This window comes from Lepidochelys kempii, chromosome 8, assembly GCF_965140265.1.
Source record: "Lepidochelys kempii isolate rLepKem1 chromosome 8, rLepKem1.hap2, whole genome shotgun sequence".
Taxonomy (NCBI): domain Eukaryota; kingdom Metazoa; phylum Chordata; order Testudines; family Cheloniidae; genus Lepidochelys; species Lepidochelys kempii.
The window spans coordinates 94,332,436-94,476,614 of NC_133263.1; the positions used below are offsets into that span (position 1 = coordinate 94,332,436).

The 144,179-nt window shown below is 42.6% G+C and overlaps 1 protein-coding gene across 2 annotated transcripts; it reads left to right on the forward strand.

Annotated features, from left to right (window-relative positions):
- Positions 1-11,155: 11,155 nt before the first annotated feature.
- On the forward strand, positions 11,156-75,418 carry PLPP3 (phospholipid phosphatase 3). 2 transcript variants are annotated; one of them, XM_073357588.1, is made up of 6 exons: positions 11,163-11,850; positions 44,967-45,124; positions 53,980-54,260; positions 55,182-55,239; positions 66,095-66,271; positions 73,676-75,417. In XM_073357588.1, exons 1-6 carry the CDS (start codon positions 11,712-11,714, stop codon positions 73,799-73,801), a joined length of 939 nt encoding a protein of 312 aa, XP_073213689.1. In that variant the 5' UTR covers positions 11,163-11,711; the 3' UTR covers positions 73,802-75,417. The 2 variants fall into 2 exon arrangements, with proteins under 2 accessions (XP_073213690.1, XP_073213689.1); XM_073357589.1 differs by lacking the exon at positions 66,095-66,271 and having other exon boundaries at positions 11,156-11,850; positions 73,676-75,418.
- The last annotated feature ends 68,761 nt before the right edge of the window (positions 75,419-144,179 follow it).

Here is a 144,179-nt window from a genome sequence, read left to right on the forward strand (position 1 = left end):
TGTGACCCAGGTGCACTCTGAAGGCTCAAAGCCCAAAGGGCAAATAAAAACAACTCAACATGGATTATTTTTTTTAAAACTATGGTGATTTGGGGTGGGGGAGAAGGAAGATGAGGGACTGATTCATGATTTTTAACATTTGGAGTTGGCAATACTGGATAAGCCAGTCCAGAGAATGAGGGATGTGGTGTTATACAAGCAATTTGGGGACTGTTGTGCAGTGGCTGTTGATGAGTCTGTGCTTCCATATGTTTCAAATGTGTTTACTGGCATTGCCCTATCAGCTATTTCAATTGTTCCAGAGTCAGAGAGCATTCAAAGATTTAAGGCCAGAAGGGATCCTCTATTCTGACCCACAGGCGGTATAGAATTTCATCCAGATACCCCTGTATTGAGCCCAATAACATGTGTTTGGCTAAAACATATCTTCCTGCAAAGCATCTAGTCTGGATACAAAGACTTCAGGAGCTGGCGAATCAGTGCTTAATTTGTGCCAGGGTTTGCCAGGGCTGAGCCCCGTAGGGTGACCAGATGAAATGAAGAAAATATTGGGACACATGGGGGAAGCAAAAAAAAAAGAAAGAAAGAAAAGCGGCCAGAGTTGCTGAAGCAAATATAAAATTGGTTGGGACGTGGGACAAAGACCTAAAAATCGGGACAGTCCTGATTTTATCGGGATGTCTGGTCACCCTAGAGCCCCGGCACCTCTAAATTTGGCAGTTCATAGGCCTGACACCGCTGGGCTTGCCATATTACTTATGAAAGTAAAAAAATTGCTTGAGCCCCAGCACCTAGTTGCTCGAGCCCTGGCAGCTTTTTCATTACAAATTAAGCACTGTGGAGAATCTACCCCGTCCTCTGGTATTTTGTTGCAGTGGATAATCAGCTGTTAAAAATGTGTGCCTTATTTCTAATTGGAATTTGTCTGGCTTTTCCAACTACTAGAAGTTCGAGTATGAGAAGGCATACCTATTAAGATAAAGTATGCCTACGGCCCTTGTTGAAGTAGAAGATATCAAAAAGTTTTGATGATTTGCAGAGAAAGCAACATCAGGAGCATCCATCGAGTGGTTCTGTATTTCACACTAGTGGCAACATAAATTTTATCATGAAGTCAGCCCAGTTGTCTAAGGTCAATATGAGTTCTTTAGCATCATTTGTCTCAAAGGTTGTTTTCATGGCATTTCTGTAGCCTTTTAAAATTGGGTGTTCTCCTGTGATGTTGAATTGACTCTCGGAAACGCAGTTTAAAACAAGTTTTGGACACAGGCGCATGGAACAAAACCAGCATTGGTGGAGAATTCATTCTGGCTGCAAAAAGAAGATGGTGAGAGAAGTCTTCCTCATGAGGCATCATATGGAAGGAGGCTTGAACCAAAAAGCCAGGCCCGCACCCTTTTGGGGTATTTGAAATCCATACCCAGATCTGAATGTGAATTTTGTAAGTGTCTTCTAACTTTATAGTGGATTGAGCCAAAAACCTGGATCCAAATACTCCTAAATTTGGTGGCTTGGACTCATCTCTGACCATAGTTATCTAAATACCTTAGACGAAAGTATTCAAGTGGAGAATGAAAATCCTTTTCCCAGATTTACACCAAACCATCTTTTCCTTTTGTAGGAAGCTTGGCAGCTTTTGGTAAGGCCTTGAAAAAAGAATGTGTCAAGATCCCAAACAGGAATGAAACATTAATAACAGTAGGGGTGTTTTAAGTAAATCTGTACTTCAGTGAAGCACTTGATAAGTTAAATAAGAGCTGAAGAACAGGCTTTGAAGATTCTGGGTGAGATTCTGTGCTGAGCCTGTAAAAGACACAGCACAGAACTTATAGCCCAGAGGAATGGCAGCCCGGGGCGGGAAGGGCGGGGGGGCAGAGAGAGGGGGCAGGAGGGCTAAGGTGCCTTTAAGCCAGCTTTGTACTCTGCTGATCCTGGAGAGGCCCCTGGTATACTGCAGACAGCTGTTTAAGTTGTGGCAGCCTCCTTGGGCAGCCTTATCGGCTGCCGTGCTGCCCAGAATCTCTGCAGTGCTGTGGTCTTGTCCTTGATGAGCCCTTCCTTCATCCAGCCTGAGCTGCTTGACCCATCTGCCAGGGCTTGAGACTGTCTCAGAAGGCAGCCTTATTGCAGCTGTCATCCAGAGCAGGGTGCCTTCACCAAGCAGAAAGGGGGCTTTTATGGCCCTTTGACACCACTCTGGCTCTTCTGTGTGGCAAAAAGGGGCTGAAGCAGGCGGAGTGAGGTCAGGAGCTCACCCTATGTGCTTTGGCTAGTGTCAACCACAGACATTTTTTATCTTGGAACAAATATTTAAGTAGTAAGCACAGTCGGGAAAGTAACTGAAACACTTCCCTGATGGATTTTCTAACAGGTCAACCTATCCTAAATTCTCAATTACTAAGGGACAATCTTCACTCGTTGGTTTACAGAGAGTTGGTTGTGGAAAGCAAATATAACTTTTTATGAGTGATGTACCTGAATATTTGGATGCTAATATCTAAATTGTATCATTAAATTTATTAATCATATTTAGGTTATTGCTGATTGTGTACTATATGTATTGTATTACTTTTAAACCAGTGTTTGTACTTTTGGCTAATTTAAGCACCATACCCAGATGTACAGAGACTCTTTTCTTAACCTATGGATTATATAATTTTAAAATTAGCGTTAATAAATTGTTTAAATTCAGCTTTGTCTTGTCAAACGTGTTAGTGACCTGAAGATAACCCACAGTGAGTTAACTATGGTAAAAACTCTAGTGTAGACAAGCCCATGGCAAGAGCTGCATACACATCTATGACTCAGCTCTGCAGACATTTCATATGCAGACATCCCATTGGCATTGAAAGGACTGATCTTGAAGTCCTTTCATAGGCAAAGCTCCCATTAATTTCAGTCATCCCCAATAGGAAACACGTAGGTTGACTTCAAAATTGGACCAATACTGGAAACAGAGCAGACCTAGGGACTAGATGTGTTGTTTACCTTGTTCCTCCTTATCTCTTGATCAGTCTATCAACTATCCATACATATGCTTCTCTAAGATCCATTTTAAGAGTTTATGCTTGTTTTTCTAGTAATTCATCCAGCCCCCATCAGTGTCAACCTGCAAGAGGTTTTGTCTCCTGCTTAGAAGACGCAAGCCTACACACGCAATCTTCAAAACCCACTCTTCAGCTCTCATTTACCTTGTCAAGTGCTCCATTGAAGCTCAAATTTACAAAATACAGCTATATGAATCTTCTCATTCATTGTCATGAATGTGCCTATTCATCTTTTAAGGCTTTACCAAAAGCTATCTAGTGTCCTATAAAATGGGAAGATGGTTTGGTATAGATCTGAAAAAGTGATTTTTTTCATTTGCATGCTGACCTGTGTACATAATTAACAGATGCCACATTACTTGAATTTTTCAAACAAACTTCTGGAAGCCAGCCAGCAAAAAGCACAAACTCAGATTTTACCAGCCTTTACAAAGACTGTTAGATGATTTACCACTTCTTTCATTAACTATGGACTGTGAAAATACTTGTCCTGGATAAATTGCACATCAGTATACGTGGTGCAGGGTGCAGTATACGTACAACCCTTTAAGGTTTATCTAATAAATGCGTGAAAGTATTTGGGGAAAATATAGAAATATATAAACTGTTATACATAAACTCTTTTTTAAAAAAATCACTAAAGCAATAAAATGACTACGATTTTATGCTGGGATTTCTAACAATGTCCATGTTTCATAACTAAGAATCCAGCCTTTATTTTAAAGGCAAAAACTTATTCTAATTCCCCAGTAAATACTATATTTGACCAGAATAGCATTTTAGAAATCCAATGATGATAAGATCCTGGAAGCGTTTAATTATGACCCTTTGAAATCAGTTTCATTGAATTTTTATTATTTTATAAAATTATAAAAAAGGGCACTAGATGGTGCTATCATTCTCTTTTTGAGCAATCAGGCTGTTGCTCAAGCTTTAAATATACACAGACATGATTACTGCTGCAAGTACAGTATTGCTAGCCGCAAGTGATCAAAAATGTTAGCCCCCCTACAATCATGAGATTGCTTTAAAAATCATGAAGTTAGATTAAAAATAATGATTTTTAAAAAATCTAAAAAATGTGGCTTTTATTTTGTCCCCCACACCCCCCCCCCCCTTCTGGATTTTGAACCTTTAGGTTACACTCTTAGGTCACATTTTCCAGCTTTCCTCCATATCCAAGAAACTAGAAACCAACTGGCTTATTTCTTTAAATGAAAGCTGAGATTCCCATGTAATCAGCTCTTCCCTGGAGCAGAGGCTTTAAGACAAATATTAAATATCACAAAACTCACAATAAAAATCAGGAGTGCTGACAACACTGCAAATGTATGCTTCAAAATACACTTGACTTTACTAAAAAGTACAAAGCTGATTGTATGAGCAGGGTGTTAATCGGCTAAGTAGCCTTTTAAATGAGTCAGATATTTGTGGCCTGATTCTTCACTCAGGTACACCAGTTTTACCCTGCTGTCCTTATGGTGCAGCAGAGTGGAGAATTAACACCCCCTTCCAGTTTATGCATTTGTGCAAATGTATCTCTATAACAGAACTGATCTCGTGGCTAGGGACTCTTGGACTTTCCTCAGACCTGGCAAATAGTTCTTAGTAGGGTGCCAGGCTAATGGTAAGTGGCGGGTAGGTATCCGGAAAGGCAGATGATATCTAAAAGAGGGCATGGCCTGTCATGGACCATTCGGAGCCAAGTGACAGCAGTAATTAAACGCCATGCTAGCTCTGACGCAGAATAGGGTTAGTCCTTAGGAGTGCTCTCTTGGATGGTAACTTCTCAGATAGTATTCCCTCAGGATATGCAACAGCCTGTGGTGTGAGAAATGGACCCCAGCTGAAAAGTTTCAATCCGGATCGGAGCTTTCCACAACTGTGGTGCTGTTCTGGATTAGAGCTTTGATTCAGGCCTATTTGGTATGCACAGTATCTCCCAGCTCTGTTCCTCCATCTGAGTTTGAAACTTGTGTAGACAACAACCAATGAAACAAACCTTTCTTTCTCATTTTGGTTTTGTTATATTCTTGGTAGTTAGTGACTTAAAAATAAGACCCAGGGTCTGATTCTCTACTTCCTTGCATCTTATGTAGGGATTTGCACCCGCAGGAAGGATCTGAAAGCCCATGAAAACGTCAATGAGTCTTTCCACTGACTTCAATGGATCTTGTAGCTAGCAGGCCCAAAGTAAGAGTAACCTGGGTATAAAATACTAGCACTGGTTTGAGGAGAGAACTCTGATCTGGTAGTGTTTTACACAGGGGTAAATGAATATAAAAGGAGCATGCTTTAATAACAAAAAAGACAGGCAACAGAATTAATTTTTATGGTGTGGAGTGTTGGCAATAGAAAGATGAACCTCGTAGATGAACAAGAAAACTGACTGGAGAGGTCTAACTTGAATCATGGGGACCGATCAGTTCTGCATTGCCATTTAAAGCAGCTCTACTCTTCCATCCTGTCAGCCCCAAGAAGAAGGTGCTTTCAGGAAGGATGTTCTTCTGAGGAGTGTCTTCTCAGCCTTGCACCTGTTGCATCTCTAAGTAGAGCTAATTCTTCTCTCAGACTTGGGATGGTGGATATCATCTTCGATATTTGGCTCTGCTTACATGGGAGAAATTCCCAATAACATTAAAGATAGTCTAAGCAGACAGGAAAGTTAAAGTGGAGAGCCACTGTGCCCAATCTGAGAGCAGAAATTTAGCCTAACAGTGCACCATCTCAGATAAGGAGCAGTTCAGCTTGTTAAATGGAAGCATATTTAGAAGAGGCTGTTGCTGTGGAAAAGCCCACCTGCCATGGTAATAGTTATTTACAGAAAGTAGCTACCAGTAAAATAAAATAAATGATCCACCCATAGCACCGAAAGGAAGTTTGGGAATATAGGAATTGCCAGACTAAACCAAACCTGACATCAGTCTAGTCCAGTATCATGTCCCTGAAAGTAACCAAGACCAGATATTTCAGAGAATGGTGTAAGAACTCCGCAATAGGCAAATGTGGGATAATCAGACTCCCTCCCCCACTTTAGGTTTGGTTTAAGCCTTGAAGCATGAGGTTTAATATCCCTTCAAAAATTGTTATAATTAATTATGATAATTATGGATATTCTTCTTATCCATATAAATGTCCAATCCCTTTTTGAAACTTGCTAAATTCTTGTCCTGAGTGACTTGCAAGGGAAATGAGTTCCACAGGTCTGAGTCACCTTGATTTGCCTTTCTACTTTTCTCCATCTGAAACTTCAAACAATTTTTTAGAAATTGAGATTGGGAGATAAAGAGACACAAGGAGAAAGATGGGAGAAGTGAGATAGGAGAACGGAAGAGTAAAAGAAATGATAGATAGCTAATATCCTGCATTTATCTAGTGTCTTTCTTTCTGAAGGATCTCAACGGAATTTAGAAAGAAATTCATGTTAAAAAGTACAAATTGGAGTCAATTTGAGATTGAATGAAACCACCGGGCTGAAATGTAATGACTACTCATGCTTCTCTCAATTTTAAAGTGAATATAACTGAATGGGAAGTTTTTAGTGAGATTGCTTATTAAACTCAGTTATTCATTAAAATATCAAGATTAAATAAATGAAATGTAATTATCATTTTAATATATGTGTTTAAAATATTTCCATTAAACAATTAGATACAATTCTGATCAGTAACGACCTTTGCTATGAACATAGTTTATCATGATGAAGCCTGATCTGGCACTCCTTTTACACCCAGTGCCCAATCCTGCCTCTGCTGAAGCTGATGAGTTTTGTCATTGACTTCAGTGGGATTAGGACTAGGTCCCAAAACAGCCAGGGTCAAATTCTCTGCTGGTGTAAATCAAGTGACTTAGTGAAGTAAATCTGGCCCCCATTTGGAAAGTTGAGTATGGGAGAAATGAAAGATTGGGCCCTAAAATGATAGCTAATGCATAATTTATTAAATAATTGAATTTATGAATAAACAACATACCAAATTATTATGAATCTCTCTGGCATTTTATTAACTAAAGTCTTAAAGCTGCTTTTCAGTGCTAACAGTTTGATCAGCTCACGCTTTGCAATGGAGAATTGTAGTGTTCTTTTCCCTTAAGAAAAAAAATCCAAAATTTGGACTAAATTGTGTGCAATTGCATGAATCAATTAACAGTACAATCATTTTGTTATGAAAACGTAAACATTAATAGCCTGAAGGGTCTTGTAAATGGAAATGAAGAGCTTTAATTTAAACACCCCCTCACTTTCCCTTGAAGTACAAGAAAAGCCTCTTTTTTTTTCATTTGCCGTTACAATAACAGTTTTCCCCCCTCTCACTTTAAAAAGGTACTTGAATTTAATCTAGAGAATTCTACACTGGGATAATCTACAGTCAACATATTTTGAAACAACCTAATGCAGGCTGAAATGAAGCGTTCTTCAACGAATGAACTCATCTCATAGCCATGAGCTACCAAACAGAAAAGTCACATTTGACTACAGTCAGTAGTAGTCTCTTGCTGTTTCTTCTAAGCGTCTAACACTGATGCAAGAAACTCTCTGGATACTGTTGACTGTTATTGTGAACCAGTTGCAAATTTCTTAGGACTAGATGGGGCCTTTAAAAACAGCCCTGAGCAAGGAACCCTGAAGGAGCCCCTGAAGACACTGTACCCCACAATTTCCTTTTGCTCCAGAGCAACTAATTAGCTTGTGTTATAGGCCAGCAGCAAATTATGACCCCCCCCCCCCAACACACCAGCTCAGATGAGTGCATTGTAGGAGGCACAGTGGCAGAGACATGGCTTCTGCTCAAGTGGAGAATAAAGCGAAGACGCATGCAGATCTAAGGTCCATGTAAGCCAGTGGTTCTCAACAAGGGGTATGTGTACCCCTGAGGGTACACAGAGGTCTTCCAGGGGGTACGTCAACTCTAGATATTTGCCTAGTTTTACAACGGGCGACATAAAAAGCACTAGCGAAGTCAGTACAAACTGAAATTTCATACAGACAATGATTTGTTTATGCTGCTCTACTTACTATACATTGAAATGTAAGTATAATATTTATATTCCAATTGATTTATTTTATAATTCTATGGTAAAAATGAGAAAGTCAGCAGTTTTTCAGTAATAGTGTGCTGTGATACTTTTGTATTCTTATGTCTGATTTTGTAAACAAGTAGTTCTTAAGTGAGGTGAAACTTGGGGGTATGCAAGACAAATCAGACTCCTGAAAGGGGTACAGTCGTCTGGAGAGGTTGAGAGCCACTGAGGTAGGCTGTATTGGAGCATAAGAGGGGTTCCTGCCAAATCACAACTGATAATGAATTCATGTAAAAAATGAGAGTAAATTTAATACTCCTATCAGACACGAGAGAAAAAATCCTGTGAGAATGCATATGTGAGTAAGGCAAGTAGGATTTCGCTAGAGGTGTTTGGATGCAGGTTTACCATTATCTGCAATGCCACAGGAAATGGATACACGTGGAGTTTCAGGCTCATTTGGGCTTTGTCTAAACAGGTTCACAGGAAACTTTGGAGGTGCTATCCTGTAGTCGCTCACATACGATAATCCCCCTGACCTTCATGTGAGTGTTTCTTAGAATGTTACTGGAAATGCCACACTTGGATGCTTGACCTAGACATGTTTCCTCACTGGACACTTACTACCCTCCTACCCAGAATATACATAAGCTTGTTACTGTAGGGTTGCTCTTTTCAGAGTTGCTTCTTATTAACTAGAACAAGACCGGTCCCCCTCAGTGCACACTGGAAGCACTGTGATTGCACAGGCTGTCATTCAACACAGGGTTTGGTCCAGTGGGTGCTTTCCTTGGGCAATGACTGAAGGGACCACTCCAGGGTAAGGTGTAGGCAGGAGCAGGGGCGGGGAGTTATATCTCCACGTGGTGCCTTGGCACCAGCAATATTCAGAGCCCAGAGGCCCAGCTCCACTAATATTTGGGGCCGGGTGTACCCCCCCAGCCCCACTTGCTGCCCCGCACGCCTCCCCTGAGTCTGTCCCCGGGTGCCTCCCTGGGCCCTGGAGCAGAACGTCCCTGCCTCTTGTCTCTGCCATGCAGCTCCATGCTGCCTCCATGCAGCAACTGCTGCCGCAGGGTCCTAGTGCCCCACAGCTCCACTGCCAGGGCAGACTGACTGAGCCTGCCCTTCCACCTCAGACCCTTCCCTTTTCCAGAAGGACCCTCCACCAGCACAGGGGGCCCACCCTCCCGCAGTCACCGCTCCTGCCCCATGCTGGGCAAGGGGGCAGCCCCATCCCTCACCCCTAGTGAGGCTACAGTCAGGGGCAACAGCAGGGGAGGAGGTGCACGAAGCACCCCCGGCACCGACCACGGGGGAGGCGAGGGAGATTCCTGGACCCGAGAGGGGCCCTAGGAGCACATGCGGTGACAGTGGTGGGGGTGAGGGAAAGGGGGGCTCATCCCCCAGAGCTCGCTGCTACCAGCAGGGAAAGGGCTGTGGGGAGTCCTCCTCTCTGGCCCCTGTCCTGAAGCAGCCTGCCCGCACCCCAAACTCATCCCCAGCCCTGCCCCACCCCAGAGCCCATACCCCCAGCCAGAGCCCTCACCCTTCCTGCACCCCAACCCTCTACCCCAGCCCTGAGCCCCCTCCAACACCACGAACCCCTCATCTCCAGTCCCAGCCAGAGCTCTCATCCCCCCTCACCCTAACCCTCTGCCCAAGCCAGAGCACCTCCAACACCCCAAACCCTTCATCTCCAGCCCCAGACAGAGCCCTCACCCCTACACCCCTACTCTTGCCCTGAGCCCCTCCCATCCCCCAAACCCCTCATCTGCAGCCACACCCCACAGCCCTCACCCCTGCACCCCCTCCCATCCCCAAACTCCCTCCCAGAACCTGCACCCCCTCCCTCTGCACCCGCTCCCACCCCCAAACTCCCTCCCAGAGCCTGCACCCCAATCCCCTGCCCCAGCCTAGGGCCTGCACCCCAGACCTCCTCCCCCACCCAAACTCCCTCCCAGAGCCTTGGGCAGATGGGGGGCAGAGTTTGGGTGGGGGCAGGTTCTGGGCACCACCAAAATTTCTACAAACCCACCACCCCTGGGCAGGTGGCATCCTTAAGCATAAAAGCTCTGTGTAAGCTCAAAAGCTTGTGTCTCTCATCAACAGAAATTGGTCCAATCAAAGATATCACTTCACCCTTCTTGTCTCTCTAATATCCAGGGACTGACTGGCTACAACGACACTGCATACATGTCCTTAACAGTGTCCCTTTAATTCCATTTCCAGCATCTCCATACCTTGGTCTCCCTGCCTTCAACTCAGGGTTGTTAAAATTACAACCCCGCCAGTCAGGATTCCAAGGCAGAATTTCCATTACTTCCTAGGCAATTTTTAATCAGATCAAAGGGGAGATCAACAGAGGTAATAATCCTGGGTAAATAGTGTGTGTGCAGCCTTATAACTCTGGGACTGTTCAAGCCAAAAATCTAAATGCTTTAGTTATTCTAGCTTCATTAACACAACATTCCTTCTGCAGCCCGGCAAAGCAGCCAATTTTGTGGAGGGATTATGCCATTGGATTAAGCAGCCAGGAGGGATGTCTGTGGTCAACCTATTCCCTACATACTGTGCCCTGGTTGTGTCCAGGCCCCCAAGAGCAGCTGAGACCCAAACCTGCTTCTGTAGCCCTGTTTGTGGTCTGGCATAGTAGGGTGCTTGCAAAGAGGTTTCAAAATACTGGGTCACAAGGCACAACAGAGCGCAGCTGAGCTCCCTCCGAGGGGGTTGATCTCAGCACACCTCACCTGTCGAGCCGATCAGAAGAAAAACCCAGTGGAGAGATTTAAAGAGGCATTTGCCACCACGTCTCCCTCCCCCGAAATGTGGAAATCCTCTCCAGCCTGAAAACGTTTTCTTTTTTTTTTTTTTTCCTTTTTCTTTTTCCACTTGGATCGTGGACACTAGGGGCTCCCTTCTGCTTGGAGAGAAGCTTTTCCTGACTTCTTTTTTCGCTTTTCTTCCCTCTGCAAAAAAAATAAATAAATAAATAAAACAATGTGGAGTTAATTATCATATGTATGTGTCAGCTTCAGGAAGGGGGCTGTACTTGGATATCCCATCAGAGCCAGAGTGACTTCGGGTTTCTTTTCTGTGTGTGTGTTGTTAAAGGGGTGGAAAGGACCTTGTGCAATAAAAGTGCAGGCACCAGCCCCTGCCAGCGGCAGAAGCAGCAGTCCCCAAGCCGAACCAGAGCTTTGTGTTAAACCGCCTGGGGAAGTTGCTTTGCAAGATCCCAGCTTCCATTCATTGAGCCAGCCTCCAAAGGGGGCTGCGGTGCCGCTCCTACCATCCTCCCCGGACTTGGTGATTTCCAAACTTGGCAACCTTTTTCTCGATCGCATTTCCCCCCTTCCTCCCCCCCCCCCGCCGCCTTTATTTGTCTCTCCCCGCGAGGACACTGAACGATTTCGGACGAACACAAACGTCCTCTCGCCTCCCTCTGTCCCTCCCCTGCTTTCCCCCGCCGGGAAGAAGTTTACACTGCAGCCACACCAGCGCCTAAACAGAGTCTGTCCGCCCGCGGCCGCCTCCCGCGAGCCCAGCCCGGGCAGCGCGCCCCTGCCGCTCCAGCGCCTGGATCGCCGCTCGGGGACCGCGTCTGCCCCCCCCGCCCCGCCGCCGGCCGCCCCCCCCCAGATCATGCAGAACTATAAGTACGACAAAGCGATCGCCCCGGAGAGCAAGAACGGGGGCGGCCCTGCCCTGAACAACAACCCGGCCAAGAGCGGCGGCACGAAAGGGCTGCTCGTCTGCCTGGATCTCCTCTGCCTTCTCATGGGTGAGCGCCGCCGGCCCGCAACTTTCCTCTCTCTCTCTCTCTCCCCCCCCTGCGGTTCATGCACTTTCTTGGGCAGCCCCCGCGGCTCTTTCTCGGCTGTCCCCCCCCCGCCCCCCCTTGCCGCTCGCTCTCTGCTGAAACTGAAAAGGAAGAGCTTTGGGGTTGGTTTTTTTGCCTTTTGCCAATGCATCTGACTTGCTAACTTCTCCCCCCCCCCCTTGCATTTTCCAGAGTTTTGCAGCTGCTGGCGGTCTCTTTTGCAAGAGGTCTTTTTGTCCCCCCCCCCCACCACCTTCTCTCTTTTGCTCGCGTGCGGTCCAGCTGTATCGTCCCAGTCTGCTCGCCCTGTTTGAAAAATTATGCCAAAAAAAAAAAAAAGCCCTGCAAAGATTTGCTAGAGTGGCAGTTTACACTGGCTGTGTGCAAACCAAAGCCCCATCCCGGGAAGTTTGTTACAGAAGTAGGGACAAAGTTGTGAAGAGGTGGCTAAAGGCCACTGGGGCAATGAACGCGGCGTGGTTTGGCTTTCGAAAGCCCCCTCCTTTCCCCCCTGTGAAAGCCACAGCGATGTATTGAAAACGCAAAGTAGTCCTGGTGTCAATCCAAATAAAATGGATGTCCCAGCAGCGAGCAGAGCTTCTGTCTGTCCTCAGTATGTAAACACAGCATCTCCCACCCTTGCTAGCTTTAGGAGCAGAGAGGGGAACAGGTATGGTTTTCATTTTGCTTGAGTCTAAACAATAGTTTGAAAGGTGCCATCGCAGATTTCGTCTGTTGGGAGCATGTAGTCTGTCCCTCTGCAAAATACAACAACTGCAGGGGGGAGGGGAGGCAGTGGTTACAGATTGGAGATAATGTGTGGTTTGTCCTACCAGGTTGTTGATGGCTTCAGGGTTTTAGTTTTTTTTCAGACTACAGTGCAAGTATCTCTCTGCAACTAAGCAAAAAGAGGAGAAACATCTTGGTCTTATGGGTGGACTTGGTTCTACACAGGTCAGTGTAAGAGGTTGAAAAGAGTGAGAGACAGCAGTTGATATGCCACAGGGCTGACAACCACTCATCTCCCACAGTAGCGATGGACCTCATTAATCAAGAAACAGGCATGCTTCCAGTTCAGAAAACTCTCTGAAAGAGATCTGGCTAGGTCAGATTAAGTCAGGAGATTGATGAATTCACAGTTTTTACTTGTAATAAATTTAGCTACCAGGCCTTGTTTTGATATGATGATAGAGGTTTCATAGAGAGATTACAATGATAAAGAAGCCAGGCCCTGCTTCCTCTTGAATCAGGGGAAATCTTGTGCAATTAAAAGACCCCCAGGCTGGTGTAAACTGGCCCCATTCTACTGACTGCATTGGAGGTTCACCAGTTTACACCAGATGAGGATCTGACCATGTGCTGAGTAATCTGTGTTGATATTACCCAGTGCCATGACCTGCTGCATGTATATAACGTGTTAAAAGCACTCTCACAATCATAATACCTCCCCAGTGTAAATTAATGCAAGGACAAGACATAATAAGTCACGCTTGTGAAAACAAACTCGTCCCGTTCCCCTCAGGCACTGTATAGTTTGTAAATGCTGACTGAGATGCTGTGTCAAGCTGCTGGACTCGGAGACATTATTTCAGGAGGTGAAAGCCCTCTCTCATTACTCTATTATGTGTCATATGATGATTAACACTTAAACTCAGAGGATTCAGAACAATCCTCTTAATCTCAGAAAGACTTTGTCAAATGCTCATTTTCCCTTACGGACTGTGTGGACACAGATAAGAATGTGTTAACTATTTGCAGTAACCCATCCCTGACTCATAAGGCAAACTCAAGAAAAGCATGGCACGTGTGTTTCGGTGGCTGTGAGGGGCTGGCGAAGGTGGTTTTTTTTTCTTAACCAAATAGAGACCAGATCCTACAGTGCTCCCGGGGAGAGTTTTGCTTCAGTGGAGTAGGATCAGGCTCCCTGCTTGTCTGCATACTCTCTTAGACACAAGTTCGTAATGCTGGAAAGTAGCACCACTAACTTTTCTGACAGCTGTAATGGACAGGAAAAAGAACCAATGGGGTAGGCTTTTAGGCTGATTTTTGCAAGCAGCAATTCCCTTCTTCCCACATAGGGAAAAAATGTGCATAGAAATGTATAAAATCCATGTGCCAAACATAGCGTAGAGACTGGAGAAAGCACTTGGGGTTTATTGCAGCTTCCTCCCCCCCCCCCCCCCCCCCGCTGCCACCGCCCCTCAAAATGATGTATCACAACACACTGTGCTGGCAACAAAAGAAAAAGGATATGGCTCTAAACAGTGTCCAGGGGGCACTGCGGTCTAGTGTATCAACCATATGGCTAGAAATCCCAGACCTGGGTTCCAATCCTGTTTCCAGTGCAGACTTGCTGTGTATCCTTGGGGAATTCAACTTTCTGCGCTTCAGTTATGGCATCTGAATAACCATACTTACTCCCCTTTTGTAAGCTTCAAAGGCAGCTACAGATGGAGATGGCTGCTGTGTAACAAACAACTAAACACATAACAAATGACTAAGCACATTTCATGAAGTTTAGAAACAGCTGAGAAGGAAACGGTGGGCATTGTAGGTTACTTTTGGTTGTTGGGATACATCATTTGCTCTAGTCCAGCCTTCCCCTTCCCCCTCAAAGGTACAGACATCTCATTATATGTATTTACAGAATAAAAAATAACTATTTCCTTGAAGTATTGTGTGTGCACCAAAGAAAGTGATTTAAGACATCTTGTAGTAACATATCTAGAAATCTGTTGATTTGCTTTGCTAGAGAAACTCTGCTTTTGCATTTAAAGGAAAGTATAGTATTGTCAACAGTTTCTTTCCAAATACCTTGCATGCTGAAACATCTAGCATTTGAAAATAGTTATGTATAAGGTTGACTATCTAATTGACACATGCATGCAGGAAAAGTCGACTGGCTTCCAACAAATAAATTAATAACAGAAGCATGGGATTTTAATATTCTAGACACCACAGTCTTTAAAACAATTGTTTCTGCTTAGAGCACATTTTTCTGAAGACTGTCAGTTTGATTTAATTTTTGCGTAGTTTATTGATCATCTGGTCTCTATTACTAGGCACTAATATATTAAGAAGAGAGACATGGTTTTCTCTTTATATTCCCACAGGAATACAGACTAGTGCAGAAAGCTTAATCTTCTTGTATCTGGAAAAAATAAAACATTTGATTTGCTCTATATAAAACTGATAAAAGTAGAAACATATAAACTAGCTTGACTTACCTCATTCTTCTAAACAGAAGGTTAAATTCCTGGTGAAATGATTCCTACAGGTCAAATCCTCCAACCCTTTACTCACGTGAGTTCTGTTGACTCCTTGCATGAGCAAGTACTACTTGAATGAGTAAGGTTTTGCAGGCTGGATTCCTAAACCCTACAAGAATTATCTGACATATGTTACCAAAGCACCAATTTACAACTGATGTTAGAAATGGATAATGTATGCAGTGTAACTGCCCCTTTATGTTGTTTTATGCTGATTATTTCAGGTGAGAGCAGAAAGGGAATGGTGAATATTCTAGTATATCTGAGTAACATTTGAAAGTGAGAGCATAATTTGAACAGCTGAAGGAAGGAGTCTGAGTCTCGCTTAATCATGTGCAGATGCAGAGAGTTGGTAAAACATAGTAAGACAATTATATAACCTGTAACCATGATGCACTTGTGTGGAAGGTCTTTACAAATATACTCAAATTAATAATGATTTCAGGATTGTTGGGGGATTATTCTGTGACACAACTACCATGTGCAAATACAGTAACAAAGATCAGAAGTTATTAACTTCAAGGGAAGGAACTTTTCTGCTGACCAGCTGACAGAAGAAGAGTCATTACCATCTTAATATAATCTCATCTGTGGAAGAGAACCCAGTAAAATCTTGCAGTGTTCATGAGCTCTTGATTCCCATCTAATCTTCATTTATACCTTTGAGCTCTTTAGAAAAAGGCCTGGTTTAGTTCAGTTTGTCTCGTGTTCACTTGGTTTGTGATGCAAAGATGGTATTTCAGTGAAAGGAAATGTGATCTATTGGCAAAGATGGGAAAAATTTAAGAAGATGAGTGTTCAGTTGTTTAGTAAAATGAAGAGTAGTGACTCCTGTTCAGAACTATAATGAAAAAAGTGATCTATTTTATGGTGGTGGGAGGCAGTAGTAAAGACACTGAGCCAGATTCTCAGCTGGTGCAAACTGTCAAAGGCCTGTTGAATTCAATGGACCTGTGCTGATTTATACCAGCTGAGAACCTGGCCCATAACATACAGAATGACAAGGAGACAAGTCCTTAGGCTCTTCTGATTTGGAGGTAATTCATAAAAATAGTAAAAGTTTCCTTTTCATTTGCACTGTTCTATGATGCCATATTTACTTCTACCAGGGATATGAATAAATATTGGGGGAGGAGGGAAATATAAAATATTCTTAAAAATTTCCATTAAAAACATGCTTTCTCCACTATTAACTTTCCAGGAGTTAGTTCTGTATAGGCTCCCTTCTGAGAGCATGAGAAGGAGATTACCTAGACTTTTTTTTTCCCCCTAGATGTGAAACATTTATTCTGAGACAGCCAGATAGAAATAAGTACAGTAGCCTGTCTCAGGTGCTTCCTTTAACTTTAATCTAAATGTGAATAGTTATGGGAACCTAGCCCACCTTTCCACTCATCACTAAGTAAAATGTTTATCTTGATGTGCGGAGAGTGGTAAACACTTAAAAGACTTAAAACACTTATACCTGCCTCTGAAAATTTCCACTATGTGCATCTGAAGAAGTGGGTATTCACCTGCGAAAGCTTATGCTCCAAGATGTCTGTTAGTCTATAAGGTGCCACAGGACTCTTTGCCACTTAAAAGAAGGAGTCACATCTTTATTACAGAGGGATCACTGGGAATAAACTAACTGAAAAGCTAGCAGGAAAGGGTTCATTTTACTGGCTGTCAATTAATTACAGGTTGAATGGATTAGACCTGGATGAAGATCTTTTGAAACAGACCAGGTCATGTGTCTTGCTTGTTTACACATTTACCTTTCGTTCCTTGTTATCAGAGTTCTAAAACTTTCTAAGCATGGGACTCTGAGTGAAATATATTTGAGTTGATTAAAGCTTATACAGACAACACCTCCATCAGTATTCAGTAACTCAGCCAGAGGTTAGGGGTCTATTACAGGACTGGGTGAGTGAGGTTCTGTGGCCGGCCATGTGCAGGAACCCAGACTAGCTGATCATGATGGTCCCTTCTGACCTTAAAGTCTATGAATCTATGAATAACATGGATGATTTTAACCTTTATTTTTGGCTTTGAGCAATGTCCACAGATTTTATGTCAGCTTGATTCATTAACAGAAATAAGCACCTTACTTAGCTGGACTTTAAACTAGGTCATCTGAAAAACAACAACAACAACCCCTCTCTGTCTCCTTCCTCATCACTCTGTTTAGAGAATAAGAGGATACTTCTTGAAATTGCTAGGACAGCAAGCAAGCCAGTTAAGAGTCCCTAGTCATGCATCCGCTTGGTTGTTTGTTGTGTTTCACCAGAAAATGATATACCCACAGGTCTGCCAGGAAGGAGTTAAATCTCTACAGTGCTCTAGCTACACAGTGAAATAGGAGCAAGCACTGCTTCACATTCAAAGAGTAAAGTGTAGGACAAGCATGCAGCTCTCTACCTCACTGTAGGAAAGATTTATAGCCAGGGAGGGAGAAGCCCCTGCTCTTGATGGGAGTGTCTAGCTCCACCTGCGTATTAAGCTCTGCCCAACAATCATATATTCCTTTATCTTTGCTGACAGTCTTTGACACTTCTCCTCCATGCACAGAGCAGCATTTGGCAACAGTAATGCACGGCAAAAGGAAAGAGTGTCTGCTACCTGAAGCCCAGACACAGAAGCTAGCCAGAAATTCTGTGTAGGCAAACTGCCATTAGTTATGGCAGGAGGGATTACAGAATAACATAGTACCGTGGAGAGCTGAAGACTAGAGCATGTGCACTCAGGATAGGGTGAAAAAGCAACCAAGACGCACACAGCCGTCCCTGGAGAGCAAACACAGGATATTCTCCACCTCATGTTAATATGCACTGTGACTCTGAGGGCAAGTCTACACTACAAAATTAAGTCTACTGAAGTTACATTGACATACAGCCACCACAGTAATTAAATCAATTTTTCATGTCCACACTACCCTTCTTCTCTCAGAGGTGTGCATCCTCACCAGGAGTGCATCCACTGATTTAGCTGACCGCTCCGGGCTGACAGCACCCCACAATGCCCCACGCTGTCAGCTGCCATGGTCTGACAGCCAGAACAGTCAACACAGTGTCTGCACCGACACTGCTTTGACCTAACTGCATTGACCGAAGCACCATGCCTACCACAGTGGTGAAGTTATTACATTTGGCGGGAGCAACGTTGTAGTGTAGATGCTTTCGGAGTTACGTTGATGTAACTCTGTAGTGTAGACCAGGCCTCAGAGTGAAGGCCTCGCTGCAGCCGTGCCACTGACAGTAGCGTGACAGTACGACTGAGCAGCAGTGTTTTCCTGGAGAGTGGGACATATAGATCGAGGCAAGCTAGAGGAGGAGGATCCATGTCTGGCTATTATACAGACTGAACTGATCCTTCATGAGGGAATGTCCTTGGCCAGGCAAGCTTGTAGATAGCCTGTTTACTCCATCTACGGACTTGTGGACAAACTGGACCAGTTGCCTGGAGCATTGGTTGGGTGCAGGTGGTTGGGTAATGGGCCAGACAGATCTGCCTTCACACTTTGCCTCCTGCACAGCAAAGGCGCCTTCCCCTATATCCTATAGTTGGGCTGCATTGGAAGATGCCCAGACCATTGATGAATATAGGGTACTCTGCACAAAACAGCCTTTTTTGCTTGGCAGGGGACCTACGTCAGGAAAGCTCTAGCCAGCTGAACTTTGTCAGCCGGCACTCAGTCAAGCAGCATTTCTATGGAAGCAGGGAGGACTCTGCCAGCAAGGACGATAGGGCAGATTTGGATCTTCAGGAACTTTTCTATAGCTCACACAGGTGTAGTGACTTTCCAAAAGTCCTAATGGTGCCACATGACAGGCAGATTTCATTTTGCCTACGTGGTTGTTGGAATCCTGGAAGTCAAATGATAGACTCTCTTGAGTCTTGAGGCTTAGGTAGATTGTTTTTTACACTGGACAGCTGTAAGCTTCAGACTGTTTTCTCTTATACTCTCAACTCACTACACTTCTCATTCCTCTGTCTGAACATAGCTTTAATTTTCTCCTTTACTGTCATCAGTCCAGGGCAATCATTACAGCAGACAACCGCTGCAGCTGGGAAATCTGGAAGCAACTGAGAGGCAGCCCCACTGAGCATTTAAAAATCTCTTCACTTTTCTCAAAGGACTCCATGTCTCTCTTTTATATATACATATAGTTTTAGACCTGGTTTGATCCTAAATCTCACTTTAAAAAATAAACTTAAATATTGGCAAAAATTTCAAATGCATACATGAGCAAAGTATGTAATCTAGAAATTTGGGAACGAGTAATCTAGTAACTTTCTCTATGGGGAAAAATGTGTGTACAAAATTCTGTTGCCTTCCAGTAAAGCATCAAGATTAAACTGATTCATTTGGGACTTTTAAAATCTCGTTTTATCACACATGACTGTAGGCAATTCAGATTTGATTTGGGTTGCCTTGATGTATGCCATTTTCTTAGTGGATGCCAGCCTCACTATATCTGAGAAGCTGATCATTTCATTTGTTTGAATTGTTTATAATGAAAATGACCTAGGCATGTTTCAGTGTGAAGGTAGCTGAGAGGTATGGCAGAGGCTTGCTGTGAGGTTGTTGCAGTAAGATGTTATCCAAAACACTATGGGCATGCTGTTCATAACCTTGGTATTCCATTTAGTGTGTGCAAGATAGGTAGTTAGTTTAGACACCTACATGCCCCCATCTGTGCCTGAAATGAATTGTGGGTGATTATTTGTGGCTGCAAAAAGGAAAGTTGAGTTAAGGTTCCTTTAAAAAATTAGGGACTATGGTACTGCACTTGGCAAGCTCAATCCTCCATACTTCACTCACATGATACAGCTGTGGAGTCAAAAGCAACAGCCTTCCCACCCTTTGGGTAGACTATCTTTATGTAAGTACAGTATAATTCCAGTTACCTGAATTCCCTGTATCTGAAAATCCTACTTATCCAAATCCCCAGTGTGTCCCTCAGGTAGCCCTACATTAGTTAATAGCACTTCCGGTTATCTGAACGTCTGGTTATCTGAAAGTTTCGGATGTCCCCCAGGCATTTGGATAACGGGGAGTGTACTGTACATCCATAGCAGAGAACTGCAGACTGTTTTCAGTCTGACTGCAGCATGCTGTGCAACTACCATTAGGGTTAAGTAAATATTGTGTACATAAATACATAGCTGCATGGTCTAGTGATAAGAGAAAGGGGAAAGGCGGGGAACAGGGAATCTCCCATCCCCAAATAGAGCTTTCTGCCCACACGCAGAAGGATATTAGCGCAATGTTGCCAAATGTCATGATTTTATTTTGTGTCTGATGACTTTTCTTAAAGCTCCACTTCGCGCATTTATGTTACTGTGGGAGAATGTCGGCTTTTGTTTTCTAAAAAAAGTAGATTTCTAGCCCTTCTGATTGTGTGGTGAAGCTTGAAAACATGACGTGGGTGAAAGCTAAAGGCTCAGAAAATGGATGGTAAATTAAAAGAGTCCAACATCTACTAATGTATTATAAATCTCATGATTTCTAAGCCAATCTCATGATTTTTGGAGCCTGACTCATGAATTTTGAATGTGTGGGGTTGGCAAGACCATAATACCCAGAGTCAGTGCGGGGCTCATTGAGTCCTCTATGTCTCACCCATTTGGAGGCTGCAGTAAGCCACATCTTTCATCTCTTCCTTGTGTACCTGAAACCTGCCTGCTTGAAGATTTGGGGCCTGAACCTGTAAGTGCCCCAGGAATGGAATTGCCATTGAAGTCAGTGGGAATCCCATTTGTGGGACATCTTCACAGCTTGGACACAGGAAATACAAATAATAACAATAATAATGATAGCTTTTTCCTATAGGAGCTCTAACCTATCAGGAAACTCATGTCCATCACTTTTAAACATGCCTTATATTTCTTTAATTCCATTCTCTTTTTATCTCCTGTCTCTCCTGCACCTTCTAGCATGCTAGAGCACTTAAGTGTCATTTTCCACATTTCATTGTATGTGATGCCCTAATTACAGCTGTGTGGTTTAATCAATAGAAGGAGCTTCTGAACTCCTGTGAAACTTCCTTCATGCTGAATAGGTAGACAGCTGCTGAAAAGAAGAGTTGAAGCATCTTTAAATAGCTTTTGATGGAAGGATCAGACTTGCAATAAGAGTAAGAGTTCCCAAAAGAGTATATTTTAAAAGTATGGAAATTGCGTTCATCCCAAAGAAATTAGGTGTATCAGTGATTTCCACAAACTCCAACTCTGTCAAATTTTGTCCTTTATTTCACTGACAACGTCTTATTCTTTATTTTGTTGTGTATTTTGGATGTTAGTTCTAACCAGACTAGTGGGAGAGAGGGCAATTATTTGTCTCCCCAAATCAATATTAACTATTAAACAACACGGTTTTGGCACATTTAATGTATTGAACTCCAGGTCCTGTGATGAGTTTGGTTCTCAAGATGGTTATAATATTTATGCCTTTTGTATTTGTATCACTGTGTTAAAATTGATCTAAATAATGTGTGTGTGTGTGTGTGTGTGTGTGTGAGAAAGTGGTTAATAAACTAGGAAGGAAATATAGCTCAAATAACCGAGGATCCAATTTTGCAGGCCACACTCTGGCTAAGCTCTCATTGATTTCAGCCATGCAAAGTACATCTTGACTGCCGAGTAACGTGGGCTGTTACTCAGGTGTTGTCCCTAATCCCCCTCCTGCCCATGCACAAAACCCGCTCACCTGGGTTTAGTGGCGTGTTCAGCCTGAGATGGCCGGGCTGTCTGAGGCTGTCATAAAGCCCAAGTGAGGCTGTCAGGCAGGCTGTAACCCTAAACCACCCACTTTGCAGCAAAGATGCAGGCTAACTCCCTTGAGTGCTGATTGTCCTCTAATGCCGTCCCACAATTCACTGGGAAAGAATCATACAGTGGCTCAGCTTACTGTAGCTCAGAGAACCATGGGATCTGTCCGAGGAAGCCCTAGCAACACACATGGAGGTGAGTGCATCCAGCCCTGAGGGCACAATAACGCGAGTTGGGCGTTGCACTGTGGCTATTCACACCAGTGCTGGGCTAACCTGAGTGCTGATCGTCCAAGTTCACTCTGCAGTGAAGCCTTGCCCTTACTGAGGCCATGATCTGGCAAACACTAATTAATGCTTATGGGTAAACATGAGTAGGTCCACTGAAATTTAATGGAACTGTGCTTAGGGTTAAATGCATATGTAAGTGTTTGCAGGGTCAGGGCAGTAAAGACTGCAGGATCAGGAGTCACTTTTGTTTCATCAGTAACACCAACCGAAAAGAAGGCCTGTTCTTCCTTTCCCTAGATCAAATGGGAAGGCAGAGATTCGCTGGTTAGCAGCCTTGGGCGTTCCTCTCTTTCATGCAGTAAATGACAGGTTTTCTGACAGCTTGCTCCTTCGAAGGGTGGTAGTTGTGGATGCTTGCCACCACAAAAAGGAAGTGACAAAATGGTATCACACCTATATGTAACTAACCACAAAATGGTTTTATTGTAAACCTGTCAAAGTTACAGCTGTTTTGGAAAGTTTTTACAGCATTGCCCTAGGGTCTGATCATACCTGTGCTGAAGCTGGGACCACAGAATGCATATGAATTCCATCATCCATTGCATGATACACTTATTCAGAGTTTAGACATAATTGCATGACTTGCAATGTATTTGCCCAAACATTTAATTATAAAGAGAAAAACCAAACAGTGAATGTGATGGAAGCATTTTCTTCTTCTTCAGTCTTTCTGATATTTTCAAAGTAATTACAACTCGGCATTTTGGATGTTACGCCACTTTCCTTAAACCTTCTTGCTGAGGTCAGTTCATGCTGTACGGAACTCATACAGAAGACGGCTCCAGTTATCTTTCCCACTGATGTTTACAGGAAAGTTTTCACTATAGTCAGTGTACAAGTGCAGTGTCCATAGCAACTGTCCAAGAACCCCAAACACTTCTTAGCAGCAGCAATTTTTTAAAGCCCTAGCAAAAATATATTGCCCCACTCCTTGTTTTTAAACTGATATTTTCATAAGGGAAACCCTAGTTAAAATATTTTATTACGACATTGTCTTTACTGATCCCCTGTTGAGTTCCTTTTAGTGGATCTCCCTGTGCATTTGTTTTCTGCAGCTGGTCTAATAGTTTGGGGCAGATTCTCAGCTGCTGTAAATCAGTGTCACTCCGTGGAAGTCAATAGAAATAGGACAGTTGACACCAGCTGAGGGTCGTGCACTGTGTGTTAAACAACAAGTTGATCCTATGATTACTTAAACCGTCAGGGTTTTTTTTCTTCCTTGTGATGCATTATTTATTATTGTTTTTGGATCACAGAAGCACATAGAGTCTGCAATTGAAATCAGAGCCCCATTGTGCTAGGTGCTGTACAGAGGCATAATAAGAGACAGCCCCTGTCCCAAGGAGTTTACAGTTTAAATAGACAAGACAGACCAAGGATGGGGGGAAAAGGAAGGATTTTTATCCCCAGTTTTCAGGTGGGAAACTGAGGTACAGAGATTTTTTTTTAGGGAGGGTCACATTTTTAAAGGTATTTAGGTACCTAAAGATACAGAGAGGCACCTACTGGGATTTTCAAAAGTGTCTAGGCACCTAACTCACATGGGAACTAGGTGCCTAGGTGCTTTTGAAAATCCTACTGGGTCCCTAATACTTTGCCCAAAGTCACACAGGAAGTCTTGTGGCAGAAGACAGAATTAAACCCAGATCTCCCAAGTCCCAGTCCATTGCCTTAAACTTCGTCTCAAAGGAGGAATGCATATAACTCATGTTAATATTAATGGGAGTTCTGTGCATCTATCAGTAAGACACTAGACTGCTAGGACTTTGAAAATTAATGTTTGATTAACCTATTAAAGTTTAAGTGACCACAGTGTCATGTGTACTTCTCAAATAAGGGGAAATGAGTGTTGTGCCATTTGGCTACCTTTTGCATTTGGAACTGGCTCGTCCAAACCTGGAACAGAAGAGTTGTGGTGTCCCTTGATAAAAATATACATGAGACATCTGTTAAACAATGACACATAGTACAAATGGTTAATCCTAAAGTGAAATGATTTACCAAAGTGTTATCCTACTTGTAATTGTCAAACTAACAAAAATCTTCCCGATTTGACTAGCCACAAAAGGCTATGCTTTTATTTTAAGGCCTAATCCTTACTTATACGAGTGTTTGCAGGATCAGGCCCTATATTCCATTCAAATATGTTAAGTAGGATAATAAAGTGGGTTTTTCTTAGTCAAGAAATCTTTGTCGCTTTCATATGCCCACAGAAGGAGTGCAGCTTTAGCACACAGCTGTCATTCTGGTGCAGTTTCCACAAAGCAGTTAAAAACCAAGGTAACAGCAACATTTTGAGTGAAGGGGCATGAAATGTGGAATAGGTTCAGTGTATTTCTGTGCCATTGTTGGAGTCCTATTCACTCTGAAGCTGAATAGTAGAGTGATTAGCATATGGGCAAGTTTCTAAAGCGCTGGTCTGTACGTTTTTTCTTAAATGACAAGTTTTGTGGCATTTATTTTTCTGACTGAGTTGGCATGAATCTTTGACAAATACAAACCCATGAGAAAGTCAGATGGGGTTTTGGAGAAGGCCCATTTTGATAAAATCTGCACATTCAAGGTTACAAAGAAGCTTTCTAAAGACTGGGCTTTAAGGGCTGTTACAGAATGTATTCTGGGCACAAAGTTTTTTTTTAATTAGTAGATGGCTACAAATAGGATATGCTACTGTTGACCATAGGTCCCAGTGGAGTCCCCTGCATGGATATAATTATGCCTTTAGAGACCCTGATAATGCTTGCGTTGAAGTCACTTGCAAAACTGCTGATTCTCTATCATTGGCAGTACAAAAAATCTGAGAATCAAATGCCATTGAGAGCAAACTGTCTGCTGACAGAGAGGTTGATTAAAGTTGTAGGGCCTGAGTCTGATTTCAGACAGGCATAAGTTCTTTGGTTTATGCATCCGATGAAGTGAGCTGTAGCTCACGAAAGCTTATGCTCAAATAAATTTGTTACTCTCTAAGGTGCCACAAGTCCTCCTTTTCTTTTTGCGAATACAGACTAAAACGGCTGCTACTCTGAAATCTCTCATTTGACAGTTATGTGAAATCTTCAAATCAAGACAGGATGCCTTACTGGACCATATGCTTTAGTCAAATACAAGCTATCAGCTCAATATAGGGGTATCTGGATGAAATTCTGTGGCTTGTGTGTTATACGGGGGTCAGACTTGAGGATGTAAGTCTATGAATGAAATCAGAGTCAAACCACGCATATCAGTGGAGCTGTGCCAGTCCCCCATAAGGGCCAGTTCTCAGTCAAGTGGTTTGAAAGTGTTCCCATTATAGCCCATTGTTTTAAGGGAATTATAATATGCCTTTGAAACTCTGCTGGGCTGAAGGGTAGATGACATATAATCAGGGGCATTTTTCCCCTGCAGTGTATATTGTAAAATAGTCTAGTGGGTTGAATTTACAGTCGAGTACAATAAATGAAAAGTAAAAACCTGTTTTGAATATTTTTGAATATTGACTCTGTTACTGTCATTTAAAAGCATTTCCTACCCCATTATTCCGTACTATGACACTGTGGCCTTCTATTGCCATCAAAAGGTACGTTTAGACTAACCTATGATTTTTGATTAAGGGCATGAGCTAAATCCATAAAGGCCAGGGATATTCTAAGTAAGGGTTTGGAACCCAGTCCTGTTCCCATTGCAGTCAATGGCAAGAATCCCACTGACTTGGGTACTCTGGTTCTACTCTGCTTTTTAGAGTCATTTAATCTGTGCAACTGGGTGCAATCTGCCGGCAGACCAGAATGGTAACATTTCTGCCCTCATTCTGCTCAGAGATAAATGCTTTCACAAGGGCGAGGCAGGGGAAATCAGGCTTTCAGATCCTTATCTCACTTTGGTCTGCTCAGGTAAGGCTTTATCCAAAGCCTACTGAAGTCAAGAGAAAGAACCCTCCCGCATTGGCTTGAATGGGCTTTGGACCAGACCTGTATCAAGGGTCGGGGGGGGGGGTCCTCGAACAACTGGCTGGGTTCTGTTGTAGGGGTGTTGTAAAATCTAGGCGCTATGTAGAGAGTCACAACCTTCATTCATGCTGCGATGTTCAGGTTAGACACTTAAAGGCATTTGTGTGATGTAACAGTAAGTGGGAGTCTAAACTGCATCACTGGTACTAGTAGAAAGAGGCTGGATTCAGAAGTCAGCACAGGACAGAAACCAAGATATATTGGGGTTGTTTTTTAGGTAGATCAGATTTAAACATTTGGGTCTGAAACATTGAGCTCAGCATCGTATTAACTCCAAGCCTCACAAGTACATTACGCTGCAGTGTTATTATTGATTTGTATTCTACTAGTGCGAGTACCCCTCGTGCGCCGTGCAATACAAACAGATAGCAAGAGACAGTCCCTGCCCCAAAGACACAAGTGAGAAAGGCAGGCTTGTTATCCTCATTTTTTCAGATGGGGCATAGAGGGTTTTAGTGATTTCCCTCAGGTGGTACAGGAAGTCTGTGGCAGGTCTGGGAATTGAATCTAAAACCTCCCTAGTCCCAGTCCCATAAGTCCATGCTTCCTCTCATGAAATGTGGAGCCTGTGATTGTGCTTTCAGATGAGGAAAATACACTTTTTTTTTCTTTTCCCTTTAAAATATCCAGGCTTTGGAGGACACACTGCATTTCAAGCTTTCTGGTGTGTCTTACCCTATATCATTTAATGTTGATTAAAGCTATCATTTAGACTGGGGGAGAGGTGAGGGAAGGAATTTAGCTCTTCTGGTAGCAATTAATGATTAAAGAGTTGTTGGAAGTAATTTTGTAATACTTTCTTTTTTCTCTCTTTTAACTTGAAACCAGTTCCTTAGCAATGTACGTGCCCCAGCAGTGAGGTTTTGAAAGCTATTACGGGACCACAAACCTGCTGGAGGCTCTTTCTGCTGCCAGGGCATCCGAGCATTAAAAAAAAGCATTGGGGGTTCAATCTGAGGATATGCTGATTTGGAAAGAGAATACAAACAAAGAGGCTGTTCAGTGGAGAGGCTGAGGGTTGGCTTCTAAATTAGAGCAGTTTAGGATTGGTGAAGCATCCGCAGGACTAGAAAGGTATGAGGTGGATGCAGGAAACTATAAGACTTCCCAACACAGCATGGTTTTGTTTTCCAGGGGAGGGAATAAGCTGTAGGTGCTTGTCTCTTTTCCCTACCAGCGGGGGAATCGCCAAAGGGGTGTGAATATAGTTTTGCATTTTTGTAATGGAGCGGGGAAAGATTCCCTTCCCACAAAGATAGGTGGATTTCTCTCCCTAGCATTTCTGGCTCCAGGAGTTCTGCTTGTATCTCTGTCTGACTGCCCCTCAATGCCGCCACAATCCCAGCACTCCACAATGAGCTGGTCAGGAAGGGCTATTTACTTCTGAAATCACAATCCCGTCGCTGGTTGGCTAAGGAGACAGACACGGGGGAGAGCTGAGGAGGTAACTACCAGAGATATTGTGGTATAAGGCATGATATAAATCAGTAGCCAGATCAGATAAAGGAGCAGAGTGGTCGGAGAAAAAAAATAGAGATGGAAGAGAAAGCACTGTACTCTGCCTCCAGTAATGAACTCTTATTTGGGCTGCAGGAGAGAGTAAAGAGCGGAGGACGAGAGATGGAGGGGCAAGGGTCTGCGTCCACGTTTGTCCATGTTCATAGGGCAACAGCTGAAGGTGGAGAGTTGTGAGCTCTTTGGAGCAGGGACTGTCTTTTCATTGTATGTGTACTGCACCTTGTACAAAATAGCCCCAGCCCCCAACAGGAGCCTTTGAGTGCCACCACAATACAAACAAATAATACTCATATAAAAGGAGAGAGCTGCCTATAATGTCCCCGTCCAGCCAACTGGATATTTGGTTGTAATAGAGGAGAGCTGAAGGGTTTATGACCTTTCTCACATATTGTTTGTTGTTTTTGTATTTGTGGCCAGGATAAAACCATGCCCCATAACCTGCCAGTGAATAACAGAACTCACTATTTTGATGCGCTCTCTCTCTCTCTCCTATGATGGTATTAAGTTTTTCCCCAACTTGATTTTCCCATAAATTATCCAGGTACAGATAACTGGCATAAAGACGCAAAGCTTTAAAACAATCCCAGTTAAGCAGATTAGCATAAGTACAAATGAAGAAAACTTAAGTATCTACATGTCAAGCACAAGGAAGCAATAAAATGTCAGGTCCATATTTTCACTTCCTTAGTAGATCAAACTTTGGGTTGTAAAGTGATAACTGCATTTGGTTCGCAATATGAACATGCATGGTACAAAAAACACAATAGATATAAACCTGCATGTCCTAATAACAGCTATCTGGAACAAAAGGATTAAAAGGGACAGTGCCAACTATCCCATTTATGTCAGGTGGGTTTTTTCCCCCCTTACTATTTAGGTGTTACAAATAACACCTAAAATGAGTGCAACTGAAAAAGATTAGCGTAGAAAAATATTTTTCTTTTCTTCCCCACCCCCACCCTCCCAGTTTGTTTACACTGTGTATCCAACTGCACAGGGAGTCTTGTCACTGACTTCAGTGGATCCAGGATTTCTGCATGTAGTCAGTTTCACTATTTTCCCTGTGCAGTCCTGCGATCTTGCTTCATATGAGTAGACCCCCTGTGTGCCACTCCTGCAATGCATTACTGGATTGGGAGCATTAGTCAATTTCTCCTCTTGTTTATGAGACACTTTCACACTACAATAGGGAAGAAAAATATTTTTATTAACATAGAACAAAATGTGATTGTAAACCCACAAAAATTAGCAGGGGGTCTCAGTGGGAAACCTGAAATTACTTTTAAATCATTTCCCTGTATTGTTTTTGAAGTGAACTAGATTAAAGCTTCCCCTATCCCTTCAAAATCAAATGAATTGGAGCAGTGCAGCATGCCATTATATTACCTTCCTGCCGTAGTGCATTATTATGGAACGTTTGACAGACTATTTAACATGTATGTTTAATATTAGGCTTAATAGAATAACAAATGTACCTCTGCAGAGCTCTGATTGATCTGCTGAATGGCATCTGAAACATTAAGCTCACTGGGTGTCCGAAGGAATATCCATAGCAACACTAATCAGTTGTTAGATATGTGTTATCATTTTCCCATTCTTTTGTTTCCTATCTTCCAATGGATTCCCACTATAGGCTTCCAGTACAGGCTGCCTCTTAGCTATGAGATTGGAACCAAATCCAAGATAGGCGTGAAAGTCCTTATGCTTTTTCATGGCTTATGGTTCGCGCGGAACAGCCTGGAAGGATAATAATGGCACAATCTATCAGCACATTGTTCTCAGGACTAAGAGCTTGCAAACAAGATGAGTCATTAGTTTTATGGTGCCTGTGCAAGTTGTTGGCTAATGCAGGATGCAGATGGAGACTGGCTATCAGAAGAATGCATTCAATCAAGGGACTGGAGACAAATCGTTAGAGAGTGTCAAGTAGAATAATTTTTACCTGGCAAACCAATCATTGTGATAAATTGGGGTATTTGAAAATCTCTGTTATTATTTTTAGCCCGTTCCGATGACTGTGGGTTGAGAGAGTGAACAATCCTTAAATATAGCTTTTTTGCACAGAATTGCAGTTCTAAGTTTCCTAAAAAATGTATAATGTAGAGGAATTTTTATATTTATGCACGTCACTTCCCCCCCCCCCAAATTGCCACTTAGCCTGTGAGTGAAGAATACCCTTTTAATAAGATCTCTTGAATCGCTGCACTTTTGCTCATTAATTTTTTCCGGGCTATGATTGGAAGGGTCAAATTCTGCATATATTCACATCATATACAATCACATGAAAGTCAAAGATGTCAGTGCAGCCCACTGTTGTATACACAGTCCTTTAGGCTTGATCCACAAATAATATTAATCTGTTATAGCTGCCAGCTGGAAGAATTAGTCTTTTATCTCTGGCTACAGAAGCTCATGCTTTAGTTGTGTAGGTCCTGGGTTCAACTGCCAGTGACATTCAAGATGATAGCCTTTACAAAAGCAAAAATGATGACCCATGGAGTATTGGTAACATGGGTTGTTACGTTACTAGTATCTTCTACTTGACTTCAGCAATCCATCCCTGTCTTGCAATGATGTTTCCTTTTGTGGATTGAACAAAGCTGAGAACCAAATGAGGGAGAACTGAAAATTAGTTTAGAATTCGATTAGATCTGAGTTTCAAAACTTGGAGTTTGGGGGGCTCAGAGCTCACCACAAAGGGAACAGCAGTGACACTAACCAACCAGCTTTGAAGGCTGTTAATGCTCAGGAAGAAGGAGGATCCTTTGGTTAAAGATTGTAGTGTTTATAAAATAGATTCACTCCCTGAACACTCTCAGTCATGACTCAGTTTGTATGCGCCTGTCTGGTGGTGTGGGGAAGCAAAGAGACAGCCTAGTGGGTGGATAATGAGCAGTTTAATTCCAATCATCAAGATTAAAGATTAATATTAATTTTGCTCAGTTAAATTGGATTGTAGCATTATGCCTTCCAGTGATGGAAACTCATAATTATTTCATAATCATTAATTAATTCTTACATAGTTGCGAAACAACTGCCTCCATGCATCATGCTTCACTGAATGTTAGGTGGAGAATGCTTCTTTGTTAGTAATAGGAGTAACGTGCATTCTTGGTAGGGGAGGTGGCACTTCAGCATTGGAAAGTGCAGGAAGAAAGCAATTTGGTGCATATGATTGCGGGGGGGAGGGGGAGATTTTTCCAAACTAGTGTGATAGTGAGTGAAAAATGACACCATTTCCCATAGTGTTGAGGGCAACTGGTTGATCCTGTGCTAGGATTTTAGGTTGCTTTTAGGAAGGTGTTGACAGGGGAAATAATAAGTCGGTTTGATATATACAGTAGCCTATTTGCCTCTGAAGATCTACACTGAAATTCTAATCAAGTCATAAAGGAAATGAGTTGCATTGTCACAACCTAGTTCCCAAGGGAGTGTTTGCCTACAGAAATTAAAACCTCTTCAAAGTATGGCACAACTGTGCTCATGAAAGAGAGCAATGAAAGCAATGAGAGTGAAATGACCTGGCTTGTATCAGATTTAGGGCCCTATCCTTCAGTTCTCATTCAGGCAAAACACCCAGCGACTGGGAAAAACATGAATTCCATGGGAGGCTTAGCCTGGGAAAAAATTGCGAGATCAGGCTTATTGGTTTGTGTCCTATTAGCAGAAAGCATGAGGAAGCTTGTTCAGTACTCTCCTACCATCTGTCATGGTAATAATATCTCCTTTCCCGAGCACCACGAAAGTTCACTACTTTAAAAAAAGTCAGCTAAAATCAGCATATGAAGTTTGGTGTGTGGGGTGCGTAAGTCTTGACACTAACTACCTGTGAATCATCCAGCAGCATGTTAATTGGTACCCCTTAATAGATTAAGATCTGGCATCAAGTCTGCATGTAATTACAAGCCACACACAGAAAAGACATAGGCAGCTAATGAACTCTTGCCAAACCCGAGCTCAGTTTGTGAAGCTTTTGAAGTTTGCTGGTCTTTCAGCAGTTTATATAGTAAGCATATTGAAAAGCGTCAAATCTTTCCTTTTGACAGGATTTAATAAAGGTTAGTTTGTTGAATAACTAAGACCCTCCAAGTCCCAGTCTGAGGACTAAAGCATCTATTTGCTTATTTTTAAATGCGGCAGTGATTGGAAATAGAAGGCATTCCTAAGAATTCTCAGAGATCCTGTCTCTTAACAGCAGCCAGAAATATTCCTTTTTAAGAAAATAAACTATTTTTATTAGAAATCATTAAATAGTTTTAATGGTGTGGAAAAAAATGCTTTCATGTAATTAGAATGCTTAAAATACTTGGCTGTGAAAAGATATTTAAAATGCATTCTCTGTATCTATACTAGGCTCAGTGTTATAAGGTAGGTGGTAAAGGAGTTTGAGAATGTTACCGTCTGGGAAGGGAGTATACATTTTAATGAACTCCGGGAGCCGTATTGTGCAGTGCTGAATTCAGATGTTATTTGTGCTTTTCTCGTAGTTGCTGTGGCATTTGCTCAGTGCTTTGTTCCTGTGATTAGATTTCAGCCTGAGCGCTTCTCCTCCTCTTTTCATGTCTAATTTTACAAAGGGAGTTGTTGTGGAGGAAAAACAATTTCCATGAAAACCTACGATTTTCAGGCAAACATACCAGGCTGATTTCATGGCAGTACCATGGTGAAGAGGAATAATGTTACTTGGCACTAAGCCCTTCAGAAAAAATGGAGAGAACAGTGAAGGCTTTGTCGAAATTTACCTCAATAAAGAAAAAGGGACTGCCATTCCCTTGGGCTTCTTTAACCTTTTTTCCCCAATTTATTCACACATTGCTTGACAGCAGGGCACTGCATTGTTACAAGAGATCTGAAAAGGGAAGTTGGGAATTATCCATTTTTGTGTTTAAAAGAACACTACACACATTGTGTCCCTGGAGTACAAGTGAATAGCAGGCTAGCTGCTGCCTGCACCATTAGAATAAGGAACAAACTTGGGCCTGATTTAAACTGTAATCGACGAAAACATGTGCATAAACCAGCACATTACCTGCCTGCTTGCAAAAAGCAACTGGGCAAAGTATCAGCCCTTCAAATGCATTGCTATTGCCATTACAGTGTTGACTTCAGCTGCATTATGGTAGGAGCTAATTTGATAATGGTGGGAAATTGTGCCAAAGTGTAAGCTAAGATGACATAGTAACGGTCTAATGCTGCTCCTTGCTTACATGGAAGACAGGGCCTGCATTTTTGAAAGTGGCTAGGATATTTTTAAGTGCCCAACTTGATACGCCTACTAGGGGCCTGATTTTCAGAATGTAGGTGCTCAGCAATTTCTAAAAAACCAAACCCATCTAAGGTCCCTGCAGTTTGGGCACCCAAAAATGGAAGCACTCAAAATCCCTGGTCGCTTTTGAAAATCTCAACCCAAAGAATGTTGGGAATATAAATAATGTGCCAGGCAAATTAGTTGCCTCAGAACCTTTCCACAGAGGGGGAGGAATGTCAGGGTGGCGATTCATCCTCCTCTGGTAATGGCTTTTGAGGGATTTTTCAACCCTGTAGACAGTAGCTTTCCCTTTCACTGTAGGTTTTCCAGCTACTTCACACCAGTGTAATTGAAACCATGAAAGGTCTATCAGTTCACTGTGCTGTGATTGTGTATGAACCTGTGTGCCACATGACAAATCCAGGAGACTTAGCACTTCTGTATTCCCAGTGAAACCAGGAGATTGAGGAGACCGAAACAGGATTTTCAAAGGTTTAAATTTCATTCCTAGTTAAAATGGCTCTAAGGGGACGTCTGATTTAGTTCTACTCTCCCTGTTATCCATTTCACAGTAGTCCATATCCTCAAGGCACTATGGTTGCTATGGGGATCTGGTTTACAGCATCCAGGCAAGATCCTCACCTGAAGGAGAACATGGGTTGGTATGAGAAGAGAATGGGCAAGGATTGGGGGTGGGGTATTCAGAACAGGGCCCATAATCTCTGTGGGCAACTTGATTCATCAGTCCTTACTCAGGAAAGCTCCCATGGACCTCAAAAAGGACTGAGTAAGGACCTCACTGCTGGCCTTTGGATAAGAAAGTGTTTATTTAGGCCTGGTCTACACACACAATAGCTATTTCAGTTACAGGTGTGATTTTTTTTAACTGATCAATGCGACCTCTAGTGTAGATACTGTTATTGTGGTATAAAGTTGTCTTATGACAATTTAGCTTATTCCCTTCCTGAATGGTAATAAGCTGTACTGATATAATCACCTTTATGCAAGTGTAAATGCATCCACACTGTGTGTGTTTGTGTGTACTGCTGTAACAGCAACGTTAAACTGGTACATCTTCAGTGCGTAGGGTCTGATCAAAAGTTCATTAAGGTCAAACTCCTGTTGATGTCAATGGGCTTTTGACTGGTCCCTTAAACACCTGCCCTTTTCTCTTTGTTGTGTGCTGCATATTGCTTCTTGGACAGGTCTGTGGAAAATGTACCAACCCTTGATTATCTGGGGGGGAAGAGCTTCACTTCCACTTAATCCTGGGAGTTGCATAATACTGTACTATTTATTCCTGGGGAACTTCCAAAAAAAAGTGTATTATTTATGCCAAATATAGCAAGAGGAAATAAATTATAAATAAAAAGTGATTAGCAAACTTTTAAATAGAAGGTCAAAAGGATTTTTTTGGACTACAAACTTTTTAAGCTTTCAGTACTTGTATTCAGTTACAGAGTTATATCCCTCCGTTATTTATGCAGGTGGCCGCTGCTTCAAATCTGAAGAAAGTTTCTGCCTTTACAATAGGGTACATTGACAGACCTGCATCAGAAAGCTCCTCGTTGCAATCTTCAGTGCTACAAGCATGGGGCTTGTCTTATCCTGAACAGGCTGGAAAGGGAAAGTTGCTCCAAAAACATGCTTAATTACAGCTGAAATGGTTGGAGAGGAATCTCAGGGGGGGAGCAAACAAAGCTTGGGAGTAAAACAGATGAAACTGAAAATTTAATTTTAAAATGGCCACATATGGACAAGGTGAACTGGCTTCACTTTCATTTAAAAAAACTTCTGCATTCATCCTTTCATTTTTTCCCCCCAATGTATATGAAGTTTTGTGAACGTCAAAATGTGGACCTATGAAATTGCAGGGATGTTATAATGAATGTTGTATGAAAAGTAGCCAGGGGTTATAGCTTATGCTGTTTGAGGACAGTGTGCTGAGAAATTGAGGCCACTGTGTGTTGTTTGCATATATATTAAGGGCAAGCTCCATCAGTCCCTATTCACAGGAACAATCCCATTAAATTTCAGCATATGTCACAACTGATGGAATAGAGCTAATCCTGCCCCCTCTCCTTGCACCCAACTCACATTGACCTCAATAGCAGGATCTGGTCCATAATTACAATAAAAAGTCTCTGAATACTTGGGTTTGTTCATGATTCCTATTTGTGTCAATGGGAGTAGTGTGTCTCAAGGAGAGAACGGATCCATTTACTCTTAAACCAGTTTAAAGAAGAGCTCCCAGGTTTCCTTGAAAGAATATAATTTGGGCTTTGTGGAATTCCTTCTTTCCCACCCTTACCGCCTTTGCCCCCCCCATTATGAACTTAATCATGGGATTCAAATCCAGAGGTCTTATGTGGTCTCAGACCCTTCCATTGGCATGACAAGTCATAGTAGAGCAATTTATACACAAACATGAAGTCATGATGAAGCAAAACTCATTCCAAAATTCCATTGACCAATATAGTAAGCTACATTCACTGCATTTATAACTGAAAACATAATCTCCTCAGTATATTTTTCACATGGTGTATTTGCCATGAGTATTGGAGACGTTGCAAACCCATTTTAAAACCATTTCCCATTCTAGCTGGGACATCCAAGGTCAGCTGTGTCATATCTGCCTATTTCTTCCAAATGTTCAGATTTATAGAGGCATCTTGTAAGATCTTGACACTTTGGATTTTTACTGCATATCACATTTTATTTCTTGCTTTAGACCATCTGAAATGATGTCTTTGTTCCCGTTCATGTTGGGCTGCAGCTGGCCCTGGTTTAGTATTTATAATAGCTTTTGTATTCACCCTGTCTGACACTGGCTGTCCTGCCAGTCTGGCCTTTGTTCTACCACATAAACACAGAATTTTATATACACCTGGGAAGTGTGTCTTGGACAAGGACTTTTAATTCTTATTAGTGCATTTTTAGCCATTTAAAAAAAAGTGCACTTTAATATAAGCCTTTTTAAATATATCACTGCAGGTAGAACTCCCAAGAGGAACACCTGAGTTTACTGCTTGATATTTTCTTCTTGTGTCATTTTCTTTCTTTCTTTGTATGTGTTGTTTACCTCAGTAAATAGGTAACAGACACTTTTAGAAGCCTAGTCTTGCTCCCACCAAAATCAAAGGAAAACTCCCATTCATGTAATTTGGAACCGGACCTGGCACCCTAAGATCCCAATAGTAGACTGCTTAGACTTTGAATCAGAAAGAGTTTGATGGTGATCTATCAAACCCTTCCGTGTGTGAGGATGATTTGCCATTTGTTTTAAATGTGTTTGCTGCCAAGATCTTTTCTATATAACCAGCCCGGAAAGCCCACACAGATAATCACTGTCAGGATCTGACCTTTTAGCAGCGTTATGCTTACAGATGTACCTCAAAATCCTGAAATTGTTCATTGCTGCTTTCCTGATAAATGCATTTGACCAGTAGGTGGAGACATAGTTTACCTTGGGCCAGCAGTTCCCAAATTATTGGTTCATGTGTCACCTTCTTAAAAAAAATTGTTGTGAAGTGAATGGATGGAACATCAAGCTCAAGCACCACTAGTAAATTCCTGCCTTAGGCCTCGGCATTCCAGTGGGATTCTCTACACCCGTGGTTTTCAACCTTTATTCATGTGTGGGCCCCTAAAATATTTCGAATGGAGGTGCAGATCCCTTTGGAAATCTTAGACCGCCAGGGGTCCGTGGTTCATAGGCTGAAAATCACTGCTCTACTCCAAATCAGTCTCATTCACTTCAGAAGGAATACACATGTGCAGAAGGGTCATTAGTAGCACATCTCAATGGGGCCATAAATATTACAGGGATGTACATGCAGGAATTAAATATTCTTTCCTTCCAGGTTATTTGAAGCACACTGCAAGTATAATGTGGGGAAACAGAGAGATTAACGTTGCTCAGAAACCATGAATAACGAGCTCGTCGCAAATCATTAGACAGCAAGATTCACATCTTGATCACAGTGTGCTCTGCTTTCTCATTGCCACACCTCCAGGCTCTGTAGCAGACGATGGACTTGGCAGTCTGTCCATGCTTAAGTTAAGTTATGTCTCTGCCTATTGGCTTAAATGCGATTAGTTATCGTAGAAAAAAAAGGTGAAATGAAATGCCACCCCTTTTGTAAGCAGGAGGGGCCCCAGACCAGACTAACACAGACAGAAACAAAGGTTAGTGAGTTCTGTAGCAAAACCTGTTGTGAGTAGAAAATAAACTAAAGCCTGTATATTTTGGTTAAAATCAACAAGCACATCACCGGCCACCGACAGTACCAGGAGGAGTGAGCCGGTACGACATTGTGCACACACTGTGGGAAAGAGACTGAGAGACCTTCCCCATCGGACCGTATGAACTGGAACCGTAAACCCACTGAACATTAAACCCCACCAAATGGGGGTAGACCCATCCCCACCCCCGTATTCACTCACTATACCCAGCATACTGAACATAGCCGTTGTGTGGATAACTTACCCCATATCTCGATGTCTGTACTCTGACCGGTTAAACTTTTCCCCCAGTCGGGGAGATTGCAGATTATTATGTGATCCTTGCAATCACATAATCAGATCAATTTCCATGTAGACAAGGACAGAGAGAGGTGTATGGGACTGCTGAAACCAAAGGAATAACAATTAAAAGAAGCAGTCCATTACAATAGGGAGCTAAAGTGATTTCATTTACTTTCAGTAAGACACAAATTTTAGTAATTTAGGCTGAGGTTTCCATAGGAGTCTAAAGGAGGTAGGCACTCAAATTCATTGGGCATTGGGCCTATAACTGCCTCAGACTGCTTCCAAAATCCCAGCCTTAGGGCCCAATCCAACACCCACTGAAGTCAACAGGATCCTTTCCATTGACTTCAGAAGGCATTGGCTCAGGCTCCCTCTTTTTTTTTTTTTTAACTGTTGATAAAAATCCCACTGGTTTCATTGCTGTTGAAGCCCCTTGGGAAGGCTGGCATGGTAGGGTTCCCTGTGCTTGACATGGGGGAGGCACCTCAAGTCTTCTTATAAATATTTGTTTTTTAAATGAGCCATACTCAGAATATTTCACATTAGCAGCAGCAGCCAGGGCTAGTGCTTTCCTTGTCTGAAATGGCAATTCTTCTTTAAGAGCTGGGGAAAGTCTCAATAGGGGCCCATCTTAGTCTAATCTGGATTTTATCCAGCCTTCAAAATCTGAAGAAAAATTGTAAACCAAATAAGTTTTATACATTCCCAAGCCCAGCCATTAATTACTCTAAAAGGAACCCCTGTCACTTACATGTAACCCAAATATTTATACTCTATGTCCTGAGTGAGGAATCAGATACACCACACAGCCCCACCGTATTATTCAAAGATCTTTTTCAACTATTAGGCTAGAACCCTAATGCAGTGAAACTTTAAAAACCTCCATGGGGTCTGAGCATCATAGACTCTAAAGCAAATACAGTGCAGAATACTTGTAGCAAAGGCTCAAGTAGCGATTCCTGACATTTAGCTGAGATGCCTATGATGGGAAATATAATTCTTGATGACCTGTGATGTCTAGGGAGAGCAAAGAGTAAAGATTCTTCCAAGGATTTAAAAAAAAAAAAAACCTTCAAAAAAGAGACTGTGTTTCATTTAGTGCAAAGGTGAAGCTTTGGCAGGGAAGATCAGAGCTTCATGGCTGGGTCACCCCAGTAACACCTCCCACATGAGTTTATCAATGGGTGGCCAATGAAAGCTTATCCTGTTTTTTTTAAAAAAAAATCTGCACAAGTGCTAGCTTTTCAAAGACTCCACGTTTCAAAGCATCTCAACACAGAATCCTTTCTTCAGCCTTTGATTTTATGCATGTTGGAAGCTGGTCAGTGAGCGCATGTTTTTTTTTTTTTTTTTCTGTACGTTGTTAGCATTCCCAGGAGGTATTGAAAATGAATTGAGTGTTGGGGAAAGGCATTAATAAACAGGGGAAGAGATATCTCTCCTCGATACTAGATTTCAAAACCTGAGTGGCCTCCAGGATAATTTATTAAATATAAAGGCAAATACATTTAAATCCTTTACTGAAATATCTTAGTGTAGGACACCAGCCGCGAGGGGTTAGAAAGTCGCTTTGACTTCCTCCCAACAAAAGCAACATAATTTTTCACTGCACAGCACCACGGAGTCCTGCAGTGCCTAACTGAATTCATTAATATCCACACCTGCTTCACGCTGCATTTAGCAGAGGCTCGATCCAGCTTCAGATGAAGTCAACGGCTAAACTCCCATTGGTTTTAATGGTCCGGGATCAGACCTCAAGAGATTTCTATTATGTTCATGGTTTGGAGCAGAGCCCTGTTGGGGAGCAGAGCATATCTAGTTCAGGGTGTGCGGTTGGAATTTCATTGTTATGTTATTACACCAGAAACTCTTTATATGACCACAGGGTAGAAAGATCGTCCTGCAGTTAAGAGACTGGACTAGGAATCCAAAAAAAAAAAAAAAAGGGCATTTATTTCCCAGCTCTGCCAAAACTCCCTGTGTAACCTTGGGCAAATTCCTTAATTGCTCTATGCCTCTGTTTCCCTATAGGTAAAATGGGGATAATAGCACTTCCCTACCTCACAGGGGTCTGGTGAGGGTAAATCTGTATGTGAATGCCTCAGGGACGGTCTACCCTATAGTGCTACGTCTACACAGCGTCGCTGTAGCGCGTCTAGTGAAGATGCTCTATGCCGAGGGGAGGCTGCTCTCCCGTCGGTATAATTACTCCATCTCGGCGAGAAGCATAAGCTGTGTCAGTGGGAGAGACTCTCCTGCCGACATAGTGCCAGTGTGGACATTGCGAAACTTGCATCGCTGGGGGCGTGGTGGGTGGCTTTTTCATACCCTTGAGCGACATAAGTCAGATCGACTTAACCAGTAGTGTAGAACTGCCCTCAAGTAGTAGAGAAATGGTATGTTCTTGAAGCATTACAGTAAAGTCTGCCTGCCATTATCTAGGTGTCCAGAAGGGAACTGTCAGTACTAAAGAGGATGTGATCCCTTTGCGCTGTAGGGGTACTAGAGGACAGGTCTGTTCATGTCAACCTTTCCCATAGAATCATAGAATATCAGGGTTGGAAGGGACCCCAGAAGGTCATCTAGTCCAACCCCCTGCTCGAAGCAGGACCAATTCCCAGTTAAATCATCCCAACCAGGGCTTTGTCAAGCCTGACCTTAAAAACCTCTAAGGAAGGAGATTCTACCACCTCCCTAGGTAACGCATTCCAGTGTTTCACCACCCTCTTAGTGAAAAAGTTTTTCCTAATATCCAATCTAAACCTCCCCCACTGCAACTTGAGACCATTACTCCTCGTTCTGTCATCTGCTACCATTGAGAACAGTCTAGAGCCATCCTCTTTGGAACCCATCCCCTTTCAGGTAGTTGAAAGCAGCTATCAAATCCCCCCTCATTCTTCTGAAACTGAAAGCACAGGTCTCACCCCCTCCTTATTCCTCTCTGTCCCCCACCCTCATGGCCAGGGGTAAGGGGGCCGAGGCTGGGGCCGCAGCTCGGGGTGGGTCTGGGGCCAGGAGCAGTGCCGCAGCCAGCGGCCGAGGCTGGAGGTGGGGACAGGAGCTGGGCTGTGGTTGGGGCTGGCAGCCGGGCCAGTGGCCAGGTGCAGCTCCGCTCCCGGCTTTGCCCCCAGCCTTGGCCCGGGAACATACCGTGGCCAGCGTGAGAGGCTGGGGGCTGGTGTGGTGCCAGGAGCTGAGCTGAGCCATGCCAAAGCTGGGGCCAGGGCCAGGCGCAGGGCCAGGAGTCAGTTACTTGGCTGGGAGTGGGACTGGAGTGGAGAGGGGCTGGATGGCGTTCCCTCCCTGCCATTTTGGGGGCTGGCCTGGCCCTGCCATGCCCTGGCCATGCCATGCCCCCCCCGTCTGTTCCTCCACACACCCCTGGGGTGAGGGGACGCCCCTCACTTTGGGGATCTCTGGCATAGATGAACATGAGCCATGGACAGAAGCACCAGGATAAATTGCTACCAGAGATCATTTTAGGATGGAGTGACCATTCCATTGGTACAATCTATTGCCTACTACATGGATCAACCGATCACCTTGGTATGGACTTACCACCTGTCCCTGCTTTCTTGGGGATGCCTCTTTGACTGCCATTACTTTTTAAACATTCTGAGGGCTCCTGCCATTGTTTTCTAGTGATGTTAAGGGATCATGGGGGATGGTAGCTTTTAAAAGTTGGGTGCCTTAAAATGTTGTCCAAATCTTGAATTTGGACACACAAATCAGTTCGTAAGGGCACAGTATGTACGTTTATGGGAAAGTGTCAATATGAGCATCCAAAAGGCAAAATGTCTTATTAAGATGCCACAGATGAAAATTGGACTTGCCCTTTTATTCTCCTTATGGCACTAGTACAGGAAAAGTGATGGGGCCAAACTTTTCTCTCCTGCTGTAACTTCATTGATTTAACTCCATTGTTTGTCACCGTCCATGACTCTTACCTTGTCTTTCTGATAGACAATTGCAGCCTCTCTAATCTGGAAGTCTTTAACTCTCTGGTGAATATTCCAGTGTAAATGAAAGCGGAATCAGGAACATCTCTGTAAGGAACCCTGAAGGGACCTTTCCTTTTGTTCCTTTACTGAGTTCTTTTTCATTCATAGCATCTTCTGCAAAATCCTTTCTCCAAATAGCTTCTGGTACTAGTACAGGCTTCCCCATGTTGCAGTCTCAGTGCTAATCATTGCCAGAAAGCGTGAGAGTGCCTGAAAGTGTGAGTGGTGACAGTCACTTAGACAATCTGTGCTCAGAGAGATAATCTTTTTAAAGAAGGGCCATCTTTAGCCGGGTATCTGGCAGCACATTCTTTATTACAAGAGTGATGCCTTCTGTCACTTGGATAATAACCTTTGAAAGAACAGCCTCTAGCCCACAGTCTAGGGTATATTATGTCTTCTAAGCAATATCCGTTCAGCTATTGAGGGTATGTTTATGCTTCTCTTGTAAAAAAAAGAGAAAAAAAAGAAAAAAGAAAAGAAGGGAATCTGAGGTTACTGTTTGCTGGAAAAATGTCAAGACTCTATTGGCAATATCCCACTAAACCACAAGTTTGTAGGAGAGAAAACAAAACCATTGGATTTTTCTAAACTATGTCTATGCGCATTTTAAGAAAATATACACAATGTATGCCACTTATGCTCTTATTATAGCTGTGGCAGTCAAACATATGATTGAACACACAGAAATACTACAACCTCATGCTGTTCAATGAATGAAGGGAAAACAAATCTTTATTATTCCTGGGTTCATATAGTACACAGAAACACTATTGTTCTTTCTTTCTTTCTTTCTTTCTTAGCTTTCAGATGTGTTTCATTGTCTGTGGGAACATGTGTTTTACAGACCTGTCATGTGAAAGCTATTAAAAAGAAGAACTGGAGAAATAACAATAAGCCATGTAACTGTGGTATGTCTACTCCCCAAGTTCAACTGTTATGCTGCTGTTTCAAGTGGTGGTGAAACTGGATCACACCAAACAGCGTTAGCTTTTTGGGTGCAGTTTTTCATCAGGATACTCTGGATCTTTAAAGAAGGTTATTAATATCATATTGCCGGCTTAAGAGATACCTTTCAGAGCCAAACTGGCTAGGTTTCAAAACTCTTGGAGAGTGGAATGAAGATGAGCTGGATCCACATGAGATGTCCAATTTTATTTGCAAAGCCTGAGATGAGTTGACAAGAGGAATAGTTCTGAGACATTTATTCACTATTTCATTAGTGTCTTCGAAAACAGACAGCCTAGTGCAGGCAGTCTGTGTGTTTAATATTACCAGCTCCTTATATTCTTATAGAAAATCACACACACAATAACCCAGAACATTGTGCCAAATTGTGGTCTCAGCTATATTTGAGAAACTGAGAACAGAATTCAGCTCTGTGTGTGTGTGTGTGTGTGTGTGTGTGTGTGTGTGAGAGAGAGATCTTTTTCAGAGTACAGTTATACATTTCACATTGTGAATCATTTATTTAAGGCAATCAGCAAAAAGTAATAATTTGTGGATTAGAAAAAGCTGTTAAAACAGAATGAAGGAACTCCAAAACGGATTACAAAAATGTAAGCAGCTTAACTTGTTTACACACAAATTGAAAACATTTTTAAAATGAGCCTTTGATTTTACCTTTCTGGACAAAATCCTTCACTAATTACAGGAGAGCTGTCTATGACAGCAGTAAAACTGCTCTAGGCAAATCATGTGAAAACCAAGAAGCAACATTTCTTAATTTAAGAGAAAAAATCTGATAATTTTAAAGTTGTAGGAGTGTAAATAAGAACTCAGACATTTAACCCAGTTAGCGGTCAATAAATATTCCATGACACTTTTTGCAACAGTAGGGCGCGCAGTCTTGGTGTTTTAGCCAAATGCCAACTTGGATAACTACATTACCTAAATGCTATCCTCCGTAGTTTCAGTCAAACATTGTTTTTTGTTGCTCTTTGCATCATGTCCCAAACTGTTGAGTAGTGTTGCTGCATTCTTAAATTGTTTTTTGCTTCACCTCAGTGGGGTATCATTTCAGAGACGGAAGAAGATTTTCCTATATGTGTAGTTGTAAATCACTTTGAAAGGGTTACAAAGAGCTTTTGGATCAAATGTACTGATCCTCCTGTTATTGAAGTCAACAGCAAAACACTTGGTGAAACCAAGGCACATAGACGACTTAAGTGGCCTGCCCATACTCATCCAGGATCAGCAACAGAACTGGGAAAGATTCCCAATCCTCTACTCTAACTTCTAGACAAAGCTACGTTCCTCTGAAATAGCATTATTATTGCTTATTATTGAATTATACTAGTGCAACAAATCTACGTTTTATTATCTTGTACCATAACCAGTTTATATTGGTCTGTGACCATATATTGTACATCTGGTTTGAAGTTCCAGCTACAGTGTGGAAATTAAGGTCTTTAAAACTGTTTCTAAAACGTATTTCTCATGGTCGCACCCAATAGGATCTGATGTGGTTTCACCAGCTATTGTGGATGGTTGGATAGATGCTGTGTTTGACCAGCATTCAAAAAGTGTTCAAAGAAAGGTTGCTCTCACGATGTTTATATCCTTTGTCCACATTGGTGAGGCAAACTGTGGTGGAACCCCTTTAAGACACAGAGGTATATTAACCATGGAAATGCAGTTTTGTTTTGTTTTTAAACACTGTATCGAAGCCTGTGTAGATGGGGCTTGGCCTGGTTCAATATGGCAGGAAAAGCATGACCTGATATTTGATAGTTTGCTGTTGGTTTATTCAGTAACTCCTCCTACAGTCCTGCTGAACTCAGCTTCCATCACGTCATTTCAGAGAGACATTTTGGTGCTCTGGTCACAGTACATAATAACATAAGAACGGCCATACTGGGTCAGACCAAAGGTCCATCAAGCCCGGTATCCTGTCCTCTGACAGTGGCCAATGGCAGGTGCCCCAAAGGGAATGAACAGACAGGTTATCATCAAGTGATCCATGCCCTGTCACCCAATCCCAGCTTCTGGCAAACAGAGGCTAGGGACACCATTCCTGCCCATCCTGCCTAATAGCCATTGATGGACCTATCTTCCATGAATCTATCTAGCTCCCTTTTGAACTCCGTTATAGTACTGGCCTTTACAACACCCTCTGGCAAGGAGTTCCAGGCACTCTGTGGGGAATACTGTCATATTTTTTTCCATGATTTCTTGCAGCGGGGATGCTGTTGGCATTCATTCCTGTAAGTTAATATTTGCAGTGTGCAAGGCTTCACTAGGAGCGTGCAGCATTTACATCTGATAACCACAGCAGAATAGGTACTTTCCCCCAGGAGAAACTTAATAAAACAGTTCCCAACACTGTGCACTTTGGAAACTTATTAGGAAAAAAAGAAAAGCCTCATCAAAGGGGTGGTGAATTGGGGAGGGCTCTTTGTTGCTTTTTGTTCGTATTTGTCCAAGTTACTGATGTTTTTCTTTTGTGTTGTTCTCTATTGTTTGTCTTTTCTCTCTCCCAGCCGGTCTGCCCTTTCTGATCATTGAAACTAGCACAATCCAGCCGTACCAAAGGGGTTTTTACTGCAACGACGAGAGTATCAAGTACCCTTTGAAAACGGGCGAGACGATTAACGACGCTGTGCTGTGTGCTGCAGGGATTCTCATTGCCATCCTTGCTGTAAGTAAAATCGGTCACGCTCTTCTGCCCCTCTCTGACAGGACTGTATGTTTGTGTTGTCCCCTAAGCAGGTAATGCTGACAGGGCCCTATTGACACTCCCAGACAGCGTGTCAATCAACGCAAAAAGACTATTAGAAAATCTCTGCTCAGCAATTAATTTATAGGGATTGGGAGTTAGGACTGTGCCTGGAACAAGTTAAAAAATCTACTGCAACAGCAACAAAGACAAGATGGTGTTGGTAATAGGATATGAAGCCTTTCACGTCTGGGGTCAGTTGTTCAAAATCAGTCCAGGTTAGTGACTGAAACTCATTACCATCCAAAGACAGTCTGGTGTCCGTGGTGAAATTAGCCAGTTAATAATTTGGTGGGTAGCTGGGGGTTGATTTGCTTAGTTTGTGGCAGAAGAGCTCCCCATTTCAAATACAGCTATAGTAATGAGCACAGACCTGTATGCAGACAGTTGAAGTAGATAAACGAAAAGGCCTATGGTCTGCTCCAGCACCTATTGAAACCAGGGAGCTTTTCTGTTGACTTTTAAACGGAAATGGATGGGGACTGATGAGACTGGCCTACTGTCCCAATGGAAGAAGCCCTTTCCACATCAGATTATCAGCATAGGGAAGCATCATCCTACTGGTGTGCCTTTACTGTGAATATGAGGCATAAATTTCAATCATCTTCCACAACACGCACAACAATCTGCAGCGATGTGCAAATGAAAATTTACAGCAGGAAGAGTAAGATTATTTCTGAAGCAAGTAAACAAGTCAAACTATTTGGGCACGTCCTGCAAACTTTGCAATATAAGATAGAGTTCACGTTTCAGGGAGCATGTTCCTTACAAGCTAAAGGATTTGGTGCCAATAAGGATTTGGCATGTTGTGTCCACATTTGAGTGATTGCTGTGGTATTTACATATTCCGCATTTCATGCAGTTTTTAAAAAGAGGTGGTGCCTTTTCAGCCAACTGCTGCATGGAAAAGTTTTGGAGGCAGTATTAGGCTTTAATAAATAATAAAGTAGACATATATTAAAGGGCAGCTGTGATCTTACTTGTGTCGCCTTTCTAATTACTTTTGATATTTTTTTTTCCTATCAAATTTCCCACTACTGTGTGGAGGGATTATGTTGTGTGTGAACATATTTGCTTTAAGTTTCAGCAAATCCAGCCCTGGAAGAGTCGGCTGAGTTGAGGTGCCTTACAGCAGTACATTTGTCAGCTATTTACTAAAAACACTTTGGGCTAACCATGTAACAGGAGGCCTCATTACACTCAAGTCCCAATGCTCTACTAAAAGTTGACAGGTATCTGTAGTGCCATCATGAAAAGCTGAAATGAAGTGCAGTTTGTTATTTAAAAACAAAATAACACCTTTGGAGGTGGCAGATCCTTGCCCCTGTTCCAGTCCCTTGGCTCCACTCCTGCGGTGCAAAAGAATATCTGGGGATTCCTTTGATGCGGGGGCATCCATTGGTGACACCCCCCCCGGCTCTGCACCACCTGCTCCACCCCATCCCAGCCTGATGGAGAGGGGCTTACGGCCCTGGGCTTCAGCCTCATGCGGTTGGGCTATGGCTTTCTATCCTGGGCCCCAGCAAGTCTAATGCCGGCCTGCTTGGCGGCCCCCCGAAACCTGCTTGCGGCCCCCCGAGGAGACCTCGGACCCCTGGTTGAGAACCATTGGGTTAAGGGACAGAAAGAAATGACTTTAAGCTCCTATTTCCCCCTAGCTTTCATTCTTTGTCCTACAAGCACTGTAATGCCCCATATCTTTAGCACATCTAAGCTTTATACTGTTCGTTCATACTTACACTGGTGGTTCAAATAGTAAATTGTGCACATGAGTTTTCCTTTCCTTTTACTTCATCAGAAGCTATAGCGGTAAATTAATCAGAATCGTGATATTGTCTGTTTAATTAGAAGGTTCATGCATTCTGGGTAGCATTCACTTCACATGAATAAAGCCAGAGGTGTTTGTTATTGCATGGATGAAGTGCACGTGGTGTGTGTAGGGGGCGTTGTTGGGGGCTGTGGGGAAGAATTGGCAGGGAGAGAGTTGTATATGTGAAATCCACTTCCCAATGGGAGCAGCATGAGGAACTGATGCGCAGGCTTTCTCAAGCAGGCTTATGCTCAAATAAATTGGTTAGTCTCTAAGGTGCCACTGGTTCTCCTTTTCTTTTTGCGAATACAGACTAACACGGCTGCTACTCTGAAAGGCTCTCTGTAGCTGCTATGCAAGCCTGTGGGATACAATAGCAGTCACAGCCTCTTTATACCACTTTCAGATGAATGTGGATCCCTCCCTCTGATTTGGCCCAATCACTGCCTTACCCCCACTAGTCTTTGCAGGGCCATAGGGAGAGAGCTTAGCTTGCACAGAGTACCAACTCAAGGCTTAAGCTGTACAGAGGGGTCCTGTGCAGAATCTGTGCACTGGGGTGAATTTCATCCTATAAATTTTTCCCTCGGGGAAATATTTCAAACGTATTTCAGTATTACTGTCTGATCCTTTCAGCAGTGATTAAAGCTACATTATAGTCAGTGCAAAGATAGGAAGCGATCCCCAATGGAACTCTCTCTCCTGTCAATGGGAGTCATGTATGTATAGGGTTGAGGATAGCATATGACTCATTGTGTTGTGTCTACCAAACAGATGGCTGATTTCTTTTCAAAGTCATCCTTTGGCTTGGGTTATTCCATTTTCAAGATAATTATCTGTTAGTTTCTCCTCTCCCCCAAGCAGAATTGAAATGAAGCCAGGTTTCAGGTTTCATTGATCGCAACATCGTTTGCCAGTCAGTTTATTCATAGAGCCATGGGCAAACAGTCCCAATAATTCTCTGTCTCTCATTCTAAAAGTGAAAGTGAAAAAAAAATCTATAAACAAGAAGAAATTTTTACCCTGCAGGTAAAATTCCATACCCCCAAGTATGGAAAAGCCATAAAATAAAATGAAAAAAACCTCATTTTCACATTACTGCCTGACATACCGTCATGTCGGCTCCATGCAGAATCTGCTTCTGATCAGTAGTGAGCCAGTGGCAAATGCAAGAGTTGGAACTGAAATTGGAAACATAATCAGCTGGCTATTTAATCCATCAATTTCCTAACATGAAATGGCAGGTCAATTAAAAAGAAAAAAAGTTTCCCTGAAAGAAATGGATGTTTTCTACATAGGTTTCACTTCACTCATGACAAAAGTAAATTGGTAAGGAAAATACAAAAGCTCAGTTATTTGTTGCTGAGTGATACAAATGGCTAACAAGTGATTTAAGAAACAGATTTCTTGCTATGGCAGAATATATGGAAAATTCAAGTCATGCTGACCTCTTTTTCAGATGTAACCCAGATACCAGAATTTTTGTAGTATAATATGAATTCCTTGCAAATCCACAAAGCACCAATATCTCTTCTTTCATTTGAAATGTTTGCTTTTCAAAGACATGACTGTAGATAAGAGCAATTTAGGACAATAAATAAAACAAAAAAATTTCATGTTCCCAACTCCCAGCTTTAAATACTGGCACCGGCAGAATCTTCAGGCCAGAGCAAAAGGTCCAGGTTGTGTTTTATGTGTCTTGAAGACTGCCAGAGTTCTTGCTAAGTAAACTTTAGAAGTGAAGACTTATGCTTCTGTCAGGACATAGGAGGATATGCATTTGTGTTCAGTGCCTACATATTTATGGATTTGGAGGCAAAGACTGCCTTTGGCGTTACACATGCATAAGACCCTTGAGATACTAATTGCCCCTAAGATTTTTGCTCTCAGACCTCTACTAAATGTTCATAGACTCACAGACTTCAAGATCAGAAGGGACCATCATGATCATTTAGTCCAGGGATTCTCAAACTGTGGGTCGCAACCCCATTTTAATGGGGTCGCCAAGGCTGGTATTGGCACAAGTCTGAAGCCCAAGCCCCACCACCCAGGGCTCAAGCCCAAGCCCCACCAACCAGGGCTAAGGTTACATGCCCCCACCCAGGCCAGAAACCCTTAGGCTTCAGCTTTGGCCCTCCCCTCCCCCGCCTGGGGCGATGGAGCTTGGGTGGGCTCGGTCTTCGGTTCCCCCCTCCTGGGGTCGTGTAGTAATTTTTTGTTGTCAGAAGGGGGTCACGGTGCAATGAAGTTTGAGAACCGCTGATCTAGTCTGACCTCCTGCACATTGCAGGCCACTGAACCTCATCCACCCACTCCTGTAATAGATCCCTAACCTCTGTGCTTTCACTTGTGGAAAATATTTGACCCTCATGGAGACTAAAGGCCTCTTTTTAGCCATGGACGAGGCTTTGCATAAGCTGTGATAATACAAGATTCTCCACACTGACCAGCCAGTAACCATTAAAAGCCAGTTGTGGAGGGATTCCCTGTATAAGGGAGAGAATGATCATGTCCATTTAGTTCTTGGTCTCTCTGTTCCGAATGCTAACAAGGGAGGGGCAATTGCTCACTAGGACTGAAATTCAACCTGTGCGGAGGACAGCACAAGGCTTATGCATCACTGATGTCCTCAAAGAGGGCCGTCTGTGGTGCACAAGCTTTGTGGTGGTTTTCTGCACAGGGATGAATTGCACCTGCTGATCTTGAGTGAGGCCACAAACCCATTTCACATAGGCCACTGAACAGGTGGTAACAACTGGCAATCACTTCCGGCTACGCTTGGATTTGAAGCCATACCCTGGAGGTAAAAGGTTCTTTACTCCATTTCCTGAGCCCCCTTATGGATAATACTGTTGTTCGTATCCAACTCCATGTACTGTCGGATCTTGAGAGCTTTCGAAAAAAACCAACAAGTTTTCTAGATCAGCTAATTTATAAGAATACAAATGTGGATAGTCAGATACTTTATATTTCAATGTTAAGTGCTCCCATTTGGCAAGACACAGAAAAACAATACATTGGAGACAAAACTGATTAGAAAGACCCTGAAAGTGTAATTACTGGGGCAACTGATAATTGATGATAATTGCATATAAAACTTACACTTGATCAGAAAGATTGTAGAAGAGACTAGAGAGAAAAATTTGATATTTGTTTCTTTGTAGTGACTATGTTAAATGTTTACAGCATTTCACACTGGGAAATTCTCTATATACCACATGCAAATTATTTGCTGGAGACACAAGTCAGAAAAGGAGATTAGTACCTTTAAGAGTTGTTTGTTCAGGATGAAGTTTCAGTTTGTGCACATCTGTGCTGAATTAGTTTTCTAAGTCGCTCTTTATCAGGGAGAGCATTGCCAAAAAACAACTTTGCCCTATTTTAGCTTTTCATTAACGTTCAGCCATGATTTTAACTAAAGTGGGGAGGGGTCATGACTACCCAGCAGTGTGTTAGCGGGAGACTAAAGTCTCCAATTTACAGTCTGCTACATCTGTGCAATTACCAAGACCACCAGCAGTGAGAAAAAATATTAATCCCTAGACTTTGTTGGTCCCTGTTTAAAATGGGTCACATGTCTAAGCTTTAAGGAGATCCGTTTGTGAACTCTGAGAATAATGGTACATCCTGTGGTGTCAAATATCATCCTTAATTCAATTTATTTTCCCTCTGCAGTTCTAAGCCTTGTAAGATGCAGGCCCCTCTTCCCTGCATGACTAGATGCACCCAGCCATCAAAGAAAGTTGCAGTACGCAGTTGGGATGAGGTATCCTTCTGCGGTGCAGTTGCAGACTGGACGCCCTCACTTTGAGAGTGGCAAAATCCACAGGCCATTTCTTTGGGTATGTCGACACTATGAGTGGCACAGCTGCAGCTATGCCACTGTAGTGCCGTAATATCGACATTTCCTAAATTGACGGAAGAGGTTTTTCCGTCAGTGTAGGTAACCCAGCTCCTTAAGTGGCGGTAGCTACCCAGTGGTTAGGTTGGCTTAACTACAGCTAGGTCAATCTAAATTTGACGCGTAGACCAGGGCTTTGTGTGTAGTGGAAGTAGATTCCTGGGTGCCCACAAAACCCACAGGGGATTCCTAAACCACCCATTCGCAGATAAATGTGCAAACACCGAGAGAAATTGAAACGACAGTGGCAGGGAGAAGAGCTGCCTCCAAATGACAATTAGAAAGCATGAATGTCCTTTCCATGACACAAATGAACTGTGTTCTGCCACAGCAGAAATGTTCAGACATTCTTTTTTGGTCTTCATGCAAATATACTTCCTGGCTCGCAGCCTGCATTTGAAGATAGTCCAAAATCTAGATACACCATCATCTGCAGAGCACTTGGATTCTTAAGGGATTACAAATGACTCTGGAACAGGTCAGCTGCAAGACCCTAGACAACCTCAGTCAAGCCCATAGGGAGCTCGATACTAATAGTCTTTTGTAAAATGTGACTGTGGTTTGTAAACCCTTCGTGGCAGGTCAATGACCCCGATGTCTTTCTCCAAGAAGTATGGAAGTATAAGTGTCTGCTTGCAGCATTTAGGGTTTTTTTTTACTTCCCTTTGATAAAGCCTGCATAGCTATTATTTCAGTTACTTTAGGTCAACCTTTGTTTTTCAAGCCCTGGTACTCAGAGTTCAAACCATGATACAGTTTCATCTCCTCTTAGTCTAATTGCAATACTTTTCCAGTTTATTAGTTTCCAAATGTTGTGCCAAGTTTTTAAAAAGGTAGGTAGGGGAGAATTCTCTTCTGCATGGAGTTGGCAGGCTGCCATGCTGTGAAGAATATTGCTAGCTGTTTCAGAAAGGGATTAGCAAGAAGGCATTTTTCCTGACAGCTAAATTTACATATCACAATGCTGCTGACTGGAACAGAAAGGGGAGTGAAGGAGAAAAAAAAACCACCTCATTTTATTACTCAGGTATAAAAACATTGAAAGTAATGAATAAAATCCTAAAGCTATAAATCTGGAGCTCAAAAACTAGGGTGTAACGTGACAGAACAATTTAAGCCTTTGCCTCTTTTGGAGAGGTGAGACATTTGGACTTCATTTCATGGCCTGATTTTCATTAAATTGCCTTTTAAGAGTTAGGATTACAAGAAGCCAGGTACTCAGGTCCTCAGGTTCATAACTATGATTTATGACAACATTGTCAAATCCACAACACTCCCCCCCACGTGGCACAAGAAATACATAATTTGCTGCTTAATAACTACAAGGACCATTGGAATGCCCAGGAAAGTCCTGTGTTTATGGAAGTTTATATGATTTAAATTGGGTCTGGCCACTGCAAATTTTGGGCCAGATTCTAAATACTTTGAGTATCTCAGAATCTGATTCTTTGTGTTCATTTTTTTTTAAAGCTATGAAAAATAATTTTAAAAAACCCCCACCTCTGAAATGTTAAACTTTTTTTTTCTATATGGAATTTAATATAGTAACTTTGCACCTCAAAGAACCTTGATTCTTTTGTCTCTGTTATTAGGTTGTAATTGAATTCTGATCTCAGTTACACTGGTATAAATCTGGGGGAGCTGGAGCATTTGAAGTCAATGCAGTTATTGCGGCTTTACACCAATGTACCCGAGAGCAGAATTTGATCCAATAACTTTAGCTTGGCCTTAGAATTTTTCCTTACGTTTTTTAAAAAAAAAGTTGGTTTTGATTTCTGGAAAGTATAAATGGAAAATTTAGGATGTGTCGGAGAAGAGAATTCCAAATGGTGAGCTCCTGCAGGTGGCAGAATGCTCTCCCACTTGACATGGTGGAAGCCCCATTACTTGAGATATTCAGAACAAAGCAAACCATTGTAAATTATACAAAATATAATGAGGAAACAATTTGCACTAGCATGGGGAAGAACAGAACACCCTAGCAGGTGTTTTTTGTCTCTGATATCTATGATTCCATGAACATCATCCAGTTACAAAGGTTTCTCTGGAACTTAAGGGATCTCTGGTTTGATCAAGTTCAGCTTTATCCATGTGTGAAGAAAACAAAATGGCTGGAGATTTCTGAAATGGAGTGTACTGTACTGACATACTGGTCTGTTATTTACTTTCCTGTTGTGGATGGACTGCTTGCTTTATGCATCAAGAACATAGTGAAAGGAGTGGGGAATGTCTCTCTCACCCTTTCCCTGCCCCCCCGGGAAAAAAAAAGGTGAAAATGCACTGTGGTTTTGTTATAGTAAGAACCGTGGCATTCCTAGGGCTCTCTCTCTCTCTCTTGCTCAGGTGGCTGACTCAGGCCAAGTGAGCACTTCTTAGGAAGTATTCACCTTTTGGAATCATTTGCTGTTGATTTGGGCCACAACTGCACTGTGTATCTTGCTACGTCCATGAAGCAAGTGTCCAATCGCCAATATGACCTTTTTAGGTCTGACTGACGGCTTTTGTTGACACGGTAATATGGGATAGCTAGAATCTACAAACAAAAGAGGTGAAACCAGTTTCTTCATGTCTCTGGGCATGTCACTGTTACCTGCAGGCTGACAGAGGAGGGAAAGAGAGAGACTGGTAAGTGCCATTTTACAATGCTCCCGGCAATAAAGAAAAGCATTTTTTTTTAACCCCGTGTTGCATTCTGAGATATAATGGAATCTAATAGGTTTCAGATGGGCAAGTTGTTCTTGGAATTCCATCAATATTTATTTAACTTGAGTCTGCTTCTAAGACAGGATTTGCGGATAAATATGTATCGTTCAGAAACATGCTCGCCTTCTGTCTGAAACAAAAATTCTCTCACTAAGAAGTGTTAATATGCATCTGGCCTTAAGCCTACAGTAATTAATGGGATTCTGAAAGACTTGAATGCAGGACCCTGTAGTTTATTTCTTAACAAATGCTCTTTTATTCCGAGATCTTATTATCCTGTATGGTTGCACATTTACCTGATGTGACCTCTTAATGCAAAATGTGTTTTTTATTTATATATATTTTTTAAAATTCCTCCCTCAGATTATAACAGGGGAGTTCTACCGGATTCACTACTTAAAGGAGAAGTCTCGGTCCTTCATCCAGAACCCATATGTGGCGGCTCTCTACAAACAAGTGGGCTGTTTCGCCTTTGGCTGTGCCATCAGCCAGTCCTTCACAGACATTGCCAAAGTGTCTGTCGGACGCTTGCGACCTCATTTCCTGGAAGTTTGTAATCCAGACTTTTCAGTAATCGACTGCTCTAAAGGCTACATTCAAAACTACACCTGTAGGGGAAATGACAGCAGAGTCCAGGAAGCCAGGTGAGAGGCATTTCCTTGACAACATAGGGGGAAAAACGGTTGTTTCTGCCAAAATGGTGTCCCACAAAATACAACTCAGGTCCCTTCTGCCAGCAGTGGATCATTTGGAAACTTCCTTCTCTGGGAAGACTGCCACTGAGCTACCACTATTGACTGGCAATTTCCCTAAGGAGTTACTGAACTCTGCTGAATAATACTTCTCCTTCCTTCTATTAACTCCCACAACATTGTTTCATGAATGCTTACTCAATGTGGGAATTTACCATAAGAGCTGACATCACAGGTGAGTGGTTTGGATCTACACAGCAAAACAGCCCTTCCTTTATGTAAAGACAACAAACAGCGTCAGGAAGTCTTTTTCAAAGTCTTTATGTCGTGTTCATTGGATATTTAATTTTGATATTTTTTTGGGTGAACTTTACAAGTTATACTTAATGCCCCCTGATTGGTGTTTGCCTAAATTCCCAGATATCTTGGGCTGGTTTGTAAGTTACCAGTCTGCTGAGTATATAACAGTTCATAGCTGCCCCAAAAGCAGACGAGGAAGGGAACTGCAATCCCATGATTCTCCACCTCTTGGTCCGTAGAGGAAATAATTTGCTACTGGTCTACTTAATCATGTTGCCATGCTCAGCTGCATTGGCTGGAGTGTCAGGATGGGGGTGGAGCCAATGCTTGATACATACCCTCCTCATCCACTCACTCTCCACCATACTGGGTGTGGGGGGAGCAGCAGCCCCAGATAAGTTGCTTCCCCACACACAATGCCAGGTAGCCCATACTGAAAAAATAAGGGTGTACCTTACATCTCCTAATTCCCCTGTTGTAAGAGGCAGGTCACAGTCTTGCCTCTTGATTATTCATAGGCAGGTTCAATCTAATATTACAATGGCTGGTTCATACGTGTTCTCTGTCTTACAGGAAATCCTTCTTCTCTGGTCACGCCTCCTTCTCGCTCTATACCATGCTTTATTTGGTGGTGAGTACCCTCCATTTTTTGAGAGTCAAACCTGTTTGCACACCTCAGCATCCCCACATGGGACGCTCACTCCCACTTGTAGCAATTTGGCAGCTGATTACGTTGCTCTGACTACGTCAGAAGACTGCAGGGACTGAATAAAAAACTGCCATTAAAAACTCAAAAATACTTGAACTTTTTAGCATTGTTTGGTCTTGTGACTCCTAAAATTTCTGTCCGGTTACACAGACCTTGGCTGCACCAAGACTGTTACCAAGTCCCCAGATCAGTCCTGCATTCCTTGCTCAAATTCCCACTGAAGTCAACAAGAGTTTGGGGTGAGCCAAACAAGGAAGCTGCATCTCCTAAGATCAATGCACAGGGGCTCTATTTACATTTATATTAGGCAGCTTGCTCTGGTCTCTGCACTTGATGAATATATAAGCCTAACCTGCTGCCCCTATAGGTTAAAGTCTGGTTTCCATGTTACATTTGCGGCCAAATCTGAAAGCAAAGCAGGTGAACTGGCCTCCCCACACAGTCTGATCTAACACTGTGGGCTGGTCTGTTTTTCTCTGTCAATGAAAAATGGTTCTGCCCTTCCTCTACTCTGCCCTTGAATAGAGCAGTGTGCCAAGGTGCTTCCTGCCTTTAGCTGCTGGAGGCATGCTTGATAGCACTCATGAAACAACCCAGCACAGGTCAATTATGGGTGGAACTATGGTAAACTTTTTGGGAAAGGAGATTTGGACAGTGATTTGTGTAAAAAGTAATTAGGAAAAAGGTTTTTGGATACTTTCAAAGATTTGCGGCCCCCATATCTCCTGTAACCTTAGATTGGAAACCAAAGAAACAGCCCTGTACTTATGAAAACATTAAACATGAACTTTTATTTATCCACGAGCTGCACTTCCCCACCCCTCCTTTACTTTGCCATCTGAAAACATAAATTACCATGGCTCTCTTCTGGTTTTTAATCATAGATTTTTTTTTTACCCCCCTCCCCCGGGCTGGAAGCAGTTTCTGTAATTTAATTACTGGGTTTTTTAGACAGTTCGGGGGGGTTCCATTAATTTATTTCCTCATTTTCTTTTTTCTTTCCTTGAAACATTTCAAATTTATTCTGTAAACATTCACGCCATTTCCTCTCAGCGACGTTAAAACAACGTTGTCAGTGAATGGCTGGGGAGATGTGATGTGAAAGGAATTGGACATTTCCCACCCCACCCCATCCGCAAACAAAATAGGGTTTAATGTTGTGTTTGTGTGTATAAGAGAAAGAGAGACCCAGGGTTGTGACAACAGTTCTGCACTGTTTCTGAATGACTGTTTTGTTTTACCCATCAACAAAAATCACTACTTCAGTTTTCCATGAAACAGTAACTCCCCCCGACCCCAGCACGCCATCACGAGTGATTTGTATTTATATACCCTAAAGTGCAGCGGTTTTAATTAAAGTTAACAGGTTAAAAGTTCCTTTGCCGTGTCAGGAGAGGAGGGGAATCATTCACAGTGCCAAAGACCACGCAGTGACGTTTCACAGAAATCTAAGCCCTTAATGGCTGATTTGCAAAACTTTCCAAACTGTGCTTGGAGCCATTGCTTGACATGAGTATTAAATAAGGTTCTGCAGGCAGTCAAGTAGGTCATCTCTAATAGGCTTCCAGGCTTGGCTTCAGGAAATTGAGGACTGGCAGCTTTAATTAAACAGGTGGCTGGTTCTGTCAGAACAATAAGCGAGACTGGTGCTGTCTTTCTGTGTTTGATCCTATTGTTTGCTAGATTCTGCCACTACCTTTTCAAGGCCTCTGCTGATCCTGATACCACAAAGGAGTAACTCACACTCTTAAACCATAAGGACTCTGTTCTGCTGCTTTCTTTATTAAAATACATGGGGACAAATCTTGAAGTGCTGACTCAGGCAAATCCCCCCTTTCCCAAGATGTGCCGGGTGTCTTCAACGACAACAAGAGATGCCGGTCAGCACCTCTCGGGATTTTTGCCCAACTGGCTTCAATGGAAGTTGACGAAAGACCTCCAAGTTTCTCTCTCCTATGTTAAAAGCACTGCACGGTTTGTTTTATTCTCACAAACTTTGCCAGGTTTTTGTCTGCGAGGCCAGCAGTTACACAGCAAGTTAAGAAACAAAAGGGAACACTGACCGTTCAGGTATGCAGGATGGGCCTGACCATATAAATGCTCCATGCACTGGGTTCCCTGCAGAGGCCAGAGCCAGGCCTGGAGATGGCATCTTGCAGGAGATGCTCCCACAGGACGTTAGGAACAATGCTTTTTTGGTCCTGCCATTTTTCACCACTTTGCCCCAGTGCCTGCCATATATTTTTCTCCGAGCTCCACAGAAGGCTTTTAATGACTGCCCTGTATTTGGGGGAGCGCACAACTGAATAGTCACAGCCCATGAGTCTTGTGCTAGACTCCTCCAGAAGGGCAGCATGCTCATCTGAATCTACTGGGAAGTACATTGTGGGACAGGGCCCCGGTTGCAGCTGCTAGCAGTGATATATCAGAGAGAGAATGAGATTGCGGCCATGGCACTCCAACAGTAATCAAGCTCTGATTTCTCGTCCCTGCCCTTGCCCTTCCCATCGTCCTCATATGGAAGTACTTCGGCTGTCAGCACTCTGCAGTGTCTGCCTCTCTCCTCCAACCCACTAGAGACTGAAAACAAAACAGTGTGGAAGCTGGCTTTTGACCAGTAGAGCCTATGTCCTCCAAGACTGCAGTCTGGAAGGCACCGACCTCTGCTCCTTGGCTGGGATATAACAATCTGACCTGTGACATTGGATTGGTTCCATTTATTCCTCTGGATAGAGGATTACTGGCCCAGAATTCCCAGAGGTTTTTAAGGCTTGAAATACTGAGCTAGGATTGGTAGCAGGCACTGTCAGGCTATCTGTTCAATTGTGCTCATAGAGCTGGGGCAAAAATTATGCTAATGGGTTTGATGGAAATTGAAGGGGGGGCGGGAAAAAGAAACAAACGGAGACATAGTTGTGTATAGTGAGTGTCTGATGTCAGGAAGCCAGTCCCTCTCCTTGTCCAGTAGTGGCTTTCTCTTTGTCATTCCACACCTTCCTGCCACTCCGTGCAAGAGTCTTCTCCTTTGTATTTTCTGCTACCAAAAGCATAATGAAAATATACCACCCCAGCACAAAATCCATTGTAGTGAAAAGCTGATAATGATAGAAAAACTAATGATATTGTATTAGTGGGTGTTAAAAAACCCTCTCTCCTTCCCAGTTGTTTGGGTGAGAGGAGCTTTGTAAGACTGGTTTGAAACACAGATAAATCACTTCCAAGCACTATTTCTGCATGCTTCTAATATGTCTTGGTGTCAGTAAGTTTGATGGACCCCATTATCTTGATGTAAACAAATCATTTGCTCTCCAATTCCTGAGAAGCTGCTTAGCAAAAGTTTGGCTGCTGCACTGCTGAGGGCTCATGTGATGGGGGGCTTGGCAGGGGCCTGTGGACCAGGGAACTGGCTGAATTTTTTCAGGCATCTCCTGCAGATTGGGGGTCATTAGTCACCAGGTCCTTTTTTTAAAGACATGCTTGGACAAATTAATGGGGGCTTAGTGAACAATGTAGAATCTCACCTTCAGCAAGTATCTCATTAAATGATCAGCCCCAGGAAACCATTGAGATGTTGTGTTTGTGAGTGTGTGGGTATCTAAAATAATTCACTGATGTGCAAAATCCTCAATAAAGATATATATTGTTCATGCAAACCTTTCTTTTCAACAGGTCTGTGCCATTCATTAGCCAGATCTCTGGCCATGAGAGCCTAGATGGAGAATTCAAACTCACTGGGAAATATGTACTTGTGTGGGGAAACACTACCAAAAACTGTCAGACACTTTTAGAAAATGTCCAGATTTTGTGGTGTCCAAATATGGGGTGGATTTAGCATTCCTGAAGGGTGCCTGACTGATAGCCCCAGCCTGTCATTTATCCACAGAAATGATCCAGAGTAGAAATAGTATTGCAAGATTCCCCCACAGTGCCCAACCCAAGTGCTCCAACTTTGACCTGGAGAGTGTAGCCCTGGGGATGAGAAGATGGGACAGTCCTTGGTTTCCCTGGTGATGCTGTCAACTAGTGTAAATTGTAGTGGCTCCCCACCCCCCAGTGAGAACATTTATCCACTAGGAACTGGACCGATAAAATATCCAAATGGTGCCAAGAGTTTTGTTACTATTTGCCCCCATTAGTGAAACAAGAATAAATACTAAATACCAGAGGGGATTCTATATTCCAAATCCTTATGGAAGTGACTCCAGGAAGACATTTAATACACACAGAAAGTGCTTGGGGCTCAATTTGAAACACAGATTCAGGGCTATATTTTGTATCATTTTCTGGTCCTCAGAAACATGCAATTAACGTCACCTGCTTTGTATAACAATTTACAAAGGGAAATGACTCTCTGGTAATCCTGTTTGTAGGATGTTGGGGGGGGGGAGAGGATAGGATGTGTTCTTCATTCAAGGTAAAACCCTACTGAAGACAAGGAGGTTTGTAGTTTTCACAGGACTTAGCAGGTCAAGTTAAAGACTATAGGGAAACCTGGCGTTTATCTCAACCTGCTAATGTGAAAACTACAAACTGTCTGATCTGCAAACTGCCTGATCTGATTCCTGGTAGTTAACTTGAGTTAAGAACACACCTTTTTTTCTCCCCCGAGTGAAGACAAGGCGGAAGGTCAGATAAGGCCCATAAGGATGTTGAACTACGAGGATGCAGATGGCCTGTACAATAGGACTTTTCAGCCCACGTGGGTCATAGAGCTAAGCGCAGTGGGGAGGAAGGGGGAAGCTGGTGGATTCTAGGGCGATCATTAACGTGAAGTAACATCTTTGGACTAGCTATGTTGATGCCCTAATGCCCTGGCTCTGGGCTGAAGGAAGAATTCTATTCCTCAAGCCCTGCATAAAGCTTCAGCTTTGTGCTGGGAATCAAACTTTTACTCAGAGTTCTTTTCTCTGTTCTTTGAAAGCAAGAATAGCAGCGAATTTTTTCCCATCTGTCAATGAGCATAATTAAGGAGAAACATTAGTTATCAACTTGCAATTCAATGCCGCATGGTAACAGAATCTTCCTAATAACCTCACAACTATCAGAGTTATTTGTATTCCAGTGATCCTCATTCCCTCATGAGAACTGAGATGCCAGCGGTTATTACTTAGGTTTGCTGTTATCATGTCACCTTAGATTAACTGACTCATTGCAGTCCTTTAGCATTGTTCTTTGCTTGTGGCTTAGTGGGGAGAGCTGGGTCATGGAATACTGTCTCTGGTCCAAGAATGGTGTGAGTTTAGTGGCATGCAGATGCAAGCTCAAGGGGCGTTCTGGAGTCATTTAAGAAAAACAAGTGCTGGGTTCAAGTTCTACTTAGCTGATAATTTTGGGGTTTTGATGGGATCAGGGCCAAAATGTGACCCCTAGATAACGATCTGCAATTAAATTTCAGATTATACAGTCGACAAAAGGAAGAAAATGCAAACGTGCTTTTGCTCCTATGAGGTCTTTTGTGCTTCTAATCCTGCAGTTCACAATCAGTCAGCTAACTGCATCCTGTCAGTCTAGTGGACTTCGCCAGGGATGAATTTGGCTTAGAGAGTTTTGCCCAAATAAGCATTCCAGGATTTGTGCCCTCTTCAAAGGGCGGGGGGGGGGGAAGGCGGGGGGATGGAGAGAGGTTTACATGGAAGATAACTTCAGGTCAAGCGTAAAGAGTCCAGTCAGGGAAACATGATAAGGCCCTGCCAATGCTCAGAGCGAAATCTTAGGAAAGAAAATGACAAATTTCCTAGATCTGGCTGAATGCAGCCATGTGATATGGATGCAGTGAGATGGGAGTTCTGTTTGACAGCCAAGTTACTTACTCAGCACCTTCCTCAGTAAACGCCTCCAAAGCATAAAGATAAAGTGTATATATTCTTCTCTCCCTGCCTGCTCCTGACTTGTAATCCTACAGATGGACATAAACTGTTTGTTTGCTTAGGCTCACTTGCTGACCACACTCTGTTCTCCCTGACATCAGTGGAAGTTCCCTGGCAGGAGAAAAGCTATGTATTGCTCCTAAAGCCATCTTGGTTCTGTGGTAACTTCTCGGCTCTCTAAATAGCTACTACTACATATTATTGCAGGTCACTTCATCCTCCCTTCCCTCTTGCCTTTTGTTAGGCCTGCTCCTTTTAATCATTGTATGTTACTTTCTTTTAATGCTACACAGTGGGCTGCAGTGGGAGTAACATATTTTACATTATTATCTTACCCCCAGCTAGACTTCTCCTGCATGGCAGCATTTACACATTTAGCAGAAGCCACTTGCAAATAGCTTACAGTCTGCTCTGAAAAAGATTAGTAGAGAAGCTGCTGGGGGTTTCCTGCCTTTCATTATACCACTGATTTTTCTGTGCCAGGAGATTCTGATGCTTTCTGTTTTCCCTTTAGCTCTCTGATTTGCTTTTCTTTTCTTCCCATATGATATGTATTTCACACACACACCGAGGACTACAGTTTCAATATAGCCTCAGTCCAGCCTCCTAAATTCATGCCTGGAAATGTTATGTTTTAGGTACAGTTTTCTGTGTATTTATCCTCACAACCCCCTTTGAGGTAAGAAAGTGCAATTATCCCCATTTCACAGAGGTGGAACTGAGGCACAGAGAGGCTAAGTGACTTGCCCCTGGTCACACAGGATGTCTGTGGCAGAGCAAAGAATTGAATCGGGGTCCCCCAAGTCCCAGGCTAGTGCTCTGATTTTTGGACTGTCCTCCCTATTGTACTTGCATGTTTTTTGAATATCCAAAATCAGGTGTATGTGCATAAGAACATAAGACTGGCCATACTGGTCCAGTCTAGCCCAGTAGCCTGTCTTCTGACGGTGGCCAATGCCAGGTGCCTCACAGGGAATGAATAGAACAGGCAATCACCAAGTGATCCATCCCCTGTCATCCACTCCCAGTTTTTGGCAAACAGAGGCTAGGGACACTCAGAGCATGGGATTGCATCATTGATCATCCTGGCTAATAGCCATTGATGGACCTATCGTACATGAAGTTATCTAGTTCTTTTCTGAACCCTGTTTTATTTTTGGCCTTCACAACATCACCTAGCAAGGAGTTCCACAGTTTGACGGTGTGTTGAAGTGCATGCAACTTGGGCACCTAGAAGTCTTAATCACCTAATACAGGCATGCATTGCTCTTGTCCCATATTTACAGAAGGACATGTGCAAGTCTGAACTGTGTGCATGCAATACCTGATGTGTGGCATAATTAGGACATTTGTTTTTGGAAAGGTGGGCACACAAACAGTTGCACTTGTACATTTTGAAGCCATTTTTTCTTGTTTTACCCCTCTTGAGTTTGTCACTGTTGAGCTTATGTTCTATTTAAATCAATGCTCGTTTTTAATTGGTCATTTTAAAATTAAATTCTTGCTTTCTCTACTCTGAACTCTTTAGTCAAAGCCTTTGGGCTGCAATGAGGAGAGGACAGGGAAGTAATTCAAAACGGTATACAGAAGGGGATATATGCATTATTGTTGCATATCAAACATTTGAAACCTCTTTCTTAAGGAATTGGAATGAACACTGCATAAAGCTTTATGCATGAAATTAGCTCTTGAGTTCTTCTAGCAAAGCTGAGCAGCACTGTGTGTAAAGTGTAATGCTGTATACAGGGTCCATGCTTGTATCGGAATGAGGCAGAGGCTGCAATCTTGCATCTGAACATCAGTGGCAATGAAAATTTAGTTGACATCCCTCAGCTGCTTTAAAAACCACCACCCTTGATCCCAAAATATAGACTTTTAAAGGGACAACACTGTATAAAAACTTCAAGAAAGTGCATTTGAATGATAAAGGAGCAGATTGTGAGCCCCTTAAATCCTGTTCTACAGTATCTTATCTCTACAATTAGTTCTCATTGACTGATTTCTTAAGGAGTAAAGGACTACTCAGTATGACCAAGGGTATCAGAATTTGGCCCAGATTGAGCACATAGACATTTGAAAAACAGTCAGAAGCCAGTTCACTGTTAATGAAACACGTGGAAGGTACTGGTTCTGTGAATAAAGAAGTGCCCAGCGTTACATAGTTTTAAATTGCTATGTAGTGTTGCACTGTGCTATTAAACAGCTTAAGTCTTCCACTTCCGTGATGACTGCATTTTAGCAGTATCTGAAGTGCGTGTACTTTGAGCAGTGCTTTTAAATCCTTCTGGATGAGAGATGCAGTGTGTTTATAAAGCATTTTTATGATTAACTAATTCTTTCCGTAGCGTATAAATTATTATTAAAAACTGAAGTACAAATGTGTGGGAGTGAATTTACTAGCATATATGTTGCTGTATTCCATAGACTCTGTAATGTGCTTTGGCCAACACTGAGCTGCTTTGGTACTGCTCTGTTCAATCCTAATTGGCTATCAATTTGGATAATATGAAGCATCTGCTAGATTCATGCAAATGCTTCTTCAGATCATTTTAACGTTATTCTGCATACTTTTTCCAAATGGGGCAAATAAAAGGTTTGTGAAACAGACACAACGTATTAAACCATTTAGTACGGCTTTCCAGGTTTGCCTTTGCACAGTGTTGCGGTGTTTTTTGGGATGCTATGGAAATATCCATGGGCTTGATTCTCATTTACACAAAGGCCACTTTACACCATTCTGCCAGCAGAGCAGCTGACCTAAAAACCTTACTCAATCACCATTTTTTTTCCATGTGGCTACTGGCTATATTTTCTATTTCATTGGTAAGGAGTACAGAGCTGTGTAGGATGTTTAGCTGGGCTACAATTCTAGACATTAGGGGGGTTTTGTATTCTGTCTTGCAAGTGTTAATGAAGAAGCTGCTGCTCCTGTCCCCTCCCCAGGCACCCACATACCCCCGACAGTGCTATGACTTCCTGACCTACATCCTTCCCACATCTCCCCCATCCAGCCCTCCCCACCCCACCCCACCCGTCTCCACTTCCTCACTCATGCACAGGAAGGGAGCACTTTCTGGGAGGGCACTGCTCCTCTTGGCTCTGCCTTGTGGGGTGATCAGCCTCAGGCAACTTTGATTTGTAGACAGAAGGTTCCAGTTTTCCTGTCGTCTCTTCCCGTTTGGTTTCCCCAGTTCCCACAGGAACCTGGGAAGTAGGTTGTGCCCACCGTTTGCAACGGAAAAAAGCTCAAGATAACTGTAGGGGGGACAATACCCATTTGACGTCACTTCAACTTCTTCACTTCAGGTCAAGTCCTTTTGTTTCCCCTTGTAAGTAAAAGTAACATTGCCCCCCACCCCCCACTACACACACCCCTCTCTATATTTTGAGTGACACAAAGGCACTGTAGAATTCTGTATGTTGAAGGATCAGGGCTCAATCTGGCAAAGAGAGGGTCTTTCTTGATATGAATAGCCACAACATAAGGTCTGCTTGTGTGAGTAGTGAGTGCACCCCACTGTAACACGTCAGTTATTCTGGAGCAGGGCTGGCTCTTTGTTTGTCCATTAATAATTATCCTGTTTGCACAGATTGAAGGAGATGGATATGTGCATAGTTACCACCAGCTTTTTCTTGTGGAAGAGTTCCTGCATTTAGATAAACAGCTTGCCTCCCTCTCAGATTAGCTTTTTATTGGTAAATGTTGGTAAATGTCAAGTTCAGGGTTATTCACACAAACTGACAAAAAATATTTCCATTGATGATCATTGAAATTGACAGATAGGCAAAGAAAGAAAGTGAGAACTTACCAGCGTTTGACATAAGGATATTTGCTTTGTATATTTTAACACGTGCTGCTGGCACTTTATGTTTTAATGGCTGTAAAGCTTTAATTTTTTGAATCTCTACACTGCCATTAAATAATTATTGTCTGACACCTCCATGCCAAATTTCCCACAGTTGTGAAAATATAAATTGATCACAGAAAAAGATGCTTAAATCCCATAATTTTGCATAACTGAACATTTAAATAGATAAAATTGGAAAAAATGCTTAAAAATAAACATCAATATGATCTGCTGAAATTATAAAAATAAAATAAAAATTGAATTCTGCCAAGCCTAATTTTGGGTCTGGCTAAATAGAAGCAATAGTGTTAATGTGAACTCTCATTGCTCTGCTTGGCAAACGTTGGATAAAAACAACAATTCTCTGTTACCTTCAGCAGGCTTGTCAATGCACAATGAACTGGAATTGGAAACGCTCAGTGGTGTGGACCGCTTTCTCGGAGGGTCCGTCTACATCAGGGGTGGCCAACCTGTGGCTCCAGAGCCAGATGTGTCTCTTTGGAAGTTAATATGCGGCTCCTGGTATAGGCGCCAACTTTCCAAAGGGCCAGGGGGTGCTCACTGCTCAACCCCTGACTCTGCCACAGGCCCTGCCCCCACTCCATAGCTAGGTAGACATTGCAGCTTGGGCTGGAGCTCAGGCTCTGAAGCCTAGGGGTGGGGGTTGGCTCACAGTCCAAGCTCCAGCCTGAGCCCCCAGAAATCCAGCTCCCCTTGCCGCTCACCACTGGATTAGAATACCACCCGTTCTGCTGCCATGACGACTACCTCAGGCACCCCTCTCTGGGCAGCTTTTGTTATCTGAAGTAATTCATCTCCTTTAACATCCCCCCCCCCCCGCCCCTTCCACCATAACACACTACGGACCAAGTTCTTCCCTTGGATACATGCATGAAATTCCTGCTGTATCCAGTGGCAGCCAGCTGCATGCATCCAAGGGCAGAATGACATTCCTCCGCTCCATTTCCACAGCTAGCTGGTGCATTTGTTCTACGTTGCTGCACACACTGTGACCGAGGTGTAAAATTAATGCTCCCCTTTGTTTTTCTTTTCAATCCTTAGTTATATCTGCAGGCCAGATTCACATGGAGAGGAGCCCGTCTGCTACGTCCCCTGCTGCAGTTTACCCTGATCATGATGGCATTTTACACAGGATTGTCCCGTGTATCTGACCACAAGCATCACCCTACAGATGTGCTGGCAGGATTTGCACAAGGAGCCCTGGTGGCTTACTGCATAGTGAGTGCCATCTCTTACTATTGCACTAATGACAGGGCAATCCTGGTAACTCTGGAGATGCTGGTGGGGCATAACCTGTGAGAGAGGCTATTGACCATGTTAGGGAATCCAGCCACTTTAGGGCAGCTGGGGCTGTTGAGAGTTAACATTTACATGGTGGATGGCTCTCTCAAGTGGGTTGCAGGGTAGAAGATGCAGCATAAACCAAATGACTCTCTAAAAATCTGTCTTTGTTGGGGGCATGGATGTTGCCCAGAGCAGGTAGGGAGTGCTGTGAGACGTGAGACAAAGAGGACTCAATCCTGCATCAGAGAACTGCTGCAATGCCACCTGGTTACTCCTGTGCAGCAGCTGCTCTGAGGCTTAAGAGCAGAGAGCGTCATTAGCAGGAGTATGGCTGTTAAGCTCCTGTGTCCTCAGCTGTGCACGTTCTCCACCCCCGAGCCCTTGCAAATAAGGGAGCAGGCATGCGGGCACTTGGCAATGCTTTGCAATGAGGACAGCTACACATAGTGCATCCCCCTACTTGGCACTACTGAGTAATGACACTGACAAATGCACCAGCCAAGGATTTGCAGGATCAAAGTCCATATGTAGAGAGTCTCATCTGTAAATGAGTCTCATATGTAAAACGTAAAGAATCTCATCTGAAACCCTAGTTATGTAAAACCCACACAGCATCTTAAGTGAAGCAGCTGAGTTCTGGTCTGCCCTGTCAGCATTAGGGTCAGTGTGTTCGCTGATTAGCAAGGATTCAATTATCAGTGGCCCTCTCCAATCCAAGCACATTATGAGTGCAGCTTAGGGAGGCTAATATGCAAACAGTGGTGGCAGTTTTTCCTTAAAGGTTAAACACTCCTTTGTTGATGCAAACTATGTTGCTTTTCAAACCTCTGCAGAGGATCTATACAGAATCAAAGATCCCAGAAGACTGTCTTGGAGGTGGGGAACATATATGTTCCCTTCAGAGTTAAACCAAAAAAATTCCCTGCCTGGGAATGTGGATCTTGGGTTTGTTCTTTTGATTGTAGTTGTTTTTTGTTTTGTTTTTTTATGTGGCAAAAAGGTTTGTGAGAAAATGGTTTACAAAAGCCATGATTGCTTGTCTGCCACTGCCTGGCTTGTTCTCATGCAATTTACTTTCCAAAGAGTGACCTGATTGCACAGTCCTTTAACTCAAAGTGACACATGTAAACGTTTAATGTAGGCAGAATGGGAGGCGCTGGCTCCGTGTAATGACGTGATTGTTTTCAGTGTAGTTATCTTGTTTAGAAACAAAGGGACTGGGGACTAAAGTAATTATGTGGCTTTAGAAACTCCTAAAACCAAGTTTTCAAAAGGTTACACACTTTTTATTTTGCTTGATCTGGAAGTAAAGTAAACCTTGAGGCAAGAAATAAAGTTCACTCGAGATTTTCAGGAGTGGAAAATAGGTTGCTTGTGCATTTTCCACTTAGTGATAAAATGCTAAACCTGAGCAAAAACCCAAACAAACGCTGTAATCTAATTGTTTAAAAAATGATTAACCCGTTTGGCTGTGGGAGTTGGGTTTTGCCATTGCCAAGTGCCAATGCACCATTATGGCTTAGTGTCAGCAAATCCTAAATGCCAGTGCCAAAGGGTTAACTGATGAAAGTCTTCCACATAGACCACTACTGTGTGTGACTTTCCTTCTTAAATTTGCCTCTTTTATGCATAGCAGGAGCAAAATCATTATGGTTCATATCTATCTTTTGTTCAAATCTCACGGTATTCCTCAAAGCCTTGGAAACCTTTTAATACCCTTAGCAGCCAATTAAAGAAACAACACCTCATTGTTGAAAGCTCTTGGAGCAAAAAGGTCTTGGGCAACCTTTGGAACAGTGAAGCAGGTTTTCTCAGTTCAGGTGCTTCATATGACATCATGTGGCTTAATGTCTAGATACTAACCATGTATGTAGTCAGACTGGTTTTTTATGTGTGCATTTCCTAAGCCACATATTCTTCTTCTTGACACTTTTTTAAAGCTTTGTCACAAGTAGAGGGGGAAAAGAATATGCACAACAACATGATAAAAGGATGAAACACGATATTGATCTAAGTAGTGGGTTCTGAAAGACAATAGAGGTCCAGATGCTAGGGACAGACATTCGTACATTTCCTGTCTAGTGACAAGTTGCAAATCTGGTGGTCTCCTCCCTGACCCTTTAACAGATGGCAAATTGTACTGGGCCAGGAGGAGGGTGAGAATGTTGCTCCCATAGGCTGATTTTCCTGTGACGAAGTAAATCAACATAGGAAGCAGCTGCCTCATTATTTCACAAACAGGCCTGGTCTTTCCCTTCGAGCTCAGGGCACACCCATTCTACTCACCGCTCTTTTGTATGCCTCCATTCCTTGCCCGGATGTGGAGGGGGCACTGATCATTCATTGCCCTGTTCCTACTGCCTGGAAACGATACAAGGGGTTTCCAATGGGATTCAAACCCAACCCCCTGTCACATGTTTGTCCAGGTGCAAATGACAGCTAAAATATTCTTGGAACCCTGAACTCACTTGTTTAAAAAATGAGGGCTAGGGTTAATATTTGCCCACTATGGGCCTACATTTCTTCCCTTCTTTTGGGGGAGATGGTTGGGGGCCCCCTTAGCCGTAAGAGCCAAGGGCCCTAACAAGCTGCTAGGCTGTTGCCACTGTGAAGTCACTCCAGGGCTCCCTGCAGCTGGAATCAGGGCAGTGGTGTAGGAATAAGCAACCTTCCCACCTCCTGCCAAATTAAAGTGTCAATGTCAGAGGAACGGCTCACATGAGTAAAGGACCCAGGATCAGGCTTTCTCTAAATCCTACCTTAGACCTTCTCTTGTAAGCAGTAGGCTTTTGTTTTCATAATAGAATTCACTAGCTTCCCGTTCCATCCTATGCCTAGCGTCAGACTCACCCCGAATTAATAGCCCTAGATCCTAGAAATTTGCTACCACATCTATTACGTCTACCACTATGTCCCAGAACAGCTCAGAGATCACAGGGTTGCATCTCTCCTACCACCCTGCAGCTTCAGGGTCAGCTCTCATTGGCTGGCTGCACAACTTCCCTGCACTCCCACGCCAAGCTCTCCACTTTCTCTTCCTCCCTCTCCTGCCCAGCTGCTAACTGCTTGTAGGCTAGCAGTCAGCCACTCTTCAAAGGTTGTCTCCCCACCCCTTACCACTATGGCCTTGTCTATACTAAGGTGGGACAAGAAAAGCTCCTGATCATTGCATCAAGTGTAGAATTTGTTGTTTGTTAGGTTCGCTCTCTGGGCTGGATGCTGTGCAGCAGCATCTTGCTATTAACAGCTCTGCTCCACAGAGTGGGGCGAGGAATAAGTACTCTGTCATAAGCCACAGCTGAAACCTTGAGGTCTCCACAGTCCTAATGCATCACATCCCCTCCTATGAAAGAGGACTTAGGCCTGGGAGCTCCCAACTCACTTCCTTATGCTCCCCGCCAGATCCGAGCCCCCCTCTCACTTCCACATCAACCTAATGACCCCTCCCGCCCCCAGGATTCTGCTATACCTTTGTAAAACAGATTTCAGGCCAGTTCTGAAAGCTGGAAACTCACTGGAACCAGTGAGGCAGGGGCAAGATTTGCCTTGAAATGAATTGCTAGTTAATATCAGCCATTACAAGTTACAGTTCTTTGTCTTGCCCTTTGTCTTGCCCTTATTGAGCTAATCAGCCCACAGAACAATAAACTCCTGCTTGTCATGGAACCCTTTTTGGAGATGCACACTGAGTCATTTCCCCTTCACTTGACTCGGGCTTTCTCTCTGTTACATTACATTACATTATCACTCCTTACTACACTACATTGTGTCAGAGAGGGGTGACTCAAAATCATTTCTTACGGCACTCAGCCTGAAGAACAGCCTTCCGCTGTGACTCAAGAACTGTGTCGCAGGCTGTTGATATTAAAAGGCCATTAAGTGCAGTAGTAATCATGCCGTACTTCTCCGTGGAAGCCAGTTGTGTGTTTCATCTCCAAGAGTTACCAAAGCTAAAAGTTGTAGCAGACACATTTGTCCTTCCTGGCCTGAAATAACAAACGCAAGACGTTCGTGTCAAGCACTTCCAGCTGGTGAAACATTTTTACTTGGTTCCAACGTGAGATATGATGAGAATTTCCGAAAATCAAAATAGCACTATAAGCAGATTAATACGTATCACATAGTTTACATGAGTGGAAACATTTAAACAGACAAGATACCTTTTGGTGTCAACTCATAAAAGTCATATTAGTTTGTTTACTATTGTGTATCAGAGTATGGATTTCTTTAATATGATGAAAAGAAATGGGATTATTAAGTGGAAATATAAGATACTGACTTAGTTTGTATAGTACAATCCCAGTTCTCTGCTGTCAATTTTTTTTTTTTTTTATGGGTGGAAAGCACCTTCTACAGGAAATGGAACAAATCCAAGTAAAAACTTTGCACATTTATTAGCCTTTTTTAGTGTTAAACAGTTCAAGCATTAGGAGGATTTAGCACACTGTTTTGACCCTAAAAGATCATGTTTCAGGATTCCTATAAGTGTGTAATAGCCTCAAGCCATGCTAGAGAGAAATACAGTTTAAAGGGGAATTAAAACTACTACCAAGTATTTGAATTAAACCCTCAAAAGCAACAAACTGCAGAGTAAAGGCTAAAAAACAACCAACCATAGGATAATACTCTATCCATAACTGACATTTATAAAATAAAGCCACATTCAATATAATCCCCATCTGCCTCTTGCATGCCACCTACCTCCTCCCACAAATTGATTTGTCATTAATTTCTTGATGTAGAAGTTGGACACTTTTCTGATTGAATCCAATGATAGGTGGCAGGCATGTGAAAGAAATGGCAACAAAATTACTCCAAAACAGCTGGTTTATTTTATTTTATTTTATTTTATTTTATTTTATTTTATTTTATTTTTTGAGTACTAACAACCAAAAAAAGAAAAATATTTTACAGCAATGCATTCTCTCGTCAGGATATTCTGAGCGTGGTTTTTGTTTGTTTTAGAAAGGACTCATCCAAATCTCTGTTTTTGTGGGTGCAATTTTACCCCCTCAGTTTACTGTAGCACAAATGCTAGCATTTATTTGTCTAATCGGCAGATATGTGGGCACAGATAGTTAGCTAGACATCTGAATGTCAGCATTTTCACTCAAGGAAAAAATACTTTTTTTAAATGTTGGGCCTCTTATGCTTTTCTGCTGAAGACAAATATTTATGGATAAGTCATAAAACTTGAAAAGTGAAGGATTCAGACCCCCAGATTCTCAGTTTTAGATGTAGCAATAAATTGTCATTTCAGATCAGGCCAGTTGTTCATATAACCTGGTTTCCTGTCTCCAATAGTAGCTTAGAAAAGAGGTGGAGGTGGAAAAGGAATATTCCTGCTGAATAGTGCATCTGGACAGCTGTATGATGGGGAAGGGAGTGAAAGGAAAATGCCTTCCTGTCTTCACCAATAAACCACCCTGAAACATGTGGCTCAATAACCCTTGTACGTGGACTAGCTAATATCATTGTGTAGTCTAGTCTTATTCAGTAAGCATTTTATCCCTTTTCCATTTGAGTGTGTTAAATCAAACACTGCAGTAGGAAGAGATACAAACACATTTATAATTTGAAGGCTGCCATCCTATCAGCTTGATTGGAATTTAGGAATGTAGGACTTGCTATACCAGATCAGTGCACTAGTCCATCCAATCCAGTATCCTGTCTGCACCAGATGCTTTAGAAACCCCATAATGGACCATTAAAAAAGGATAACCTTTCCTTAAGGGAAGCTTAACCCCACACAGCCAATGTTTGGTTTATGCTTGGAACTAATAAGCTTCTGTGGAAGCTTGTGGAATCCCCATCACTGGAGGTTTTTAAGAACAAGTTGAACAAACACCTCTCAGGGATGGTCTAGGCATACTTGGTTCTGCCTCAGCATAGGGGGCTGGACTTGATGACCTCTTGAGGTCCTTTCCAGCCCTGCATTGCTATGATTCTGCAAACATTAAAATACCAAGTATCATTCGCCCTATCACTTTGACTATAGTAAAATGCCATGCGTTATCTATGGACAGCTGTCAAATTTCAGTGTCAAAATAAGTTTCAGCTCAGCTGGTAAATTCTGACTCACAGACTTATCAAAAGTGGGGCAGTGAAGTAGCCTGGGTGCTTGTTGGCATGTGTGTTCACCAGTCACTGATGTTTGTTTTTGTTTTTTTGTTTTGTTATCAAACTTCTGGTGTAAATAACAAAGATGAGTCCTCTCTGTATTTTGCTGTTTACGGAGAGTTACACGGTCTGACTGTTTCCCCTTCTGGCTTCAGGTTTAAGTTTAGTAAGGGAGAAAGTGCAGCAGTCATGCTGGACTGATAAGGGTTAGGCCATGGCTGCCAAGGAGGAAATGAAGGTTTCCTCCCAGTACTTTGTTTCTTATTGTGTTTCTGCCTCCCTAAATTGTCAAACACTGGCCTTTTCACATCCGGCAGCGTGGTTACTTCATTGGGTATTCAGGAATATCTCCTCCTTCCGTTGGACTCTGACTGCTAGACAGTCATCCGGACTAAACGTTAATTTTGTAGCTCATGTGTCATGAGAAAAGGGGAAAGCAGAGAATATCAAGCAGCCCCGATTCATTACAGATAGTGTCATTTGTAGAGTAGTTTTAACTTTAGGGCTTTTAATTGCCCATCAGAGACCGTTTTAAGTCAGTGGGGCTATTTGTGTGAGTCAGGCAAGCAGGATTTAAACTTTGGGAGGGGGGGTTCTTTGAGTCTAGAATGTTGATCATTATTATTATTATTTATTTGTATTACTGTAGTGCCTAGGAGGCCTATGTCTGGACCAGGACCCTGTTGTGCTAGGTGCTGTACAAACACAGAACAAAAAGATGGTCCCTGCTCCAAGGAACTCTCTTTATTTCTGAGCTTTCAAGCCTAAGCTGTGGAGTTGTGTGTTTATCAATTTATTTATAGCATATAAATGCAATCATTTATTAATGCCCACAACAGTTCATATTGAGCCATTATCCGTTAACCTCCCAACACCCTATGTGGCTTGTAGTCAAGAATTGTACATGCCTATGCCACAGCTAGGAAAACAGCCCTACGTAGGCTAAGGGCCCAATCTTACAAAGTGCTAAGTACTCCTATTGCCCCAGTGGGAGCTGAGGATGCTCAGTACCTTCTGAGACCAGACCCTGCGTCTAAAGACACACGGTGAGGTGGTGTCAAAGCTGGGAATTCCTAGGTCCCAGTCCTGTGGTCAGTCATTTGCTAACACAAAGAATTTGATTGCAGTAAAATAGAACATGAATACTCTCTCACTGATAACCTATCAAATAGTGTGTGAGTAAATGTCGCGACATTGATTTCTAAATTATGTTTACAGGTGTTTTATGTGTCAGACCTCTTCAAACCCAAGATGAAGACCTCCCTGCCTCCTCCTCCAATCCGGAAAGATATCCTTTCACCTGTGGACATCATTGAACGGAATAATCACCACAATATGGTGTAGACCTTTGCAACCCTCCTCCCTCCACAATCCTTCCCCCTCCCCCCCCTTTTTTTTTTTTTTTTTTGCAAAAATGACTGCTGACAGCAACTACCTGCTGCTCTCAAATCTCATCAGACAGTAGAATGTAGGGAGAGACTTTCTTGCCCGACTAATAAGGTCTTACTCTCTGGCCTTTTCACTTGCAACATTTGCATGAAATGGGTGTTGTTCAACTAAGTCAAAAGCAACAATGAGAAAAACAAACAAACAGCGATGCCGGAATTCTGGATGTGCAATTGGTTGAGTGTTCATGTTGTAGTGAACCCAAATTGTTCATAGCATAATGAACACTAAATGATTATGTAAAGCCGGCCATCTTAGCTTTTACTATGAAGATTTCCAATGCCGGTAAGAAAAACTCAAAACTAAATTATATAGCACTGTATACAAGAAACAGCACTGATTCAAGATTTGGGACTGGTTTCTAAGTGTCACCGCTCTTTTCTCCTCCCCTCCTCTTTGTAATATTGCTTTGTTTCACTCCGTTCCATACTGTGATGTTGGTTCAGAAGAAGCTTGCCCAGTCAGAAATGTAAGAAGGGTGCCTGGTCATATTACACAAACTTAACCCCCCCCCCCCCCCAACAATCTAAGGTGTTTCCACAACAAACTGAGCATGAGTGAATCTGTTATCCACTTAGAAGCCAAATCTTTTCATTTACACTACGTACCTGGTGACATTAGTACTGTACGAGGCATCAAGCCTACACAAAATTGACAAATGGCCTAATTTTTAAAAAGGCTCCCTTCACTACTTCTGGCCCTGATAAATTGCAGAAGGATTTTCTGTGTTAATGCTGCCACCTTTGGGAGTTCACGTCATGTCAGTTGTTAGTGGTTGATCTTGTTGAAGATATGTTAGCACTATGAATTTGGGATTGAGTCCCAGGGAACATTGATTCTGCAGTTTTAGGACGGGCTGCTGGGTGGAACGTCCTAGCCTGGATTTCAAACAGTTTTGAGCATTCCCTCATCTTCTCTGTTTAGGGTCTTGTTATAAGCCATTCAATAGACATTAGGCCAAATTCTGATCTCCGTTACATCGGTAGTGCATCAAGAGTGTGTAAAAGAGAGCAGAATCTTGCCTACTTCTCCTAGCTTTTTGGCTTTCTGTTGGAAGTTAAAGACAAATATTGAAGATCTATCTTAAAACTTTGAAAAAACGCTAAATGGAAAAGGGATCATGGAAACCACGTGGAATGGCCATTTGCACATCTATATTACACAATCCGTCCTATCATTTCAGCTATAGCAAGCTATGATTTTTTATATATAAATATTATATAAATAATGTATAAAACATTAAAAATTAACTATGTAAAATATTATTTCTGAAACAATTTTTTAGATATATCCACTATGATTATAAACTGTGTCTTGACCTGTGTTATTTACATTTTGCTGCTTAAAAAAGCATTGAATTAATTTTTTTTTGTAGTCGACTAAAATATTGTAGGTCTGTGGTAGTAATATTTTAATGAAAATAACTACAACTAGAGACAATTGTATAAAAAAATCATATTAAATTGTCTGTATTTTTGTAATGTTTCATTTTGTAAAGAGAAGAATATTCAAAGACTTTTGTAGAATACAAAATTGAAGTTTGTATCTGCGAAATTATTGCTGTATAAATGTGCTTTTTAAATAAAAGCTCATAACATAACTAAATATCCTATTTTAACCATGTTCTGCATTTGTGTTGTTCTTAGATTAATCTGAATAAAATGCACTGGGGTGGTATATGTGAGGCTTTACACTGCACTGGGTAAATGTTGCATATATCTGTTCCAGGCTCAAAAAAGCCCTGAACCTGATCCCATTTTAAATGAGAGCTCTGATGTGGGGGTCAACAAGGACATGCCCACACTGTGGGCATTACAGAAGCACCACTGCAAGGCCGTAGTGTAGATGCTTCCTACATCGACGGAAAGGTTTTTTTGGTCGATTTAGATAATCCATGTCTCCGAGTGGCAGTAGCTAGGGCGATGCAAGAATTCTTCTGTTGGCCTAGCTGCGTCTGCCCCAGGGTTTAGGTCAGTTTGACCGCGGCACTCAAGGCGTGAATTTTTCATACCCCTGAGCGATGCAGCTATGCCTGTCTAAATGTTAAGTGTAGACTAGGACTTTGGCTTATTTCTGTCACAAGGCAGAAGTAACTGAGATGGAAGCCCATAGCTAAACCCCTTATTTACATAGTAAGGATGAGCTCTCCCCTGGCCACACCTCTTTCTTACCCAGTGCTCTTGTGTATGAAGGAGTGGTGCTCAAGGAGCTTGAAATTTACTTCTACTTATTTATGTTAAGGTAGGCCCCTCTCTGCTGGGCGCGATGCAAATGGGAGACACAGTCCTTGCTCTGGAGGGCTTATAGTCTAAATAGAGAACACTGAACAGGGAAATAGAAGCCTAGAAGACAAGTGACTTGTCCACTGTCATGCAGAAGATCAGTGGCAGGGCGAGAACCAGCTTTCCAATCCTGCGCCCTATCTGCTAGACCACAGTGCTTCCAATTAACGTCAAGGACTGCCAGGCATTTAACCGTACATGTGTCCATGTGTTACGTCTGCGCACGTTTGCACTGGAGCACAACAGCCTTGCGCTGTCTGTTGTGTACAGGACAAAGACCCACAGTCTGCAGCCCTTCCACTTTCCACACTCCGCCTCTCTTTCAGCATTTTCAAAGAAATCTCTTTTGTCTCCGTTCTATTTATGCCACAGTTTTTTTCCCAAGACCAACAACTTTCCAATGTAATAGGAAACTTTCATCTGGATGGAGATGGAAGATCTTTTCTGAGTGCAAAAATAAATAAAATAAATAAATAAAAATGCCCACATCTATTGATGTCCACACACAGGTGACAGTTAAACGTCAAGGTAACTCTCTGACAGCTCACTCTGGAGTGAAGCACTGTAGCAGCAAAGATGCATGACAGTTTGTGATAGGATGTGAATTCCACATCAAAGTGAAACAGCAGGGGGGAAATTAAGCAGGCAGAACATGGTAGGAGTTATTATTACTCATACTGAAACTTTGTACAGCTGGGTAAATGCTCCTATTCTTAGTGCAAGGGGATTTTTTTATATTAACATCCATCAGCAGGACTTATCTGAAAGATGACATCTCTAGCTGCACTATGTCCGATAATATCTCCAGAGGGAAGAGTCGCCCCCTACTGAGTCACCTTCAGCAGCCTGAATTTTCCCTTGAGAGAAACCCTAACTGGGTTTAGCAACATGCAGCCCACAAACAGACTGTAGCTGAATGCAAAATTCTCTAAGTGCTCTGAAGGCAAACTTAAGGAAGTCTTCACTGTTGGACTAAATGAAGTGCTTGCTTGGATTTTAATGTCAGGTCTTAAACCACCCATGCAGGAGGGCAGGAATACAGATCTATGGGTGGAAGAGTAGGGATTGGAGGAGTGTCAAAGGAAATGGGAAGCAGAATAGGAGATATTAGGAGCAGTGGGAGGGATTGGGGTTTCTGACTGCTTCTGGGAAGTATTTATAAGCACAAAATGAGGAATGGCAGAAAGACTGGGTCAGTAAGGAGAGTGAAAGAAGAGGAATGAAGTGGAAGAACATAAGAACGGCTGTACTGGGTCAGCTCAATGGTGCATCTAGCCCTGTATCCTGTCTTCCAACAGTGGCCAGTGCCACATAACTTCAGAGGGAATTACCAGAACAGGGCAATGTTGAGTGATCCATCCCCTGTCATCCAGGCTCAGCTTTTGGCAGTCAGAAGTTTAAGGACAACCATGGGGTTGTGTCCCTCCCCATCTTGGCTAATAGTCATTGACAGACCTATCCTCCAGGAACGTTATTCAATACATGTTCTACTGGTTAGGGCATCAGACTGGGCCTCAGAAAACCTGGGTTCTATTTCTGGGGCTCTGCCACTGACCTGCTGTGTGATCTGAGATAAGCATGGCCCTTTCTGGGGTCTGTTTCTCCTCCTACCCTTTGTCTGTCTTGGCTATTTACATTGTAAGCTTTTCAGGGCAGGGGCTGTCTCTTACTTTGCGTATGTACAGTGCCTAATGCAATGGGACCCTGATATCAGCTCATGCATCTAGGCATTGTGGCAACACAAATAATGATAACTGAGTGGAGATGGGTCTAAGGGAATATGCAAGAGTAAGGTCGTTTTGGAGGAGTGCCTACAGGGAGGGAATATTAAGGAATGGGATGGTACAGTGGAGAGGTGCTTGGATGCCACAGACAGAAAACAATTTAATGAGGGTGACTAGATGTCCAGATTTTATAAGGACAGTCACGATATTTGGGGCTTTTTTTAATATGGGCTCCTATTACCCCCCAACCTCTGTCCCGATTTTTCACACTTGCTTTCTGGTCACCCTACCTTTAATAGAGGAAGATTTAGCAAATGGGGAGGAAAGATATAGATGGCTAGGATATGGGTAGGGTGCATTAGTGAAGAGCCTATTAAAGCTAGTAGAGAGTAGGTTTATGGAAGACAGGCATATAAGAGGAGAATAAATTGAAGAAAATTAACAAATCATGGAATTTAAAGTGTATTATGGAAAGGAGCCATGGAGGTTTGTGGCAGTTTCTGGCACCACTTGAGTAGTTTCCTGACTTTTACAGAGAAATGAGGTTGCAGAATGAAGAAGATCAGAGGTCTTCAGTATCCGCAGAGGTGTGTAATTTAGCTTGCAACCATTGTACCACTAGCAAGCATTAAAAAATTCTATTAAACATCATATATGTGTTGGTGATACAGCATAGCTGGATTAAAATAGTGGGGAAGAGATAATGAAAATTAAACAAAAGTTTTTAAAAAAACTAATCACACCAGAGAAGACAGACAAGAGACGCTGACAGGCAAGCCAAGGAAGTAACATTTGCTTGAGCAGAACAAAAACAAAACAGAGAACAGGATAGATGAAGAATGGAGTCAGAAAAGAGAACAGGAGAATCTCAGGGGATGCAAGCTAAAGACCAGATGGCAGGTTATAGGAACAGGGTTAACTGCAGAGGGCCTAGTAAAGGTCGGAGTTGATTGGGTCCAAAGTAGCAGCACCTGTCAGGTAGGAGAAAAAGAGGGAAGACTGAATAGTGTGAGTAGAGGTCAGCATGGTTCTAGAATACCTTGTTTGTGCAGGCAGTGAGTGGAGTAGGCTTAACTAAAAAGGTCTAGATTCCAGAAAGGGCAGCAGACACTGCAGACAATAAAAGATTCATCTGGAGAAAAACAGATAGGTCATGATCAATGTGTAGCTGGCAGGAGGAAAGTGAATGAGAAGCCAATGAAATGGAGAACCAGACAAGGAAACCAAGGCAGCAGACTGAAGTCCAGTGAGGTAAGTCAAGCCTTTTAGAAGTGGCCAATGGTTAGAATCTCTCTGCAGCAGATGGTCTTCAATTTACAGCTGTAAATTGGAGCTGTCTAAAGGACGGCCTAATGCAGCCTGCTTTCATCTGTAGAAGGTAGATCTTGTCCCCATGGCTACTTCCTTCACTAGGTGAAGTAGAGCAGATATGGAATTTTATTGTTGATGAACTCAATCAACCAGCAATTTCAGTTACACTGGGAAAGCTATGAGTCCCTGGATGGTTGGATTAAAAAATTAAGCACATCTCTCTGCAAATTAGGAACATTGCTCAATCCCCAGGTAAATTTCTGATATGGCCCTTAGTACTGCCAAAAATAAAAATTGGATGCCATTCTTGGCCAGCCCCTAGAGAGCATGAAAAATCGCTTTCAGCCATTGATCTTTTGATCTTTCTGTAAAAGTTTCAGAGCTGTGGGAGAATACCTACCAAAAACCTTATAGTTTTGCCTGCAAACATTTTTAACATATTTGTACCTGGGGCTGCATGCAAGCACCTGAAGTTCATGGAGTAGAGACTTTGGCTCCAAGGTAAGATTTGAAACTTTCTGTGACAGTAAATTGCCATCCCCAGGAAGAGGTCTAACCAATTTTCAAACAGTAAAGGTATTCTGGTACTGTTCAGTCATTTTGATGTGTGTAGTTTTCCATACTAGGAGGAAGGTTAGAGCATGTTCCACAAGCAGAGGCAATTTAATGCTAAAGATCTTTACTTTAGATTTTTAATATTCCAATGTTTGGGTATAGGGTTTTTCTTTGCTCTTTATAAAGATAAAACCAAGAACAAAATTTGGATCCAGATTCAATTAACAATCACTCCTAACATTGGGAGCTGGGGTTTTGGGCCAGACCCAACTCTAAGACTATATGTAACCTGGATCCAAGAAAAATTTGAGAACTTCCAAAGCCATTAGCTCCCGCCTCTGACTCCATGATCTCTCTCTCGCCACCGTACCTGTGACCACCTCTTCCCCTTGACACACTCTTCTCCTTATTCCCTATTCCCAATGAACTGATTGATCTTCCCCTTATCACCACCTTTTATAGACTTGTTTATACATCCTGCCAAATATCTCCAGTGTTTAATGGATACTTGTGAATGGAGGTTGACATCTCTATTGAATTAAGCAGAAATTAGGGAAAGTTTGGGGGTAACAGGTAGGATCAGCTAAACATCACCTTCTAAGACACACATCTCCCGAAAAGTCTTTCAGCAGTGATCTTTGCACTCTACCCCCCAAGCTCATATTGGTTCCAGATGCATTATGTGTGTCTGAACTGTGTTATGTCTAGATTGTAAATTCCTCAGGGCACAGACTGTCTCCTCATGTGTTGGTATAGTACTGATCAAACTGTCAGCAATGACTAATTGCCCAATCCCTTGTTTTCATCCTATCCATAGCTGATAAGGGAAATGATCCTGAATTTCTTGTTCACCCAACACTTGCAGGGAAGTCACAAGAGAGATCAATTCTCTTATCCACACATATCATTTGTTTTTCTTAGAAAAGTCTATGTCTACAAAGCTTATTCTCTACTTGTGGACTAAACAATAGAATACACATTGAGGTGTTATGGTAATACCACTACTACTAATGTCAGCAAGGCACTAAGTAGTTGTGTACCTTCCTTGTGATCACGGTATTGGAGCTGCCTCAAGTAATAATGTATCTTTTTATTTAATCTAGAAATAAACTTGATCTCTCTGTAACCAGATAACTTTCAATGTCATGTTTTGGGACACCTCACAATACAAGTCTGTTAGTGAACTCACTGGTAGTAACTAAAATATCAGCATATGCAACCTGTAATGGCCTGAAGTTTACAGTTTTTGATCTCACTTTATATTAAAAGTTCATAACCAGAGGGAACAACGAGCTGTTATTTTAAAAAACACCTTTTAGCGTTGCCACGTCAGCAGAAATGTTTAAATATATATATTCTTATCCCAACTCTGTCACTATGACCTCTTGTGCAGAAATGAATTCAGACCACTTCTGATGGGAAACATTGAAGTAATTCAAATTGGGCAAAAGTTCAAAATATTAAAGGTGTAATTTCTCTCTCTACCCCAAACTAACAAACATTCATTTCGTTTCTACAGGAACTGGTACAAATAGCTTGGCTTTTCCATCCAAGATTTTTATATATTTATTTGTGTGTGTGGGGTTTCAGTTCTGTAGTGTTGGGTGAGCTCATGCTGAGGTATAAATTAAACAAGATAGCACACACATTACACTATGCTAACTTTTTCCCAAAAGAGACACCAAAAGTAACTATGCTGTTTTAATTAAGGTCTCAGAAATAAAACTCTTCTCAAGATAAAGAGAGGGCCAGGTTAGCCCCATTGACTTTGGAAGGCTCTGGCTCCCTGTGGTAATGCAAACTAATGGATAAATATTGTGTTCTCATCAATTTATGCTGGAGAATGAACACTTCTTCTTTCAGGAAAATTTGAATACTGGTGGAAGGTACACAAATAACATTTCCAGAGTTTAAAGGGCTTGTGTATACAATAAAGTTGCACCTGTGAATTTAAACCAATTTAGTTAAGCCAATGCCAAAGACAGTGTGGATGCTTTTCTGTCATTTTTCACCAAACTTTTTGCTGTTTAGTTTAAGTTGTTTAGGAACAGGATTGAGTTAAACAGAAATAATACAGCTGAAAACAAAATAGGAACTGGTGGGAAGTTTTCCATTGAAACTGTTTAAAAAGAAATACAGGAAACTGGGTTTTAATTAAGTAACTTTTTCCCCCTCTGGAAAATTTCAGTTTTTGTTGAAAAAAAAAATGACATACCCAAAAACTGAAATATTTGAGCCAAACCCCAAAATATTGTGATTCAGATGTCCCATGTTTGTTCCTCCTGTGAGTTGTATTTTGGTTACCTCATGTCCCCATTCTCCTTTCTGGGCCAGGCTTCCCAACCTCACTACAGCTTCCACTCTGCACCATGGCCAGGGTCTCCCATGGTGCAACCACCTCCCCTCTCCATGAGAGGAGACCATGGTTCATCATGGGAGATGTAGTCCAATCTGTCTTTAAAAGAAAGCTGCAACTCCCACAAGACAGCATTTCCTAATCAAACTATTTTGGTTTTCAGCCAAAATATTTTGGTGTTTGATTTTTCACTGAAAAGTTGGATTTTCTGCTAAATAAATAAAGCTAATTTTCCAACTTGCTGTTATGAGCACACAGAGGTTTGCACTGGTTTAACTAAATAGATTTTAAATACTGATTTAAGTTAAACCTGTGCAACTTTCTTTTTGCGTACAAGGCCTAAGTCATCCTCCTTTCCACAGAACAGGTACAGCAGGGGCATTAGTAAGACCTGTAAGGCATTGCTAATCCATGTGGTTAACACAACAGCTCCCCACTCCTGAATGTCACCCCAAAACTGAATCAAGACCAACTAGAACCATATTTGAGATTCATGCAACAACTTTGTCCAAATTAGCCAAAGGGATCCATTATGATCATGTAGTCTGACCTCACGCATAACACAGGCTAGATTTCACCTACTGATTCTTCATCTAGCTTAATAAGTTGCTGCAGAGATAAAGCATATCTTTTAGAAAGGCATCTAATCTTGATTTAAAGATTCCAAGTGATGGAGAATTTATCACATCCCTTGGCAATCTGTTCCAATGATCAATGGCACTCACTGTTAAAAATGCACTGCTAATTCTTTCCTTATTTTTCATTTCCAGCTGTCTGTTTGCTTCTGTGCTACAAATAAAATTGGAAGTGGGAGTGTTGGGAAAATTTCAAAATTGTTTGCTCATATTAGATCTTTGCCCCAATTTTTTAGACCCAGCCTCTCAGATAAGCATCCATGCTGTGGTTGCTCATCACTAATTCTTCTAAAATTAAGATGGTTGTGTTCTACACTCAGTCTGTCTTTTGTCCTCTGTGACATGGTCACATCAGTGTTGTCGAATGTTTCGGTGGTGATAAGGCCACTTAGCACCACACTGTGACCATCAACTCATATCATATAAACCACCAAACAGCCACAAAACAAGAGTAACTTTTAGTGAGAAATCTGATTTCTCCGAGTGTCCCATTAAAAAAAAAAAGTCTTTGTGTTCCATTTTAAGGCCCTGAACCTTCCAGTCCCCTGGAGAATACAATTTTGTAACCTTTTCCCACTCTACTGGTGCTATATTTAACCCCACATCTCCATCTAATGGAGCCCAGAGTGCATATCAGAGGGGACAACAACTTTTCAAGTGGATGGTTGGTTGGTTCATCACTTTAGAACTGGCTTCCAACAGAGATTATACTCCACCAAGACTTGCCACTTCTGTGGCATGGTACAAGACCCATCTCTTCATGAAGACCTAATGGATGGTGTGACAGAGTGCTATCTCTAGCACCCTGGTCACTTAGGTGATTGCATAACCAAAAAGGTAACAGGCTTAATTGGAATCAATTAACCTATTAGGGTGGGGAATGTTGCCATTTGGGGACAATGGTTGTGCTAATGAGGTAATTAGCTCAGTACAGGGGATCTTGGCTGTGCTAGGGCAAAGGATCTGGATGCAGTGGATGGATGAGATGCTGTACTGGCTAATTGAACAACAAAAAGAGATGCAGAAGGACCCAGCAAGGAGAGAGACAAGCACTCCTGGGTTGGCAGATGAAACAGCAACAGGCCTTACAGGAGTTCATCAAGAAACAATACCAGGTATAGCAGCATCTCCTGCAGAGGCTGGTGAATGCCAATGCGGGAACAGGACATTGGACAGTAGGCCTGGGACTATGTAAGATGGCTTTGAAGGATGACCCTGATGCCTTTTTGATAATGTTTGAGCATTTGGCTATGAGTGCCAGATGGGACAAAGGGGCATGGGGCTACAGCTTGACCCTTAACTCATCGGTGCGGACGAGGTGGCTGAAATAGCGCTAACGGAGCATCAAGCCAAGGACTATGACACATTGAAGGCTGCTATTTTGGATAGGGTGGGCATGTCAGTGGAGAAATACCCCCCCAAAATTTAGGGCAGCAGGATGGAATGATGAGGTACATCCCCAGGCATTCATACAAAAGCTATTGGACAGGGCCAATTGGTGGCTGAGGCCAGAAAGACAGGACACAGGGGCCGTACTGGACTCAATTACCCTAGAACGGTTCACACAGAGCTTCCATGAGATTCTGAAAGGTTAGGTAGTGGGAGAAAAAGTTTGAGGAGCCGCTGTCACCAAAGCCTGGAAAGGGGATGATGTCAGAGGTGAAGAAAGGTGCTTCTAGTGCCCACCCAGTAGTGTGTTATCAGCGAGGGGGTCAAAGGACAGATAAAGAAAGACTGCCATGCGTAGACCATGGGATTCTGAGTTCTGCGGCGGGTGGAGGTAAAGGCCAGTCTGGGCATAAGGACAGTTCCAGTCAAAGTGAACTGGACAACCACAATTATGGATTCTGCAGCTGCATATTCCCTGGTGCGGAGTACCTTGGCCAGGCTGCAGTGGTGACAGAAAGGGGTGCTGATTACAACGAATTGTGCCCACAGGGAAAGGAACACTTAGCCAGTGGCTGTTTTTCCAATAGAAGTAGAAGGGAAGTTTCAGTGGCAGAGAGTGGGAGTTCTGAAGTCGTTGCCCTATGCAGGAATGATTGGAATGGACTGGTCTCCATTTCTGGTAGAAAAAAAAGCGGGAGGACGGAGGAGGCAACCTCTGTGGTGGGGGCTTGTGTAAAGAACTCTCTGTCATACACCCTCCAGGCAACCCTTCAGGACTAGTGTTAAATAATGCTAGACACAGGCCAACAAGCTCCGAGAGAATCCAAATGCTCGTGGACTTGAGGGGGGAGGGAGGGAGAGAAGTACTGGCAGGGGGCACTATATCTGGGAGTGATGGATCTAGTGGACAAGCAGGGCAGAGTCTCAGCCAGCTCCCAGGCGGAGCAAGTTATAGGCAAAGCCCGAGATGGAAAATATACTAATGAGGGAGAGAAGGTCCCTAATAATGAGGCTCTGGGGGGAGAAGAGGGGGATCTTAGGCAGATAGCCTGGGGCACGGCAAGTTGAGGGAAGAGAGAAATCTCTATATAGATACAACCCAGGGGCAAAGAAAGCTGGAGGAAACGTCAACAGGACACAAGTGGTGTGGTAACTGATAGGTCAAGGTGGAAATATGGAACAAACCTCTCGTCTCTGAGTTTACTTTCTGTGGGTAGGGGTTCCTTGTCTTCCACAGGTGCCCCATGGACAGCCAGTGTAAAAGGGCACATGATGATCTGGTAGAACCCCAGCCCTGCAGAGTGAGTAGGGTTCCAATGGGGAGGAAGAGCCCCCTCCCTTCCAGGAGGCAATAAAAGGTCTCAAATGACATAAGAAGGGGAAAGGTATGTGACAGAGTGCTATCTGTAGCACCCTGGTTACTTAGGTAATTGCATAACAGAGAAGATTACAGGCTTAATTGGAATCAATTAACCTGTTATGGTGGGAATTGTTGACACTTGGGGGCAATGGTTAGATTAATGAGGTAATTAGCTCAATAAGGGGAAGAGATATAATTGGCAGGAAAAGTAAGTAAAGGGAGAGCTCAGAGAGTGAGCAGGGTGTGTGGAGAAAGCTGGGTGGAAGACTCCTCCTGACACATGGCTGTGTTATGTTCTGCAGTGCTTGGTATCTAAAGATTAAAGGTACACGTGGGGAAAAGAAATAGGCTGTGTGTGTGTGCTGTGAATAAGAGACCACCCAAACGGGCTAGGCAGTGTGGCACACTGGGTAGCTGAGGGAGTGTCCTGTGGCAGATGGGCCGCATCCTCCAAACACTACCTCAGGTCTGATTATCCTCTAACTTACACTGGTATACATAAAGGGTGATTCCTATCAAGTCAATTGAGTGACCAAGGTGGAAAACCAGTACAACACTAGATTTAGGTCTTTGGAGCCTAATTCCTCTCAGGGGAAGTGAGGAGGTGAAGTTGGAGAGTTAAGCTCATTGGGAGCAGACTTTGTCCGCTGCTGATGAGCACCTTAAATATTCATGCAGTAGAAGTATTAACTGTGTGTAAAAATTTCAGCTTTCCAGGGCAATGCAGACACATTGTTACAAAGAAATGGTAGGAAATCCACACAAGTTCTTGAAATGCAACTGTTTGCCTGCAAAGACACAACAGGCAAATGTAGCCTTGGCCTTGATCCGAACAAACAATTGTACATTGCGTCAATAATGGATAACTGCATAGACGCTGGCTCATGGAAACTTAAAATAATTCATCAGGCTTTTCTCCCCCAGTGGCTGCTCCCTGACCTACTAATCTACAGGGAGCGAGTCAGTGGAAGGTTGCTTTTTCAGTTGTATTTGTTAAGGACAAGATATTAAAAGATCTTGAATGCCTTCTGCTCCCCTGAAAACAGCATTTGCAATAGGTATGTAATTGTATTTTCAGGCTCCTGCATTGGGATTTGGATATAGAAGGCAAAGTCACGCAGGGTGTTAATCCATGCATGCACTGTCATTCAATACATACAGTAGCTCCCAAAAGCAGGTGGCGAATGGGCCTGGCTATAAATTTAACATGCGGATTAACTCTTCCAAGGAAATGCTTGTGCAAAGCAGTATCCTGCAGAGCAGCTCCCCATACAAATAACGGTATTGTAAGGCACACATGTCTCTAGGGACAATAATTAGAAAAAGGAATACCCAGGGAGCAAATTGACCCATCAAAATATAGTCCTTTTCTGATTTATCAGGGAACAACTGTTTGTACGTATTGGTGTGACACTTGGACAATTTAGCCTCTCTAATCCGGCTGGAGGGTCAAACATGCATAAACTACAACAGTGACATATAATATATTGAGTATTGTGCATAACTAAGCTATCAGCATACCCTGTATACTTTATTAGAAGCAAAATATAAATATTTCCAGTGCAAGACACTTACTGTACTTTGAGTTTGCTTGCCCAGTAATACTTGGTTAAGAAACCATTTTTGGTTACCTGGTGGGAAAAACTGAATAGATTTCCCCAACCCACTTCCATCTTTTTCTCTTCCAGCCTCTACACTGTCCCTCTGCCCCCAGGCCTCCCCAGCACATAGGGATCAACACAGGATAAGGAAGAAACAGGCCCATGTTCATACATTGGCTGCCATGCTTGTGTGTGGGGGGTGGAATCAAGTTATACAGACAAGAGATTTAATAAACAGCATGAAGGGGAAGCAAATATGATTGGAAATGGGGCAAAGGCTCCACATGAAGGTTAGTATTACTACACTGCATTCTTTCCCCTTCCCAGCCAATGGAAAGCCATTCATACTTTGCTTTGGGGGCTATGCAAGAATTCAGGGCAGTTGTAAGTCGCCAGAAGAGAAGTGTCCTCAAGGGACTTCTATGCGGCACTTCCCTCAAGACAAGAGTAACTCGTAATGGAATTCAGTCTACTTTGAAGAGCCCAAGAGGTGTGCAGCAGCGCCTGGCTGGTAGGGGTGGAGACTAGCCAAAAGCAGCACAGCATGGTAGGACCGCCAAACTAGTGCTACAGGTGGACCTTTGATCTGCAGTGAGCCCAAGAACCACATATACTGACCCTGCTCCTGCAAATCTCAGCCTTATAAAAGGAAGACTGGCCTCAATCCTGGCCTGTCCGTCATTCTACTGAAGGTCCTTCTTCCAACAGGTGTTGTGGAGCACAGAAGCCATGTCTCTGTCCTTGTCTTCTGGAGCTTTATTATTTATGTTACAATAGCATTTAGAGGTCCCAACCGACATCAGGATCCCATTGTGTTAAGTGCTGTACAAACACATAGTAAGACATTCCTTTCTCTGAAGAGCTCATAATCTATTTATAGTCTGAAAAGGGGCTGGAAAAAGGAAGCATTATTATTAATTTACAATGGAAAACTGGGGTATAGACAGATACAGTGATTTCCCTAAGATCACACAAAGTCGGTGACAGTGCCAAGAGTTCAACCCAAACCAGGGTTACAGTCCAGTGCCTTCACCACAAGACCCTCCTTCTTCCTCTCCTGGGAAGTGGAGGAATCTTGTAAATGGATTCCTGGATACATTTCTCTTTTATAGGATGCTTTCACAAAATCTGCTTATTTTAAACTATATTACTATGTTATCTTTATGTATGATTTTTTGGTAATAAGGGGTAATGTTCAACGTTAAGAGTATTTAGCCATTTAGCAATTCACCAAGCGTTGTGGTGGATTCTCCATCACTGACCATTTTAAAATCAAGATTGGATGTTTTTTTCTAAAAGATCGGCTTTAGGAATTATTTTGGGGAAGTTCTGTGGCATGTTTTAGACAGGAGGCCAGACTAGATAATCACAATGGTCCCTTCTGGCATTGGAATCTATGAATTATGCAAAAACCTTGAATTGAGTCTCATAATGATGAATGAGAGAATAAGACATTCATTTATTTCCTTTAAGAATGAGTGACAATCTGATTCCAGATATCATTTTTGGTCAACCATAATACACTATAATTCCAAAGTAATTGTGTAGTCTTGTGTAATGTATTGGAGTTATTTGAAGGCAGCAGATATGCTAGATGTATGTATTTACTTAGGCCAAATATGTTTAGAGTTTCTCCTACACATTTCTGTAATTACTAGAGCTGGTCAAACATTGGAATTTCCAACCCATGAGAAATTCTGATATTTTGATGTTTGTTTTTTTTTTCATTCTGAATCAGGATAAAAAAATCAAAATACCAACATTTTTCATTGAATGGAAAGTTCTGAAAAATTTCCCTTTGGAAATATCAAAATGTTTTGTGTAGGTGTTTTTGATCAAAATGAAATGCTCTGACATTCCTGAATCAAAATGTGTTATTTGGAGTCAGTCTGACACTGAACTGCATCTATCTGAGTTGCTGCAGTGCCTTTGGGTGCCTCATGCCCCATTTTTTCCCCTATGGGCTGGGTGGCTGGGCCAGACTACCTCTCCCATGATGCACTTTGGCTATTAAACTCCCATGATGCAGCACACTGGTTCCACAGAAGAATCATACTTTCCCTGTGGGGGTGGAAGAGGGCAGGGAAAGATTTTGCAAAAAGGAATTTTCCATCAAAGAACCATTGACAGAAAATTCCTTACCAGCTCTCTGTGTTATTATTGGTATTGCAGCTGTGCCTCTGGACCCCAGTTATAGTTCAGAGCCCCTCAGTATTAGGCAGCATACACATAACAGAAAGGCTGTCCTTGCTCTGATAAATTTATCATCTGGTGGTTGTTTCTATTTGATGTTGTTTTATTTACTCTAGCAAGTACCTCAATACACTCCAAAACAATAGAAGGGATTTCTTAGCTATGCTAAGTGGCAAGACTCATCGATGGCCAAATCTTCAGCTGGTGTAAATGGACATTACTCCATGGAAGTCTATGGGTATATGTACACTGCAATCAACAGCTGCGGCTGATTGGGGCTTGTGGGATTTGGACTAAGGGGCTGTTTAACTGTGGTGTTGAAGTTCGGGCTTGGGCTGGAGCCCAGGCTCTGGGACTTTATGAGAGGGGAGTGGACCAGGCTCCAGTACGAGCCCAAACATCTATACCTCAGTTAAACAGCCCCCTAGCCCAAGCCTCATGAGCATGAGTCAGCTGACATGGGTTAGCTGTGGGTGTTTAATTGCAGTGTAGACTAAACCTATAGGGCTATGTACATTTTCATCAGCTGAGGAAGTGGTCCAATATATTTACTCAGAATGGGCGTTCAGAAATGGATGTTGACTGGAGTTTTGCTACTAACTTCAATAAGAACGGGTCCATATGCCATGCCTCTCAGGGTTCATTGTACATAGCGTTTACTTGGTTCTTTTCTTTCATTCCCACACGTCGTATAGCCATTCTTGGATAATCACCAATTGATTCTCAGTGTAAGTTAGCCTTGATACCTCCCTCATAAACTCAGAAACCTCCATAAAGGCGATATGCACATTTTCACATATTGCAACAACCCACTTACACGTTGTTCACAAGAGCGTAAGTCCTGGCAATAAATGGGGCCCACTGCACTCACACTGATATACTGTGCATGTCCTACACACCATAACACACAATACTTAGAGCTGCAAAAGCAAATCATAATTAGAGGGCAGGCAAATGAATCATCCTTTGTTGCATTATGTAAATAACTAAATCCAAGTCAAAATAATTGCCAGCAGACTGATTGGAAACCTCATTTAAGGACAAATACAGAAATGTTGCTTTCCTTACTGAAAATATCTGTTGTCTAGTGATGTTCAATGTTTGAACAAACCCTGTCTAAGTCAAAGTGAGAACTAACTGCCTGGGCCTGGTGACATATGTTTTATATTAAGAAACTGTTTGAGGGGCCTGTATGACTTAGTGGATAAATCATCAGGTCTGTCCCCTTGTAACTCAAGGCAAGAATAGCCTGTGGCCCTAAAGGAAAAGAAACTTGGTCTGAGCTTAGTTCTCACTGGAACAATAGTTTACATCATAGAACTTATGCTTCACCAAGAAAAGGTTGGTGCACCGGAAAAGGTTGTGGACTAAACTAATAGGAAACCTGAATCCTATATAAGTTACTTGTATCAGGCCTTGTAATCTGTATTTAAGAGCTGACTCTTCAAGACCTGCCATCATGGACCTGTTCTATGGGTTTCCTTTTTTTATCTGTAACCTTGAATGTGAACTTCTTGATTAAATACAGCCAAAGGAATGAAAAGGACGATAAGAAAGGCCAAGGATATGGAACACAAATAGCAAAGGAAATAAAGAGAAATGCTAAGATGGTCTTTAAATATCTTAGGAGGAAACCAGCAAGGAGTCAGTAAGGCGACTAGGAGACATGGGCTGGAACTTAATGACAGATGATGCTGATATTACTAGGAAGATGAATGGATTATTTACTGCCACATTCACAAAAAAAGTTGAACATCACATCCTAGAGATTGGAGACGTTTTCCTGGGAGGGGAAGAAATGTTAAAAAGCTTTTAATAGCTTCTGTCCAAGCAAGATAGGTAACAAACATGAGTATTCAGAGGTTACAAGGAAACATGCTCCAATGAATTACATGCCAGAAATCTGAACAAAGTAAATGAGGGCAAGAAGCATGTCTATTCTGACAGTGTGTTAAGTGCAGAGGAAATGTCAGGCATAAGAGGATGGTTATGCATAGTGGCTCCCAGTCCTGTATTTAAGACCTGATAAAGGTAAGGTAGGAAATTATGGGCATCTACAAATAAGTATAGATCTTTGATCTCAGATGTGGGAAGCTGCTGAGAACACTGATAATAGATGAAATTGCTCACCAGTAGGAAATAAGACCATACTAAGGCTAAGTCTACACTACTGCGGTAAGTCAACCTACGCTACGCAACTCCAGCTACGTGAATAACATAGCTGGAGTCGACATACCTTAGGTTGACTTACTGTGGGGGGTCGATGGGAGAAAATCTCCCATTGACTTATCTTACTCTTCTTGTCGGGGTAGAGAAAAGGGGTCGACTGGAGAGCGATCTGCAGTTGATTTGGCAAGCCTTTACTAGACCTGCTAAATCGACCACTGGTGGATTGATCTCAGAGCATTGATCCCCACTGTAATGTAGACCTGCCCTAACTCCCATACTCGATCAGATCAGTGGGTCCATCTAATCCAGTAGCCTGTCTCTGACAGGGGTCAGTATTATATGCTTCAGGGAAAGGTGCAAGGAGCCCTGAAGTGGTCAGTTATGGAATGTCTCCCCTATGGGCAAGTTATCTTCCCTATTGGTTGGGGTTTGGTTTCTGCTCTGAAGCATGAGGCTTTATAGCCCTTCTAATGTTTTTATTTTTAAAACAGATAAATTTAATAAATAAAATCCTTCAAATTCATGAAAAGTAAAGCATGACTCCCTCTGGGTCCAGGCACAATTATGCCTAGACACCACAATAATTGGAGGCCTATAGATATTGTAGATTCATGTCCCAGGATTCTGCAAGGAAACAATGTGCTGACAGATGTGATGTAAGACTGAACATCTAACCATCTGTGCCACACTATGAGACTGATGGTATTTTTGGGTTAAGAAGAGGTATTAATTAGTCCCATTGCTCAAACTGGAATTTAACTACAACAAGTTTGCTCTGCCTCCCAAATCAAACCATCAGCAGGATGTCAAAATACTGGAGTTCAAAATAGTATCAAAGAGTAAAATGTTGTAGTGTGCTGAAACATGGATTAACAACAGTTAGAAAGTTTAATGTCCCCCAGTACTGGATTGTTTAAGAATTTATTTGAATGTTTAAATGCTACTTCATCTCCATTTAGATCTAAAACAATCAGAAATCCAAAGACTAACTTCTGAGGTCACCAGACTCTTTGTTTTGTATTAGATAATAATTGTAATTATACTTGACTTTTCATCCCTAGATTGAAGAACACTTCACACAAGTGGGTAAGTATCATTATTTCCATTTCACAGCTGGGGAAAATAAGGATCAGGGAAGTTAAATTACTTGAGTGCAGGGTTACTCAATGTCTGGGTTTTCCCGGACAAAGCCTCTTTTTTGAGTGTCCTTTTTCTGTCCGGGGAGGATTTTAAAAGTAATAGGCAATGGCCCTGGTTTTTGTAGCGCAGAAAAGCTGCAGGTCAGAAAGAGCCCCAATTAAGTGCCCCAAAGAGCCCCAGAAAGAGCCTCAAACTGCTTCTTGATTGGTCCCTCCCCTGCATCTGCAGCTGATTGGTTCGTTCCCCTGAAAGCACAGCTGCTGGATCCCACTCACGCAAGCCCCAGCTCTCCGCTCTGGGAGGCAGCGGTGGATTAGGGGTCTGTGGGGCCCTGGGCCAGAGCAAGTTCTGCTTGCAGTTCCATCCCCCATCCCCCCGGCTGGGTCGGGGCATGAGGGCTTGCCACGCTTTGCCCACCTGATGCTTCTGCTGGGGGCAGGAGTGCTGGATGGGCAGGTCAGGGCATGGGGGTGCCCATTTTTCCCGGGGCCCCCCAATTGGCCAGGGCCCCTGGGCATGGTCCCCATTGGCCCAGTGGCTAATCTGCCACTGCTGGGAGGGAGTCCCACAGAAAGGCGCTGACTGTTGGCTGTTGCTGCGTCCTGGACGTGCACCAGCTGCCCTGCCGCTGTAACAGGGAGTGACATTGCCCCCCCCCCCGTCCAGTGAGTACCCCCGCTGCAGGTACCTCTTCCAGCACCCCCAACTAAACCCCCCAGCCTCCCAATCCTCCAGCCCCCTCCAGTGCCCCAGCAATGTTCTCTTTTTGGGAACCTGAAATATGGTAACCCAACTTGTGTGTCTAAGGTCACGCAGCAGGGCTGGGAAGCAAACCTAGTTTTCCTGATTTCAAGTCCTGTGCCACATCAACTGGACCACACTGCTGCTTCTAAATAGATCGCATAGAGCAGTAGTTCTCAAACTTCTGTACTGGTGATCCCTTTCACACAGCAAGCCTCTGAGTGCAACCCCCCCTTATACATTAAAAACACTTTTTTATATATTTAACCCCATTATAAATGCTGGATGCAAAGCGGGGTTTGGGGTGGAGGCTGACAGCTCGCAACCCCAGCCCCATGAAATAACCTCGCTACCCCCTGTTTGAGAACCCCTGGCATAGGGTTAGCCACACTCTCACCTGGGAGTTTTTCTGCCCACAATTTAACTCTCTCCAGGTCCCTTTCTAGTATTTCTCATTTCTAATAAAAAGAAAAGGACAAATATAGGTAAGGAAAAGTTGATTTTCAGCTGCTAAATGCGGGTTACAAACAAAAGAGTAAAAAAAAGCTCTCTCTCTCTCTCTCTCTCTCACACACACACACACATACATATATATATATTGGCTGTGTCCTCTTAAGAAAGAAGTAAATATTACATTATCCTGCTAAAGACCTTCATTTCAAACTGCTTCATAATTAATCAGAGTTCAACTCCATTCCAAGAGTCAGCTCCAGGAAAAAAATCAACTAGTTTTTTGACAAGAAACACTGCATCTTGAGGGGGAATAACAACCCTTAGTGCAGTTAAAAGAAAACAAATTTTTGAACGGTTCTCCTAATATTTGAGCAGGGATGGTTTATAATGTGTGAAGTCATTTGTACTTTGGGTTTTGCAATGTGTTGGGTTCTTGCCTGTGACTGGATAATCTTTTGTGCAGAAACAAACCAACTTGCAAGGGTCACTTGGGTTTTGTGATTCACATTTTGGTGCCAGAGGGTATTTGATATCGAAAAGATGGAAAAAGTCATGTCCCACAATTTTGGCAGTCTGCATATGCTTTATTAATTATATAAATCAACTACAGGAACTTTTACGTAGATATTATCTAGACCTTTTGTCCCCACCCCCCCCACATGTACACAGGTGGAACAGGTCCATTTCCTACAAATAAATAGCTTGAGGATTAAGAGCAAGTATAATATATTTGCATTCTAAAGTCCTCAGGAGTAGGACAGCGTAAATTTTGCCAGTTTTTGTTCAAACCATCTGTTAACTCAGTTTCAGACAATTCAGTTTTACTCCTCCGGGATTGTTTCAGGTTTCTTTGATCCCAGCATAGTGAAGGGAGAATTACTAGTGAGTTTCATTAAGCTCTGTGCTTAACAAGGTTTTATAAGAATTCAGGAAAAAATGGTTTTTTCAACACAGAAGACTTAGGCCATGTCTGCACGAGCGAGCACACAGCTGTACTGATGCAGCTGTGCTCCTGTAAGATTGCTCTTTTAGCCACTCTGTGCCAACAGGAGAGAGCTCTCCTGTGCACATAATCAAACCACCCACAATGAGCAGCGGTAGCTGTGTCGGCAGGAATGTGTCTCCCACCAACACAGCGCTGTCCACACTGGCGTTTCTGTTGGTGTAACTTATGTTGCTCAAAGGGGTTTTTTTTTTATACCCTTGAGTGACATAAATTATACCGCCAAAAAATTATACCCACAAAAGTGCTAGTGTAGACATAGCCTTACTGTGTGACAAACAGTTGGCAGTAGTGTCACAAAATCAAAACGAAACCAGGAAACTCAGTGTCAAAACCCCTTTTTTACTTTTGGGGCAAAAATAAGTCCTGATATTACTCTTTACACCAGCAACTAGTTGAATTTGACCTACCTTTCAATGAAAGGTTTATGTGTTCAACTAAAGTTTGCATGAAACTCACAGGGTTTCACTGCTCATTTTGAACCTGAAATCTACAAAGTTTTGTGTGGCCTCCTGCTTTACACAGATCACATGGACTAAAAGGAAACTGAATCAGACATCAGGTGATACCCATTGCCCTGAATGCACAGATCAGGTATTTAGGTGCTAACGGTCATGATAAATGGATCAGTGATGGGAGAATGGTAAGTGTCACTTTTCTGATTATGCAATAGGTTTAAGAGGGTGTAACTGTCAACATTTCACCACAGCAAATGTTTGAGCTATAGTAAAGCTGGCAGAGAAGACAGTTCTCAAGTTAATTTTGGAAATTAAGTTAACCTCCTGAATAATCAATTGAGGGGGAAGACTCAGACTGGGATATTCAAAGTTGCATAAGGGAGTTTCATCGGGAACTGAGCACCTAATTCCCTCCCAGCTCCAGTGCAAGGAATGTGTAGGACCAAGTTGTGGACATCAAATAAGATTAGCAGATACTTTAGAGTTTCACATAGAGATATAAAATGGAAAAGGAATGAGATTCCTAAAGGCTTGTGAGAGATAAAGTAAAAGCAGCTTAGCTAACACCCTTCTAGAATACTGGTAGAATGTCAGGTCCATACAAAAACAAGCAACATTCCAAGCTAGGGAAAAGGTTATTATCAACAGCCTGAGCTGCATTGAAAAGGTGAGTGACTCAAGACTTAGCTGATAACATCCACAGATACAGTCCTGTCAGTCGAGTGGCACCATAAACACTCCTCAAATTCCAAGGAGATAAAGCAGCTCTGAAAACCTTATCCATTTTAAGACTTTCTAGATATAAAATTGCATCTAATGAGTAAACATGTTTTATTACTCTTGAATAATCTACCCATTTGCCTCGAGGGTTAAATTATCAAAATTCCCTCTGCCTGGCCACAAAATTTGAGCCTGTGAATGTTTTTTAATGTTAATATTTTCGGTTAAACCCTTCAGAGGCTAACTGGTGACTGGTTTCAGAGGGGTAGCCGTGTTAGTCTGTATCAGTAAAAACAACGAGGAGTCCTTGTGGCACTTTAGAGACTAACGCATTTATTTGGGCATAAGCTTTCATGGGATATAAGTGTCTAAGGTGCCAAAGGTGCCACAAGGACTCCTCGTTGTTTTTATCTGGTGACTGAAGACACTTGATGAAGCTTTTACAAAATGGTCTGGGCAAACCCAGTCAGCTTAGTCTGGCATTTAACCGCTGCTCATAGAATTTAATGGCTGAATCCATGTTCTTCCCATATAGTAAATACTCACTATAACTCTCTGTGACTGTAATGGAATATCTGATAAACATGCCATTCATATGGGAGCTTATTCAAATAAAAACTAGTAAGATGAGGTTATGAATAACCTGGACAGCATTAGGACATTTTAGATTGCTCTACCATCAAAAGTACAAATATGTTTAGCAGCGGTACAGCTTGGCCATGAGAGTTATACTTATATTTATATTGTTTTGATCATTGCGTATAATAAGCAAGCACAAAATTGCACACAGAAACAGCAGAGCAGGGAAAAGCCACGTAGTAGGCTGGTTTGGTTTTACAGTGAAAAACAAATGGGATTACAACACGAGGCTGGAAGTAAGGGAAAACTTCCAAGTGTAGTGAGGGAATAGCCTGTCAGAGTGAGAGAGCGGCACTGAAAAGAATTCTTCAGTTAAGTGAGGTAATGTAAACAAGACCTTTCCTTGGAGCAACCTAGAATGATATAACATGGATCAGAATAAATACTGTGGACATTACGTCCCTAAGCCTGTCCTGGTTGGGGAAACTTTCTCGTTTTTGTTTTTGTTTTTGTTTTTGTTTTTTTTGGCCACTAGCACAAAGGTTGGAAGCTAGTTTCAAGCGTGTTTTAAAGCTCTCACTTTTCTATCAATTTCCCTCTTTCTCCACTTATTAGGGGCCAATTCTAAAAAGGATGCAATCTTTTGTGAGTCTTCACCTTTGAGGATGGAGACCCCCTAGGTTGGCCTCTTTCTATAAGACACTGTTTTGTAAAATGTACTGTCAATGGTGTTCTGCAAAGAATTTTGCATGTAATGTGAAACGTGTCACTTATTTGCTTGGAATCTTCTAAGAGCTGGAGAACTCAGTCAGCACTGAACTGGGACCCCCTTCTCCACGGAAAGTACCGATAGAGGGGACTTGGAAAGTTACACGAGAGATGACAACTTGGGTGTTTTTGTGTGTTTCAAAAGTGAAGGATCTTGCATATAAAGGTTATGAGAAAATCCTTTTTTCTTTTTGGAAGGGCGCAGGTGGATGGTAACATTTGGCCATAATGACAATAAAGGAAGGAAGGGGGAAAAAGGAGTGAGAGAAACTGTAGATTAGAAGATGACAAAAGCAGAATAATGGGGACATGACCTTCAGCAACCAGATTCCCAACACACTTCCAGGAAAGAGATAAAGGCAGAGGTGGAGACGGCAGAAGATACAGAAATTTCAGGAAGATGGTCATTTTCTTTTAATTGGTGATTTATCATCCAGAGGAAAAAAAATCAGGACAGAGATAACTATTCTAAGTTGTTTGTATTCCTGGATTTAGCTATTTGAAACTGTGGGCTGTATACCAAGGAGACGCTATATGGCAGTTCACAACACAGTGGTTACTGCACCCAATTCTCAGTTTTGCTCCAGCAGTACAAAGCAGCTGTATCCATCTTAACAGGCTCCTGATGGATTTTCTTTCAGGGAGGGAATCCCAGGGGATGTAGAGCCAATGTAGTTGCTCTATGCCACCCTTCCTCCTAGCCTCTGGGAATTTCCCAGGAGAAAGAGAATGGCCAGGGAATCCCTATGACTCAATGACCTTCAAATGCCTGAACACACTTCTTGGGAGAATGGATATGTAATTAAGAGCAGCCCTAAGGCTGCTCTAACTTATACCAGGGCCTAGCCAACCACAGGATTTGGAGGAGGGGGTGGAACAAAAGGTGTCATAAAGTGTCCCCTTCCACTCAGCACAGTTGTGGTAATATATCTCAGCCACTGTTAGGGTTCTAGCTTACTAAGTCTCAATACAAAAAGGAAATGTGAGAAATAATAAAGACAATAGCAGAAAGAAGTAGAGGGGTGAGTATGTGGACAGATGTGAGAGAGAAGGAGAAAGGGATGTTAGCTCTATACCCCAGGTTTAGACAGAACTTTACAATACAGGGTAGAATAATTAGAAATGAGGGGCATGGATCCCATTATCCTAAGTAAAACCTGAGTGTGTTTGGCGTGAGTCAGGCTTGGTCTCTAAATGAGCAAACCAAGCAGGATCCTGCACTATCTAATAGAGATGCTTTCTGAGCTTCTGGGAAGCACCCATTTTTATACAGCCAAGACAATATAAGAAAGAACCTAGCTGCATGACTGAGCACGTTATTTCCTGACCAGTTCCCTTGGGAAGGTCACTGGTCCCTATATCACCCTCTTTGCCCGACTCTCTTATTGTAGCAAACATTGTTTTAGTTAGTCAAGCAGACGACCTCAACACCACATTTGTCTGGTTACCAGCAGCAGTGTAGTTTTTCCCCATCAGATCATAAACCCTGACAGGAACGTATGTACTGTATGTAGGGTTGCCACCTTTGGGTGCAAAAAAACCAGGAGACCTGGGATGATGCTGAGCCCATAAAACTGGACAGCTGGCAGTGTGTTCGGAACACCCTTACTGATTTCCCAGGACATCTACCTCCAAAAGGGATTATCCGAGGAAAACTTGGATAGGGACAACTCTAGCAATAGGGCTTGCAGTGATATTTCTTGCATGTAAGGATATCTTTCAATGTTACAGCTAACAGTCATGTTCTCACTAATGCTATACACAGTGGTAATAAGCCCACTCTACTTTCACTCTAAATGTAGGCCTTTGTCTTTGTTTTGTTTTGCTATGCTATTATGTTGCTGTAATAAATATCCAGAGGAATTCTGGGCATCTGTTGTATCCTTTGTTTGACGTTCACCACCGCATCTTCCCAGTAGTATAGTAGCATATGATTACATACATGCCATATAAATAATTCTCGATGTCAGTGTTACTTTTCTACTGGAGGTCTTCCTTCAGATCCTCTCTTTTGCATTTCCCATCCACATTCACATGCTTGCATTACTTGTCTAGCCTATATTTTACTCTCTTGGTTCTAGCTTGAGTTTCTTTTAGTAAGGGAAGTCTTGATTATATGTTACAGCCTATAGACTTAAATCACAGAAAAATGAACACAGAGAAGCATTCCGTTGAGGTCAAAATGTAGTCAGCACTCTCTGATCAGGAGTCAGACTGTTTCCAAGAGAGCTGGCAGGCACAGTGCTGAGGTGCACCTTCTCTTTGCTCCAAGTGACCCTAACCGTGAACATAAGGATTAATGCAGCCACACCACTTCCTTAAGGGAAATTGTAAACATTCCAAGTCAGTCCAAGGTAAACTGGGTGTAGGTCAATTTTTTAAAAAGGGCTGCAATATTCATGTCTGGGAAGAATCCTATATGATTCCAACACTGGGAAAATGTACAAGTGAGGAAGTAATATTTATATAAGTCAAGGAAAACACTGTTTCCTTCTTCAGCAGGAAACAGCAGCTATTCTCAGAGCTTCAGCGATAGGAGGAGAAATTAAATAAAGCATTGGCAGCCTACACTTGTTTTATTTCTGTGGTTTTACAGTCTGAGTCAAAATAAACACGTTTTTTAATCTCAAGAGAATTATTAGGGTAATAATTGAGAAATAATGTTATTTACAAGTTTCAGTGGAACAATTCAGTAAATCGCTTAAGCTGAAACAAAAGTTTCAATGCAAAAAAAAATCTGAGTTCATGCAATCATCTAATTTAGTTTTAAAAGCCTTAGGGCTGTGATCTCGCAATCTCTGCACAGACAAACCCCCAATTGATATCAATGAGTGTTTTGTCTGAGTAAGGACTGCAAAAATCAATGCTATTGGGGCCTGAGTGTGGTCTCATTTAAGCCAGTTTACCGCAGTGTAATTCCATTTATTTTAGTGGATTTTTGCCCCTTGTTTATAATGATCCAGCCCCATAGTTACCAAAACAACAAGCTTCTATGTCCAGGGATTGACTGAGTCATTGTTTACGGTGTTAGTTTATTTTGCTTTAGGATGTACAATGAGGCAGATTTAATGGGAATGATAACTTTACAATTCCATACTCTTATGTGTTTAAAAGCTCAATCTTTACAATAAGTTCATGAATAACAGATTTTTGCATGTAATCTCTTTAGGATGAGGAGGAAGATTTTCTTTAAATGAAACTGAAAACAATAGAAAAGTTGGATCACACCTTCAGGTGAATGCATGAGTTGCATCTATTTCCATAATTACACAGTCCCAGGTTCTGTAACTACACTACACATGGACCCCAAAGTCTCTGTGAAACCAGTGGAAATTTGGGTGGGCATGGACTGCAGGACTGAGACTCTCCGAGTGTTTGTTTGAAAGGTCTCACATCCTCCATGGCATATTTAGAGTTTCTGCCCCAAACAATTTTTTCATTGTCTTGTTTACTGAATCAGCTCCAGGACTGAAATTCATCTTCTGTGATTATGCAGAAAAACAAAACTTTGCATGAACATCTGTACAGAACCCCGTGTGAATAAGAAGGGGTGCAAATGGAACTGAAGCAAGATTTTCTTTAGAAATTGCTGAAATGGTCATAGACCACTTTTCTTACTATTTGCCTAGCTGGAACCAGTCTGCCCATGGGACTGCCCAGCAGTCCGTAGTAAAACAAGAAGACAAACCAAGATATGAAGCAGAAACTTCCATGGGTCTGATCCCATGGTCGTCCTCCACATAGAACTCCCACTGACTTTGATGGGTGCTCTGTATGGTTAAGGCCAGCAGAACCAGGCAAAGCACTTACATTGATGAACTCCCAAGTGTTTCCTAGACTGATTATTCCTGGCATGAAATTGGCAATAGCACTTGCAGCTAGAATTTAGGAAAACCAGAGCTTTTTAAATCCTTCATTAGATATTTTAAATACCTTTTGTTGATGTCTCCAACCATTTACATGTCTTCACTTTTCTGTCATCTGATGTTGTGTATGATCACTAAGCTGATAAAGTGCAATTTGCACTTACAGCCTAAGATTAGAGCTTCCAGTCCCTGCTTGCTCACCTGAGACAGGCTTACTCTGAGTCACAGGGCTACTTTAAAATTCAGAACTCCATAGAGCGTTAAATACAACTGTTTCAAAATGGAATTCCTCTGCGTTCCTTTTTATTTATAAAACTCCAAATCCTGGTCCAATGTAAATCAATGGTCATTTTGTCATTCACTGTATTATTACAAAAAGAAAAGGAATACTTGTGGCACCTTAGAGACTAACCAATTTATTTGAGCATAAGCTTTCGTGAGCTACAGCTCACTTCATCGGATGCATTCAGTGGAAAGTGAAGTGGAAGTGAGCTGTAGCTCATGAAAGCTTATGCTCAAATAAATTGGTTAGTCTCTAAGGCGCCACAAGTACTCCTTTTCTTTTTGCGAATACAGACTAACACAGCTGCTACTCTGAAACCTGTATTATTACAGTAAGACCCAGAGGCCTCAGGTAGGGCTAGCGCTCCATCTTGTTAAGCATTGTACAAACATATACAGTAGTGAGAAACAGTCCGTGACTTGAAGATTCTGTGATTATGCAGAAAAACAAAACTTTGCATGAACATCTGTACAGAACCCCGTGTGAATAAGAAGGGGTGCAAATGGAACTGAAGCAAGATTTTCTTTAGAAATTGCTGAAATGGTCACAGACCACTTTTCTTACTATTTGCCCAGCTGGAACCAGTCCATGAGCTCAGTCTAGTAAAGGAGTAACACAAAGGAGTAACTTTACTCACACGAACGGTCCCCTTTATTTCAATGAGAGCATTCCTGTAAGTAAAGCTGCTTCTGTGTTTATTTTCAGGGTCATAAAGACAGGACACAATGTGATAGCTGCCATTTTAACCAACTTCAGAGATTGAACTACAGCTCTCTGCGGCTCAGAGCATGAGCCTTCACAGCTTGAGCTGAAAAGCCAGCCTGTTTAGCTGAGAGCTGTACTGGACTCACATCCTATGTGGACTGTGCTCAGAAGGGGACATGTAACATACACTGACCAGTGGGTTACAACAAAAAGAGGTTAAAACAAACAATTAGATGGTCTCCACTAATTAAACATTTGTTTGTTTTACATTATAAGAAATATTCAAGGAAAATGAAATACAGTAGATGTCACTATCTCTACCTGTTTAGCTATTATCAGATGGTCATTTATCATAGGTTCCATGTTAGTCTTGGGGAGTGACTAGAAAGAGGACTGGTAGGGGCTTTATGGACTAGCTCAGTGAGGGAATTTTACACTGAAGGGGTTGTATGGAAGAAAGCACACAGGTGTTTGTAGAAGAAATGGTCAAATGGATAATGCAGATTGGCCTCAGTGATGGAGTAGAGGGGACTAGAGGCTGCAATAAGCTACAAAAGCAGATAAATATGAAGAAACAAAACTCATAAACGTGAGGTAAAGAACATGTCATTGTATATGGTAGGGAAAGAGGAGACTGTGGATGGACCCAAAACGTGTGGGGTGGAGTCTGTGTGTGAAACCGTCAGAACAACAGGCCCAAAAGATTATCATAACAACATTGTTTTCAATGGACACGTGAGGACAAAGGTGGGTGTCAGGAAGGGTAGGGAAGAGTAGATTTTGAGTGGTATACTACCTACGGATCCATACTGGATCACAAGAACATCTTGTCCATTCAAAACTATTCTCTGACTTAAGACACTGTTTAAAGGCTAGAGGTTAAATACCCAAGAAAGGGTGTAATTTTCATAAATAGGGTTCATATTTCCCATCTGGAAATATATATGGAAAATCATGTACAGACGATGTCTAAGAAATGCACAAGAAGAAGTACATCTAAGCCTAATTATCTTTGCTTTTGTTCTACTTTCCTGATACTTTTTAAATACTCTTACCGGTATTGACCTGGGCTTTACTGCTTTTTCCACTATAAACTTTTTACAAGGTTGAAGATTCTTTGTTCTCTCTTCCCCGTCTCCCCCATCCCTTTGAACTATTTGTTGTGCTGTTCCTTGCGTGTGCTTTTTCTCTTCCAGGGAGCCATTGGTGAGGCGGAAGAGGCAGAGGATGTGAACTCCCATATACAGTACAAATATAGAGGATGACCCATTAAACGTTATGTTGAAATGCTTCCCAGACAAACGGAGAGCTCTCCAAGATTCTAAACAAAGTACACTGATAATAATGGGGATGGGAGATGTAACACTGATGACTGTAATGGCACTAGGAACTCTTGTTACCAAATGGTTAAACCCCTCAATGCTAAAATGCCAACATTTGCAGCACTGTGCTCTAGCTATGATTACCTGTTTTCTGAGTTGTATCATTTGCCTAATATCTGTGATGGAGCCATTTATGTTATTTCCAGGTATGAAATGCATTGGATCCCAGGGCTCTTGCTGCATATATAATGGTTAAAAGATTAAATACGTATTAGCATTGCTGGCATATTTGGAAAGGGCCTTTAATGATAATTCAAGGGTGGAATACAATAGTTTTGTAGATAAGTAATTGATCTAGTAGTTAAAGCAAGAGGCAGGGAGCCAGGACTCCTGCGTTCTATTCCGTCTTCCCAATGATTTACCATAAGATCTTGTTCAGGGCACTTAACCTCAACAATCCTCAGTTTTACAATAGGTGTAACAAAGCATAAGTACTGTGAAGCTTACATAGTTAGGACTGAGTTGTGGCTAACTCCAGTTCACACCTGCAGGAGGCAACCAGAAAGCTGAGTGCATTGTGTGGTGGGGGCTGACCAGACTTGCATAGCCATCAGTGTGTTCTAGTTCAAAGAGGGCATGAAGGTTGTTGCATGGATCCAACATGAAGTACACAAGTACACAGAATATAGCGGTGGTGGGAGTGATATGAAATCCTAGCGAGGGTGAAGGTCATGGGCCTTGTACAAATGCCAGCAATGGGCAAAGTGGGCAACATATATTTTTAAAGATATAGTAATTCCCACTTCTGAGTGTTGCTCATGAGAATCTTCAGCTACCCTTGATTAACTACAGACCCACTCACGAGTAAGCCTCTGGCTGCTGAAGTCATAAGAACGTAAGAATGGCCAAACACCAGACATGATTTTATACATTTCTATCGTGATTTTATACGTGTATACATTAGTTGTCTCTTTTCCAAGCTGAAAAGTCGCCGTCTTATTACTCTCTCCTCATATGGAAGCTGCTCAATGCCCCTAATAATTTTATTGACCTTTTCTGTACCTTTTTCCATTTCCAATATATCTTTTTTGAGATGGGGTAACGACATCTGCATGCAGTATTCAAGGTGTGGGCATACCATGGGTTTATATAGAGGCAATATGATATTTTCTGTCCTATTATCTATCCCTTTCTTAATGATTTCCAACATTCTGTTCGCTTTTTTGACTGCCGCTGGACATTTTCAGAGAACTATCCACAATGACTCCAAGATCTCTTTCTTGAGTGGTGACAGCTAATTTGATCCCATCATTTTATATGTATAGTTGGGATTATGTTTTCCAATGTGCATCACTTGGCATTTATCAACATTGAATTTCATCTGCCATTTTGTTGCCCAGTCACCCAGTTTTGTGCGATCCCTTTGTAACTCTTCGCAGTCAGCTTTGGACTTAACTATCTTGAGTAGTTTTGTGTCTGCAAATTTTGCCACCTCACTGGTTACCCCCTTTTCCAGATCATTTATGAATATGTTGAACAGTACTAGTTCCAAGACAGACCAGTAGCATAGCCGGGGAGGAGCGGCCGCTCCTGCTCTGAGCACAAGTGGTGCCTTTTTAATTTATAGGCGCCTTTTAAAATTTTTACTCATCCGGCAGCACTCCGGGTCTTCGGCGGCACAGGCCTTCTCTCGCGCCGGGTCGTCGGCGACATTTCAGCATTTCTGACAGACCCCTGGGGGACACCACTATTTACCTCTCTCTCTTTTGAAAACTGACCTTTTATTCCTCCCCTTTGTTTCAGAATTAAGCCCATAATGCTTTGGGTTTCCAGGTGAAAGTGGCTGTGTAAGTACACATAATGATAATGATCTAAAAATGTATTTTGCCTCCATTATCCTGGAGCAACCACCCTGTAGAATTTGTCCAACTGGATTTAAGATTGGAAGCTCTTTGGGACAAGGACCATCTGTGTGTACAGAGCCAAGAACACTGGTGGTCTGGGCCAGCATCTTAGGTGTTTCCACACCACAAATACAGTAGTGATAATAATTAAATTTCAATTGTATTTTGGGTGAAACCTGGTGATCATGTGACCACATAAAACCAAATGTAACTTTTCAATCAAAAATAAAGAGGGTGCAATATCTTCAACTCAGCACCAGCTGTTGGCAAATACCTTCAGGAGTTAAGCATTCCGTTGACAAAGCTAATGTTTTTTACAGCACACAGACATGTAACATACAATACAGTACTATATGTTCTGTTGGTGTCTTTAAAAAAAAAGCTTAATGGAGAAACAGGCTGTTAGAATACAGGACACTTTATAGGTTAGCTCTTCTCTATCCTTCATCACCAGATATTTGGCCAGTTTGCGTTCATCAGATTTGACAGTGTACAAATACTTGGATACAAGCTCATCAAGTCAGCTACAGGTTTCTTTAGAGCAGTTTGCCCACTAAAACACTTACATGAAAGCTGTAGCTATTAATGAAACTTATTCTTGTCACACTGCTTTGTCTACAAAATCGTCACAAATCCTGCATTTCATTTTTCAAATCAAGTGAAAACAAAACCACCTTTATTTTGTTCAACAATTGTTCATATACTTTCTGAAGAATGTAGAATGCACTAAAAATGGAAAGCGGCTGGGTTTTCTTCACATAAAGTAGCTTCTTCTGCTTTTGAACATAAGCAACATCCTTATTTTCCAACAAACAAACAAACAAATAAATAACCAGCACACTGATCCAAAATGAAAGCCTGAAAGTCAGAACTCCCTTGGGGATTTCATTTGCACTCTGGTCACTCGTACAGTTGATTACTGTGTTTCTTACAGGATTCAATAGATGACTTCATTCCTAATACGCCACAGCAAGTTTGGTATCCCACAACATAAGGGCATTTTTTTTTAATCTGGGGGGATTTAACTGTGGACATTTGTGTGTTCTTTTGTTGCTGCTGTTGGCTTGTGATAGTACCATAGGAGAGAAAAAAACTGCCTTGGGAGGAGGTGTGTGCATGTGTGTGTACAGGGTGAGGTGGGGGAAAGGGGTTGAGTTGGTAGTGGAAGAAAGACTTTCTAAAATGACACCAACAAGTAATGGAAGGGAACAGCCCTGTGTGATCTCTCACTGCTGCAGGGCTACGAATCTGAAATTCCTTGTGGTCTTCTGAAGTTTTACTCTGATATTTTCATGCTTACATTGTGACTTTGTTGTATTACCTCACAGTCTCTGTCTGTGGCAGTCTAGCAAACAAAAAGTCCTTCCTAGACAGTTAGGGCACATGGTATTAGCACATTAGATCTGGGCCCGCTGCACACTAAGAAGATGACTTCAGATGTTGGTTCTAAAGGTTTGCCTACACTTAGGTCTGCGGTGGCCACAGCTACATGAGTGCAGCTACCTACGCTGGTGGGAGAGTTTCTCCCATCGGTGTTGTGCTCTACCTCCCCAAGAGGCACTAGCTATGTTGACAGGAGAAACCTTCCCATCAACATAGCACTGTCTACACGGAGGCGTTAGGTTGGTTTAAGTCTGGATTTCCCACACCAATGAATGACATAGTTATACCAACAGAAGTTGGTACTGTAGATCAAGTCTCTGTAATGCAAACAAAAAGGACTACTGTAACGGTAACAGTTTTCAGAAGAAATGCCACCATTAAGAATGGAAATGCTTAAGGCCATTGGAAGTCCAAAGAAATGGCACTAGAGAGAATTTATAAAGGTGGTGTCAAACCAAAATTTCACAATCTGAATGACCCCCAGACTTTAGGGGAGTTTGAAGCAAAGTCCAGAAGAACCAAACTTGGTGGCTTGGACCCACTCACAAAAATAATGTAGAATGGGCTAATATTTTTGATGTTCAAAATTGGTTCGGGATTTGTTCATGATGATTCACATTTTTGGACAAAAGGTTGAAAGAGGCTTTTATTGTACCTGAACTGCATTGTCGAGCTCTAATAAGCAGCCTTTCTTGGTGAATATCTCCCACTCATTGCTCAACAGCCAGGATAGCAGCAGTTACAAATCGACAAAGATTTGTGAAGTTCTTACGGAACATGTGCTGTGGTTAATTATTCTGCTGGCTGCTGGAGGAGTAAAAGCAGATGGTGCCATTTTGTTTTTTTCCTGCCTCTACCTTTTATTAGTCATGCCTTGTAATTGAATTTTTGTTTCTTAAACTAAAACATCTGCCACAGCTATGGCTTTAAGGTGGTTAAGAATTTTGTAGCACAACACTGAAAGCGGGCAGCAAACAGTACAGATGAGAGAATGAGCCTTGCAGCAGTTTTAATTCACTAGTTCAAGCAATCAGTTGGCAGAGTACACAAGCAATGCCTAGGAGGTGGTTGGTAATGACTCCCCAAACTAAAAATCTGGCTAGATTGTAACATTATCAGAACGAGAAAGCTCTGGCAGAGATGGACTTCGATTTGGCCGCTGACTCATTGTGGCTATAAAATTCTCAGCTGGCGACCAGTCATTGCATCACTGTTTTCTGATTAAATCCTTATTAAGTGCAGAAATGGCAAAATGTCCTGTGAGTGGAATGAGAAATGTTGGAAGGAAAGATCTTCACGGGGGGTTGGGAGAGTTATGAATGGGTAGCCATCACTAAACCAGCAAATGGGGGAAATGGCTTTAAGAAAGCCAAATCTCTGCTTTTGCGTGCTATGGTTTAATGTAGCAGTAGGAGCCCAAAGACAAGATTCACATTTCAGCCAAGGCCCTTTGTGGCAAGGAAAAAGGCTGTAAAGGGGAAATTAACTCCTCTAAGTGAGAATAAAGCCCCAGATCCTATGGCAGTGTGTCTCTCACAAGGGATGGAGTGAGCTCAACATGCTTCTTATTTGTGTCTGATTTTTGTTCCACCGTTTTGATTCCAACTATCTGACCCTTTTCCCATTGTCCTTCTCTTTCCACACTGTCTGACAGTCAGGCAAACAAGGCTTGCCAGCAGACAGAAGGACCCAGAGAATACTTCTGCATCACACAGTCCAACCGAACATGAAGACAGACCAGTTAGAGATTGGTCCATGGAACTAAGTTTGGATCCAGAATGCCCAAAGTCCAGGGATGTGTGGATTCAGAGTTCTTGTTTGGGCTCATTTGTAGCACCAAGAATGATCAGCACTCTGCACCAGCATGACTGGGAGCATTTAAGCAGTAAGTTTTTATTCCAGGTTAGCCTATCATCTCTCTTCATCTTATAAGTGTTGAGGGCTTGATTGTAATCTTTCACCATCTGCTCCAAGTAGGGGTAGCATGTAGCTATGCAGTGTAGATCATCTCTACCTTCCCTTTCACAGAGTTGCCACCTGATCCCTGAATCCTCCTTCCTTCATGGTGAAAGAAAGCTGCACCAGCATGTTTCCTGGCACAGCTCACTTTGCTTCCACATTGGCTCAGCTCTGCTGACTGGAGCATCGGGGAGATGGAGCTAAAGCTCACGTCCCTTCCCATTCCTGCCTGCCCACCTGCTTGGGAAGGGCAGTGGCCTGGAAACATCTGCTCTTTCCACACACCACTAGCCTCAGTACAGGTAGGAAATTCAGGGAAATAGGGGGGCTCTTTACCTGCATTGGCACAAAGCAAGGACCAGGATCTGGTCCACAGTAATGCAAAAGACGAGGAGAGGTAGATTTCTCAAATGATTTGTACGAGCAAAATAGAACAAATAGCATTGCTTCATACCAACCTGCCATCTTATTAATTAGTATCAAATGTCAATAACCTGGCATTTTATCAATTGCTTTTATATATTACTGATCAATCGTCTGTGAAATGTCCCCACCTTTGACATTACTACCTGGTTAGCTGTTGTGCAGCGCATTACTCTTCTACTGGAAATGTCACAACTCTAATAGGAAGCTGATGAGCTGCCCTGTTGCTAGTGTTGTCAGATCAGTAACAAGATGCAACGTTAGTAACAAAAACATGAGGCTATATGTTACTTGGTATTCTGATCCCAACAGCTACCAGAAGGAGAGTGCATAAACAGATAATGTAGTCGTCTGCAGTTTAGCATATTTCTGCTTTCATTTATAGCTGTTCAGCAAATCTGTAAACCCTATTTAAAAATCGGACAAGGGAATGGGTTTTCAACATTTGCATTGCAACATTGCGCTTTTTCAAGGAGATCTTACTGATTTCATATTGTTCCAAAACACATACAAACTGATTTCAGGCTGTGAGGATTGAGTAGAGAGACACAATATTTAGTTCAATGTAAACTCCAGTTGGATTGGATCAGCACTATCAGTGTGAGTAAACCACAACTTAATTGTCTGCCATTTTCTAAGATAGTCATCTTCTTCCTTGTGTTAAGACCATCAAATAGGGTCTGGTCTGTAAGTCCTCTCCCTCCAAAGTGCTCCGTTCAGTGCCATATCCTCGATCATACCACATGTGAACAGATCATTCCTTATGACATCCCACTACTTCTTCTTGGGTCAGCCTCTCTGTCTTTTTACTTCAGTCTTGATCTGTTCGACATGCCCACATAGTGCTTTATATGACCAAACCATCTGAGCCTACACTCCAAAATAAAGTATTTTTCTAAAATAGTCCAGCATATTAATTTTAAATCATGAAATATTGAGACTAAAGACTTAATTAAGAACCTGAGGATTTAGTCCAAAGAAAGGAATCCAGCATTCTAGATTCTTCTCCTTCTTGTGGCTTCTTATATGGGTTAGTTTTTCATCCATAAAATGTCTCCATATTTGGTTAAAAGACTCAATCCCATTTGAGGAGTCAGGCTTCTGCAAATGTTATTTAATTTATTTATTTATTTCACTGTTACACTGTATATTGTTATATTTGATTGTCTTCTAGCATTTTTATTGATGAAAATCCAGAGGCCCCAACAGGAGATCAGAATCACATTGTCCGAGGTACACATCTGGTGTCTGGCTTCTGACGGCTCAAACAATGAATTAAATGTTGGGTAAGTGATGGAGCCATGGTATCATGGCAGCATCATGGGGGATTCAGGAGCCTTCAGACCGCCATCCTCCATTAACCCTCCAGGATGGCGGGGAACCAATCCTGACCACTTGGCCATTTGCACTCTAACAATCTTACAGCTGAATACAGAGGGGATCTCTGCCCCTAAGTGTCATGTTTTTCAGCAGCTAGCTGCTAATATGATCCTAGATGCAGACCACACATAATAAAAAGACAAACCCTTTCCTAAAGAGCCTTGATGCAGCAGCCGGAAAATGATATTTGTTTTTACGGCACACTTCCTCCCTCTTCATGCCTAGCAATGAAACCGAGTCCCAAAGTCACTGGGCACTTATTAAGGATAACGGGATAAAAGAAATTCCTGGGAAACTCAACCTGAAATGCAGAAAGGATCTGATAGCACCACAATTTCCGCAACACCCTGGTATGGGGGTTGTGCTATAAATCCTTTGGTAGTCTAGCTGGATGTAAATGACAGTGACTGAGTATTTTAGTAATGGTCTTCCTGTATTAATCTACAAATGGAGAAAGTGGCCACCCTCTGCTCATTTTGCTTGTTTTCCCACTTCTCTCCAAGCCTACATTATATATTTTTCTTTATTACAATCATCTTCATTGCCCTGTTTACCCATGAATAGTGAAACATACGTCTGATCTTAGAGCCCACTAGTCACCCCAATCTGTAAAAAAAAAAAAAAAAAAAAAAAAGAGGAATAATGAACTACAATTCAAACATGGAATTTAAAAGAGGGAACATTAGGAAATAATTAATGTTTGACACTATGGCTATGTGGAAAAATTCTGACTTGGGTTTTGTGTATCCCAAGCCATAATTTGGCCCTAACGTTTATAGGGCATTCTTTTTTTTTCTTTTTTTTTGTGGTGTCATCAATAATAGAAAGCTTATTTTGTGTATTGTGATGAACTAGCTAGTATATGTATCTATGCTGTTGAGTGAAATAAGAACTGCACAACCACGTCACAGACCCTCTACCACTAACACTTAAAGGAGGGTCACATTTAGCTCAAGTGGTAGGGGTTAATGCTTTTGTAGGAGGACCAGAGTTAATTCAGCTGCGGTTTTGCCTAGCCTTGGTGTGTAGCATAGTGACTGCTCTGAAGTCCTACCTGGGTGTGTGTTATACCAATAAAATAAAAACCAGCAGGATCTTATTAAAGGGAAAAAAGCAAAATACCACATTTATTGTGAATGTAGAAAGAATCATAGTAAGCATTTAGTTATAGCTATAACATTCCATTCAATTTCATATTTATTCACACATTCATTCATACACACTCACAGATTCTGCAAGGTTGTTATCATAGTTACCAGCCTTAGAGTTGCTCATGCCAAGCCACTGGCCAGGACATGAGGAGGAAGCAGGGACTTATCAGATGCTCATCTGATGCTCCTAGAAGTTGGTTTGCAGAATCAGATCCCAGAGTTCTCACTTTCTAGAGTCCATTTTTATAGCAATTTCTTCCTATGCCAGTCTATGGGAATTGCTTCATGATGCTGTTGCTGAATCACTCAGCAGATGGCACATTCCTGACGGCTCCGTGCTGCCAGTTGTTATCTTGTTCTTTGATTCTTCCATTCTTCAGGCTGTTGGGTGGATTCCAGTCTGCCCTCCGGGGGGGGGGGTCCTCTGGTTATTTCCACTTGACGCCTTCTTCAGCCGATGGACACTGGATTCTTAGGCTGGCACCTCCCTGATCATTCAATTATTATCCACACCAAGCATCCATCCATATACATCCTCTATCTCTATTTTAATCACAATTGTTAACAAAGCGAGATGAATACAACAAAAGGGTGGGGAGTCTCTGGGTGCTGTTTCTGTTGTTACAGAGTATTGCTTTGAGTCTCTCTCTGTGTGAATTCCTTTGAGAACAGAGTCTGTCTTAGAATGTACTAACGCAATTAGCAGCTTGCAAGTTTCACACATAGAGGGAGAGAAACAGTACCAAAAACCAAGAGACCTCTTAATTAGTAATACCCTGGAATTTAAACTATGGGGAATCAAACTCATTTGTGATTTTAATACAGAACTTCTTTAATATGATCCAACATGTGGAATATTTTTCCTTTTTTTAAAAACAGTGTATTAAAGTCAATCAATAGTCGTCACCAGCCTTTTCTGTTACGTGTTCTAATCCTATGTCTGGAGGCAGGAAGGGCTGCAGGAGTCAACGTGTGATATAAATGCCGGGTAGATGGGTTTTGACTTTTTTAAGGACTAGCACCTTTCATACAACAGTGAGGCAAGACCAGCTGATGTTTGTAAGGGTTCATTCAGAGTTCTATAGTGCTTGTCTAAACAATGTTAGAAAATGCTTGTCTGCACTTTGTCTTACCCATGCTGGGGGCTACTCTCCTCCTTCTGATGTGCCTGCCTAACTCCTGCGAAGAGTGTGCACTGAATAGAGAACAAACCCCTTTCTTTGTGGAGCTGCATCAAATGGTCAGAGTTGAGAGCTCTGGTGATCAAGCCCCTTAAAGCTTATGAGCTGTCTGTCTCCCACCCAATAAGCTGTCTGTGAATGCACCCTATAGACTCAAAGAGCAGGCCTGAAAAAAAGAAAAAAAGGGAAAAAAACCCAAAAAACCACAAGTTAGTTAACTGAGCTTGTGGGAGATTCAAACTGTGCCAAGCATGGGAGCCAATGGATGGGAATGTTTAGAGCAGGATCCTGGCATCGTGACTTTCGTCTTGAATGTTTATTTCCGACATGTTTCAGAGTGGTAGCCATGTTAGTCTGTATCAGCAACACCAACAAGGAGTCCTTGTGGCACCTTTCACTATTTCTGACATGTCTTTCTGGCAGCCTGTGCGGCTTGTGCCTCTGGCTCTTGGACTGCTGAGTCTCAGTGAGTGAGGCGACAAGAGGGGAGCGGGTGTAAGAGCACAGCTTACGTGTTTGTAAAAGAACGACGTACACAACATAAATACTAGGACCTCGGGCACAGTCCTCTGCTGTGATGAGGTCATGCATGGTGCAGCCGAAGGGAGGAACCAAAGGTAGCTCTAAGTCATCTTTATTCCAATCTGATTTTGGGCCAGCTGGGGCCAAACCAGCCTCCAGGGTAAATTACAGCAGTGGAGGGCTAGGACAATGTTCTAGGGATTGTTCCACCATTCAACAATCAGAGAAATGAAACACACTTTGGGCCCTTCTCCTCCTACGCCCGGAATGCCTCTTCCCATGCCCAGCCAGCCCTGCCTTGTCTCCCAGTACAACTCCAGCTCCTTAGCAGGACCAAGGATCTGACCAATCAGCTTTCAGTTTATTCACTGTTTGGCCTTTGACATTTTTTGCCCTTTATTGAGTCAGATCTGATGTAAGCAGCTGATTGGATACAACAGAGTTGCACCTGCTTACAACAGCTCTGAATTTGGCCCACTGACTCTTCGCTAGAGCTGGAATATTTCTAAAAAAATGTATGCAGATGATTCCACTTCCCTCACCCACTCCATCCACCCTCAGTTCCCCGGTTCTGTTGTCTGAACAGCGGTCACTCTATGTGAAGAGCAGTCTCTGAGCTTTGTAAGTATTGATCCCTTCACATTTCTAAACACGGCCCAAATCCAGTGCCTGTTGTTCCAGTGATCTTATGGCCCATATTCTTTTTTTTTTTTTTTTTACTCTTCCCTTCCTTGGATCAAATTCTCACTGCCACCTGAAACGACTGAGTAAGGGACTCAGGATTCGGTCCATTAGATTTTGCCACTTACTTGTCTAAATAAGACAATACATGCTCCTGCATTTCAGCTCGAGCTCTCTAAAATAAGTGTAGAACGGGAGAAGTGAAAATGGAAGTCTTGGTGGCTTGAGGTGTTGTTTTTCTAAACATTCCCCATTAGTAAGCAAGCAGTCTCTTAATGCTGCATGGTCCCATAGAGATCTTTAAATAGCATTGCTAGGATTTCGGTAAAACAGGGGCCCCGAGCTTTTAAACACAAAGAAACTAGGGAATGGTTTCCTTTTTCACGAGATCTGAGCAGATCACTGTTTTCTTGGCCTCTCCTCTTTTTTTTATTGGACATCTGCTGGGATCTGTATTTTTTTTGATGGGGCGGGAGTAAAGGGGGTTGGGGTGGGGGTAATCACAACATATTCTGGAAAAAATCCCGGATGCTATAAATGGAAGCCCCCAACAGTTCAGATCATCTGAAGCAAGATGAAAATATCCAAGAAACATATGTGCACATGGCTTAGAGCCCAATCTCCTAGCTAGGGCTCTGCATTAAATAAAATGCAGCAGGTCATGTTGCTACAGCTATAACAGATTACTAGGTGCAGTGTCCACCCCTCTATGAAACTGCAGGTTTTTAAACAACTGGAAATATAGATCCTGTTTATGGATAATGCAAATGGCTTCAGTCAGGCACAGCTGCATTTTAGGAGGTGAGGTTATGAGGCTTTTTTGAAGATTTTGGTACTTTGCAACAGAATCCTTCAGAAACAGATCTGTGCCAAAGCTAAACTGGAGACCAGTGTCTAAGAGGACTATTGACTATGACCTACATTTTTAAAGGATGATATGAATCAATCCAGATCTTTGGCAAGAGTTCGCAGCTGGGGGGTTGCGTTTTAAGCCAATGTCAATTATGTCATTACTGAGCCTGCAGAAGCTATTACTAATGTTACTTTTACAGTTCACTGCCGACCAGAGAAAAGAGTTTTTCACACTGTTGTCGTTTTGTTGGAGCAAGACTATACGAATCGCAGATGGCTTCCTTGCCAGATGTAGCCTCGTGGGACTGCAGTTTTGAGTTTACAAGAGGTTTAATGAAAACTTGGCACTTTCCCAACTTTTGGCGTATACTCTTGGGCTGTCAACTCACGCAAACAAGTCAAGATCCCTAAAACTTCCAACTACTTCTCCCTGAACAGGGAAGTGGAAAAAGTTTTACCTGAGAAGCAAAACCCAAACAAACAAACAAACCAACACCCCACCACTGTCAGCCTGAGTCAGTATGCATTGAAATCAATGGGAAGGCTCTCACAGACTTTTGTGGACGTTTGATTAGTTCCCAAGTCTTTGTTGTTGTGGATGACAGCAACAGCATATTTCAGAAGATGAGGTGCATTGAATAGGAGGGGGAAGCTCTAATGTTCAGACATGTCATAGTCCTTGCTTTTGATGTCTGCTGTTCTTTTTAAGTTGTGCCTTTTTTCAGCTCCTTCTCGAATTAAAAGTTCATTTGGTAGACTTTGTGTTTGCTTTACTTTTCTCAGTGGTACAAGGAGTTCAATGGGATTGGGTTAAAAGGAATTGTCAAGAATATGCCACAAGAATGACGACTTCTCTTTCTCGCAACCCAGGCCTTGGCTGCGGGGTGGGGGTGGGGAATTGAGCTAACTGATTTCACCAACACCACACCATCACATCTTTTCCACATTATTTTAATTTTAAAGTATATAATTCCCCTCTTCTTCTCCTCCCCCCAGTCCCCATATTTATAACTAACATAGCTGATCAATGGCTTGACATTCTCAAACAGCATCTCACAATAGCTGTGTGATATTCACTTGAAGTGAAACACCGGGATGGCTTTAACTACAATAGGAACAGGTGGTAAATCTACCTACATTATCACAACAAACCCCACCTTTAGAGCTTCTTTGGACTAGAGAGCGCTACCACCAGCTGGTAAGCATGATTCAGCTGCACCTATCTACTGCTGGCCTCAAAATATGATCTCAGCTGTGGGATGGGGGCCTGCTGCTATTCATAATGGGTAGAAAGGTAAAGCTCCCATCTGATTTGTGGGCCTTTAACAACCCTGTCCACCCACCCTTGCATTAGCTAGAAAGTGTTTGCACATATTTAAATCTCTCTGGCTTGACACTAATACATTTTGGTATCATTCCCCACCTTAAGTTCTTATGACAGAGGGTTTGATTCTCCATGGCCTGGCACACAATAGTCCCATTTGCATCTGACTAAAGTGGGAGTAGCAGAGCAGCACAATAGTGTCTTAAACCCACTTGGCAAAGGTGCAAATGCCTGTGCCATAAGATGAAAGTCATGGGGAGTTCATCTTGTTTCCACAGATCTAGGGTCAGATCCCCAGCTACTGTAAATCAGCATTGACTTCAAGGGAGCTATGTTGATTTACATGGTCCGAGGATCTGGCCCTTCATTCTTAAGCACTGTTATTCTATTGCCTTTCACAAGAACTAAAATCACTGTACAAAACCAAAACCAGCTGGAGTAATTTTCACTAGATTCAAAGCACATTGAAGTCAATGGAGATTTTTCATATGACTAGAGTGGGAGTTGGATCAGGCTGTAGACCACCACAATGGCACATCTCTTGTCATCTGAAACATAAGCCCTCCACCGCAAAGTGATGGACTTCACCAAATGCAATATTCATTAGCCTTAACTTCTGCAGCAATGAATATTAGAAACCACACTAAAAGAAATCACTGGTGATATGATGATTTGACTTTACAATCTTTGTCTCTTGCACATTTTACTTATGCCCAGGTCTCTTTAGGCTGTCCTGCCTACCTCTAACGAAGCACCTTAGATACCTTCACAGCTGCATTTTCTTCCTTGTTTTACACAGCAGGGAGCATATTGTTCGTACTCAAAATATAACACCAGTAACAACAACGTGAAGCTTCTGTTAGCAAGGACCATGGTGCTTGTGAAATAATTTTCAGCTTGCAACTGGTCTAAGTCTTTTAGGGAGCCATTTCTACTTTGGTGATGCATCGGAAGCCTTTATACTAGTGATATATAATACCTACACCCCCAACCCGCAAAGATTTCTGTGTGGGTGGAGCCCCGGCCTTGAGTGGAGTCTTATTGACTGTTGGAGTTCTGCATGGAGCTTTTTGTAGGATTGGGGCCCTAGACTGTTATCACTTTGTAGCAGAGGAAGGACGATTCCATGGTTAGGGAGCTAGGGGACTCGGGAGATTGGGGTTCAGTTCTTCGCTCTGCTACAGACTTTCTTGGTGATCTCAGGCAAGACACTGAAGGTCTGTCGACGCTCATGGTGGCATGTAGAGTGCAGACATAGTATGTCCAGCTGACCTGGGTATACACAGCAGTGAAGATGGTGGGGGATGGCTTAGGTGAATCTCCAGGGCTCATGCCTGAACCTCCAGGGTATATATATCCTACCCAGGCTCCCTACATGCCCAAGCAGTGCCTCCTGTGTTTACAATGCTGTTTTTAGCAGTGTAATGTCCTGCTGCCTCCCCCTGCCAGAGCCTTTCCTTGCCCTGCAGCAGTGACAAGTGTGGCCAGAGCCTGCCTTTCATAGTGGTGTGTAGTGCCTGTATTCTACCCGCTGCCATAAGTGTGGACATAGTTTTAGTCTCTCGCTGGGCCTCAGTTCCCTCATCTGTGAAATGGGTATGAGCTCTTCTCTCACTCATAGGAGTGTTATCAGGTCAACTAGCGTTGTCAGAGTATGAGGTGAAGAGTATGAGGTGCCACAGTAATGGTGCCCATATAAATTCCTAGAGATGGATGGTGCGCCTGGCTGATAATGCACAACATTACCCAAGTTAAAAAAAATCATAGCATTGTGCACTTAACTCCTTTGGCTTTTACACCTGGTAAACGCAAGACATGAAATCTGGCTCCATGATCCATCGTGTCAGGCTCTGAAAAGGAGCCAGCTTGGGTGAAATTTGAGTCAGCCATTAAAAATGCATTGCAGGTTAAAGCAACATGAACATTTTAGTCAGCTGTGATGTCATCTCTAATACTTTTAAATGGTGGGGGGGGGGGGGAGACTGTTTACCAGAGGTGTAGAAGAAAAGAGGAGAAAAAACCCACACATACACTTAAATATTCAAAGCTGCTACAAGACATTACTTCAATATTGAGGTAATTTCCTAGATGGGTTTAAAATTTGATTCAATTATGAATCAAAAGGAAAAAATGAAAAAGGATGTGAAATGTCGGCTTAATAATTGCTTAATTATTTGAATGGGAACTTGAGCTATGATATATGGCAATGACTAGGGAACCGGCTAAGACAGCATATGAATAGTTACTACTAGGTGCAGTGCAATGTGAATGGGAAGAGATTACTGTGTGAAATGAATGGAGACTGGGTACAGTATTGTACATGAGAAATGGAAGCAGACCAGAACTTGAAATAATATGAATGAGCACTTCTAAGATGCACTTTAGATCTATTTCTGGCTGGCAGTGAACTTTGAGGTGGCAAAATTAAAGAGAGAAAGATCTGATAGATGTAGAATATAGCAGGACATCTAATCAGATAGCTTGAGCAGTATCTGATATGCTCCCTGATTTGTTTCATTACCTGATAAAGTAACACATTTTCAGAATTAGTAAATAGCATCATGCTCACTTATGTGTAAATATGCAAATAGCATCATCCACAATCATGATGACCATAATTCCGAACAACTAATTGTCTTCTAAGTACCAGGGTAGGAAATATTTTGTCTCAAGTTGAAGCTAGTGTTGTGTGGCAAACTAGAATGGAGGTCCTAGAGAATGGGTTCAATAACTGGGAGCTAGCTAAATAATACAATATGTAATCTGGCAGCAGATTATTCCCTTAGGTGTGTGGAGGGCATTCCTCCACCTGTCATTTGCCCCTGACTGCCTGTTTGGGGGTAGGGAAGTGTTGTCTCCACAGATCCATCCTCCACTGTTCCCTGACCCAGTGAAGAGCCTGTCATGGATCCATATGTGGGAAGAGAGACAAGAGGGCAGGCTAGGTGGGGGGGAGACAGGTGCACTATTCACATCTCTCTCTCTTGCTCTCCTCGCCCTAGACACCAGTAGATACTCTGCGGTAAAGCCTGAGTTCTTCCATTCTGTAGAATGCCCATTTGGGCTCTGCCAAAGCCAGAAGAACCAAATGGATTACATGATAGTCATATTGCTTAAGGCTTTTCTGGAAGGGGCTTAGGTGAAGAGGGCCGTATAAGGAATAGAATAGAATGCTGGGAGTAGAGAGGGGAGAGCAGAAGCAAAGAGTCTGCTTACAGATAGGTCTTGCCTCCTGCATATTCACCATGATCCTTCTCGATCTCTTTGGATCTATGGGTATGGGTGCCAAACCCAGCACCCATTATGTGGGTCAGGCCCCTGTTCCCTGCAAGAATATTCTCAGGTGAAAATTTCGTAAAGAGGACCACATAGGGGAGCAATCTGAAATAAATGGCACCATGCTTGACAAACAGGTATGGAGTAGGCACCTGAATACCCGTGTGAAGAGTTGGTGCAGAGAGCTGAATCTTGTATTTAAGAGCTACACCGAGAAAGAAGGGGTGCCTGTGTAGTAGCTGAGATGGCAGACATAGCTGTTGGGGAATTTTCAGCTGGCGGATGAGCAAAAAAGGACAGGTAGTTCTCTGGGGTATGTCTATAGCTAAGCTAGCACAGAAGGAGAAAATGCATCTAAAATAGGCAGAGGAGTACAGAGGGAAGAAAGAGCTATCTCCTTCACTGTTGTGTACTAAGACTAGAGAAGACAAATATATAGAATGTTGTGAATGAACATTCAGGAATAGCAGAAAACAATAAACCTGTCAAATGTGTCTATGCTGAAAGCCATCTACGTGCTTGAGTTGGCATACATCAGATAGCCAATACAGCGTTGCCAATTTACACCAACCAAGGATCTGGCCCTCGGTACTTAGTCCAGATCTATAGACAAATGTTAAGAGTGTGACAAATGAAATAAAGAAACGAGAATAAAGCTACATACACAATAGTGGTTTTGCCATTTTGATGTACTTGTATGCTAATCTGAATCATGCTAGTAAAGAAAAATGGAACTGAGGTTATTTTCTGACAAAGAGAAGCCTTTCAGAGGGAACTGGAGAAAGCAGAACTGGTTAAGATTATAGGTCACATAGAAGACAAAAGGACTACTGATATGAATAAAGCCAGAAAAGTTGGCCTTGTATAGAAAGATGAAAGTGAAATTAACTGACAACAACCACTGGAATAGCATCATTGAAGTTCAAAACAAATCAGCAGTCAGCAATTATTATTTCATAGAATCATAGAAGATTAGGGTTGGAAGAGACCTCAGGAGGTCATCTAGTCCAACCCCCTGCTCAAAGCAGGACCAACCCCAACTAAATCATCCCAATCAGGGCTTTGTCAAGCTGGGCCTTAAAAAACCTCTAAGGATGGAGATTCCACCACATCCCTAGGTAACCCATTCCAGTACTTCACCACCCTCCTAGTGAAATAATTGTTCCTAATATCCAACCCAGACCTCCCGCACTGCAATATGAGACCATTGCTCCTTGTTCTGTCATCTGCCACCATTGAAAACAGCCAAGCTCCATTCTCTTTGGAACCCCCCTTCAGGTGATTGAAGGCTGCTATCAAATCCTCCCTCACTCTTCTTTTCTGCAGACTAAATAAGCCCAGTTCCCTCAGCCTCTCCTCATAAGTCATGTGTTCCAGTCCCCTAATCATTTTCATTGCGCTATGCTGGACTCTCTCCAATTTGTTCGCATCCTTTCTGTAGTGGGGGGCCCAAACTGGATGCCATACTCCAGATTTGGCCTGACCAGTGCCGAATAGAGGGGAATAATCACTTCCCTCAATCTGCTGGCAATGCTCCTACTAATGAAGCCCATTATGCCGTTAGCCTTGGCAACAAGGGCACACTGTTGACTCATATCCAGCTTCTCATCCACTGTAATCTCCAGGTCCTTTTCTGCCGAACTACTGCTTAGCCAGTCAGTCCCCAGCCTATATCAGTGCATGGGATTCTTCCATCCTAAGTGCAGGACTCTACCCTTGTCCTTGCTGAACCTCATCAGATTTCTTTTAGTCCGATCCTCCAATTTGTCTAGGTCACTCTGGACCATATCTATACCCTCCAGTGTATCTACCTCTCCCCCCAGCTTAGTGTCAACCACGAATGTGCTGAGGATGCAATCCATCCCAACATCCAGTTCATTAATGAAGATGTGGAAGAAAACCAGCCCCAGGACCGACCCCTGGGCACTCCACTTGATATCAGCTGCCAACTAGACATTGGGCTGTTGAGCCTGACGATCTAGCCAGCTTTCTATCCACCTTATAGTCCATTCATCCAATCCATACTTCTTTAACTTGCTGGCAAGAATACTGTGGGAGACTGTATCAAAAGCTTTGCTAAAATCAAGGTATATCACATGCACCCTTTCCCCATACCCACAGAGCCAATTATCTCATCATAGAAGGCAATCAGGTTAGTCAGGCATGACTTGCCCTTGGTGAATCCATGTTGACTGTTCCTGATCACCTTCCTCTCCTCCAAGTGCTTCAGAATTGATTCCTTGAGCTCCTGCTCTATGATTTTTCCAGGGACTGAGGTGAGGCTGACCGGTCTGTAGTTCCCTGGATTCTCCTTCTGTCCTTTTTAAAAGATGGGCACTATATTTGCCTTTTTCCAATCGTCTGGCAATTGTATTGCTCGTGCCTAGGAGCCCCAGTCGTAGATCAGGACCACATTATGCTAGGCACTTACAAACGGAATGGAATAAAATTGTCCCTATACCAAAGTACTTACAATCTGCATTTCTAATGGTACTGAAGTTTTCCACTTTCCAGGGGATTTTTTGCAACCTGAAGGAAGAGATGGTAGTCTGAAATGATTGGCTTTTCCGGTTAATGGCACATGGTTCGTAGATAGATTTTTTTTAACTCTAAACATTCCTTTTGAAGAAAAATGGCTTTTGGGGGGGCAATACATTTTTTAAGTTTTTCATTAACACGCCTCCATTTTTGTCAGCAAAGAAAAACATCCCAAAATTCAGATTTTTAAAATTAAAAAAAACACAGTTTTTAGAAAATCAGGTTTTGGCAATTGAAAACTTAAAGATATATATATAGAGAGAGAGAGAGAGAGAGAGAGAGAGAGAGAGAGAGAGAAAGGCTCACCATTTTTTTGGTTTCCAGGAATCAAAAACCAAATATTTTTTTAAAAAAATCAATTTTGGGGCACCAAAACCTGAAACATTTCAGCTGGTGGGCAAAAACCTTTCAGTAAGATTAGAGACAGGCCATTTTTTTTTTTTTTGGCCAAAAACTGGAAAAAATGTTTTCGAATGAAAACCTCAAAACATCTGTAGAAAAACTGACAAAAACAAAAAACTGGTGGGAAAATATATATTTGTCAAACAGCTTTAGTAACCAGGCACTTTGACATAGTTTCTCTTTTAACAAGATATTTGTATTTCCAAGTTTCTTAGATACCAAGGCCAGAACTTAAAGCTAAAGCTGTCAGGAGAATGGAGGCTGCCTTTCTCCTAATTTTGATAACACCTCTGCAGCCCTTACACTCCAGAGTGGCTTCTTGGTAACCCCTTCCCCACCATTCTAGTGGTCCCCGTGGCAGTAGTGTACAAATCCCTTTTCAACACATTCGTGGTCCACATCTGCAGCGAGGTCCAACTGGTTGTTTGGAGCTCTGTGACTCAGAACCTAACATCCTTTGCTGCCCTACATTGAGGTTTGCTGGGATCAAAACACAATGATTCAGAGCTCAAGAAAACATTGCCAACTCAAGCCGTTGGAGTTGGAGATTTTTCCCCACCTAGTAAATTTTACTTGAGCTGCATAAGTCTTGTAAAACATTGGACTATCTAATAAGAGCTACCATTATTCCATTTGCCTGTAAAAATGACTTTTTGCCTATGTCCCAAATCAGAGATGGGCTTTTGTTTTGTTTGTAAAAACTAGTTTTTGAGGAATCTGTCCTTTGTACCAAGGAGCCTTGAATTCAACAGCAGCACTTATTACTTGAGTCAAAGCAGCATTGTTAGTGGAAGTTGCAAGGAGTAGCAAATATTCTTTCCCAGTCTTTTGCTACTGCAGAGCCCATCAAATGTTGCTGCTTAGTATATGGCTGAGTCAATACAGTGGCATTTCAATTCACTGGAAGTCTGAGAGGTCCCTTGTCAGCAAGACTTTGATTTGAGTAAATCACGGCTGCCCGGGCTCCTGTCTAGTGATACAGCCCTTTAGTCGCTCTTTGTCAGCCTAATCATACTCTATACACAGCCTGCAATCCCATGGAAGTGCTAGGGCTGCTTCTGCACCCCTTGCACAGCACAAATGAGACACCCCATTGTTAAAATACAAAGGAGTCTGTTTGCAGCTCTTTAGCAGCCCCTTTACACCATGGGACTACAGAACAGCCAAAGTCTCTTTTGGATGGGAGTAAATTGATAGGGATTGTCTGTTGATCTTCTGATCAGAATGTGGTACAGCTACAGGATGAAGAGATAGCAGACTGTTTTCAAAAGACGTTAGCGGATGTGATGAGAGATTTCTGTTGTAACTCATACCCATGGAAGTAGGGGCCGAAGTGTTATTCTTTCTTGCAACTGAACAATTCTCTCCTGGTTCTCTCTTACTCCCCACCTTGCCATGCTCAGCATCGCTGGGGCTATGCACAGGCGCACCAAGGCTGAAGTGTCAATAAGCCTGTCTTGTTTAAAACTTTAGGGAGAGCAAGGAAGGGAATTCTGAATCTTAACGTTCACTTTCTGTTGTGACTATACCTACAATGAAACCTCTGTGTGTTTTATCTGCAGCAGTTAAAGGAGCAATGTGGCTATTCTCTAGAGGGGAAGTAAAATACTATGTAGCAGCTGAAAAGTGCTAAGAGATGTTAGGGTGAAGGACATGTAGCACATCTTCCTGCCTAGAAAAGGAAGTTAGATCTGAATTCTGTACAGCATCAGGATAGGGTTGCCAGTTTTGGTTGGACGTATTCCTGGAGGTTTCATCACATGACATAATCTTTAAGTAAAGCTTAATATTTAATTCCTGGAGACTCCAAGACAATCCTGGAGGGTTGGCAACCCTATATCATGAGAATGTTTTCCCTCCAAACCACCATTGTGAACAGTAGTTCCATTACAGGGGGATTATTCTTGAGTTTCTGCTAGTAGCACAGTTGGAGAAATCACTGGTGGATAAGCTGCATAAGCACGTTGGGGAGGTGGGGGGAAAGAAGACCATGAATAGGACAGGTTTCAGAGAGGTAGCCATGTTAGTCTGTATCAGCAAAAACAACAAGGAGTCCTTGTGGTACCTTAGAGAAGGACGAAATATGTGTCAATAGGACAAACAGGACAAAAATATAAGGCATGCAGAGGATAGGATGTGCAGCTGCTGTTGTGGGCTAGAGGACTCCCCTCTCCATGCCCACAGAACACTTGACCATGATAAGGAGGAGAAAAAAGAGGACATGGGAGGATATGATCAGTGAGATCCTGCAAGCCAGTGCTGCATTGAACCGTGAACAGAGGGCCTGGGTGAATATTTCAGACAGTATGGAGAAGGAAAGAGCAGACAGGAGAAAGGCCCAGAAGTCCCAGCAGGAAAAGGAGGAGGAGAGGGAGAGGGAGATACACCAGGACATAATAGGGCTTCTCTAGCAGCAAACAGATGCTGTAGACTCTTGTTGACCTACAGGTTCAACAAGCACAAGGCTTGCCTTGCTGTGCACTCAATGGAGAACTCCATTTCAGCATCTCCATACACCCCCACCCCACTTTCCACATGGCATCAGGACCCACATCCCACCCCTACCACTCCATGCCGGGAACAGTGAGAAAAACCACAGCTTCACATACATACATCAATAGCTCTCACAGGTCAGTGTGCAGCCCAAATGAACTTAGATGGACTTAGATGTTTCCCCCTTCTTAAGTCCTGTTCTGTTAATTTATTTCAGAAGTTTTTTATTGTATCTGTTTCTTACTTGCACAGGGTGAGCAGACGTCCCATTTTTAAAGGGACAGTCCCATATTTAAGCCCTTCTGCAGATGTCCTGACTTTTTCTTAAAAACAGGCAAATTGTCCCATATTTCTGTCTCCCCCGCGTCAGTACTGGCAGGTCCTGCTGCTGGCCAGATCTCTGCTCATCAGCCACCTGCCCACCAGTGGTGAGTGGGGGGCCCAGTTCCTGACAATGGGGGTGGGTATGCAAGGCTGGTGGTGGGGCAAAGATGCAGCGCACGGGGCTGGCCACCTCCCCTGCTTGTCCGTCAGCATAGCCTGTGCTGGGTCTTGGCAAGCAGGGCCCTGCTACCTGCCCTGTTTCCAGCCAGCACTGGCTACGTGCTGCACTGGTTGGTGAGTGTGGGCAGGCGCCAGGCAGTGGCAGGTTATGTGTCACCTCTCCTGTCCATCCATCAGCCCCTTATGTGCTCCCCCTCTCGCTGTCCTCTCCCTGTTTTGCCCCTTCATAGAATCATAGAATATCAGGGTTGGAAGGGACCTCAGGAGGTCATCTAGTCCAACCCCCTGCTCAAAGCAGGACAGATCCCCAATTAAATCATCCCAGCCAGGGCTTTGTCAAGCCTGACCGTAAAAACCTCAAAGGAAGGAAATTCCACCATCTCCCTAGGTAACCCATTCCAGTGCTTCACCACCCTCCTAGTGAAAAAGTTTTTCCTAATATCCAACCTAAACCTCCCCCACTGCAACTTGAGACCATTACTCCTTGTTCTGTCATCTACTACCACTGAGAACAGTCTAGATCCATCCTCTTTGGAGCCCCCATTCAGGTAGTTGAAAGCAGTTACCAAATCCCCCCTCATTCTTCTCTTCTGCAGACTAAACAATTCCAGTTCCCTCAGCCTCTCCTCATAAATCATGTGTTCCAGTCCCCTAATAATTTTTGTTGCCCTCCACTGGATGCTTTCCAATTTTTCCACATCCTTCTTGTAGTGTGGGGCCAAAACTGGACACAGTACTCCAGATGGGGCCTCACCAATGTCAAATAGAGGGGAAAGATCACGTCCCTCGATCTGCTGGCAATGCCCCTACATATACATCTCAAAATGCCGTTAGCCTTCTTGGCAACAAGGGCACACTCTTGACTCATATCCAGCTTCTCATCCACTGTAACCCCTAGGTCCTCTTCTGCAGAACTGCTGTCTAGCTGCTCGGTCCCTAGTCTGTAGCGGTGCATTGGATTCTTCCGTCCTAAGTGCAGGACTCTGCACTTGTCCTTGTTGAACCTCATCAGATTTCTTTTGGCCCAGTCCTCCAATTTGTCTAGGTCACTCTGTATCCTATCCTACCCTCCAGCATATCTACCACTCCTCCCAGTTTAGTGTTATCTGCAAACTTGCTGAGGCTGCAGTCCACGCCATCCTCCAGATCATTAATGAAGATATTGAACAAAACCGGCCCTAGGACCGACAGTTGGGGCACTCCACTTGATACTGGCTGCCAACTAGACATGGTACCATTGACCACTACCTGTTGAGCCCAATGATCTAGCCAGCTTTCTATCCACCTTATAGTCCATTCATCCAGCCCATACTTCTTTAACTTGCTGGCAAGAATACTGTGGGAGACCATATCAAAAGCTTTGCTAAAGTCAAGGAATAACACGTCCACTGCTTTCCCCTCATCCACAGAGCCAGTTATCTCATCATAGAAGGCAATTAGATTAGTCAGGCATGACTTACCCTTGGTGAATCCATTCTGACTGTTCCTGATCACCTTCCTCTCCTCTAAGTGCTTCAGAACTGATTCCTTGAGGACCTGTTCCATGATTTTTCCAGGGACTGAGATGAAGCTGACTGGCCTGTAGTTCCCCGGATCCTCCTTCTTCCCTTTTTTAAAGATGGGCACTACATTAGCCTTTTTCCAGTCGTCCAGGACCTCCCCCGATTGCCATGAGTTTTCAAAGGTAATGGCCAATGGCTCTGCAATCACATCCGCCAACTCCTTTAGCACTCTCGGATGCAGCGCATCCAGCCCCAGGGACTTGTGCTCCTCCAGCTTTTCTAAATAGTCCCGAACCACTTCTTTCTCCACAGAGGGCTGGTCACCTCCTCCCCTTCGCTCTAACAATTCTCTATAACACAAACTAAAAAAGGTGGTTCATAGATTCATGGATTTTAAGACCAGGAGGGACCACCATGGTCATGGGATATGAAGCGCTATGATCATAGCTACTAGCTACTCTCTTGACACAGATCATAGAACTTCACCCAGTAATTCTGGCATTAAACCCATAACTTCTGTTTGAGCAGTAGACTAATTTTCATCAAAAAGTTTGACCTCTTTCACATTTACATTACAATACACAAGATTTCAGTCATTTTTAGAAGTAAACATAATAAAATGGTACAAGGTAGACTTCAGAACTAATCACAGACACAGTCATTGCTGCCGGAAGTCACTATGAAGCTTTTGCCAGGATGTTAGAGTTAAAAGCTAAAAATTGCCAGGGAAATCCATTCCCCACCCCCTTGGAATAAAAGCACTGACTAGAGCCAGGCTATTTTCATTCCAATTAAATTTTCATTAAAATTAACAAGGCTCATCCAGTCATTTAAAAGAGAAAAGGGAAAATAGGGGAATTATCTGCAAGTGTCATCACTAGTCCAAACAACCAAAACCTGCTGTACTATCTATCACTGATCTAAGTTGAATGGGGACTTTGTTAGTCAGTCGGGATGGGGCCATAAAGTAGACGTGTCACTACAGACCCGTAGATGCTTGTATGATATTTTCTCCTTTATGCTATGCTTTACCATGTGTCAAGACACCTCTAGAAGCGATGTTATAGTTTTCTGAAACATGGTTTTCTGTTAAGTGCACAATAAATAAAAGCACTCTGCATGTAACACACTACAGGAAATATCTGCTTCACATCCCATGATTTGTCTACACGCAAAGCCAAAGAAAATTCACAAAGCGGGCATAGTTCTGAACTGGATTGGCTCAGGGACCAGAGACCACTAGGCCTTGTCACCCAGGACAAAGACAATGTTTTGTCACATTAACATTTTGAGCTGTGTAAAGCATGAGAGGAAAGGTGCACTTTGAAGATTGTAAGTGCTACGCACTAGGTTGCCATTAAGAAACCTACACCGCTCCCACCGACTTCCATGGAAGCAGGAATAGGCCCTTATCGTGGACATCCAAATGTTATCAATATTTTTTCTTACCTGGATTCCTACTTCTCCCTACAAAACTGAGACAGCTTGCATTGGCCATCCATGTTCTTTTATCCATAGCAAGTGACTTTCATAATAAAATGTCATCTTCAAAGGCATCTGTGATGACTAGATTTGTCACAGTCCATGAGAAACAATTTTAGCAGTCATCTTGACGTAAGACTTGATTTAAATGCAAAGTCATGCACATTGGAAAACATAATCCCAACTATACATACAAAATGATGAAATCTAAATTTAGCTGTTACCACTCAAGAAATATCTTGGCGTCACTGTGGATAGTTCTCTGATACATCTACTCAATGTGCAGTGGCAGTCAATAAAAAAAAAACAACCCTAACAGAATGTTAGGAACCATTAGGAAAGAGACAGGTAATAAGACAGTAAATATCATTATGCCACTATATAAATCCAAGATATGTGCACACCTTGAATACAGCTTGCATTTCTGGTTGTCCCATCTCAAAACAGCTATTAGAAATGGAGAAGGTACAGTGAAAGGCAACAAAAATAATTTAGGGTCTGGAACAGCTTCCATTTGAGGAGGGATTAAAAAGACTGGGACTGTTCATCTTTGACAAGAGATGATATCGGGGAGGGGGGTGGTGGTATGACAGAGGTCTATAAAGTCATGACTGGTGTGGAGAAAGTGAATAATGTAGTGTTATTTACCCCTTCACATAATACAAGAACTGGGGGGGGGGTCACCGGATGAAATTAATGGCAGCAAATTTAAAGCAAACGAAAGGAAGTACTTCTTCACACAATAAACCGTCAACCTGTGGAACTCATTGCCAGGGGATGTGAAGGCCAAAAGTCTAACTGGGTTTAAAAAAGAACTGGATAAGTTCATGGAAGATAGGTCCATCAATGGCTAATAGCCAAGATGGTCAGGGATGCAACCCTATGCTCTGGGTGTCCCTATATCTGACTGCTAAATGCTTGGGCTGGATGACAGGGGATGAATCATTTGATAATTGCCCTGTTCTGTTTATTCCCTTTGAAGCAGCTGGCTTTGGCCAGTGTCAGAAGACAGGATACTGGGCTAGATGGGTCACTGGTCTGACCCAGTATGGCTGTTCTGATGTTCTTAAGACAGATGGACACGGAAAGGAAGGCAATGGTTTACATGATTAGCTGGAGCTACAGAGCCCACAGACAGGAAATTTCAGGACGGTCAAGTAAGGCCAAAGGGCCAGAGTGAAATGACCTAGATTTCACATACACCTTCTCTCTACTTGTATCATTTTCTTGTTCCTTCCCAAAGATGCCCCATGTATCGCACTCTGATGCTATTTAGGGTATGTCTACACTACAGCTGGGAGCAAGCCTCCCAGCCCTGTTAGACAGACTTCTGCTATCAGGTCTCCAGCTACAGTGCTAAAAATAGCAGAGTGGATGTATCAGTCAGGTGGCAGCTCAGGGGCTCAAGCCCACCTGACTCCTGGGTCTGAGCATGGGGGCCAGCCCAAGTCTCTGTCACAGCCACAATGTCCACACAGCTATTTTTGGCTTGAGCCCTGCTAGCATGAGTCTGTCAGGCCTGGGAGGCACATTTCCAGCTGCAGTGTAGACATACCCTTAGAGGTTTGCTTACTTAGATCTCAGCAGAGATTTGCCAGATGAACTATTCTAGCAATGTAACCATTTGTTGTTTCAAAGACCTGAACGCGAGCCCTTTATAACTCTGGATTTTCACTCTCCATTTTCCCCTGTCACGGTGACAGATGAATTAATTAATTCACCTTTCCTAAACCAGCCAATAGCCCATCCACAGCAACTGACATCAGCACTATCTTCTGTGCATACTTCACTGATCACCCGTATCAAAGGCACTGACCTCAGCCGACAAGCCGGACCAGGTTTATTCTCTATCAGCTGGATCCTCAACCCTGACAATATTCCAGTGTAAATGAGAACTCCCCAACTAGTATGACTCATGCCCTTATTTGACATTTCTGTCATTAACCTTGTCAAGTTACTTGCGGGATTTATCAGAATGAAGAGGTTTCCTCTGTACACCCTTTTTTTAATACCCCAAAGCCTGGCTGAGGACATCTGCTTGGAAGTATGCTGATTCGTCTGTCTGACAAAATATACACTTCCCAAAACCAGCACAATGTGGGCTGGAATAAGATAGTCCTTTAATGATATTATAGGCAGCCGTTTAGTAGGGCCAGAGTAAAACAGATGTCAAGAGTAAATTTAAACAGTAAAAACACTGTGTATCAGATATGAACAAGACCTTGCTACGATACTGTACAATGTTATTCAGAGCTGGGTATGATTATATCTGTGGCACTGTGGTCTTCTGCAGTTTGTCTGGAAGGAAAGTCACATAATTCTTTCACTGCTGTAGGTAGGCCCACGGATCTGAGTCCCTGCCACCCAGAGAAGAGACGCTAAAGAACATCTAACGATACTATAGAAACACAATGACCAAACACGACACTTCCCAGTTAATACAATTTCAGAAATGACATTTTTGCATTTTTGAAGGCTGAAGGCAGCAGCCTAAATTTCAACCAACTTCTCCAAGTGATTTCAACTGTCTCCTCCGTTCGTTTAGCTATAGTAAATCCTGAGTGTTTTCTAAATATTGAAGGAGTATGAATGATAAGTTGTATGCAAAATGGAGATGATCCAGACATAGATTTGTGAAGGGATGATTGTTCCAATATATTAAAAACTAGATTTCCCCCCCATTTTATTGCATAATGGGCACATTTTATTGACCAAAATAACAAACAAACAAAAAATAGAAAAGAAAAGAATAAAAACAAGACTGTTTTGGCTCAACATCTTATAAGCCCAGTTGGTTACGTTCAGAGTGGCCATAGGTTTTACATAGGACAGCAGGCACCCACTCTCTACTGGCTTTGTACCACTCAGTCAGCTCAAGGGGAACAGAGACTGTCTACAATTCCCTTGCCAGGGCTTTCCCTGGCAGGGGGGGAATGCCCTCAGTGGGCACGCAGCCAGCAGAGCAGTCTCTTGAGCTTCCCCCATCCACATCCCACAAGCCCTGGAGCAGGGAACGTGACAGGGATGGGGAAGAGGAGTGGCTTTGATGAACTCCAGCAATCCCGAACTGGTGGATAGTCCCTTGGGAACCATAGCCAGCTGTTGTAAATTACAGCAGCTCCCAGGCTGTTCTAATGTGTGTCCAGGCAGTGAATCTGGAAACTCCAACCAGGCCCTTGTGCCTTGCAGTGCCCAATGGTAACTGGCTGCAGCCAAGAGCCTAGCCCCTAGAATCTAACACAAGATCTGTTTGGTGATCAGTGTCAGACTGTCAGGTGTATGAGCCTAACAAGCACTTTCCTAAAGGCAATACCTACATTTTATAAAGCACAAACAATACATTTCTCATCATATTGCTCCTTCTCCTCTCCTATCCCCAGAGAGCACAGTACAACACACACATTTTGCATACGCTGAAAACTATAAATAAACCTATATTTTGCTGGTTCAGCCTTCTGCTGGCAACCTTTATGTATTTTGTCACTGAAGCCCAGAGTGCCTCTCAAAGTGACCATTTTGTCCTGGCAGGACTCGCTCACTCTGTAGCTCTGCTAGAAAACCTGACTTGGTGCCAAACAAACAAATAAAAGAAGCACCACTCCTTACTTGCTTTTGGCTCTGCAAAGGACTGCTGACCTGCAGGGATGCTCCATGCCAGAGGAAAGGAAAAATAAAATATTGCTTGGCAGGGTAAATGAAAAGAGAAGAGGAATTTTGTGGAAGTGGATGTTTCTACTCTCAGGCATTAGTTACCAAGAACTAAATAGTCCCTTGGTCTTAATGAATAAAGGCGTTTGATTGAAAGGAGAATAGCTCCTCATACCATGTCCCGGAAAAGCACCAGGCCTGAGTTTGCACCCCAGGGATGAAAAGGAACTTCCACCTCCTTTTCACTAAGGAGGTTACTTTCAGATACATAACAAGTTCCCCCTGCCCAACTTTTCTTATTGTGGATCGGCGCCTCCCTTGCTACAAGCAGGAACACTGCACTAGGAAAAACAGAGGTACAAATGGAAAAGAAAGAGACAAGAGTCTGCAGCCCTGCTTCCAAACACACACACACACACACCCTGTCCAGGTGACTTCACACCCTCAGCGGGAGGTGTTGGTGTACACCCTAAATGTGTCCTAAAGAGTTGCAATGGGTGCTCAGCATCTCTGAAAAGCAGGCCCTCAACATATTTGAAAATAAAAGGCTACGATTTTGAAAAATGACTAGTGATTTTGAGGCCCCGATTTTTGAGTGGCCAATTCTGAAGGAGTCTGATTTTCAGAGGGCAGATCCTCAGCACTTTCTGAAACTCAGGCCCCTTTCAAGGGGGACATCTAATTTTGAGGCACCCAAAATTATAGCCACATTTCAAAATCTTGACCAAAACATTTAAGTTGTGTAAACAAGATGTGACATTGTTTAGTAAGGATTTTTTTTTCTTCAACCATGTGGAGCCCTGTATTTCATTACCCTTCTTTACAAAATATCTGGACCTAAAAGTTCATTTCCCTCTTATAAGCAAACAGAAGAATGCAGCTGCCACCCAATATTCTTTAAATAGAACCACATGTAAGCCACTTAGTCTCCAAATATGAAAGCAAAACATAATGCTGTCATCACTGCACAGCACCGTCAATCAGAGCCACTCTGCAGCACATCTTATACCATGTTTAGTATATGGCTATGTAAAATAATGAAACTGTGTGACAGGTTCTAGGAATCACAGAGAAATGGATGAGGGGTCGATGAAACTGAAGACGTTTAGATCTGGATTCTTTTACTGAGCATGAAATTTGGTGAACTCAGACTCATCTGTTACTTGCTCTTGTGGGGGACGGGTGTTTCCCACAGCATATACTTCTTGAGCTTGGACTCTGCCTGGGTTATCTTAATATCTGATCAAGAGGAACTTCTGCACCTATTTTAGTTGTACCGTCTGCCATTTCTGCTGAAATGTTTTGCATGGCAGTTCAGTAAACCGAGTCCTTCTAGCAGTAATTAGCACATCATACTGCACTTTCCATTTTCAAAGCATTTTGGAAACAGGCTCATCCTCACAAATGTCACCACTGATTGCATGCAGGCAGTTGGAGAACACACACTAGACAGTAAGGTTTTGCCTGGGAAAAGTCATGCAGTGAGACTGAGGAAAATGAGAAGGCTGTTACTACACGTACTCAGCCAGGCCTCCGCTGCCGCAGTCTCTGCTAACACAGCTACACAGCTATTTATATTCACACTAGCTTGAGTATGTGCACACGAGCAGAGGACTCACACCCCTAGCTCATAGTGCACGGGGGGGAAGAGGGTGCAAGGAACCATTTCCACAGCAGCAGGGAGGGACAAGAACCTAAATCTCCCATGAATGCTGTGGAAGGGGAATGGGTACTGTGCTGGCCAGGATGTCATGGTCTTCTGGCCATGATCTACTGAGGAGGGGATCTGGCCAAGCTCCTAGCGAGTTACTGCTTATGTTATCTGCAGCACACAGATCTGGTGGTGCACACTTATCCCTTTGAATGGAGAAGGAAGCGTACCCCAACATGCACCCTCCCTTGACATGGCTTCATGGACTTCAGCCATCCTGCCAGCCACAGGCAGAACAGCTCGCATGGATGCCGTTTTGCTACTCCCTGTTCCAAGCATGGCTCCTGCTTGGAAACACAGGGTAGTGCTGTCAACATGTAGTTGCTAGGAAGGTATGAAGTTTTTCTGGTGCCTGGCCCCTACAATCACAGGAAACTGATCACATGGAATATGGCCATCTGATTTTGATGCACAATTCTAGCTCAGTGCTCCAGAAGACGGCAAAGCACTCCCACGGTCCCCGCCAATATGCTTTTGAGGAAAATTCTTTCAACACCAAAACTAGTGACCACTTAAACCAATGAAAGAACCAGCAGGGTAAAATATTATGGGCCAAGCTCTCAACTCCAAAAAAAATTGGTGTAACTCCCTTGAAGGCAATGGAGCTGTGCTGAGTTACCTGAGAGGTGAACACGTTGAGGGCAAATCCTCATGTGTTGTAAATCATAAGAACACAAGAATGGCCATACTGGGTGAGACAAATGATCCATCTAGCCCTGTTTCTGGTCTTCTGACAGTGGCCAGTACCAGCTGCTTCAGGGGGCATGAACAGAGCAGGGCAATTATTGAATGATCCATCCCCTGTCATCCAGGCCAGCTTCTGCATAGCTCCATTAATACCAGCTGATGATCTGGCCCTTGAAATCCAAGTATTTCTCTATTTTTAATGAAAATGTAGAGTTTGGTACAGGTCTATGGGTAGGCAGAGAACCTCATGTTCAGAATAAATTCCAGAGAAGGTTTGTAGCTAGTGATCTACAGCACTTATGTGCTCCCCATCCCTGTAGTATCTGAGCGCATCTCAATCTTTAACGTATGTCTCCCCACAAAAATATGGTGCATGGGGAAATACTATTACCCCTATTTTACAGATAGTTTCTCTGTGCCTCAGTTCCCTAAAGACAGGTTTCAGAGTAACAGCCGTGTTAGTCTGTATTCGCAAAAAGAAAAGGAGTACTTGTGGCACCTTAGAGACTAACCAATTTATTTGAGCATAAGCTTTCATGAGCTACAGCTCACTTCATTGGATGCATACTGTGGAAAGTACAAAAGATCTTTTTATACACACAAACCATGAAAAAATGGGTGTTTACCACTACAAAAGGTTTTCTCTCCCCCCACCCCACTCTCCTGCTGGTAATAGCTTATCTAAAGTGATCACTCTCCTTACAATGTGTATGATAATCAAGGTGGGCCATTTCCAGCACAAATCCAGGGTTTAACAAGAACGTCGGGGGGGGGGGGAGGGGTAAGGAAAAAACAAGGGGAAACAGGTTACCTTGCATAATGACTTAGCCACTCCCAGTCTCTATTCAAGCCTAAGTTAATTGTATCCAATTTGCAAACGAATTCCCTAAAGGCTTGTCTACAGTTGGTGCGGCAATGCACACCAAAGGGATGTGATCCGTAGAGCATTCTATGGTGCTGTGCTCAAAGTGGGCCATGTAGACCCTGCTGGTGCACTCTACAAGGTATCTCGTGCAGGTTGATGTAGTCCTGTTTGAAACAAGACTGCGTTAATCCTCCCTAGAAATCTTTTACAGCATGTCAGCAGGGTCTACATGGGGCAACTAGAGTGCAACACTTTCAAGCACATTTGCACCCTTCTAGTGCACAATACCACACTGTGTAGACAAGCCCTAAGTGACTTGCCCATGGTCACATAGGAAGTCTGTGGTGGGGCAGAACACTGAACCCAGGTCTTCTGAGCCCTAGGCCACTAATACCAGAAAGGCAAAGATGAATGTATTATGTCAGACTGAAATAGAACCTTGCATTTCTTTCACTGCACTTGAGACCTTGACTCCTTCTCCTACTGAGAACTGAGGCAGATGTAGAAGAGAAGAAAGGGCCACCAACTGTGTACAAAATATTCAAATAATGTATAGAATTATAAGAAGAGATTGTGATAAATAACAGTGACCTGATGGTAGCTCCACCATTCATGTTGCTTATAAAAGCTCCAAAAGTTGCAGGGAGTAATTTAATGTGTATAATGTACGCCATTATTAACAACCCAGATATGAAAAGGAATTGCTTTAGCTCGTTTGGTATTACACTTTTGCGAGGGTATAATCCTAAATGCAGCAGCAAAGACAAAGCTAACTGAAAAATTAGAGGTGAGGTTAGAGTGTACACCATGAGAATGAATGGTCAGGGAGAGGAGCCCCTGATGGACTCCAAGAGTGAGCAGAAGAGGGGAAGGAGATGAGTTACCAAGGGATCAGTTGGTGAGGCAGGAGGAATTAAGGAGCACAGTCCATGAAGTCCAGAGTGGACTTCCATAGCATTTGGGAGCAAGGTGTGTTAAATGCAGCAGAAGGAACCAGAGCGACGAAGACAGAAGAGGATAAACATTTCAGGGGATTGTTTGTATTAAAATACATCTAACTGCATTGTCGTTTCAAAAAAAGGAAACCACGAAAATATTTCTCTTCATTGTTTGTTTGGCTGAGCCCAACCGTGTTGACAGGGTCTTTTTAACAAAAGAAAAGGGAAATATAAGAAATAAATAAATAGCACTGGAGTCTGGAACTTCTGGGTGGGTGAATTTCTGTGTGGGATGGCATTTCCATTCCTTTACATGTGCACTGAGTGAAAAAATAAGTTGGATGCTTATATGAACCAGCTGGCATTGGTTTTCAATATTTGTTGTTATTCATATGTATTTAAGTATGAAACAAGGGCTCTATAATGCTGAGTAAATAAACACACACTCACTAATCTTTCAGTTAGGAGGACTGTGTCATTTTATTCACACTTTTTACCATACACTCTAGGGTAACTTTCCAGACTAGGAATCAACGACATCTGGTAGCACTATAACCCAGGGCCTGATTCTACTCATAGTTACAAATGTTACCTTTTTGGCTTCCAGGGTGCAACACCACTGTTAGAGAGGAAAATCAGGTCCCAAAAATGTCTTAAAAACTGATAATAGTCTAGGGCCTTATTCTGAATTCACTTACTTCCTTTTTACACCACTGAGGGTGGATGGAGAATCAAGCAATCTGTGTTTTATTTATAGTCAATTGGAATGTTGTGTGGCTTGATATTTGTTACTCATTTTCTCAGCCTCAATAGGAGCAATTTCAATAAAACAATTGCTTTTTAAAAACCTACAATAAAGTTCCTACTAAATCTAACATAATTTGTTATGTGAGACATTTAATGAAGTTGGAGGGAAGACTCCAGAATGCAAACTGTGGCAGTAGGGAAACCATTCATTTCACAAAGCAAATTTGTTCAACAACAGAGAGATTCCCTTGCTGCTTACTTCAACTTTATATCAATGTAATGCCATTGACTTCAGTGGAGCTACTCCTGATTTACACCAGAATGAGAGGAAATCTGGCCTAAGAGGTCACCTTAGATAGGATTCTTGAACCCAAGTTATTAATGACATCATTAAGGTGTATATTAAATTCAAGTAAGGCTTGGATCTTCTTCCCATTGGCTTCAATGGAAATAGTGACAAAGATTTATGAAGGTGAATGGTTTTGCGTACTAGGGTCAATGATACATGCTATTTATAACAAATAAAACAGCTCGAAAGCTAAGAGAAAAATGGAAGTTGAGGATGAAGTGCCATGAATTTGCTCCTCGTCTCATGAAATCTTACAATATTAATTCAAGTCGGCTTGGATATAAAACCCGACACATGGGCTGAAACCTGGGCTCAGAGGCTGAGGTTGTGAATGCCCTCTGTCACCACCACAGCTCCCAAATGGCTGCATTTGCTACCACCAGAAGCAGTGGCTGAGACTTGTCTCGGGCTGAATCTGGCCCATCAAAATGTGTTTAACAATAACATATCTATGTTCATTTGCAATTGGCAAGTCTTACATGAAGAAAAAAAAAAAAAGACAAGCAGGTTTTTGAGGTCAGGCTTGACAAAGCCCTGGCTGGGATGATTTAGTTGGGGTTGGTCCTGCTTTGAGCAGGGGGTTGGACTAGATGACCTCCTGAGGTCCCTTCCAACCCTGATATTCTGTGATTCTATGATTCTAAGCCGGTACTGCAGCACCTGTGATTCACTGTGAACCTCACGAATGTTCCTGCAGGTGCACAAGGGGAGAAAATAAAAATTGGGTAGGTTAGTTAGCCCCCGCCACTGCAGAGGTTGTGAGATCTGAGGGTAGGTTGGTTTCCACAGTCAAGGCAAGGCAGATCACTGGCAAAATACTTCATGCTCTGGGTATGTTCAAAACCCTCTGTATTATTTATTTTGTAAACCCTTTCTTATAACTGTTAAATATTATCTCTGTTGGGAATGTTTTGTATTTCTAAAGGTAAAACTATGGATATGGTAAAGTTCACGGTGGGATTGCCTGATGCAGTTTGTTTGGCCTCATCCGATTTCATGGGGTGCACACAATGATAAGGAAGTTTTAATTTCTTTGCCATTGCAAGGGCAACACAATTGTAGATCTTCGTGGCCCGATTCCTGCTGCTGTTGAAATAAATGGGATTTTTGCCATTGACTTGTGTGGGAGTAGGAGTCGCCCAGAGTGTAGGGTAGCCATAAAATTAGAGCACTGCAGAACAGTATTAATTATGGTATGGTTAGTATAGAAGTGAATTCCCAGTGGTATGGGAGATTACTTAGTGGTGGAGTGGTGTGGGATCTTGCCTACTATTATGTATCACTACCAACCCGTGTTAGGTCTTGCACTGTGTTCCTAGCTTAATAAATACAAATAAATACAAAATCTTTAATGAGACAATCTGCTAAGACTTTGTTGTGGCCTGAGCTGGATGAACACACCGGCTTGGGTAGGGGGTTTATCAAACATGACAGGGGAAGGAAGGCTTGCACATACAATAGATGTACCTTTGAAGACCAACAGTACGGCTACCATCTCCTACTCTACTGTGACCAAATCCAGGTGCATCAGAGTATGAACCCCTCACCTGCCACCTACTGTCATGTACCTGATTGTGCAATATTATCTTATGGGAATTCTGTCCTTGGCTGTTGTTCGGTTTAGATCTTGCAGCATAAAACCTACTACCCCTTGTATTTTTAGCCTAGCTCATGTAGTTGCTGATATGACTCTATTTCATGTGTCTAATTCTGTTTTCTATGCACAATATGTAACACCATAAAAGTATTCTATCTTGAAGAATTACAAAACACAACTTCCATGTAACATAGGCTATTAGCTTAATCTCTGGTTCCCAGCATGTAACAGGGCTTTGGACATGTACAAGAGGTCTGATCCCACAGGCCAAACACATTTGAATAGCCCCACTGATTTCAATGGGAGTACTTCCATAAGTAAGTTTACTCATGTTTGCACAACTGGGCCTCAAGGCCTTACTCCTATTGACTTCAGAGGGCTTTGGATCAGCCTGCAAGCATTTGGGGGCTACATGGGGTCCATGGTTGGGGTGGTGTCTAGGAAAAATACAAATGGAATGAAGGATGTGCAGACTGTGATGGGAGCAGATTTCATTAGTCTGAACTTTTCCTGTTCATAGATTAGTTGCTGAGAAGAATGTATTTTTAAATACGCACATGGAATTAATTTATTTAATGAAGAATTTTCCTGGAAAGGAACCTTGTTTTTAACATACAAAATGATGGGCTCTGAATTAACTGTTACCAGTCAAGAAAGAGATCTTGGACTCATCATGGATAGTTCTCTGAAAACATCCACTCAATATGCAGCGTCAGTCAAAAATAAGTTAACTCAATGTTAGGAACCATTAGGAAAGGGATAGATAAATCAGAACATATCATAAAATTTCTAGACATCATAAATGACTGCTTCTTGGAGAAGCTACTCCTGAAACCCACAAGAGGAGAGGCATTTCTTGATTTAGTTCTAAGTGGAGCACAAGATCTGGACCAAGAGGAGAATATAGCTGAAGCACTCAATGATAGCAACCATAATGTAATTAAAATTAACATCATTGTAGGGGAGAAATGCCAAAGAAACCCACCTCAGTAGCATGTAACTTCAAAAAGGAGAACTACACAAAAATGAGGAAGCTAATTAAAGGGAAATTAAAAGGAACAATCACACAGGTGAAATGCCTGCAAACTGCCTGGAAGCCATTCAAAACCACCATAATAAGGCTCAAAGTAAATATATACACCAAATTAAAAATAAACCTAACAAAAATATGCCACCATGGAAAAACAACAGAGTAAAGAGGCGGTTCAATGCAAAATGACATCATTTAAATATTGGATGTCAAATCCTAGTGCAGAAAACAAAAAAGGAGCAGAAACTCTGGCAAGTCAAGTGTAAGAGTATAATAAAGCAGGCCAAGAAAGACTCTGAAGAGCAACTAGCTAAAGAAATAAAAACGTCCAGTATTAAAAAAGTACATCAGATGCCGGAAGCCTGCCAAACAATCATGGGGACCACTGGACGATCGAGGTGCTACAGGAGCACGAAAGGTAGAAAAGGCCATTGTGGGGAAGCAATGAATTCTTTGCATCAGTCTTCACTGCAGAGGATGTGAGGGAGATTATCAAATCCGAGCTACCCTTTTTAGGTGACAAATCTGAAGAATTGTCCCAGATTGAGGTGTCATTAGAGGAGGTTTTGGAACAAATTGATAAATTGAACAGTAATAAGTCACCCAAGAGTAGATGGTATTCACCCGAGAGTTTTGAAGGAACTCAAATATGAAGTTTCACAACTAATAATTGTGGTATGAAACGTATCACTTAAATCAGCCTATGTACCAGATGACTGGCAGATAGCTAATGTGACACTGATTTTTTAAAAGGCTCCAGAGGCGATCCTGTCAATTGCAGGCTGGTAAACCTAACTTCAGTGCCAGGCAAATTGCTTGAACTTATCAGATACATAGATGAACTCAATTTGTTTGGGAAGAGTCAACAAGGCTTTTGTAAAGGGAAATCATGCCTCAGCAATCTATTAAAATTCTTTGGGGGTTCAGCAAACATGTGAACAAGCATGATCCAGTGGATATAGTGTACTTGGACTTTCAGAAAGCCTTTTTGACAAGGTTACTCAAAGGCTCATCAGCAAATAAGCAGTTATAGGAGAAGAGGAAAGATCCTCTCATCAGTAACTGGTTAAAAGATAGGAGACAAAGGGTAGGAATAAATGGTCAGTTTTCGCAGTGGATAGAGGTAAATAGCGGGATCCCACAAGAATCTGTACTGGAACCAGTGCTGTTCAAAATATGCATAAATGATCTGGAAAAGGAAGTGAACAGTGAGATGGCAAAATGTGCAGATGATACAAAATTACTGAAAATAGTAAAGTCCAAAGCTGACTGCAAAGAGTTACAAAGAGATCTCACAAAACTGGGTGACTGGGCAACAAAATGGCAGAGGAAATTCAATGCTGATAAATGCAAAGCAATGCAGATCGGAAAAATAATCCCAACTCTACATGAAAAATAAGGAGGTCTAAATTAGCTGTTACCATTCAAGAAAGAGATCTTGGAGTCAGTGTAGAGAGTCCTCTGAAAACAGGGCAAGTCATGCCTGACTAATCTAATTGCCTTCTATGACGAGATAACTGGTTCTGTGGATGAAGTGAAAGCAGTGGACGTGTTGTTCCTTGACTTTAGCAAAGCTTTTGACACTGTCTCCCACAGTATTCTTGCCAGCCAGTTAAAGAAGTATGGGCTGGATGAATGGACTATAAAGTGGATAGAAAGCTGGCTAGATTGTTGGGCTCAGCATGTAGTGATCAATGGCTCCATGTCTAGTTGGCAGCCAGTATCAAGTGGAGTGCCCCAAGGGTCGGTCCTGGGGCCAGTTTTGTTCAATATCTTCATTAATGATCTGGAGGATGGTGTGGATTGCACCCTCAGCAAGTTTGCAGATGACACTAAACTGGGAGGAGATGTAGATACGCTGGAGGGTAGGGATAGGATACAGAGGGACCTAGACAAATTGGAGGATTGGGCCAAAAGAAATCTGATGAGGTTCAACAAGGACAAGTGCAGAGTCCTGCACCTAGGATGGAAGAATCCAATGCACCGCTACAGACTAGGGATCGAGCAGCTAGACAGCAGTTCTGCAGAAAAGGACCTAGGGGTTACAGTGGACGAGAAGCTGGATATGAGTCAACAGTGTGCCCTTATTGCCAAAAAGGCCAATGGCATTTTGGGATGTATAAGTAGGGGCATTGCCAGCAGATCAAGGGACGTGATCTTTCCCCTCTATTCGACATTGGTGAGGCCTCATCTGGAGTACTGTGTCCAGTTTTGGCCCCCACCCTACAAGAAGGATGTGGAAAAATTGGAAAGAGTCCAGCGGAGGGCAACAAAAATGATTAGGGGAATGGAACACATGACTTATGAGGAGAGGCTGAGGGAACTGGGATTGTTTAGTCTACGGAAGAAAAGAATGAGGGGGGATTTGATAGCTGCTTTCAACTACCTGAAAGGGGGTTCCAAAGTGGATGGCTCTAGACTGTTCTCAGTGGTAGCAGATGACAGAACAAGGAGTAATGGTCTCAAGTTGCAGTGGAGGAGATTTAGGTTGGATATTAGGAAAAACTTTTTCACCAGGAGGGTGGTGAAACACTGGAATGTGTTACCTAGGGAGGTGGTGGAATCTCCTTCTTTAGAAGTTTTTAAGGTCAGGCTTGACAAAGCCCTGGCTGGGATGATTTAATTGGGGATCGGTCCTGCTTTGAGCAGGGGGTTGGACTAGATGACCTCCTGAGGTCCCTTCCAACCCTGATATTCTATGATTCTATGATGACCAGGGACACAACCCGACTCTCTTGGTGTCGCTAAACCTCTGAGCGCTAGAAGCTAGGACTGAACAACAGGAGATGGATCACTTGATAATTGCCCTGTTGTGTTCACTCTCTCTGACGCATCTGGCACTGGCCACTGTTAGAAGATAGGCTACGGGCAGTGGTGAGCTGGAGCAGGTCCGCACCAGTTCGCGTGAACCGGTTGTTAAATTTTGAAGCCAGTTTAGAACCGGTTATTAAAGGTGTGGGCAAACTCTGGCCTGCAGGCCACATGCTGCCTGTGGCACTGTCCTTTCTGTCCCACCTGAGTCCCCAGCTGGGGAAGCACCCCTGAGAATTTTTACTCACCCAGCGGCACTCCGGACCTTCGGAGGCACTGCAGTGGCGGGTCCTTCACTCGCTCCGGGACGTCAGCAGCACTTCAGCGGCAGGTCCTTCAGTGCGGCAGAAGACCCAGAGCGACTGAAGGAACCGGTTCTTCAGCTTCTGGCAGCTCATCCCTGGCTATGGGGCTAGATGGACCATTGGTCTGAGCCAGTACAGCCATTCTTGTGTTCTAACTCTGGGCTATCATTACTGAACAAAAGAAAAAAAATATCAGGGCTCAATTATTTGTTGTCAAAATTGATACTTCCAAAGTGTATTATTGCAAGGCAGCAGAAAAAAATGCAGCTCCCCCCAGTTCAGATAAAGGTTCAGTAATGTTCATGAATCAGGCAAATGTGGTGCCACAAGCCAGGGCTTCTCCCCAGGTTCCAAGCATACACTGCCCCCTACCAGTGTCCTTCAGAAAGGTTTACGGTCCAAACATAAGCAAAACAAACAAACAATTCTTCAGCTCACCCTTTTTAGCCAGGCCTTTTTCAGCTAGCTCAACTCTCTGCTGGCTCTGTTACTCTTCTGCCACAGCAGGTTCCTTCCTTCCTGGCCCTTTGCCCCCTAACCCTCTCACAAGAGATAGCACCTCTCCACAGGCACTGCCTGCCCCAATCAGTTTGTGTGACCTCTGGCAGATCTTTATAACCCCAGGTATAGCTCTGCCCCCTTTAAATTGGCGCAGTTGAGTCCACCTGTTCTGAGACAGGGGAGCTGGGCCTGATCTACTCACAGGGACTGGCTCCTCTGTGACACACGGGTTATGGTTGTGCATCAAAACCATGTGGAACTCACAGCTTTGTGTGGGTTGGGCACAAAACCAGGTGAAACTGGGTAGTTTGACTGGGGTTTGCACTGAGTTTTGAGTTGATTATAAACCCATCAGAGACCCCAAAGCTCAGGTTGCGTGAACCATCAAGTGTTGAAACCAAAGAGAGGGTTTTTGTGAATTGCAGTTGTAGTTCAAACTGCTGAGTCTCACACACCTCTAATGATTGCTTTTTTATTTTGTTTTTTAATAAGACGTATAACGCATTTAATGCTCTGT

What these genes read in the sequence shown, in the direction of transcription:
- PLPP3 (XM_073357588.1), top strand. Translation starts at nt 11,712, where the DNA reads ATGCAGAACTATAAGTACGACAAAGCGATCGCCCCGGAGAGCAAGAAC. An exon ending in AGCAGAGTCCAGGAAGCCAG is followed by an intron (nt 54,261 to 55,181) that starts GTGAGAGGCATT and finishes TCTGTCTTACAG; the next exon opens with GAAATCCTTCTTCTCTGGTC. An exon ending in ATACCATGCTTTATTTGGTG is followed by an intron (nt 55,240 to 66,094) that starts GTGAGTACCCTC and finishes TTCAATCCTTAG; the next exon opens with TTATATCTGCAGGCCAGATT.